General features: G+C 38.8%; 1 protein-coding gene and 1 non-coding gene across 3 annotated transcripts; both read left to right on the top strand.

Annotated features, from left to right (window-relative positions):
* The first annotated feature begins 314 nt into the window (after positions 1-314).
* On the top strand, positions 315-117,219 carry LOC5571900 (ras-like protein 3). Of its 2 annotated transcripts, XR_002502058.1 has the most exons (7): positions 315-844; positions 23,474-23,985; positions 94,026-94,133; positions 94,209-94,337; positions 94,404-94,556; positions 114,287-114,740; positions 114,805-117,219. XR_002502058.1 is itself a non-coding variant. In XM_021852588.1 (6 exons), the coding sequence occupies exons 2-6, from the start codon at positions 23,911-23,913 to the stop codon at positions 114,374-114,376; spliced, it is 555 nt and encodes a 184-aa protein (XP_021708280.1). In that variant the 5' UTR covers positions 315-844; positions 23,474-23,910; the 3' UTR covers positions 114,377-117,219. The 2 variants fall into 2 exon arrangements, 1 of the variants encoding a protein (XP_021708280.1); XM_021852588.1 differs by having other exon boundaries at positions 114,287-117,219.
* On the top strand, positions 84,184-84,255 carry Trnaa-agc. Its single transcript has one exon. It is a non-coding gene; the product is annotated as a tRNA-Ala (tRNA).
* Positions 117,220-118,125: the final 906 nt, after the last annotated feature.

The raw sequence follows: 118,125 nt of genomic DNA, 5'->3' as shown, positions 1-118,125 counted from the left end.
TTTTTTACTAACTTGATGTGGAATCAGTATCCTGTACGAATATGAAATTGAGCCACTGTATGTAAAAAACAGGATACCCCTAAACAAGCCAATTGAAGGCGTGAGTTCCATCTTTCCTCCTAAAACCCCAATCCGTCCCTCTGTGCAGTGATGCAGTGATGCTTTTTTGCCAATAACGATAAAGCTGGCAACCCTGGTGTATGTGTGTCGTGCGCCTCTGACAGTGAATAGTGAGATGTGAGAAGCATAAAAATGCGAGCAAAACTCGCTTCACTCCGCACCGAAGATTCGAAGAGCTAAAAACATCACTCGGTTTCTTCATCATTCATTACATCCGCGGTCGTCGTTCGTTCGTGTATTGTATGGTGGTAGTTTCGTCCAAAGCCAACGCACGTCGAGGTGTACCTAGAATATAATTTCTGTTCCAACCGCCTACTTTGTCCGATTTCCAGCGATTTCGAATCACGGAAAACGCGTTTTTAACGGTGCGAAGTTGGGTTTTCTTCCGGTCAAAGTGCAAGAAAGGATCGCATTTTTTCCTTTCTGTAAAGTTTTTTGAACCAGTGTGCGTGTGGAACGGGAAAATATCGCTTTTTTGCTGCCCCGATAACGACGACGAGAGGAAAGTTTCCATTAGCTTGCTTTGCCCTCTCCAGCCGCAGAGGAAGCATATCTTGTGCAAGTGTGTTCTGTTTTAATTTCGAAGAATAAATAAGTTATGTGATCTCATTCTATCGCCTGGCGTGCTTTGATCTTTGTGCAGTCTACGCAGTACGAGATAAAGAGGTTTTCTACTGGATTCGTACGAAGGTTAGACGGAGTAGCCTTTGGGTTTTGTTCTCATGTAAGTTGAATTCCTAGCTAGCTGCCTTGTCGGACAGCCGCCGCCAGTTCAGGAGTCCAGGAAGAAAACGAAGAAGATAGCGTATTTAAAGTGTGGCCAAGACGAGCGAAAAGCTGGAAAATGTGCCGTGCGAGTATATTTACATTTCTTTGTGTTGGTATCTTGAAGTGAAGAACAGAAAGACTGTTGATTGAGATGATTAGATAGACGGAAGAAGACGAAGGAGTGCAACGCAAGAAGCTTCATCGTGAAACACTACAATGAAGGAGTTGTAGGCAGGATCTTTGTGGCCGGACGCGATCGATGGATTAGTCATACATCTAGTCATGGCAGGCAGGCAGCAACAGTCGCTCGCAGCAGGCGGAGGCCACGAAGAAGGAAACGTCAAAAAGCTGTCATTTTTTTTCACTGTGTTGGTGGATGACGACGATGATGATGAGGGCCGAGTCTGACTCCCCAAAATGGGAGTGCGACTTCTGGCTTCTGCAAGAGAGCCGGAACTGGTTTTCGATGTGTTGGCGAGAGTTGTCTCGTCAGCGAAGCTAGCGGGAGAATTTTGTTTGGTATTTGACAGGGGTGCCATTTACTTGGGATGTTTTATTTTAGTTTAACAATATCAAAATTAACATGTTACCTTGGTAAAAATGTAATGTTCGATATAACCATTTTTCTAAAATTTTCAACTATAAAAAAATGTAGGCAGATACTGTCAAGTTTTGGCTAAAACTACTGTGACTTCCTTGACCCGCTAAAAATGTTAAAGCTTGTTATCGTAAAATTAATAAATACAATTACAATAAAGACAATAGTTTTAAGGCTAAGTAGCCCGTCATTCGTTTTAGCAGCAATTATGAATTTGCTGCTTGCAATTTCAAAAGGATAGAACTCAGTCTTGATAGTTTATATTGGCTTGAAAAAGTATCACTGTACGCGCTAACATGCATAAAGTATGCTGATACTTTTTCAGCTGTGTCAGTGCAAAACCAACTGATTTTCTTTGATTAAAATTTCAATGACGGCTTACTTCGCCTTAAGGCTAAGTAGCCCGTCATTCGTTTTGGCAACAATGATGACTTTTCAGCTTGCATTTCAAAGTGATAAAAGTCAGTCTATAATATAGTTATAACTATATTATAGTTTATATTGACTTCAAAAAGTATCACTGTATGCGCTAACATGCTTAAAGTATGCTGATACTTTTTCAGCTGTGTCAGTGCAAAATCAACTGATTTTCTTTGATTCGAAATCGTGAGATGAATTAGCAACAATCATCAACGACGCGTACAAATTTCAATGACGGCCTACTTCGCCTTAACGATCAACGCTCCGTCATCGTAATCATCGTCATCATCGAAACTTCAAAAGCAGTTTTTCTGTACAAAACTAAAAATTATTCGATGAAAATGTGTTCACTGTGTTTCAGTTGGAGAATAGAATACAGTGAACAGATTTTCCTGTAAATTTTATTGATTTTTAACGAAAAAACTGCTTTCGAAAATTCCGAAATTAATGACGGATCCTGCCCCCTTAAAAATAAGAGGTTGACAGCATAGTAGGCGATTGGTAAAGTTGAAGGAGAGTCTTGTAATGTAAGGTATTTCTACACTAAGAGAAACTTTTATTATACCATGTTTTATTCAATATGATCTGTTAAGATAACACGCTAGACCATTCAATTTTCCCTGTATTTTGTCTCATTCTAAGATTTATCATCAAAACTTTGCACTTGAAGAAACAAATCTAATCTAATCTAATTGAAAAAGTATCACTCCAAATCTATATATGTAATGTACAACCTAGTAAATTCTCAGCTTTATCGGCACATTTAAACTCGAGATTTACTTTTACAAAGTTATGATGAAAAACTTGTGTATTGAGATAAAAGATAAGGAAATGGCATGGCCTTCCGCGTTACCCTAAGGTGAAACATATCGGAATTCAAACATGGCTGCCACAATAGCCGGAATATGTCCCTACTCTCGATTTCAAAGCCACTAATCTGCAAAAATAATGTATGTACGAAGTCGGTCTTCTTATTTTGAAATGAAAAAAAAAAATAGAAATTACACGAAGTTTTGTTGCTTCTTTCGAGAGATTTGTGCCTTCCAACCATTGGTATATTATTGAATTTGGATTCCAAGTTGTCTCACTTTAAGTAACAGTATTTATCCTTGCTATATTACATTTTAAAATATAGTTTTCTTTGACAATCTTGTCTAGGCATTCCTCAAAATATTCATCATCTGAAATTCCCCCAGGGATTTTTGACTGGGCATTTTTTTTTAGGATTCCTCCTTAAATCCTACCAGGAGTTCTATCGAAAATTCCATCAATAATTTCGTCAGCGATTCTTTCTAGTAATTTTTCTATAGATTCTTCCGAAGATTTATCCAACAACTTCACAAGGGATTTCTTCAGTGAATCTTCCAATGCTTCTTGAATTCCACCAAAAAATCCTCCAATGATTTATCTGTGAATTCTTCCAAGTAAACTTCAGGAATTCCTAAACAGTTTCATTCATGATTCTTTTCTTGCGATTCCGTCAGGAATTTCTCTCGAAACTCTTAAAGAGATTGCTCATGGAATCCTTCCCAAGAAATAACTACAAGGATTCCATCAGAAATTCTACCAGAAATTTCTTCTATCAAAAATCTAGTGTTTTCCCTAGGAATCCCTCCAAAGTTTCCTCCAGAAAATCCTTCAGCGATTAATTCAAACACGTTTCCAGGAATTACTTCAGGCATTCTTATACGATTTTCTCTAGAAATTTCTTCAAAAATTCCTCCAGAAATACATGCACAGATTTACTCTAGGAATTACAGTGATTCTACCCAGAATCCTTCCAAAGAACCATGAGGTAATTCCTCCTGGGATTCAACCAAGAGTTTCTCCAAGGATTCCACCAGAAAACCTTCAGTGATTTCGCAAGAAATACTACAAAAGAATTCACTAAAACATCCTCCACGGGATTCCATCAGGAATTTCTTTAGAGATTCCATTTGTATTTTTTTGAAAGGTTCGCCCAGGGGATTCTTCTAGGGAATGTTCAATAAATTCCCTTATAAATTTCTCCAGTGTTTCCTTCAATGATTCTTTCTGGTATCCCTGAAGGGACCCTACGTAGCCGGATTTATCAAGGAATTACTTCAACCAGAAATTTTTCTTCGTGAGATATTTATCCATCAATTCCTTCCAGTATTTCTTGTAGGATTTTTTTTCCAAGAAATCGCCCAAGAATTACCTTAGAGAATGCTTCAGGAACTCATTCAGAGATTGCTTTGAAAGTTCTTCCAGAGATATGTTTAAGAAACCAGGGAATTCTCTAGGAAATTTTCCAGAGATTTCTTTGGCGTTTCCTTCAAGAAATGTTCAAACAAATCTTCCAGGTTACTTCAGGGATTCAATCTGGAGGCATTCAAAAAAATGCTTTGTTCAATCCTCTGAATAAATATCAGTGTAATTCCTGCATGAATAATCTTTTGGAATTTTGTAGAAGCTTTCTGAAGAAATACCTAGAGTGCAGAAAGTGAGAATTTCTATTTCTTCGCGGAATTCGTGGTAGATCCTCTCGCGGAAATATTAGTGGGTTTTCAAAAAAAAAAAAACTTGTAGACGCTATGGAAATTTTTTGGTTAATTCCCTGGACTTTCTGATAACCCTGAATAAATTCTAATAAAGAGAAATCCTAGTAAAACCTTTGAAGTATGTTCTGGTAGAACCTCTGACGAAACTCTGGAAATTTTTTATGGTTTAAATTCTGGGGAAACTCTGGTGATATTCCCAGTGTTAACTCTGGATAACTTCTGGGGATAATCCTTAAAAACACCTCTCTCAAAAAATAATGGTGAAATAATTAGACTGGTGAAGTCTCTGAAGGAGTTACTGATGAAATCTTTATGGGGAATTGTGGTCGAATCACTTGAGAAATTTGGTATGGGATCCTTGGAGAACATCTTGGTGGAATCCTTGGAAGGTTTGTCCAGAATATTTTGGAAGAACCTCTGGAGGTTTTTTTAGAACCCCTGGTAAAATAATCGAACAATTTTGGTGAAAGTTTCTGAAAGAATTCCTAGTGGAATCCCTATAAGAATTTCTTCTGAAATCCTTAGAGGTTATCCTAACGGAAATCCTGAAGAATTACCTGGGTGAGTTGCAGATGAAATCCATGGAGGAAACACTGATGGAATCCTTAGGCTTCGAGAAATCTGTTGGGATGCTTCGAGAAAACGGTAGCGAACATTTTGAAGGAATTTCAGATGGAATTACTGAAGGAATTCTTGGAGCAATCCCTAAAGGGATTCCATTTTTGAATCCCAGGAGGAACTCTTGATTGAGTCACTGGAAGATAACTGGTGGATTCCATAATTACTGGTAAAATCGTTAAGAGAAATTTATGCTAAAATCCCTGGGGGAATTCCCACGAATCCCTGGAGATATTCCGCGAGAAATTTCTTTGAAAATTCCTGGAGAAATCCCTAGAGTAATTTCTGATGAATTCCGCGAGGAATCCCTTGAAAATTTCCGGTGATGAAATCCTTATAAGATTTTTTTGTTAAAATCCCTGGAGGAATTCACGATAACCCTCTGGAATCATTGGAGATATTCCGAGAGGTATAATAAATAAAATCCCCGGAGGAATTCCTGGTGGAATCTCTGAGGGAACTTCCCTATAGAAATTCCTGATAAAGTTACTGATGGAACTCCTGATAGAATCCCTTCATGAACTTCTTATGATATCCCTAGAAGAAACCCTGATGGAGTTTCTTGATGAACTTCTGATGTGATCTTTTAAGCAACTCCCGATGTATTTTCTGGAGAAATTCCAGGTGCAATCTCTGATGGAATCCCCAGAGAAGTTCTAAGTGGAATTTCTTAAAAGAATTTCTGATGAAATCTCTGGAAGGATTTTAGATGAAATCATTGAAGGAACTGGTGGTGGTGAAATCCCTAGAAGAACCTTATGGAATCCCTAGTGGATCTTCCGATTACGATGGAGCAGAATAAGAGCATTTCGATGGAGTTCGTGGTGGAATCTTTATTTAATTTTTTTTTATTTATTTTATTTCTGATGGAAACTTTTGAAGTTCTCCAGATGGAATCCCTGGAAGATCTTTTAAAGGATTCCCTACCGTAAATTCACGCATTTTGACTTGCCACCATCTGCTTTGGCAGTTTATGGGAAGCCGAAGCTTCAATTTGAAATGCTGACGCCGATGTTCGTACAACATCCCTTTAGACAGTACGATCAGTTCGTCAAACATTTTGTCTCCGCCCATCGGTGGTTTGAGCAAAATCAACCTGGGGGCGTAGTCAATGTTGCTCAAACGGTCTAAGCGTCTGTGGGCTGCATTAGAAACGGCTAAGTAAAAGTCCTCAAAATACACAATGACAATGGCCGAGCTCTTCATGAAATTAAGGATGTTCTATATTCTATAAGCGTGACATCTCTGGTTCCTTTAGAAATTTTGGGTGAACCAATCGAAACATGTTATCAGAAGTAAATAGTTTAGCCAATATAAATGTGAATGACAATAAATCTTCGAGATGTCTAGTGGAATACCTATAAATAAATGAAAATCCTAATTTAAGACTCTACCATTTAATTCTACTAGAGTTTGTATCCTTTGACAGACCCTGTATTTCGACCTCAACTGTTATATTATAGTTAGTGTTGTACATATAGGTAGTAGACATATTATAGTTAGTGTTGTACATATAATACGACAAAAAAATCGAATATTGATCGAACCTGAGGACTCCTGTAGAAACTACAATTAATAAGCTAATCTCTTCGATTTTTCGATTCATTGATAAATTCTTAAAAAAACTTCAAAAAACCAACATTCTTGACAAGTTTTTGGCTGAATGTTTTAAGTTAATTCTCGATTACTTTTTCAAATCGACGTAAGTAACTTTCATATGGTTTTGAGAAAATTAATTCAGAAGAATCACAACCTGTCTTTTAAAACTGTTTTAAAATTAATCAACTTTTTAATTTTTTTCGCCGTGTACATCGCTTAAAGTTTGCATACATTAAGCTCGCGTTCAAAAACTAGGGAGTTCCTGTTATTTCCCACAAAAAAAAATATTACAAAATGATAAGCCGATTTATTCAGTTACTTTCGACGTTTTTCTACCAGTGTAAAATCGGCTCAAGTAGTGTTTTGTTTTGATTCGTGGTTAAGTCACTTTGTCTCTCCATACAGCGGGGCGGCGAAAGTAGTGGTTAGGTTGCGAAAGTTGAGAATCTTACTTTCGTCGTTTTGTAAATCCGGAAATTAAACGTTTTAAAAGTGAAAAATCGAGTTGGCTCAGAGCGCAACGTGTAGAATTTCGTCTGCGAAACACGTAGAATCGATAAAGTAAGTTTGTATACTTTTTTTACTTGAGTCTGTTAGAATAAGTTTTCGAGAATTCGTGGAAATGTGTAGAATTTCTAAAAAGAACTCTTGTCAAAATCATTATAAACATTAAATCTCAAGGAGTTTTTACATAACTTCTGAATGAACTCTTCGGCCTGGTGAGATCGTTCAATGATATTTTTTTGTAAATTAATTACTAGCCCTCCTAGCCACGCTCCAATGGATTTTGGAAGTGAGAAACTATGTATGACCTTTCTAAGATTTATAATGCAAAATAGCAGCTTCAGAAAATACATTTTTCTGTTAATAATTATAATTATCAACAGAAACATAACAGTCTCGATATAATGTCAAGAATTCGAGGATAATGATTATAATTTTGTTAACATTATAGAACATCGATATACGCTATGAGCAATTCTCGCTGAAACCAGGCCGCCATCGGCACCCATCGTTATAATTCCAATTTCATAATAATAAATCTTCGAGCTGTTTAGTAGAATACCTATAAGTAGATGAAAAAACCGAATTTAGTACTATACATTTTAATTCCACTAGAGTTTGTATCCTTTGACAGATACGCGTATTTCGACCTCAACTGTAAGGCCGTACTGTACTGTACAGTCTAGCACACGACACTGAAGACGGCCTTACAGTTGAGGTCGAAATACGCGTATCTGTCAAAGGATACAAACTCTAGTGGAATTAAATGGTATAGTACTAAATTCGGTTTTTTCATCCAATTCCATGTCACTTATCACTAGTACAGTTAATTCTCCCTTACTCGATACTCCGTAAAGGCCGGTTTGCTACTGACAAGAAAAGGAATCGCCTATCTCGATGCGTGGAAAATTTCTCCCAAGAAATGGTCAAGAAAATCACTTTTTTTCTGATCGCAGTACGCAGTTGAGAAGAAATGTCACTTCAAAGGGGGCTCTCTGTAGGAAATTTCTTGACCCTTTCAGTCAAGGAATTTCTTTACTTTTCTTGAGCGAAACAGCATACTTAGCTTAACTCGATATCGAGAACCATAGTAAAAGTTGGTTTTCATGGCTAACTCGATGGTCCCTTAGATTTCAGTTGCACTGGTTTTGTGTTCGCCAATTCGATACCTTTCTAACTCGATGGTCCCTTCAATATCGAGTAAGGGAGAGTTGACTGTATATGCTAAAAGAAAATTTCTATTGATTTGTCTGCTTTTATAACGAATTAAACTGAGAAGCAGGCACTGTTCCAACAAGGACGTAACACCAGGAAAATGATAACAAGAAGAGTAAGCGATACGGTAGCCTTAAAATTCAACAAGTGCTAAAAAGGTAAAAAACTCATTCTACCACTTAAAATCAAAATGGCGTCAACATTCAAGATGGCCGCCAGATTTTTTCACTTGAATTTATGCTCTTATTCTTCACTCGATTCGAAAAAACACCAGCGATTGAAAACATGTTTCTTTGTTGTACAAAAAAATAATATTAAGGACTTCCTTAGCCGAGTGGTTAGAGTCCGCGACTATAAAGCAAAGCCATGCTGAAGGTGTCTGGTTTCGATTCCCAGTCAGTTCGGGATCTTTTCGTAATTGGAATTGCCTTGACTTCTCTGACATAAAGTATCATCGTACCTGCCACACGATATACGTATGCGAAAATGGCAACTTTGGCAAAAAAGCTCTCAGTTAAGAATTTTGGAAGTGCTCATTGAACACTAAGCTGTGAGGACGTGATGCCAAGAAGAAGAAGAAGAAGATCATCGATAATTCCGCTAAGACTCCTTCAATGATCTTTAAATAGTCTAATTAGGAATTCACCAAAAATCTTCCGTTGAGATTAGCTAAACATCATGCCCAACAATTCAATTTAAAGAGGAATCTGCTAAGAAAAAACGTTTCCAGAAATTCCCCAAATATTAGTCATGACAGCGAATTCAAGATGCAAGGTGATTGTGCACCTCAAACTCAGTATTTAGGAGTTGGCGAAAACTAGGAGACTACGGTGGACAGGTTAGGGCAGGAGCATAGCTGCCATAGCACTCTTTCATATGTTTTTTTTTCTCATTTCTATAGATACATATTCGAATCTAATTCACCAGGTGACAATTACACAGCCTCCTCATCAAAATTTTGGAATGTCTTGTTTCATTCGTTACATACATGGAAGTAAAAAAGTCGAAAGCTTGGCTTCATATCACTTTACGCATGGTTCTCTCTTTTATGCTAATTTAACGTACTATTCAAAATGCGCGATTTCATTCAAAAAGAGTTATTCAAACTTGGAGTCATGGAATACATTTATCTAAATACAACCAGATTCCAAAAGTGTATTGTCCACTTTGTGATTATAAAATCCATCCCCATCGGGCACTGAATTCGCAAACCAAAATGCTAATCAGAACGCACGCAATGGAAATGGCTAATAGACTTCCAACTATCTTCCGCTTCCCTCCATTATTGATACCGAACCATGGGTGGTGAATGTGTGGGCACCTGAGCTGAATTTCAAATCAGAGCTCGGTTGGTCCTAAACGCGCTGCTAGCCTCCCAAAGCTCCGAGGCACGATGTTGCTAAATTAAATAGCAAATATAACGCTTCTGATTCAATATCGCACCGATTGGCGACTACTTGGATGTATGGCCCGGTGCGGAGGTGCGTGTTTCCGGTGTCTTGTTGCCGTTGGTTTTCCTGCCTGCTGTGTTTTCTTTCGGTGCGGAGGTTCAATTTGTATCGTTCATTGAGCCATTGTCGTATTAAGTTGTACACAAGTAGGCTTTGCGCGCTCAGGGGCCTGTTTTAATTATTCCTCGTTTCGCGCATCGGTTGAGTTCGATACTGCCCCCAGTTGCCTCTCCCGGAGGTTGCTCCTGGAACCCACAACGTTTGTTAATTGATTCATAATAATTTTTCGGGGCATCGCCGTTTTCCGAGTGCTTCGTATAATCGGGTTTGCTTAATTGGTGGCGTTTCGATGGTTCCTGCTGCTGGCCGCAAGGTTTTGGTTCAAATCGGCTCAGCGCGTTGTATACGTTTTCAGTTCATCCGTCGCGCTATTTTGAAATCACAATAACGGAATGTGTGCGAAAAGAAACAATGTATGAGCTTCTTACTGGCATCTAAAATATAAGTTTCAAACCAACTGTAGTTTGAGGAGTGTTATGTTTGCCAATGACACCCTTTTTAATGTGATCTTAAGTAAAATAACAAAAAGTTCTCTAACGAACTTGATAAATTGTTCGAATTTACGAAACATTCAGCCTGCTGAGAATCTAATACAACCTACCATATAATATTATACCCCGCATCATGGTAGGCATCGCTTCCCATCCGGAGCGAGGTCAGGTCGGCCCACATATAATTGTAACTCAGTGCAGTGAGTGCAATAATATGTCGCCGGTATGACCCTTCGAAGCGGATTCGATCAAAGTGAGAAAAACCATCATATGAAACACATATACACGTGGCTCTCCTCGCATAATCATCATTATCTTCATTGTTGAGCGATGAATCACCCGTTAGTTCAGCTGGTGACTGCGGCGTGGCGAACACTACATGTTACCCCCATTCCATTCCAGTTCTCATCAGTCACGTTGGCTGATAAAGATTTAGTGTACGTTTTTTTCTCCTTCTAGTTTTCTCGGACGCCTTAGCTAGAAACGATATCGCATTTTGTCTGTAACATCATCATCATCAGCATCATCACCACCATTATCAACGTGCTTCGTTAGCAAATACCGCAGCTGCCGGTTAACCGCCACCAATCGAACTGGACAAGGTCGTACGGCGCCGGAACGTAATGGAACCGGAACCGTCACTCGTGCGCTCTTCTCCGTGGACGTGGACATTCAAACCAACGAAAATGACGACGAGATCGGTGATGATGTTTTCACGGTGCTCTCCAGACCGTTATTATCAGAAAAAATCTCCATCAATGATATTTACATGATTTTACATCTGCACTGCAGAAAAAACATACACCGTCGAAGCTTGGTTCAAATTCGGTTTGCCTAGGTATTTTTAAACTCTACACTGATTTTTGAAATAATTAATCAGCAAAATGTTGAGTTTCACCGTTTTTTAAACGTAACCGTCAAAAACTTTACTATCGAGTTCTGCTGATCAATCCTCTCTTTAGACAATTATTGTTAGTTCGGTCAATCTTTTGAAAAAGGAATTCATTTACACACCACTGACACTTTCTAACTTCGTATAACAATGCTTACGAATTGAAAATTTATATTGCCCAGTAGGCTTTTTCACGATATGTTTCAGATCAGCTGATCTGGAAGCTCTTTGACAGTTCTTCTATGAAAATGACAGGCCCATGTTAGCACCGGTCCTCCACCGATGTACACAAATGTATAGACGGACCTGTAACATGAAACGTCTCATGAATTATAACGTTCTAATATGTTGACGTTATTTTATACACACAGAACATATGTGTAGTGCACACATCAAAGTTGAAATTGCGAAAAGGAACCACGTGTTCTGGTTGGGATCAAATCTTCGACTCCCTATACGCTAAATGGGCTTTTGAGAGACCCGACGCTCGGATATCTAGGTTGTTCGTAAGCTATTTTACTCTTATTATATTCAATATGGCTGCCAATAATAACTTTAGCCTTGAAGGAGATATGATTAGCAACTCCGCTGAGAATACTTCTTCAAGGGGTGGTGCTACTTCTTTTGGTGATGGTGATGTAATAATGCACACTGCATCAGTAAGTCAAGAAAATCCGATGGTGCCGACAATTACTGCCAGCAGTAGTTTACGGCAGCAAACAGTTGATTCAGGAAACAAAGGGAGCACTTTAGCTCTTCAGGATGGTTCCTCTGTCACTAGATCGACTACTTTCAGTGAAGATTACCGGATTCAAGTTCGTCTCGAAAACGGTAATTTCACAAGCGCGTTAAAAAACGCTTTGCTCCGGGATTTGAACTCATGCCTTTATTCATCGCCGTCAAGGTCATTTGTTCCAAGCTTCAGTGGGTCATTCCTCAGATTCGGAGCTATCTGCTTCGCACCAGACAACGACGAAAGCTGTACCTGACTCAAGCAGAAACTTGTTTCAATAATTGAAAATTCTGGCGATTTTAGGTGCAGAACATTCTGCGTTGCACCAATCGAATGCTAGCATTAACATTCCTTGGAATCCAAGGGAGAACCTTAAGCAGGGTGTCTACTACCTGGAAAAACCTGGAAAACCTGGAATTATCAGGAAATTTTATTCAACCTGGAAAAAACCTGGAATTCTCAGGGAATTTTGTATTTTACAAAATATAACAGCGCGACGACTGAAGTGTTAAATTGAAAATTTCGTAACAATCATGAATAATTTAGAACTTTTCCAAAGTAAATGCGAAAATTCAACATTTATTTTAATTACCACAGTGATATGTTATACGGTCGAACGCGGTTACCCAGGGGCTTGATAATTCGTGTTTCTATTTCCGAAAAACATGGATCGGGATCCTAAAGTTTTACGGATTATTTGTATTCATTTAGATGGGTATATGTATATCTACTTAAATATGTAGCAGATGACCGTGTTAATGTTAAGATATTTTAAAGAATTTGGCTTTTATGCAGATGAGAACTGTATGATTGCTTGCTAATACATCGATAAACTTAGTATTGATTTTAAAATATTACCACAAATCCAAATAAAGTTTTACTATTGCGCCCATGAAGTTGTCTTAGTTATCTGAACGACCGATGGAAATGATGTGTACCATTCATCTGTACTAAAAATACTCTCAAGAAGTAGCATACTGATGTACTTGAAAGTTTCATTCAGTTCACGGAGCTCTAACAAACGAAATATAATACATCATCATTGGAAAATACAATTCATTTGAATAAAATTTAAGCTTTGGTATTGTTAGCATGTTCGTATTGTAATATTGGATATTGGAATCGCATCAGCATGCTTTAAATAATGTTCAGAGGTGTATAAATAGTAATTGAATTTAAAATATTTTAAAATTTGTCATTTGTTTGTTTTAGGGCCCTTTTCTTCACCTTCGCTTAAGCCGTAAACCACGTTAAACCCATATAATAAAACTAGATTTAAAACCTAAGTGGGGGTGAAAAAAATCATAGACATATAAAATTAGAGTATTTCTGGAACCTGGATTTTTTTTTTTGTAAAACCTGGAAAAACCTGGAAATATCAGGGAATTTCATTTCGGTAAACGACTAGACACCCTGTTAAGCATATTTTGCGACGGCTGAGGTATCAGAATCCCTCAATTCCAATAGAACATTGGAGGGTTGTTAGGACGAAACCTACATAAATTATGCATTCGATAAAGTGTTTGTGAAACCGCAGGGTATCCATCCATCCGGGAAAACCGGGAAAAACCCGGGAATTACAAATGACCGGGAAAAATACGGGAAATACCCGGGAATTTGGAGAACACCCCGGAAAAATATGTATTTCAAACATAAAACAACCGGTTTGTTTAAATTTTAAGTCGTCTGTTATCAGTACTTCACATTATGAATAATTTTTAGTAAGTAGGATCTTTGAAACATTTCTAGAAGGGTAGGTTTTCGAGATGAGTGTTAGATTTCCATTTTAGTTCTTGGTTAATATTTAATGAGATATTTACTGGAATCGAAAAGATAATTGACGAGTATTTGAAAGTTCTTTCTGAGAGATCACTGAAGTATTCGTAAATTGCTAATAAGACTTTTAGTGGATTCTAGAAAAGATCCTAGGCTGATTTTGCTTGAAATTCTTAGTAGATTTTTAGAGGTTGGCAAAATGCTAAGCCAAAAAAAGTTTGCATTTATTGGGAGATCTTCTGAAATCCTGGACAGATTCATTAAGAGTTCCCTTTGGCGGATTTCTAGGGTTGTTGATGATACTGATTCTTGATGAAGCCTTGTCCGGATTACTAATTTGACTAGTCTTTGATCAATTACAAAGCTATTATGAGGCCTCCGACGAGATTTTGCGTAGATTTCTGCAGATTGACAGCGAATTCTTTCAATCATCCAAAACAAATTTCGTAACTAAATCTTTGATGGATAAAACAATAACGAGGGCCTCTAGGTATTCTTGACCAGATTTTTGTTATGTTTTTGACAAGATTCTTGATATCTTGATCAAATCTTTTGAAGATTACTTGGAAATTGCAATCTTGGATTTATGTCAAAAGTTTCAGCCAGTTTCATAGGAGAACAATAACATGTATTTGTAAATATCGTCTCTGTAATTTTTTTTTCTTGGATTCAACATGAGTTTCATCAGATCAACTATTTCTCCATGAACTAGCCATGTCTAACGCATAATTCCTAAGGCATTCTAAAAGGAAATGGGTTGGCTATTTGTTTATATAATTCCAAAATTTCTCTGAACTTCCTAATTGAGTCCTAAAATGTTTAATGAATTCTTGTTCTTATTTAATAATACGAAAGAGCATGTTCTTGCGATTATTTTAGCAATTTTTCAAGCTCAAATAACGGATATAACATATTGAAACTTTAATTTTAAAAATAATTCCAAATATGAACCTTGACACTTTTGATCATGTTTGACGATCACTTTGTCGAAAAAAAAACGCCACACGGCTTTTAGTTTTAACCTGAGAGTTTTAACACTAGGGTTGTTCCTATCTGACATTTAGGAAGGGACACGGTAAACAAAATATACCCAAAATTTGAGTTTAAACCAAGGGGTCTGACAAAATCTCAAAAACCGTAAAACATGTTTTTTGGACTTACACCAACGAAAACCATTTAAATATTTAGTAAACATGTGTTTCTGGTCTAAGTCTTAGCGTTTGGTACTAAAATTAGGACAGGGCATTAAGACCCTAATCGAGGGGGTCACGATCTTTTAGATATTTCAACAAATATATTATATCTTTTGATCTAAAACTCTTTAAAAATTTTAACCAAAAATACAGAGCTATTACAAAAACTTCAAAATGTTATCCGCGAAAACCGCGACTTCTGAAATTCGATCCGCGACTGGAAGCAGAAGCGATCTGCGAAAAAAATAGTCAAATTGTCATCGAAATCTTCATGTCACAATACCCAATCGATTTTTCGTAAAAAATATTTTAACATTGTTGTGTAAACTTAATTGTTTTAACAAATTTCTGTGTTCTTTGATGCACTTTTCTTAGTACCGTAATCCAGGGGCGGCAAATTAATCACTATAACTTTCTGTTATATTATCCTTAGGAACTGAGATATTGTCAACCTAATTTCGGCAAACCCAGTACTTCGTTGATCTCTATCAGTGCATGTAATTATTTTTTTTAGGAAATAATAATGTATCATAAACCTAGCTTGAAAATAAATAATTGAAAATGGTCCACCGGGGCGAAATTGATTTTCATATAATAAAGTAAAAATAAGAATAATAAATTTCTCCATCTAATAGATGTGGGTCCCTAATGCAGAAAATGACGTTAAAAAATCATACAGCTTTTGCATCTGATCATTTTATTGTGAACTTTGGAAACTAGAATAATATATCTAAATGTAGTTTATTTACCTTGGCACGTTTTCCGAAAATAAACGGTTCAAAATTCATATACTTAAATTCTGCATATAAACTTAGCATCAGCGGATTGTTTAGTACTGACTTTTCCAACAGTATTGCCTTCACCGAAAAAACTGTTAATATTTCTGTGCAAAACTATCCTTATAAAACTAAAACTGTTTGAAATCTTGGCACGTGTAAAGCATCCCTAAAAGATATTGCTTTTTGATACCGACCAAATTCGCCAAATGACCCGGATTACGGTAACATTTCATTAGTCCGACAATAATTGACCAATATACAGTACATTGCATTATACATTTAAAGCTCTTTCGACGTTTAAAAAAGATGCGTGAATATTTTGACTCGCAGATCCTTTCCTTATCCCACTAACCCAATATCCTTTCCACGGAAACTGTGGATATGCAGAGGTATACTCGGTCTCTAGTAACAATGGTTGTCTAACATTATTTCCCTTCCCCGATAACCGTAAGGACGTGGCCGCCACTGTTATCGACTTTTAAATTATTAGCTTTCGGATTGTGCATTTTCAGAATGGTAGCAAATTGTTTAACTGACATTTTTTCGATATTATATCTAGATACACAATGAATCCTAACCATCTTAGCAAGTGCCTTCAGATTTTATATTCTTTAATGCTTTTTGTTAAATGTCGAATTACAGATGAAATGTTATTGCTTTTTATATTTTCCTACACCACATTTTTTACTTTCAAGAATCCGTCATCGTAATTATTACCATCATCGATACTTCACAAACAGTTTTTAGTTTAAAACTGAACTTATACGATGAAATTGTGTTCACTGTGTTTCAGTTGAAGAATTGAATATAGTGAATGCATTTTCTTTCGAGTAAACTTTCTTGATTTTAAACGAAAGTGACTAAACTATAAATTGCACTTTACAGCACTCAATGAGATGACGAGAGTTTACATTTTTAAATACAAATTTCCTAATCATGAACTGCACAACTTGTGTCAAAACAATTTATTGGCGATTTTTGTGGCATGATTTAGGAAATCCGCGATTTTCGCGACAGACTTGCAGTCATTCGTGATGTTTGCGCCTGGCCTGGCGAAATTCACGACTGTTGTAACAGCCCTGATATCGAGTCGCAGGATCTTTTTGTAATCTGTTTTTTAAGTTCTTGGACATCCGGGAAAAATCCGGGAATTTGAAAACTGATTTTGAATGGACACCCTGGACCCAAACCTTAGATTTTTTTAATGTGTCGGGTCCATAGAGTCTATAGTTGGTCTACAGCAAATCAGAGCATATTTAATAACTGTGAATCAGTGCTGCAATCCTTTGCACTTGCAATTTTGTGTTATGGTTACTTTGTGTGTTTTACGTTGCTGTTATACAGATATTGATTTTATTTTTCAGTTGATTAAAACTTTATTCCATTGGTATATTCCTGTTAAGACTTCCACTTCGTGGAGTAACAACCTTATGGAGGTGCCGTTTCTGAGATCATGTATCGAATCTAAATAATGGATGTTTCATTACTTCAAGCATCAGATTAATTATCTCGGGAACGGTATTATTTCCGTGCTAGGGGCTCTAACACACTTTGGCGTTTCATAGTGTTTCTTAAAAGAATTTGTCTTGGGTTTAGCTTTCCTTTCTACGCCGCGGCGTATCATGCATTTTGGTTGTCCAACGCACTACGGTGGGTTTAGACCGACCATTTGTTTTTTTTTTCTTTTTTTTATCCTTTTAGAAGTCCTTACGCTTTTGCTCGTTAACGCCTTGGCGTCATATGATGCCTTTTTGAAAGGTATTTGTACAAACTCTTCAACCTTTCCACAAATTTTCCGTTCCTATATTGTTGTTTCCTATTCCCTCCGACATTTCCCATCAGATAAATGATGAGAAAAGCGTCATAGAAGCTAGGCACAAATCTCACATTTGCAAGGGAACGTGCTATTTGAGCTGATCCCGGGGGGATCAAATCTACGACTCCTTATTCGTTAGATGGACACTCGAGAGACCCCGACGCTCGGCAGCGGAATTCGATTATCACAAAGCACATCGTATCATCATTTCGCAGTTTAAATTTCCTTTGGATGTACAGAATGCTTTGAGCCTCAAAGTTTGAGGTAATCGATTTCAATTCTCCGAGCGTCGGGGTTTCTCAAGTGACTCCGCAGTTTGTAGATTAAAGTGACCATCTACCCAGTAGTGAATCGTGGATTCGAACCCCACCGAAACACGAGGTCTCTTGTCACAATTTTAACTTTGAGTTGTATATACTTTAGTTGCGAACAACATTCAATACCGACGCCCGCCACGGTACAATCTGGAACGACTCATGCTACCGGAAGTCGCAACTGATTATGTGCAAAGCCTCGATACAGCGTTGCTGGATGAAAGAGAGTTCACCGAAGCCACTCTTGAGGACTACTGGAGTAGTGTCAAACCAACCAATAACAACGCAGCAGAAGGTGTCATTGGGTTCGTTGAAGGAAATCGACGGCACGATTGGTTTGACAAGAAGTGTCAGACGGTTTTGGACGAGAAGAATGCAGTGCAGGCGATGATGCTGCAGCCAGGTACCCGTCAAAATGTTGGAACGATACAAACAGAAGCAAATCCATCTAATCTGGGATAAAAAGCGTCGCCTGGATGAGTTAGGGTGCGAAGAGATGGAGCAGCTGTATTGTTCTCGTAATAAGGACGAACTTGATGATTGAAAGGTCGAAGTAGCACTACGATGAACACTTGAGTGGCGCAGAGGTGGAAGACCAAGGCAGCAGGAGAAAGGCTTCATCGGTACGGTGGATGAAGGAGACGTGCCAATTCCCACAATAAGTAAAGTTCAAACAGCTCAAGAGCTACAAAGCAGCTGGTAAGGATGGAATTTATTAAAATGGGCCCGGAGAGGTTGGCCACTTGTCTGCACCGATTGATAGCTAGGATCTTGGATACAAAACAGCTACCGGAGGAGTAAGAGGAGGGAATAATAGTTAATAATAATGTTCATTCGAAGTGGCCGGATGCTTCGAATCTCGGACATTGCCCTAAATCACCCAAAAAATATTTTTTCGACGAATTTGATACAAAATTAATTTAGAACATATGGTTTCTAGACGAAAAAAATGGAATTTGATCCAAAACACATTTGAAAAGGCCAGTGTCCGGCTTTCGAAGCGTCCGGCAATTCGATGCAACACGGTATACCCAACATACAAAAAGGGTGACAAGTTAGAATGTGAAAACTTTCAAGCGATCACCATTCTTAAGGTGAAACATCTCGGAATCCACAATGGCCGACTTGTGCCCCTACTCACGTCTTCAGAGGCACTAAAATGGAGAAATAGTTAACAAACGTTTCTGATTTTCTTATTTTAAGCTTTCTGCTAGTGCACAAAGTCAAAATAAAAAGTTCACTGTTGTTGGATGCTTTCTTCGCGAGATTTGTGCCTTTGGAGTTTCAGTGCAATCTTAGAAGTTGATTCCAAACTGTTACACCTTAACGCTGCCTATAAAGCAGATTTGTGGGCAGCCGGTTCCGTGGACGGGCGATCGACAACGGACCAAATCTTTATGTTGCGGCAGATCCTCCAAAAGTGTCGCGAATATCAAGTTCCTACGCACCACCTATTCATCGATTTCAATGCGGTCTATGATACCATTGACCGCGAAAAGCTATGGAAAATTATAGACGAGTAAGGTTAGACTAATCAGGGCAACGATGGATAGTGTACAGTGCTGTGTGAAGATATCGGACCCGTTTGAAGCACGAAAAGGACCTTGACAAGGCGATGGTCTTTCCTGCCCCTGTTCAATATTGCGCTAGAAGGTGTTATGGAACGGGCGGGCTTCAACATGCGGGGAAGATCTTCAACAAATCCAGCCAGTTCAGCTGTTTCGCTAATGACGTGGACATTGTCGGAAGAACGTTTCAGATGGTTGATAAGCAGTACAGTAGACTGAAATGTGAAGCAGAAAAGGATTGAAGGTAAATACGTCAAAGACGAAATATCTGCGAGCGCGATAGAGCTCGCATTGACAGACAGATAATGATCGACGGAGACTAGTTCAAAGTGGTGGATGAATTTGTTTACCTTGAATCATTGGTAACGTCGGATAACATATTCGAAGACGTATCATTGCCGGAAGTCGTGCTTACTACGGACTCTACAAGACTTTGCGGTCTGGTAAACTTCACCTCCGCACTAAGTGTATCATGTATAAGACGCTGATAAGACCGGTACTCCTCTACGGGCATGAAACGTGAACAATGCTCGAAGAGGACCTGCAAGCGCTAGGAGTTTTTGAAAGACGTGTGCATAGGACGATCTTTGGCGGAGTATGTGAGAACGGCGTATGGAGGAGAAGAAAGAAGCTTGCTCAACTCTACGATGAACTCAGTATCCAGAAAGTCGTTAAAGCTGGAAGAATACGACGGGCGGGGCACGTTGTGAGAATGCTGGACAACAATCACGCAAAAATGATGTTTACCTCGAATCCGGCCGGTACAAGACGAAGAGGGTGCAGGTGATGCAGGATATTGGAAGTATAGGACGATCGTGAAACTAATGGCAAGCAGCCATGGATCGAGTTTATTGGCGTGACATTTTGGCGCAGGTCATGTCTTGAAGGACGTAGGGTATTCAAAGTAATTTGGACAGACCGTTACGCGTATGTTATTGGGACATTTTCATTTGATTTTGCCGCAGATGTCCAAATTATATACGCGTAACGCTTTGTCCAAAATACATTTTTCACCACAGAGTCATCCAAAGCAAAAGCAAGCTTACGAAATTTAGTTTTACTGTTAATCACTTAAGTTCTTAAGTTATTTTACAGATTACGTGGAAATCTCAACGGCTGAACAGTTCGGTAAAGTAAATTAATGGAGTACGGTAATTTTTTACAGTTTTTATATAAATTCATCGGATTTCGTATTTTCTAACGGAATTACGGTATTTTTACTCACCGAACTATTCAGTTGTTCAAATAACAGTGAATTTCACGGATTCCGGTAATAAGAGCGTATATTGAGTAAAACTCGAAAGAGATGAAAAGGATTGGAAAGTATTCTGCAGAAAAAGTAAATTTTAAACGAGTGTGAGTGCAAACCTTTTTTTTTTGTTTTGTAAATAATCTCTTCTCGATTACTTTCTCGAATCGACATAAGTAACTTCCATACGGTTTTGAGAAAATTAATTCAGAAGAATCACACCCTGTCTTCTGAAACTTTTTTAAAATGAACCACCTTTTTACCATTTTTTCACCGTGTACAATGCTTAAATTTAGCATACAATAAGCTCGCATTCAAAAACTAGGGATTTCCTATTTCCTATTTCTCACACAAATTTCATAACAAAATGATAAGCCGTTTTATTCAGTTACTTGCGACATTTTTCTACCAGTTTAGTGTTTTGTTTTGATTCGTGGTTAAGTCACTTTGTCTCTCCATACAGCGGAGCGGTGAAAGTAGTGGTTAGGTTCAAAAGATGAAAATCTTACTTTCGTCGTCCGGAAACTAATCGTTCTAGAAGTGAAATTTAGAGCGAAACGTGTAGAATATCGTCTGCGAAACACGTAGAATCGATAAAGTAAGTTCGAATGCTCGTTTTGAAAATAAGTGGGGTGTTAAGGGATTATCTATTCTAACTTTTCTAAGTTATTAAACTCATTTGTTTATGCCGTTATGTATTTCAATATAGCTTTGGGTTCCGTGAAGTTAACCTGCATGGAAAGCTAAGGGATCTATTTCGTAAGTCACTGAATATCACCAGAAAAGACTTATCTCAAAGTTTGGTAAAATTGTTAGGAAAATGTAGATTAAAACTGAATTGGGGATACGACTGTGATATTTATGTTATAGGTTATGGCTTTCACTCTATTATGCTCAAAAACGGATTTTAAGTGTTCATGCCCGAAACGTCAGATAAAAATTAAAATCCGTTTTGAGCATAATTAATCTAAATATGAGGTTTTCATGATAGTATTTTCAAAAGTTGTTCCATCGCATTGGTGAAAAGTTTGGAAATAGGAATGGTTATCTTATATGAGATGGTTTTGGAGCTATTGATTTTTTTTAAACTACCTACGTCGTAGATAAACAATGATAATATAAGGTTATTCCGATCTCTTTTTGGAAAACTTTTACTCGTGGTCATGTGTTAAGTATTGTCGAGCATTGAGTACATTGTAGTATAGTGTGTACGATTTCCGCTTTATGTTGGAAACTTTTCGTTACGATTTTTTTTTTCGATTATGCCATTGGGTGTTACATGCAAATCCGTTATTTGGGGTGGTGCTTTATTGAAAAGACAAACTGAAAGCTTGTTGAAATTATCCCTTTTTTGACAAGTCATGACAAGGTTGCTCTGCACTATTCTAGGATACGAATACTGCATATAAGTATACAAATCTTTTCAAGACAATTGTGCGATGCACTTATCCTTCCTTCCTTTTCTGGCATTACGTCCCCACTGGGACAGAGCCTGCTTCTCAGCTTAGTGTTCTTATGATCACTTCCACAGCCAATAACCATTTTTGCATGCGTATATCGTGTGGCAGGTACGAAGATACTCTATGCCCTTGGAAGTCGAGAAAATTTCCAACCCGAAAAGATCCTCGACCGGTGGGATTCGAACCCACGACCCTCAGCTTGGTCTTGCGATGCACTTATAGCTTGGTTGAAAAAAGAATCAATATGTGTGAGAGATTTAGTAGGTAAATTAAAACGGTTAACGTTTGCAGGAGTTCCAATTTGAATTATATTGAAGTAATATTATCTTTAGATTGAACACATCATCGATATTGACCAAATTTTTTTTTTTGCTGTTGGCAAAATATAGTTTTACTTAAAAGCTCAAATTCCTTAACACCCCATTTTGCATTTTCGTCAAAAATCACACATTTTTATGATTATCTCAGAAATCTGCCATAGGATCATCTTAATTGTAATTGGCTTTTTATATACACGTCGGAGGAATGGTAGGACTGTATTTTGTTCAATTATTGACATACTAGAAGTTGCTCAAAATTTAGGTCGAATTTATTTTTCATCCCTTAACACCCCATTTTACGGTAACTCATCATTTTGGTGATTCCGAAAATCTCTCCTAAAACAGATTATACTTATACAAACCAACTAAGCTTTGAAGGTGTAACTGGGCATAACTTCTATACCGGCCCTATGATTTTTTTTTTTCAAATTTTGCCCAGATATATACAGCGAAACCTCCATGAGTCGATGTTCCCTGACTCGATATCAACTCATGGAACCATATTGAAAACAAAATTTCATAGTTACTATGATGATCAATGATCAGTCCTCAAAATGCTTTTCAAAACATTTCTTTTCCATGACTCGATGTTTCCATGAGTCGATGATCCTTTCAGATATCGACTTATGGAGTTTTGGTAGTATAGTCATAGAAATCGGCTGGTGAGCAAAGATTTGATGGACATTTTTTTCTTATTACAACGGCCTGGGAAGCACCGTGGTTTTACTTTCACCTTATTGGCCATTTTCGCCGCCTCCTCTGTTCCTACTCATACCTTCCTCCCACGCAGCTTAACGCTTAGACTGGTCCATTGTCATCCAAATAGAAATTACTGAAACGAAGCTTCGCACCGGCCCAATACGCCCTCGTAGTTCTTCCTGGCCTGCTGGTGGCATGACGACGGATGGTTGGACACGGTGTTTTGTTAGCTAAACATGTGATTAACGAGATCTTCACCGTTCCGCATGATTAATCTCCGTTTTCGTTTTCTTTCTCCTCCTTTGCAGCCTCGCCGGAGCGATTCAGACGAAATCCTATGAGCAATACATAATCGATCGGTAATTGGCGAAGAATCGAAGAATTCGGGGAAAAAAGTGAACCATCAAGCTCTTGAGTGCGGAAGGTAAAGGGAAGAGTTTAAGTGGTGGCTTCACGCGTAGCTGATGAATTGAGGCGTTTAGTTAGCCAAAAGGGGCCAAACGGTGTCGTGTGTGCAGCAATAGAGTGAAAGAGTGGGAGGTGACGACAGATTAATTATTCGTGCCTCGTAGAAAGTGGGTGTAGAGCAGAGGGAAGTCTGCGTTCTAACCTGCGGTGGTGAAACAACAACATCATAAACATCAGCAGCAGCAGAAGTAGTGGTAGTAGTAGTGGCAATAGCTTGAGGCAGCCAAAAGCAGCAGCAGCAGAAGTGGTGTAACGAAAACAACAGACCAGCCTCACAATGCGCGAATATAAGATTGTTGTGCTCGGAAGCGGAGGTGTCGGCAAATCCGCCCTGACAGTGCAGTTTGTTCAGGTGAGTGGGGATGGATTGTTGCCTTCTGGGAATTTTTATTGGATCGAAATGCCATCGGAATTTTGTTGGATGAAGGATTCGGAGTGGGTGGTTGCGATGTATGTATCTATGTCGAATACTTCTGGGAAGGAACAGTCTTTGAATATTGGATTTGCACTTTTGGTTGGTCTTTCTTTGAACAAATCATAATGGAATTGGCTTTATTTGATGGGATTTTATCGACTGTGGCCGCGAATAACTATTATGATCATGATAGCTTCAACAGTGGAAACCGGGGGCGCTAGTTAAATGGACAGAGTTTAAAGTTTTTTTTTGTACGAAACATTGAGTGAAATCCACTCAGAAACTACTCAGAATAGGATATACCTATCTCCTACATCTCTATTGTTTTTGCTAAAATGCTTTCAAGACTTTGTTTCAAGCCTCTAAAATCTTGTGTGGACATGTTGCTCAAAATTCCCTTCAGATTTTCAGAATATTTTTTTCTTGCAAATATCTAAGGATTCTCGTCAGAATTTATAAGCATTTGCTTTAGACCTTTCTAAGGATTCTCGTCAAAATCCACTAAAGTTTTTTCGACAGATTTCTCTCAGAGATCTCGTCAGCGTCCTCTGAGATTTCTCATCAGAATTCTCTCAGGTTTCTGATTAGAATTCACTCAGAATCTTCTCAGGATTTTCATCAGAATCCCCTCAATATTCTCATCAGAATTTTCAATAAAATCATCTCAGGATTCTCATTAGATTCTTTTCAGAACGCTCTTAGAATTCTTATAAAATCACTGAAGGTTCTCATTGAAATAGTCTTAGGATTATCGGAAGGTTCCTCTCAGAATTCTCTCGGAATTTTCTCAGGATCCTCTTCATAGTCCTCCAAGGATTCTCGTCAAAATTCTCTCGAACTTCTGATGGGATTTATCATGATTTTCTTCAGTCTATCATCAGGATACTCATTAACATCCTCGTAGGATACTCATCACAATTCTCTCAGGATTTTTATCAGAACCTTCTCAAAATTCTCTTCAAAATCTTCTCAGGAGAGAACTTCAAAATCTTTTAAGGATTCTCTTCAGAATCCTCTCAGGATTTTCTCCAGAAATCTCTGAGGATTCTCTTCAAAATCTTCTCAGGATTCTTTTCAGAATGCTCTCGGGATTATTTTCAGAATCCTCTCAGGATTCTCTTCAGAATCTTTTCTTAATACTCTTCAGCATCCTCTCTGGATTCTCTACAGAATCCTCTCAGGATTTTCTACAGAATCCTCTCAAGATTCTCTACAGAATCCTCACAGGATTCTGTACAGAATCCTTTCAAGTTTCGCTACATAATTCTCCCAGGATTCTCTACAGAATCCTTTCAGAATTTCTGTTGAAGATTCTCTTCAAAATCCCCTCAGGATTATCAAAAATCCTCTCATTATGTTCTACATAACCCTCTCAGGATTCTCTATAGAATCCTTTCGGGATTCTCTTCAGAATCCTCACAGGGTTCTCTTCAGAATCCACTCAAGATTCTTTTCAGAATCCTCACAAGATTCTTGTTAAAAATCTTGTTAGATTTTACATTAGAATCATTTTAGAATCCTTGTTAGAATTTTCGTTAGAATTCTCTCAGGATTCTCTTCAGAATCCTCTCAAAATTCTCTTTAGAATCCTCTCCGGAGTCTCGTCAAAAGCCTTATTGGATTCTCTTCAAAATCCTCTCAGTATTCTCTTCAGAATCCTCTCAAAATTATCCTCAGTATCCTCTCAGAATTCTCTTTAGAATCCTTTCAAGAATCTCTTCAGAATCTTTTTTTAAATTCTCTTCGGATTCTTTTCAGAATCCTCTCAAGATTCTCGTCAGAATCCTCTCTGGATTCTCTTCATAGTCCTCTCAGGATTCTCCTCAGAATCCGCTCAGGATTGCTCTCATATACCTCTTAAGATTCGCTTCAGAATCCTCCTAGTATTTTCTTCAGGATCCTCTCAGAATTCTCCTCAGAATCCTTTCAGGATTCTCTTCAGATTCTTTTTCAGGATTCTCTTTCAGGACTCTCTTCAGAATCCTCTTAGGATTCTCTCCAAAATCCTCTCAAGATTCTCTTCAGAATTCTCTCAGAATTCTCATCAGAATACTCTCAGGATTCTCTTCGAAATCCTCTCAGGATTATCTTCAGAATCTTCTCAAGATTCTCGTCAGAATCCTCTCAAGATTCTCGTCTGAATCCTCTCTGGATTCTCTTCAGAATCCTCTCAGTCAAATATCTCAGGACTATCGTCCCAAGATTCTGATCAAAATCTTTTTAGGATCATTTTTGGAATTCTCTCAGAATTCTGATCCAAATATTCTCAAGATTCTAATCAGGATCCTTTTCAGGTTTCTCATCAGAACCCTCATCGGAATTCCCATCAGAGTTGTCTTAAAATACAATGAAATGTGAAATTTAATTTATAATTTGAACTGTCTGTCAGCTTGGAGTTTGAACCGTCCGACTCGTGTAAATGTCGTAAAACATTACCGGAAAGACAGATTGACGATCGTTTTGCTTTTGCCGAACAGAAGTCTCCGTCTTGAACATTTTCACTATCGCAGTACTGGTGTTATTGTTGTTTATTGCCTCATGCCTTGTTATTACATCAAAATCGACGAGAGAAACTAGCCATTACTACTGCGAGCGATCAGGAAGAGAAACGGCCAGCTGTTTGGCTTCCGGACGGGTCTTATACCGTTTGCGGTCGTCGTCATTCGTCTTCTCTAAATATCATATCGCGCATTCGATATCCGTCAGTTCGTTTGACCGCAACTAAGTAGGCTTTGCCTACGCCGACTACGCATCGAACGAACTGTTGGGATTTTAGCGTGGTTAATTTTGCCTGCGCACAGCAGGCGCTGAAAAGAGCAGAGCGAACGCAAATAACGTAATAATGTGTGATTTTTGCAGTGAAGTTTAATTACTCAGCGCTAAAACGAGCTCCATTTGTACCATCTTCGTTGCTGTATGTGTAATTAGATGCGCTTTCTCGCGTCAAGGTTGGGAGTTTTTGCGCACTTTCGCTTTCGGTATACAACTGCCAGTACGGTTCCTCTCTTTGTGCGTGGAGGAACTCTGAAGTTGCCGGCTGCCTTGATTACGAAACGGTTTTACATTAATGAGATGCAGACTGCGGGTGTGCGCGCGTACCTGATGAATAATATTTACACATTGTTCGGTGTAATTCATTACGAAACGAAATGTAGGTAAAGCAAACTTTTCGAGCGAACAAGTTTTTTGACGATTCGGAGGAAAAGTTCTTTTGAATCGCCTACTTTAATCAATTAATATTTGTTTCACCTCAACCCCAATCAAGTTGACAAACAAACTCAGCAGGCCGCTGTTTCTGCTTCATTTCGAGAGTTTGTTGCTAAGCTTCGGAAACCACTTCCGTCGTCGGTTATGGGCCCAGCCAGTTGTTTGGTGAGTGGGTGGAAAACACGCTTTCGCGACATTTCGGGTTCACAGAATTTCCTTTCTGCCACCACCCCTCGGGACATTGATTTGCTAAGTGTGGGAGGCACTGATCATGCCTCTCACCGGGAAATTAAATTTACGAGTGGAAATTGTGCGTGGGATTGCAACCCATCAGCTTTACAGAAAAAAGGAAACAGGGGTGTAATTTCCCTTGGACAAATTTTCTCATGGATTGTGTGATACCGTAAAGGGCCCTAATACAGCGCATTTGGTAAAAAAATTGACGAGAAAAAAAATGAAATGGCCTATTTTAACGATCAACGCTCCGCCATCGTAATCATCGACATCATCGAAACTTCAAAAGCAGTTTTTCTGTTCAAAACCAAAAATTATTCGATGAAAATGTGTTCACAGTGTTTCGGTTGGAGAAAAGAATACAGTGAACACATTTTCCCGTAAATTTTCTTGATTTTGAACGAAAAAAACTGCTTTTGAAAATTTTAAAATCGATGACGGATCCTGCCCCCTTAAAGGTCATTACAATTGTCTTTGTAATAAACAAGTCTCTAAAAAGTCTATATACACAAATATATGCAAAAGTTTGGGTTCACAGAGTTATGGACAAAGCTCTTTTGTATGTTTTTGAGGGGGTGAACCCAAACTTTTGCACGGGAGTGTATGTAATGGATGATCTCTGAAGCCTCTATTTTAACCAAAATGGTACCGTCGGACGGGGCTACTTTTGATTCCAGGGGCTACTATGGACACTCACCTTTTGTATTTATTAGCAGCGTAAATATTAATCTGAGCAATTTTGTGTCTTCAGCACTTTTATTAACCAATATATGCTCTACCACTAGGCATGATTTTTTCTTGGAACAACATCAACAATAACAGGATAAACAAGAAAACATTTCAAAAAAGCCCGAATAAATATTCACAAGGTATAAAACATTGGCTATACAAACATTGTTTGAATTTTACCCATGTCTTGGAAACTTATTGGGAGCATCACAAAACTATCGAATCGTCATGTTTCATTATAATCTTGTGATTTGTTTTGCTTAAAATTGTTGTTTTATTAAAATAATTGATCAAAGGTCTTATTTTTGCGACTTTTTTTTTATTATAATGTTTTGGTTTGTGTATTTTACAACATCAAAAATATAAAATAAATGTTTGTAAAAGTGAATAGACATAAAACACATATATTTCAATACGTACCAATGCCAAATTCACAACATAATCTCTAAAAAACTATTTTTCGTCATAGTTTACATGAATTTGTAGTACAGAACAGTTGCATCCTTCAAATGCCTAAATTAAACTAATCTTAAGCCAGCTCTAAACTGCTAAGAAGCTAAAACCATATTACAAAAGCATACTTACTTCTTTACGATCTTGCTGAACTTTACTTCATAGATTGCCTTTTTAATGAAAATGACTTACTGGTATTAAATTAGTTACCGGTATTAATGTGATCCTTCAACATATCGTTCATATAACAGAAGAGAATTGAAAAAAAAGAGTTTTTGTACATAACTCATTCATCATCGCAGTACCTAGTAGTTACGTCGTTCGTTTTCTGTCAACTTGAAAATCGAGCACTCGTAACTGATAGTTCCAATTTAAGAGGAAGTTGAAAATTTAAGTTTCATACTGCAAATTGAGAATAGTGAATGGCATGTTTCGTTGAAATTTGTTATATATGTGTAATTGATTCTAGCTTTGCAATTTTCTACATTAAGTTTATCAATGAAAAATGTTCCATAACATCACAGTGGACGACAATCTATGAATCAGTTTGAAAGTTATAAGGAAAAATCATTTCATTAGCAAATTGTGAAAATGTCCAAAGTAGCCCCTTTTTTGTCATGAAGGACACACTTTTTTCGCTATTCAAGCATTTTTGTTATTTCTTGATGGATTTGCCTCATATTTTGCACATTTGTTACGTACATATACAACTTAAATATAGACAAAAATTATCAACATCTATCCATAATTCTAAGAGTTACAAATTCTCAAAGTTAAAGAATGTGGAAATAATGTCAAAAGAAGCCCCGTTTGACGGTATCTAAAATCCTTGTTCAACAAAACTCTAGAGGCACAAAGAAAATCTTCAGAGACTATTTCGTGTCTATTCCACAGGTTCTAGGGGGGCTGGGGGCAAGAAGGACACCTTAAGATATATAGGTTCAAATCATGGTTGATTAGCACAATTTTTGAAGATTATTCCAGTGTAGGGGCAAGCTCACCTCTTGTTCTAAATTATGTTATCGATAGATTTCAAAAATATAAGAATTACATGATGATTTGAGATTTTTGAAAATGTCCCTTCTTATGAGGTTTTTCAACGAGGCACGGGGCAAGAGTGCCACTCGTATGGGGCAAGAAGACCACCAGAGCAAAATGCCACAAATTTTGTTTATTATTATTTCCCCACCTAAACGATAAATTCTACAGTAAGTAAAGATTAAAACTGAGGGATAAAAGTTGACTTATAGGTAAAATGTAATTTTACGAAATTAATTTAGTTCTCATCTTATTTGACTGTAACAGCAATAGTAAAAAATTTCAGAAACCATTTTGAATGTCCAAGATGGTTTATTTTGATTTTAGTTAGTAGGAAGCATAGATTTATTAAACAAGAAAAATAAAAGTCCATGTGATTTTATATGAGAAAATTACGGTGTCCCTCTTGCCCCATAAGACATACTGTTTCTATATATGTAAAACTTAATGTCAAAAGAACTTTTTCGGAAAAAATTTCCTAACAGCTATATTAAACAATTGAAAATCATCAATACTGTGCGGAAAAACAAATATGTTTTGTATTTATAGGGAGTCAAACCTTGTTTTCCAGTCTTACATTCTTATAATATTTCACATTTTTGGCGTTGGTGAGTTAAATACATTTATCTAATTTTTTGTACTAAACATTTTTAACTGTAATATTTACACAACCCTCAATTAGTACTCAATTTATTCTTATCATGCTTTAAACATCAAAAAATTGATTTGAGCTACGTGAAATTAGAGGTGGCACTCTTGCCCCAGGTGTCCTTCTTGCCCCATGTCCCCCTACATCAATTTCTTCTGATATTCCTTCGGGAAAAGCTTCAGGAACTCATCTAATGATTTCTTCACATATTTCATCTAGTATAACTTCAGAAACTCCGCCACGGATACCTCCTGGAGATTCTACCCCATTACCCCGAATGCCATTTCCCCGAGTCCCATCACCCCGAATTTCATTACCCCGAATGTACCATTACCCCGAATTCCATCACCCCGAATGCTATTTCCCCGAATTCACAATTATCTTGACATGATGATATTGATGACATTTCCCCATGATTTCGGAATTCGGGGGTAACGTCATTCGGGGTGATGGGTCGTTCGGGGTTTTGGAATTCGGGGTAATGGCGTTCGGGTTAATGGCATTCGGGGTAATGGGATTCGGGGTAATGGGGTAGAATCCACTAATAATCTAATTCTTTCACTGATTTTTCCAGTTGTTACTCTGGCAGATCCTCCAAAGATTCACTCTGATTTGCTTCCCAGAATCCTCACAAAGAATTCTTCCTGAGTTTCAAAAGTTTTTTTTGTTCAGAAACTTTTCAAGGAAACCCTACAAGAATTCTTACGCCGGGTTTTTTTTTCAATTAATCTTCCAGGCACTCTCATATGTATTCCTTCAATTTACGGTTTCTCCCTGGAATTTTCCAGTGTTTGTTCGAAAAAAAAAGGAGTTTCATAATAAATTAGACTATGAAGTTCCTCCAGAAATGTCTCTAGGAATTTCTTATGTATTTCATCCAAGGATTCATATATCAAAAAAAAAAAACATTTAAGGCAAATACTACAGTATTTTAATCGATCATGTATGTAAACTTGTGCGTTTTTTCTCTGATTTGTCCTTTTTTCAGGTAATTTTGTCAGAAAACTATGCAAGATATTATCCGAAGATTCTTGGCAATTTATCTAGGAAATCTTCAAAGACTTCCACAAGAGTTGAGGATTTCTAAAAGAAGGGTGCACCCTACTGCCCTGGAATAAATCTTAGAAGACTCTCTTCAGGGCTGGTAGCCAATCTCTTTTTAGAGACTTGATCTATAGTATGAGACGAAAAAGTCTCTCTCTAAAAGTCTCTATTTTTAATGGAAGATCTCACTTCTGGAACTCGAAATACCTAACCAGGAATGTCCACAGCGAGTACCGTTTTGATTCATATTACGGACACTTAAGGCCTCGGTGAAGTATAGCTCACAAAAAAAGCATGTAAAATAAATCACTCCGTATGATTCCTTCGCGTTCTTCTTCTTTCTGGCGTTACGTCCCCACTGGGACAAAGCCTGCTTCTCAGCTTAGTGTTCTTATGAGCACTTCCACAGTTATTAACTGAAAGCTTACTATGCCAATGACCATTTTTACATGCGTATATCGTGTGACAGGTACGAAGATACTCTATGCCCTGGGAGGTCGAGAAAGTTTCAAACTCGAAAAGATTCTCGACCGGTGGGATTCGAAACCACGACCCTCAGCTTGGTCTTGCTGAATAGCTGCGCGTTTACCGCTACGGCTATCTGGGCCCCCTGGTTCCTTCGCGTTATCGAACCTTCTAACCCTTTAACTTTCGAATGGTTAGTGAAGATTTTGATTCCAAAACATGAATAATTTGAAATAAATAGAAATGTGTGGACTTTACATGTTTCTTATTCCGGACGCTCCCTTACTTTTGCCTCATGTTCCGGACACTTCGATTCTAATTCCGGACACGTCAAAGATGAAACTGTTAAACCACTAGAGAGACGCCTAAAGATGTTGGGCATTATAAATTTTCATGAATATCTATGTAAAATGCTCATCAAAACGAGCCTTGAAGGACAAAACTTTTGAACGTCAAAAATTGAAACATTTCGTGTGAAATGTTTCCCATACAAAGTAGAGTGTCTGGAATTTGAAGCTGTCCGTAATATGAATCAATACGGTACTCTGAAAGTTTACATAAATGCTAGACCGGGATTTCCTTTAGAGATTTTTCAACCAATGTCATTTTTTCACCGATTTCCAAGTAGGTACCTACTCTAGCAGATCTTCCAAAGATTCCTTCAGCAATTCTTCCAAAAATCCCTAAGGATTTATTTCATTTGAATATCTTCGTGAAGATAATAAATCTTCGAGCTGTTTAGTAGAATACCTATAAGTAGATGAAAAAAACGAATTTAGTACTTTGGCATTTAATTCCACTAGAGTCTAGTACACGACACTGAAGACGGCCTTACAGTTGAAGTCGAAATACGCGTATCTGTCAAAGGATACAAACTCTAGTGGAATTAAATGGTATAGTACTAAATTCGGTTTTTTCATCTACTTATCTTCGTGAATTTATCTACGGTTTATTTCAACAATTGCTCCAAAGTCCTTTCAGGATTCCAGGATATCTATTAGAACTTCTATTTAAGAATTACACAATAAATCCGACACCCTCATAAGTGCTACGGAGTTGGATGTTGGGAATGGTAGGAAGTAGGAGGATTTGCATGAAAAGCTGGCAATGGACTCTAGCAATTTGTTGTTAGAGCGTTTTTAATTTAAGACGACAATCAAAGAAAATGCATTTGATTCATTTATAGTGTGGATCATTATGTATTATGTATTTCAGCAACTATTCCGACTATTTCTACAAAAAATCGTTCAAAATATTCTGTACGATGTTTTTCAAGGAATGCTTCAAGAAAATCCAGCAGGTTTCTATCCAGGGATCCAATTGATTTTTTTTTTCATGAATTATCAAAATATCCTATCCTAGTAGACTGAAAACCTCTAATACCTTCTTGCTACAGTTCATTAGCAATTTGTAAACAAGTTTCATCAGAGATTACAATAGAATTTGTTCTAGCGATACTTTTCGGATTTTTCCAAAGGTATCTCCAATTAAATTGGAAACATTAAAAACTGTTCTTGGCAATTTTCTGGAGACATCCCTGTCAAAATTACTGGACAAATTTTTTGAGAACTTCTTCGGGAAATTTTCTGGACCTTATGAAGAATAGGACGGATCTCGAAAGGTATATTCAAAGAAATTATCCGTTGAAATCTTGGAAACACACACTGAATTACAATTCTGGAGGAAATATTAAGAAATCAGTAGAGGCATCTCTGAAAGAATTATTGCTAGAGTTCTTGAAAATGTCTTGGACAAAATCCACATCGATTGTGGAATGAACTCCAGGATTTTCTTGAACATTTTGTGAAGGAATCTTTGTTAAAGAATCAATAAATGAATTCGTTGGGCAAATGCCTGAATTAATTTCTGATGAACTCCCTGAAAAAAAAAAAATATTCAAAACATGTATGCAGTAATACGAGCGGTAATACTTGTAATTTCCAAAAAAAAGGAATATTCATAGAAAAATGTCTGACCGCATTTTTTGGAAAACACTTGTGCAAACATCAATCTCCTGCTTTCTATGTGGATTGTTTTTGTTGCCTTGGTTGCTGAATGGTCTCCGTGTGGTTCCCGTTCGATAGCTATTTTCAAGTATTAGGTGTCTAAAGTTCCTATTTGAAAGGTGCTCAGTTACCAGCCCTGCTGTTTTAGGAAATTTCTCAAAGAATTTCTAGAGTAATTATTGAAGAAATCTTTGTAAGAATATCTGGGATAGTTCCTGAGGGTATCCTTAGGAAAATTCCTGATTGAAAATGTCTAGAGCCATGTCTAGAGAGATTACTACATAGTTGAATTCTTGAAGTTGTTTCAATCCGTAGAGGAAGTCCTAAGAAAATCGAAGGAAGAATCACTGGTTGGATTACTGGGGGACTAAATACTTTCTTGGAAGATATCTGAAAGAATCTGTACAAGACTTCCTAGTGGAATCTCTGTGGTAATTTTAGGGGTTATCCTTAGAAAAATATTTTTTTCAAAGATTTCCTTTATCTTATGTCTATGCTAAAAAAAGCTACGTTGTCTATCTTTTGGGGTCATATTGACCCCAAATTCAAATCGCAATAACTTCGCCAAATTTCAACGGACTTTAGATTTTTATGCAGTTTTGGAAAGCAAATTTAATTGAGGGTCGAAAGTTGGATCCGCCTTAAACAACAATGACGGAGTTTGTCTGTCAGCAAGTTACCTTCACGACCAATGAGTGCGCTTCGGAAGCCGAAGTAAGTGGTTTCGTTTTTTCATCGCCGGAGTGAATGTTTGTTTGGTTTTCGATTTTCGCGTTTTGCTGAGCAGTGTGGAAGTGCTTCGTGGAAGCCCAAGCATTCGTGTTTTTTGTTTTGCGTCATCAGAGCATTTTTTTGCATGAAAAGCAAAAGTCTCCAAAGTGATTTCTTTCTCAGTTTATCTATATGCCGTAAATGAAGCTGAAAGTGGATTGTTGCTGCTCAGTCAAACATAAAGGGTGAATTGGTGAGCTCGTTTCTTCCTTTGGTTCATCTATAAAATATGTATGACTGCACATTTAAACGTTACAACGGGGGCATGTAAATATGATTTTTCAACAAACTCTGAATCATTCGTCACTGTGAGTGTCGGCATAAGTGTGCTCTGTGATGGTCCAGCCTATCGTATTTTTTTTAAATATGATAACATCCCTACATGCTTTCTTCCCGATAGCTGTAGGAATGTTGCCCTTAGATATGTTTTCAATAAACTTTGAATAGTTCGTCACTATTTATAAGCATGTTCATATCTCACAAATAATTGTTTATTATGGTCTCAGCGGTTATCAAAGTGAATCCTGTGTCCCAACGATCCTCCTTATTAACAAACATCCCCCCAGTAACCTTTATGAAGATGCAGAGGTAAACACGGTCTCCATATAGCAAAGGCTACACACTAATATTCCTTCCCCCAATCCCACTTACCTGCAAGGACGTAGCCGGCGCCGTTATTGACCCTGCTAGGTGATTCTTTGTGCATCTTTACTGACTTCGGCCAATCACGGAATAGCAACCTTGATATAGATAGGCAGTCTAAGCCAAGCTAAGCTAAATTTTGGAAAGCAACATTAATTGAGTTTTACTAAAAAATATAAGAAAATTCAAATGGGGAATGGTTCATCGCAAAGTGGGGTTATTGTGGTAAAAGATCTTAAAACAGCGATCTTTTTAAACTTTGGCCGCTTATATCTCAGAAGGAGTTCTATATAAAATTAAACTTTCTTCGGTGAAGATATGCAACAGGTACTATAGTATACATTAATTAGTTGGGTTTGGTCATGGTCATGGTCATGGTCAGTGGCGCAACCTAGGGGGGGTTTTGGGGGTTAAAACCCTCCCCAGAGCAGATTTTTTTAATAAAAATTATAAAATATATTTTTGAAATTCAACACCAAAATCCACACACACACCAGAGCAGTAAGTTGTTTTAACAATTACTTTGTTCTAAGTTGAGGAATGCTAGTTTGAAGACCTTCGAAGAATTTGAAATAACGTAATTTGCTCGCTTACATAAGCTACAGGTTTTTCAACAGAATTTTGTCAAACAAACATGCAGATATGTATGTATATCGAGACCGTTTGAAAAGCTGATTGGTTCAAGATACAATATTTTGAAAAATATTTCAGTTGGATCATCATTTAGCCAAATTTTATGACCTCCAGAGAGCAGATGAATTTCCGGAAAATCAATTTTTAATAGTAACAAATAACAATTCTTGGAAATATTAAGGGAGATTTTGGTTCCGTGGTTAAGCTGAAAAATCACAAATTTTCATCTACAATCAGCAAATGCTTCGAAATCTGCAATGCTGATTTGCCTTCAACACACTGTTAATGAAAATCACATTTTTTAATTTCTTCATTAGTATCATTCCAAACATTACATTCATTTCTTACATCTAGGTGTTCTGTGTTATTAGACAACACTATCATCCTAATTTGGTAAAACAAATTTGAGATTTTATTAAAGAAAATCACAATGATTTTTACTGTTACTTGCGCTGAAAGATCGCTGATGCGCTGTTCGTTGAGAAACTTGAAAACATATGTAAGGAACAGAACAGACGAAGATTGGTTGAACGTTATCATGTATGGTCGTGCATCCAAATGTAGCTTGGATAAACTTTCGAACCATCGACGAAAAAAGAAAATTTGAACGATATCAGATTCCGTTTAGCCATTCATATTAAAAAGCAGAATCTAAAGCAATGTTAGTAACGAATGAAATGTTCTTTGAAACCTGAAAATTATCCATATGTTGGAAAACTTTTGGAAGGAAAATTTTACCAGGCATAAAAGGTTTCCTTTGAGTAGCGTTGTAAATTTATGTAAAAATTTATGGCTAGGGTTGACGAGAAAAGCTTAAGTTTGAAACAACGTTTTTTCTTTAATGTTAATCAAATAATATTTTTTATTTTTTCAGCCCGAAATTTTTCATACCCGTTTCACTTTCTCAAAAACACATTATCTTCAAGTTCACAAAACCCCCCCCCTAGAGCCAAATCCTGGTTGCGCTACTGGTCATGGTCATGGTTTTCTTATTCCTCTAAGCGACTATGACAGGGTTTCTCAACCGGTGGTCCGCGGACCCCTATGGGCAGTGAAGAGTTCCCAGGGGGTCCTCTCGCGTAAACATTCAAAAGGGCCTATCCTTAGATCATTGAATCAGAGAAAATTTGATGTGAATATTGATCACTACATTTTTAATTCCTATTTCTCTGCATTCAAATACATCTATATGATGTCTTGCTCGTTGATTGCACTTTACTATTTCAACAGACGTTTGCCTATTTATGAGCTTTGTTAGGGTTCCATGGCCCAAGGATAGGCCCTTTGGGTTTCCAACGAATGAGCAAGAGAGAATCATTGGCCTCTCACCCCTACTAAGGCCAATGACAGTTTGCGAATTTTTCCGATTGTAGGCCATCTTGATGGAGGAAGATCTGATCATCGACCGTTTTGAGCAGTGGACCAATGAATGATTTGAATACAGCGGGTTTGAAAATCAAGTTTATAACGTTTTATAACGAGTTTTATGATTATGTTGACTATGTTTGTATAGTTTGTGTGTGTTGGGAGATACAATCGAATTGTATCAAAGCCCGTTTTTTTACAATTGATCATTGGCCCTTTAAAATTTTAACGCGAAAAATGTGATTAATCTATAAAGCCCCATTAAAAATGGAGCAAATGTAATTGTTCACCGTTTAAATCAACCAATTAAAGAAAATAAAAACACAGAGCCTCTTTATTTTGCAAGTAAAACAGTTGGGTGTTTTATTTTTTACGATTTGTCCATTTTAACTGCTTTTTCACTTTTGGCATTTGTTTCATTTTTACTTGGGCTTCAATACAGTTTGGTCTCGGGAGAACATTCTTACCGCGTTGCAAATATATGATCTGTCTGAAACCTATTTTGTCCCTTTCAACGTAAATTCTTGGTTGTCGAATACCTCAGTCTTAACCTGAGATAGCCGACAACTAAAATTTTACGCTTCAACTTCCAGCCGCAACCCTCAATAGTTCCTTAAAACTGTGAAAATACTGAAAAATATCATCAATATGATCCTGTTAGTTAAGAATTGCAAGTCAACCATAGTTACTCAACGCACAGCCATGCAAATTTATTCCAGTGTGATCTCGAAAATTAAAAACTAAGATAATTTCTGGAGGTATCAATAAAAATATCTGAAATATTTGAAGATTAATCCTTAGTAGATTTTGTGAGCTTACTGATGTAATCCAAGGTTTTCAGAGATTTCCTGACGATTTTTTGATATTTTCCCCTATGGCTTGTAAGGAACACATGAAATCTGCAATTAACTCCTGGTAATATTTTTGGCGATTTATTGGCGAAATTCGTAGTTACCTTATGGAAGTTCCTTGTCGTATTATTGGAATATTCAAGGTAAATTCCTGACTCAATTCATAGTGGACTCCTCCAAAAGATTACAGCAGGATTCTTGTATTGACGATTTCTCCATTAGGATTTGTTGTGGATTACAGACATGATTTGTAGGAGTGCCTGTCCAGTACATTAGACAACACTTCAATAGTCGCATTGTGTATATTGTACAATATAGTTGAGAAAACCTCGCTTTTCGATCACAGCCACAGCTCGGTGCTTCTGGTAATGGTCAACTACGTGGCGACCGGAAGGGAAAATTATTGGAGAGTATTTCCATAAACATTGATTTTAAAACATCCATCATTAGGAGTCCGTGAGGTGTTTTAAAGCTTCAAAGGTGGTCGGGGCACCAAAAAGGTTGAGAACCACTGGACTATTATATTCTGTAACTGAATCTTATGATGATTCTAAATTTTGATGATTTGAAATATTGATGTCATCAGCAAAGTTTCTCATTAGTCTAAAGACTATATACATGTTTGTTTAGTTCAACATTCTACAACTAGGAGGCACTAGTGAGCTACAAATATTTCAGACTCATATATCTCACAATGTAGAACAGCTAGAAAGTTGCGTTTTGGGCAAAGTTGTTTGTTCGTTAGGTTTAGGTCTATGTGCTGTTTGCTTGGTTATTTCGGCATTCTACACGGGTAGATCATGACTCATGATATCATGATTCCAGTGTGTTGTCATCTTATGAAAATACACCATGATTTGTACTCATGATATCATGAGTCAGATTGCCGTAACGCAACACATGCGTTAGGTTTTTGTTGCTGATTGCTCGGAATCATGATTCAAATGCCAAAAATGCTGAGTCGCGCATCTGTTTATGATCGACAAAATAAAAATAAAATAAAAAATAGCATACACTGAGATCCGAGCCAAGAACCTTCTGATTGAAAACCACGTACTCTACCACTCAACCACTTTGTCATCTTAAATTATGAGTGATCGATATAGTTAAAGCAAAGTGCACCGCTTAGTGTTTTGACACTGGATGTTACGCTTATGAAGAATCATGATTATGACTCCAGGAATCATGATTTGTGATCCTGATATTATGACCTAATCAATTTATGAATTTCATGATTTGTAAATCATGATTTGGGGATCAGATTTTTATCCGTGTATGATGAAGAGGCGCATTTGAGCATTGAGAATTTGAAACTTTTATATCTGCCCATGCAGATCATTGAGAAGGTTGATGTTTTCGGTAGAGTTGTGCCCTTGCGGTACATGTCTGCTTAATTTGATTTTTGGCTGCTGAGGGTAATTAGTGAGCTGAATATTTCAAAATCTTGTGTATCGAAATGCTGATAGTTGTAGGTATTGTCGACGAAAATGTTCGTTGCTTCTTAGTTGGTTAGAACAATTGAATTTTGTGTTTCCTGTTTTAGAAACCTTAGGTATTCGTTTGCTTCACTATATTTTCGTAATGCCAGATTATGCAGAAACCACATACGGACTCGATTTGATGATGGCGAACGAAAGTACAACTTTTCAGAAAGCATCAATCTTCAGGATTGAGTTGAGAAAATTGAAGCATATGGGTTTTAAATTGGCATGACTTCCTACTGAAATAAAATCTATAAGAAATTTACAACTTTTTCGTAGAGAGGTCACGGCATGGTTAGCAGCAAGGAACTAGTAAGATTAAAAGTAGTTTAAAGTAGTTAAACGAGTAAAGATTAAAAATTAGTCATGATATTGAAATGAATTCGAATTCCATCGAATTGTAGAAATACATAAGGAGAAGTCCTTACTCTACATGTATTGAAGCAAATAAATAAATAAAAATAAATAAAAGACCGCAGGGGGGGATTCTATAAAATTGGGGAAAAAATGACCACGTGGTTAACTGATAGCCCCTAACATAAATCAAACTTGAGATAGGGTAAATGATGGCTTCGGCACCCTGAGGGTATTTTCGGCAGCACTAACTTATCGTCCTTGTTTCAATTTATCTACGGAACAAGAGTTAACTTCACTGTACTCAACATATTCCTTGAACTATAATCTTCCATGTAAATCACATCTTTCACAAAAATATTATATAACGTGGGTTTTATCGTTAAATGAAATAAATGCTTATGAAATTATCGTCATTCGTTAGCTGCCGAATAAAACAACACAAGAACAGCTTACAAAAACTCACCACTTTAAAAGGTCCAATTCTCCGCTCCAATGCCGATTTTTTCACAACAGCTACGCACCGATCACTTATGCACTATTGAACTTTTGATTTGTATATAAAGCACTCGAAAATACTTAATTTTTTTGCTTTAAATCACAAATTAAAATTAATGCACTTTGATTTCCTCGGCAATCACTTTTCATTACGGGAACAGGTTGCCAGAAAACCATATTCAATTGCGGTGTATTTTTTATTCACGATTTAAATTCACAGCAAAAAATCGAACATGACTAATTAATTTATTGGAATTAGGCAACAAAGCATGCATTGGTAACAATTGAGCCTTTTAATACTTTCTTATTTGAAGATTGTAGTGCATACTCTTTAATATACTGAGAAACATTTAAAATAGACGTCTTTTAATAGTTGAACTATATTGGCAACACTCCTGTTGTTTTACAGGTAATCAAAGCATGATGTTTTTGTGTCAAGTCATAAGTTAATTGATTTGCAAAGGGCCTATTCTGATTTTCTCATACACTGAGAATAATAGGAACGCAAATAAATTTTACTGGCAAAGTTTTGATTTTGATCCGAATCCGAAAAAATCGTGGAACGCAATCGGTAATTTTTTTATGTTACCATTCATTCTCTTGGTAATAACTTGATGATAGAGCGTTCAAGAGCAGCAACCTTCACAGACCACAACCATATCGAGCCATTCAGCGTGTCAGTTCAATTCACGGTGAAATTATTTACCTTTCGAATTTAAAGAAATATGAACAAATGTGCAAGGACCGTCGTTGGGGGTGAGATTTGGCCAAAAATGCGTAAGTCCTCATTTATTTTTGAACAAATTTCACAATTTGACTTGATGTGTTCGGCTAAATATGAGAATAAATTGCAAATTCTGAACAAATAATTGAAATTTGATTATTTTTCTTTAAATTTGAGATGTAACATTGGCCCAAATTTACCCCTTCGAGGAAGTAACATTGGGCCAAACAAACTTCACTCAGAAAATTGAACTATCGATAAACATAGGAAACCCTTATGAAAATTCGCCACAAGAAAAAGAATTGAAATTCATAAATTAACGTTATAAAACCAAATTTGAAAACAAAAATATATTTCACGGCATCCTGGACGTCTATCTTTTGATAATATGGGTAGTGATAGGGATACTATCACTTCTTGAAAAAAAATGGATAGAAGATAGTCTATATTACCTCTATCACACTACCTGCAAAATTTTATAGCTATCCCTATCTATCCTATCATTGATAAAAAAACCGAAACCAAAATCATGCGCATAATGGGAAAAAGCTAATAGAAATAACTCAAGGTATGTTCTCATGGATATTTTCGGAACGGGCACGACGAGGGAATTACGGAAATCGATGTGCGACGCCATTTTGAAATCCAAGATGGCGGCCTCCGGTTCAGGAAAATCGTTGAAAACCCATGCAATATGGGTATTTTCGGAACGGGCACGACGAGGAGATGACGAAAATCGATGTGCGACACCATTTTGAAATCTAAGATGGCGGACTCCGGTTTGGTAAAATCATTGAAACCCCATGCAATATGGGTATTTTCAGCACGGGCACGATGAGGGGATGACGGAAATTGATGTGCGACGCCATTTTGAAATCCAAGATAGCGGCCTCCAGTTTAGGAAAATCGTCGAAAACCCATGCAATATGGGTATTTTCGGAACGGGCACGACGAGGAGATGACGAAAATCGATGTCCGACGCTATTTTGAAATCCAAGATGGCGGGCGTCGGTTTGGTAAAATCATTGAAAACCCATGCAATATGGGTAATTTCGGAATGGGCGCGATGAGGGGATGACGAATCGATGTGCGACGCCATTTTGAAATCCAAGATGGCGGCCTTCGGTTAAGGAAAATCGTTGAAAACTCATGCAATATGGATATTTTCAGAACGGGGGCGATGAGGGAATGACGGAAATTGATATGCGACGCCATTTTGAAATCTAAGATGGCGGGCTCCGGTTTGGTAAAATCATTAAAACCCCATGTTCAGTTTTATATGATTTTACTATACCGGAGGCCGCCATCTTGGATTTCAAAATGGCGTCGCACATCGATTTCCGTCATCCCCTCATCGTGCTCGTTCCGAAAATACACATATTGCATTGGTTTTTGAATGATTTTACCAAACCGGAGGCCGCCATTTTGGATTTCGAAATGGCGTCGGACATTGATTTTCGTCATCCCCTCGTTACGCCTGTTCTGAAAATGCCCATATTGCATTGGTTTTCAATTATTTTACCAAACCGAAAGCCGCCATCTTGGATTTCAAAATGGCGTCGGACATCGATTTTCGTCATCCCCTCGTCGTGCCCGTTCCGAAATTACCCATATTGCATGGGTTTTCAATGATTTTACCAAACCGGAGGCCACCATCTTGGATTTAAAAATGTCGTCGGATATCGATTTTCGTTGTCCCCTCGTCACGCCCGTTCCGAAAATACCCATATTGCATGGGTTTTCAGCAATTTTCCTTGACCGGATACCGCCATCCTGGATTTCAAAATGCCGTCGGATATCGATGTTCGTTGTGCCAGTTCCGAGAATACCCATATTGAACCCATGCATTTCGAAATGGCGTCGGACATTGATTTTCGTCATCCCCTCGTTACGCCTGTTCTGAAAATGCCCATATTGCATTGGTTTTCAATGATTTTATCAAACCGGAGGCCGTCATTTTGGATTTCAAAATGGCGTCGGACATCGATTTTCGTCATTCCCTCGTCGCGCCCGTTCCGGAAATGCCCATATTGCATGGGTTTTCAATGATTTTACTAATCCGGAGGCCGCCATCTTGGATTTCAAAATGGCGTCGGACATCGATTTTCGTCATCCTCTCGTTGCGCCCGTGCTGAAAATACCCATACTGCAGCATGGGTTTCCAACAATTCTTACACTCCTGAAGCCGCCACCTTGGATTGCTAAATATGGAATTTAGTTAATTTTCTATACCCATCGTCCAACAATTTTTATCCTATAATATTATCAATTGATAAAGATAGAACCTCTATCGTTGTTATTTGAGAGGTGTTGTACTGATAGTATCATCATGAGATTTTTTTGGGATAGGGATACTATCACTCTATCGTCTATCTCTGATAGAAACCATTCTCTCAGTGATACTATCAGGATAGACAAGAAGTGATAGTATCATCTGGCTGAACTGATAGTATCAGTTGTCTATCAGATAGATGATAGTATCATCGTTTATCTGATAATTTTGATGCCTGAACCTGGAATTGAACCTAGAACCTTGCGATCGATAGGCTCGTGCGCACTCCCCTCGTCTATCGACGCCTTGATGTGGCTACAACGATACATAAAACTTTCGTATTGCAATAATCGTTTCATCTTTCTTAAAACAAAATGTATGAATTTCTAGAGTCCAGATCGCCGCGTGTAGAATTGATACGCAATAAGAACAAATCAAGAGAATCGTGTTCGACCATTCCCCCCTCCGCAACGGTCTTTGTATGAAAAAAATAAATTTTGTGTTTGAGCCTACTCCCCCTCCCCCTAGAGCGTTACGTAATTTGTGGACGGCGCCTTAGTCTGCACAAATTTAGTGGCGTTGTGTATTCAATATGACTCCCAGCTATTCTATTTATAACTGCAGTTGCATGCAATGCTGTTCTCAGTGTAGTCTGTATTTTTCTGCATTGGCCCTTTCAACGGGTAGAATATAATGAGTGACGTTTAAATTCAGGCATTGTCAACAAATACGAAAAGTTACCAATACATAACCTAGTTTTTGTAAAGTTTTGGATTGCCGAAGTGAACATTTTTGTTGCCGACAATAGTAATTGCATTGCCGATAAAAGAACAAGTGCCTCGTGACTTTGGTGAGGAAAAATAGATGATTTAGAGAACAAAATAGTGTTTTGTGCATAATAATTACTAAATAAAGAGTGCTCAAGTGCAGTCCAGGTGTATCCTGCTAATTATTGTGCTTCATTGTTCTGTATAATTGTGTTCTTCAAAGTTCAGCTGCTTAGGCTGCCGACAATACGTAAATTCCCCTATATAAGTTTGAAATATTCGATGCTCACCAGCGTATTCAAGTGGCAGTTTGTTGAGTTGAGCACACATACAGCGTATAGCCCTTGATTCATCGCGCAACTTTGCTTGAGTAATCATTCTTCCAAATCCAAAATGAGCTCCATATAGTAACATTTTCTTCTTCTAGAGATTCACTAACAAAAAAGTTACAGCCCTTCAAAGTGCACTGGGGTCATATTGACCCCAAACACAGACAAAGACTTGAGGACTCTGTAAAAGAATGTATAAATACATTTCGGAAGAGTAATGTCTGGAGAAAACTTTAGGTAAAAAAATGAACCTAATAATCAACTACACTATCAACAGTCCATTTTTTACAGCAAACAATATTTTTAATCGTGAAAAGTTTTGTATGGATCGACAATTTTTCAACTCTTCCATTTTTGAGAATTTATGTTCATTTTAATATTTGTTCTTCTGATTCCGAAGATATTTCTTGGGTGACCGATTATTTCATGTTGGTTATTCGTGCTTCAAAACAATACAAGGTGAAACAATGAAGCAAATTGCCATTTTTAAGTAATGAACATTTCTGATTTTACTTTGGACGTATCTAAAAAAACAAAAAACATTATTTTGTGACTATCCGATTTATTGAAGACAACTTTACTGATTATGCATGATTTTTTTTTCATAAGCTTTCTGCTGCATGACATTGTACAGTCAATTTTTTTTTATAACTGACTAAAACAAAACGACGCTTGATTTTTTTTTTTTTGCGGGGTTTCGATCCCCAAGGATGATTGGAATATTTTTAGAAGCAGATGGCCAATAATCAAAATTAACACATAATGTTACTTTTTTTCCAAAATACCTTGTCGCTACCAACCTTGTTAATAAAAAATCCGATTTATTAGAAATTTGTTTTAGGCTGCGCCGAATTACGACACATTACGGTACTTCTGCATGCGCTCTGCTTGTCTAATCCGATAAACACCAGCCATTGAGCTGCGATGACACGAGAGCAATCCTCCAAATCTGCAAGTAGATCCGCTCCAGCCATAGCTGAAGGATAAACTTCCAGATCGAAAAAGTTTTTGCCAATTTCCATCCCCCAATATCCTTATCTGGAGCATGTACTTCACTGTTGGATTGAATTAGGCAGAAACACGAACACTGTGCAACGAAACACAGTAGGGGCACCTAGATGAATTCGTGCTTCTGTTACGAACCAGAGAGGCATGTATTCCTTTCGAATTCTGTTGGCACACACAGATCTTTCGCCTGTCATCTTCCATTAGGAGGAACATCCGTAACCCATGCTCGTCATGCTCACACCCACCAGGTCCAAAGTGCCGAAGTAAGTTGTAGCACTCTTGTAGGAATAAGGTGTAGGTATCACACGTGTGTAACCAAACTGGACCACAGTCATCCAAGCAGGCTGAGCCTTATAGTTATGTTCGGGACTGTAGCAGAGAACATGAAGATAAGGTCGAGGCATGGAAAAGTGCGAAAGCACGCTGAAAGATATTCACGCATGGCATTCTCCGATCTCAACGTTGCAGGTTTTATCGTGGTTTTGTATCTGATTAAAACCACTATAAAACCTTGAATGGCAGTACAGATCCAAAAACGGTTCTATGGAAACAAAAAATAATATCACATTGTGTTCGACAAAAGGAACCTTTTTCATATTCCTATTCACGCAAAAAATGCCCAGTTAGCAAAAATCGAGACATAAATTTGCATGAATTCCATTTAGCGTGATTACGTAACGCTCATCTCCAGCCTCACCAACCGGTCCGGACATCGGGGCGGACAAGAACCTTTTGGCTGCTGCTGCTGCTGTTCTCTTCCCCCCAGTTGGCTCAATGTGTTTGACCCCGGAGGTCAGAAAGAGCTTTGTTTCTTTCAACAGCAGCACACGTTTGTACAGGCATTTGTTTCAATCAAAAAGAAGTGCTCTCTGCACTGTTTAATGGTCCTTGTTGCTGCTACATATCACACAGCACATGGGAAATCTTGCTCGGTAAAGGTTACTTAAATCATTCATTACCCCCGAACGTCACAAGTTCAATGAATCACTTCCGAAAAATGCGTATTCTTGGATTCTTGGTCTTACTTTGATAGAGATTTGGTGCCACCTTATACATTTTTAAATAATTTTCAAAATCTTTAATCTTGGATGAAATCTTATGCATACGTTTATGGTTTTGTAGATTCCCTTGCTATCAAATTATTTATAAGATCTGGCAAAGTAGATTTCTGAAGTATTTATTGGATGGTCTTACCCATCCCCTTTCTGATGACACAAAGGACTTGGCCTTGATGCTTTTAACTCTCCAAGTGCACTTTCGAAATAGAAAGTTATATATCAGCTTCCAAGTGAATTATTCCAAGCATTGTTTGTACATTTAGCACCGTAATGAGTACCAAATTTGTATTCATTGTAACAAGCATTCAGTTCTCCGAATCGATGAACCGTGAAAACGAGCAGCGATTGGAATGCCGCTGTCGCATAAATCCATCCACATCTACCCAGTCAGAGTATGTTATGTACTTTGTTCGGTTCAATCGCAGCAAACGGTGTCAATGTTGTGACAATTTATCCAAGTAGGCAAAAGGCCATGTTGGAAATCGACGAGCACCCACACGATCCACACCTTTTTAAAATAGCAGCAGTAGGCTGCTTTTTCTGCCGTTGGCATCGGTTACTATGTTTGCCTTACGCGTCGAGATGATTGCTTTCAGTTGAGTAGGTCAAACCTGAAAATTATCCAAATATAATAAATTAGTCGGTGTTTATCAACTCGTATGCCACGAAGCCAGCAGACATATTTCACCTGTCGTTCATGTTGTGAATTGCAATCATGCCTGTACTCTGTGCGGAGGCTAGGGCCCTCGTTGTATGTCAACCATGACATCGAACAAAAAAATCAAATTTCAAACTGTTTTACATAAAGCTTTCCAATCAAATCGAATTCCGCTCTCTGTAAGAGGATTACCATTCCAGTAGTTACGCGTCGTGATGATTGCGGGCAAAAAAAAAGAGAGTAGAACGACCATCATAAACGAATGCGTTTGTTGACTGTGCAGAAATTTAAACGACTTTTTCCCGCCGCCATCCGTCTAGCAGCTAGCGGTGAAGGTTGGTCACAGCAGTCAGTCAGCCATAGACGCTGATGGTGAACGCATAAACGTCTCGCCCTCTACGCCTGCTTTGGGAAAAACTCGTACGTCACTTGTGACTCACAATCATAACCCTACAGCAGTGGTCCCCAGCCTAGCTGATTATGCGGGCCACCTCAATGTACCAGTCGGCTTGAAATAATCCTTTTTTCATGAACATTAGGACGAAATCTGAGATGATGAACATGAGCATGAGCATTAACCCATATCCGCCCAGCGTCCTAAAAATAGGACAGAAGCCCCGAACGCCCAGCGTCCTATAAATAGGACAGTACTTGTAGTGCAAATATCTTGAAAATAAAGAGGTTTAGGAGAAAACTGTCTTCTGCGAAGTTGATCACAGGACTGCTGACTTCCAATTGACAACTATTTTAATTCAGAATTAACTCACCAGGTGGCGCACAGACGCCAACAAATGTCGCATTTATAAGCAACATATGAAACAACTTTCCAGCGTACAAATATTTGCTTCGTTTATATCTCAGTCCAGCAATGAGATACAAAATTGGTATCTTCGACAAAGTTGAATAACTAAATAATACCTTTTCGCATAGAACCTTATAAATTCGGAAAACACTCCCAAGATGGCGCTAGTGAGCCAAAACTTTATTTATTTATATCTTAGTTCAGTAATGAGATACAAAATTGGTGTCTTCGACAAAGTTGAACAACTAAATAATATCTATTCGTATAGAACTTTATAAATTCGGAAAACACTCCCAAGATGGCGCTAGTGAGTTATAACTTTATTTATTTATATCTTAGTCCAGTTATGAGATACAGAAATGGTGTCTTCGACAAAGCTGAACAACCAAATAATACCTATTCGCATAGAACTTTATAAATTCGAAAAACACTCCCAAGATGGCGCTTGTGAGCCAAAACTTTATTTGCCTATTTCTTAGTCTAGTTATGAGATACAAAATTGGTGTCTTCGATAAAGTTGATCAACTAAATGAGAACTATTCGCCTGAAACCTTATTTGTTCGGAAAACACTCACAAGGTGGCGCTAGTGATCAAACATTTTATTTTTTTATATCAGTCCAGCAATGATATTCGAAATTGGTGTCTTCGACAAAAGTGTTCAACTAAATGGGATCTATTCGTCCAGAAACATAGTAGTTTGGAAAACTCTCCTAAGGTGGCGCTAGTAAACAAACATATTATTTGCTTACATCTCAATCCATGATGGGATACAAAGTTAGTGTTTTTGCAACAGTTGAAGATTGAAATGAGACCTATTCTCCTGGAAACTTCGGAAATCACCTAAACGGCACTACTGGGCACACATTTTGTTCGCTTATATATCAGTCCACTGATTAAATCCAAAGAAAGCTATTCGCCTAAAACCATCTTAGTTCGGAAGTCATTCTCATGATGGCGCTAGTCGGCAAATATTTTGTTTGCCTATATTGAAGTCCAGTGATGAAAAATTTGGTATCTTCGAAAACGATGATCAACTAAAGGAGATATTTTCGCTAAAAAACATATTAGCTGAGAATTGCTGTTATGTGCGAAATATCAAGGAAACATCCAATAAGAAATCGGTCTGATAGGAAATTGGTCTGCCTAGATCAAAACAATGGATACTTACTATCGATTCGAGCAACAATCGCTTATTTCGGATGCAATGTTCCTTACATTTTTAGATGAACCGTGACATAATTTATTGAAGGCTGAAAAAAAGAAAACACATGTTTTCTAGCCGTCGAATGAAGAAGATGATGTTTTGAAGGGAGTGAAGAACGAAAAAACGACAAATTGACATATTTCTCGAAAACTTATTCATACAGACTCAAGTCAAAAAAAGTATACAAACTTACTTTAGCGATCCTACGTGTTAAGCAGGCGGAATTCTACACGTACCGCTCTGTACCAACTCAACTTTTCACTTATAGAACGTTTAATTTCCGGATTTACAAAACGACGAAAGTAAGATTTTCAACTTTCGCAACCTAACCACTACTTTCGCCGCCCCGCTGTATGGAGAGACAAAGTGACTTAACCACGAATCAAAACAAAACACTACTTGAGTCGATTTTACACTGATAGAAAAACGTCGAAAGTAACTTGATGAAACGGCTTATCATTTTGTATAATTATTTTTTTTTTGGGAAATAATAGAAACTACGTAGTTTTTGAATGCGAGCTGATTGTATGCAAAATTTAAGTGGTGTACACTGCGAAAAAATGTTAAAAAGGTGATTCATTTCAAAACAGTTTTAGAAGACAGGTTGTGATTTTTCTGAATTTATTTTCTCAAAACCGTATGAAAGTTACTTACGTTGATTTGAAAAAGTAATCGAGATTTATCCATGAACTGAACTTCAAGGGTGAAGGGCGGCTGTCAAATTGAATTGAATAGCCGCCAACCTAAGTCCAGAACCAGTTTTATGACTTAACGTGGAAAAGTAAAAATTATTTTCGCAAAATTACAGGTAATAAATGCACTTGAAAGATATTGTTTGCAACGCTACTGCAGTGCGTTGTTGCCAATTTAATCAGAAAAAATTCCCGAAATGAATGTTTTCGAGAAAATTGATTACGCCTTCACCATTGTTGTATTGTTGTTTACTTTTTAGAACCAGCGACACGTTAAAGATCCTTCTTTGCTGAACTCACTCGGTGCAAGAATTGTGACATTTGAGCGGGCACGCTTCCGTATGCTCCCCAGGTATTCTGGCCTAATCTAGTGTCAAAAATCTTGGACCGCGTGGATTCGGTTCTATCGGTGTATAAGACCATATGCATCAGTGATGCAGTAACTTCAACATTATAGACGAATAATGTTGGCTTCAAATATTCACGTCTGTAATGCATGTAAAAGTTGGAGTCCAATATTTGACTGTCATTGGACTGAAGGACTAACTTTTGATTAGCACTAACAAAATTTTGATATTGCCAAATATATATTTCGATCGCTGTCAGATCCGAGCCACATTGTATACTAATAACTTGACCCACAAAACATATTTTGATAGTTATGTTTTCATTATCAGCTGGCAAGTTTTATAAAATCTTTTTAAAGACTATTCTTAAACATCTGTAGGTTTTTTTTATCATCAAAATATTTGACGTAAGATTTTATTTTGTTTTTGGTATAAAGGGTGTAAGAGTGCTTCGTGAAGCCAAAGCAGGACAGTTCGGTTTTGCGTCGTCCGATAGATTTTGCTCGTGATATCGCGCTTGTTTTTGTTGCCGGAGATTTTTTTTTCCTTTTTTCGTCTTGCTGGGTAGTGGTTCGTGATGCCCAAGCAAAACAGTTCGGTTTTGCGTCGTCCGATAGATTTTGCTCAAAGTTTCGCTCGTGTTTTCGTCGCCGGAGATTTTTTTTCCTGTTTTGAAGCGTCTTGCTGGGTAGTGCTTCGTGAAGCCCAAGCAGAACAGTTCGGTTTTGCGTCGTCCGATAGCTCACGGTTTCACGCGTGTTTTAGTCGCCGGAGAATTTTTTTTTCCTGACTATGAGCAATTCTCGCTGAAACCAGGCCGCCATCGGCACCCATCGTTAGAATTCCAATTTTATGTCACTGATCGCTAGTTTTCGATAAAACTTAAGGGTGGTCCTTTTTCTTTCTTTCTTTTGTTTTCGACAGGCTGAGCGCAATCAATCGTGCCTATTCTGCGCGGCGTGTGAGGTGACACGAGTCGAATTAGGTGACAATTGTCGACACGCTCCCATTTGATTAACATTAGTCGTCTCACGTCACTCGCGGCGAGAGCAAGTCGTCTCGACTCATACGCCGCGCAGAATAAGCACAAATGTGAAAAATTCATTCTACTACTTAAAATCAAGATGGCGTCAAAATCCAAGATGGCCGCCAGATTTTATCACTCAAAATAATACTCTTATTGTTCACTCGACTCGAATAAAACACAAAGGATTGAAAACTTGTTTCTTTGTTGTACAAAAAATAATGTTTGCATTGATTGCACTCGTCATATACGTCAAAATAGTAGAACATGATTTAGAAAATCGGTCATTTCATAGGGTAAATACCATTGCTCACCTAGTTTCTGTAGCCTATCTTACGAAATTTTTCTTCAGCTTTCTGATGGTGATCTCAGAATCCAAAACGAGCGGTGCGCTAATGGTGAAAAATCGATTTTTCTAACAAAATTCAAGATGACGGTCAAATTTAAAATGGCTGCCAAAAAATGTTTGACTTTAAATGAAAGCTATATCCTTTCTCTATACGATGCCACTAAGTTTGCTATGTGTTCCAAGCGAAATATGAGACATATCACGTCAAGAAATAGCCAAGATTTATCAAAAATGGGCCTTTTCGCAAACTGTTTAGCTAGCTGGCGTACAAGGGGTCCACCAATTTAAGAAAACAAAAAGGACCACCCTTAAGTTTTATCAAAAATAGCGATCAGTGACATAAAATTGGAATTCTAACTATGGGTGCCGATGGCGGCCTGGTTTCAGCGAGAATTGCTCCTGTACAATTCGTACTTGATACTCCGTGATTGATCACCTCTGTATAAAATATGTCTACATAACTTGTGACGAACCGTTCAAAGAATTTGTATATATAAAATAAGACAGATTCTTCAAAAAATCGCTTCCAGTTTCTAATATGGAAAACTCCACGGGACTGGATGTATTTCACCTCGTTCACAGGCTTGATAATACTACTCAACATCATCAGAGTTTGGTGGCATACTTTAGAGTGCTGCCTTTGCCTCTTTGCGAGGGAGCAAAAAAAATGCTAAGAAGAGAAGCAGTGAAAAATGAGCAAGGAAGATGCAGTACATAACACAACAGAGTAGAATTCCATAAAAAAGAGTTTACAACTCCCCGAGGACTGTCTTGTTCGGGCGGGACACTCAAGAGTTCTTTTGAAGCCTGATCAAAGTTCTTTTGACGATCAACGGCTCGAGTGTCCCTTCTGCCTTCAGCCGTTTTGCGACCACATCACCCACTAAAGTCGCCGACGATCCTTCGTTCAGGAATGCGACAGTATCATACTGTCGCTTGCCAACGTAGAGCGTCACCGGCATCATCCGGAAAATCACCGTGCAGTCAGATTTCGCTTTCTGCAGCTGCACTGATTCCTCTAACCGGTGCAGCATAGGATGATGAGCTCCTTGACAATTCCGCATCACACATTGGATTTTGGAATGACACCGACTTCCATTGTGCTTGTTCAGGCAGGTTTCACAGACTCTCAACTCACACCCTCGACTTCTCGTAGCCGTTCTGCGATGTTCATTAAGGGGGCAGGATCCGTCATTGATTTCGGGATTTTCAAAAGCAGTTTTTTCGTTCAAAATCAAGAAAATTTGCATGAAAATGTGTTCACTGTATTCTATTCTTCAACCGAAACAAGTGAACACATTTTCATCGAATAATTTTTAGATTTGGACAGAAAAACTGCTTTTGAATGCAATCATACTTCCGCAACTCCTCGGAACTTCGGAAGGGGCTGCGACACCGCTTACCGAGCAGCCAGCTGCTCTCTTGTAATTCGGCCGACAACTCACTCCGACCGTTCGCCAACTTTGCTACTTCTCAAGCTTTGACCCGGCCTGTCGCCGACTTTGTTGCTATGACGGCTGCTTCTCACTCGATTCTCCGACGAATCGCTGCTTTCGTATTCTTCGCTTGTTTCCGACTCGAAGATTTTTCGCACTTTCTTCATCAGCTTCGACTTGTCAACTTTTTTCGTTTTTTCGCTCGCAGCAGATCGTCTTTGGGTTACGCTCTCCAAAATTCGACGGCCGACGGCAATTTGACAATCTGCGACTGCTCATCCAACCACTCGTACACTTTCTGCTTCGAACTGTCTGCCGAAGCTCCACCAATAGCACCTTCTTGGTCCTTCAAAGCGTTGACGCTACTAACGCTGCTAGCGAACTGCTTCTGGATTGCATCCAGCTTCTTGAGAAAATCCCTCTGCGCAGCCAGTTGAGTATCTAGCATTCTGATCGTTCTGCAACTGCTGCTCCTGCATCTCGTGTTGAACCAGGACCTCCAGCTCACGTATCTGCTGCTCTTGGTTCCACGCCTTCTGCCAAGCGTGTAACTTCTTCCGCGCCGCCATCTGTTTCGCGAAGGCTTTCTCCTTGGCTATTTGTTCCTCTTCCAACTGCTTCTCAATTGGATCAACGTTCGAATCTGTTTAAAAATAGTCGTTTTTCAATGATTGATTATTTATCAATAGTTTTACGTTTTACTGACCGGGTTGGTAGTTTAATGGCTATCGCTTCTGCTTCCCAAGTAGGAGGTCGTGGGTTCAATCCCAGGCCCGACCCTTTCTCATGTTTGTAACATTCTTCCTAAAAGCTGTCATTGCGTCATCCTCGATAATGACATCAAACATCATCAGTTCTATTTATCGCTAGAATTAAAAAAAAACGATTTAGTTGCTCACCGCAGTTATATTCATACGGTCGAATACATCATTCATCACTAACAAAACGTTTTACTTCCAAGGTGGCTGTGGGAAATGAAGGAAATTCATCCGGTTTTTCTAGTAACAACGGCTATCTACATAATTTCCTCTCTGCGATGGACCATTCTAGTAACTATTGCACAATATTAATCTGATTCGATTTGAACCAAATTCGTCGAAAATCAGTACAGCTCTGAAGCTACCATGAGAAATAGAGCGTTAACAAAGCTTTGAAGTTGGATTCAAAAACAATACTTTAAGAGGAACTATTAGGCATATTTCAAACTGTTTTACTGTTATTATTAATTTCCGATAATCGTCAAATTCTAACATGGACAAACGGAAGCAAATTCACCATGATCAGAACAAGTTTCTTAAAACTGAGTTGCAATAGCCAATCGATCAACTACAGCATGCGGGCCGATAATTCGCTAATGGGCCGCAGTTTGGTGACCACTGCCCCACAGCAAGTTGGAGTTTTTTACCTTCGATGCACCGCTGACGATACGATACGATGATAGATGGGTGAAGTATGGCAGATCGCTCGGTGAATCCGAGTTAAACAAATTACTTTCGTTTAAATTAGTAGTCCATTCGAACTTTTTCTCTCCTCCTCCTGTCCTGAGCAATGCTAATTTTCTCGTTAGCACAAAACGAGGTTTTTTTCCTTTTTGACATTGAAAGTTTGTTGTCATGAGGGACCATGAGGAACTCTGGGATGGTGCTTTGTGGCGCATCGTTAACGGTTAGTTGGCTTGGCTTGGTCGAATAACCTTTAGGCGGTACATATTTTTATACCTTCTGAGAAGGAACTGATTGGGAAAGTTGCAGGACAGGATCGTTATAATTTGCTTCATTGAAAATGGGATTGTTGTATTCATATGAACATGATTGATTTAGTTATCAGACTGCAGCAGTGTGCTTTATAATATTTAGGTACCTACAAGCACACGAAAAATAAAATACAGTGTACTGTATAACCCGATAATTATTCCAGTGATAGAATCATAGTAAAAATTAGTTTTGAATCACCCTCGCACTGATTTTATAATTCATATATATCCCTCACTCGATGGTTCCATTCATATCGAGTTAATGAGAGTTGACTTTATGCAAGTCTTAAGCAAAAGTTTATTCCGAGTAATACAGTCAAATCTCCATAGCTCGATATTGAACGATGGTCCTACAATATCGAGTTAGGGTGGTATAGAGTTTGGGCATTCCTTAGCCGAGTGGTTAGAGCCCGTGGTTACAAAGCAAAGCCATGCTGAAGGTGTCTGGGTCCGATTCCCGATCTGTTCAGGATCTTTTCGTAATGAAAATTTCCTTGGCTTCCCTGAGCATAGAGCATCATCGTAGCTGCCACACGATATACGAATGCGAAAATGGCAACTTTGGCAAGGAAAGCTCTCAGTTAATAACTGTAGAAGTGCTCATAAGAACACTAAGCTGAGAAGCAGGCTCTGTCCCAGTAAAGAAGAAGAAGGTATAGAGTTATAGAACACAAAATCTGGCTGTAGTAAAAATTTATCTGGGATAGGCTTATTTTACAAACCTTATTATCATCTAAAACTGAAAATATTTAGGTTTTCGAAGAGTCTAACAGTACTCCCATAATCCTGTAGTAGGAAAACAAGCTTCAGTATTGGTGGGTTATCAACTAATAGACAGGGGAACAATTGTTGATAAGCAGTACGTACTGATAATTGGAGATACCAGCTAATGTCTGCTATTCGTTCATATCATCCACTGATAATGATAAACAATCACATGATTTGAACTTTTAAAGGGGACTGAATTAGTATACCGTCGGGATGTCTGAAATTGGACTAGCGCAGTTTATCAGAATAACGAGAACGAGCGCCAATAATCACATTACAAATTCTTCAAAGGCTTCATCAAGAATCTCACCATTAATCTTTCCAAGAACCTTGAAGTTTTTACCAGCTCTCCACCAAAGGTCTTACAAGGAATCCTCTGAAGCAAATCTAAACTAATTCCTCCAAGAATCTACTGGAGATTAAAAGCCGAGAAATTAATTAGAAATTTGAATATATCTTTATTACCGAGATTTTTAACCCTGAATTAGTTCATCTCGGGACCAACGGCTCTGCTTCCCTTCCGAATGAAGTCGTTACTATAGCTTTTTTATGTCATAAGTGACTATCTCGGAAATGAGTTTCGATCCCATGTCCTCGGTGTGAGAGACGTGTGTTCTAACCACTACACCAGGTCCGTCCCCTTAACGACTATTGTTTTACATATAATTGCCATATAAATAACCCAACGTTTTATTGATTTGGAAAACATCCTAAAGTATTTGTTCACGCAACAGCCAATGATATCATAAGTATCCGATATCTTGTTAGGAATCTATGGATGAGAGCTTTTGTCAGGAATCTGCAAAAGTTCTTGAAAGATATCTGCTAAAGATTTTGAAAGGAGTATGTCCACAAGTCTGTGAAGAAACAGTTCAAAACCTCAACAAAAATCGTCAACGATTTAATTATTCTCAGAAGATTCTGGCGAAAAGTATACAAAGATCGCAGAAGAAGTTTCCATTAAGGTTCTTCAATATATTTTTGTACCTACGAAATGTTTAAAATTGGACTTGCGGTTAACTAAAACGAGTGCCAATAACTGGGAATCCGCCAAAGATCCTATCAGGAATCTCAAGTTCAACAAGAATCCATTAAGGAAGCAAGCAATCCACCAAAGATCCAATGTGGTTTTGACAGCAGCCTGACAATTATCTTTTGAAGAATGTACTAAAGAATCACATGGAACATTATTCTTGCAGATATCATAAATGGAATCACAAAACAACATCTGGACGATTTTTGTGAAATTATTCAAGAGATTCATAATGCAATCTCTGGATTAATCCGAAGTGTCATCAGTGCAGTAAATCCGGGTATAAATCCTGAAATTACAATGTGACGCCTTCAAAAATGAACCTTTGACAGTTGCATTGAAAAAGAAATTACTTCAGAAATTGCTCCTACAAATCCTTCAGCAATCCAACGCTGACACCTCAATTAACCCCTCTACCGGCAGCTTCAAATTCGCAAAATTCAAAATCAAATCGTTATAACTTTTTTGTTTTTCAATATTTTTGCACCATTTTTCCACAAGTTTTCAAGAAACTCTTCTAGTTTCGAAATCCGTGTCGATAATAATTATTGGTCATCTGGTTTTAAAGATAATCCGATGTTCCTTGGGGGACCGACATTTTCCATACAAAATGTCTCTGGCGGCCATTTTGTTTTTGATCAATTTATCAAAAAAAAATAAAATGTGGGCTATATAATGCCAGGTAATAAGGAGCTTCTCTGAAAAAAATCATACAAATCGGTTCAGTATTCTTGGAGATATATGAAAATTACGATATGATGTTTTTTGAAGTTTTTAAGATCTTTATTTGGCCAGCGTGGTTCCAAAAACCTAAATGGCCATTACTTAAAGACGGCTGCACCAAATTGCTTCATTTTTTCACAACATACTCTCATTAATGTATTGTTCCGAAGAGTGAATATCCGAATACGATTAAAATTCTGTAGCCTGAGAAATTAACGGGGGGTTCTAGTTACGGGTCGGTCCCCCAAGGAATTTTGGAATATCTACAAAACCAGATGACCAATGATCAATATCGACACAGATCCTAAAACTAGAAGAATTTTTTGAGAGCTTGTGCAAAAATAGTGAAAAACAAAAAAGTTGTAACAATTTGGATTTGAATTTTGCGGTAAAAAATGAAACTGCCGGTAGAGGGATTAATATCCAGTACTTCCTGCTTCGTTGTTTTAGCGTTTCATTCAGCCATTTTACCAGAGATTCCTTAAACATCCATCCACAGATTCTCCCTATTGATCCAGAAAGAGGATATTTTAGGAAAATGTATTACAAGTTCTTAAACAACTTTTCTATTTTTGTAATCTGTGTCGATATTGACCATTAATTATTTACTTTTAAAGATATTCCGATATTCCTTGGGGACCGACACTTCCCATATAATATTTCTTGTTATCTAGTTCAGGGTGTCGACTACCTGGAAAAACATGGAAAGTCAGGGAATGTCAGGGAATTCGATTTTTGACCTGGAAAGTCAGGGAATTTCACTAAAGCTCAGGAAAAAATATTCAATACCACAACATCAAACAAGTTGATTGAGAAGATGCTTTTATGAGATATGAGAGTAAGCTGTACTTTACTACCTATACTTATTCCTAGAATTCAACATTTTCTGAAATGAAAAGCATCAACAGTGCTCTCTGAAAAATTTCTTCAAAGTTGGCGTAGCATGCTTTATTAATATTTAGTTCTAAAGTTTGCTAGATCAAATCACTGTCTTCTCTTCAAAATCTTGAGGAAAAAATGGAATCCACTTCATCAAATCATGTCAATCTTTACAAGTTTGCCCAAAATATTCAAATTAAACTGATAAAACGCAATATAGAGGACAACCAATGAAGATTCTCGTATTTAGGTGAAGATGAAAACCGTATCTTAAAATTTCAAGAGCACAAATCTGCAAGACATAATTCCTGATTTTTTTTTATCATGTCGTTTCTGGAAACAATAAAGATAATACCGCAAAGTGCTCTAATATTGATATTTGTCTATTTTGCTATCTATATTTCAATTTTGATTTTCCAATTTCAATTGTCCAGGATTTTATGAAAATATCGTGAATTCCAAGCGTTACTTCAGGATTTTATTCAGGAGCTTACTTACAGATATGTCCAGTTTGTTTTTTGTTCTGAGAATATACACAAAATTCTCCAAAAATTTCGAAGATCATTATCTAAGATATCTTTGTGAATCCATAAAATCCATGGAAGCAGAACTTTCAGGAATTTGATTTGAAGGAATTTGCTTGATAATCCTTTGATAGTTTGTGAGATTACTTGGAAGGTTAGTGGGACATCTTCCCGTAGATGGGCTAGATCGAGCTCGAAACCGGTCGAATAAAAAGGTAAATTTAAATCCTTTTTTAACCCCTCTACCGGCAGCTTCATTTTTTACCGCAAAATTCAAATTCAAATCGTTATAACTTTTTTGTTTTTCAATATTTTTGCACCATTTTTTCACAAGTTCTCAAAAAACTCTTCTAGTTTCGAAATCCGTGTCGATATTAATTATTGGTCATCTGGTTTTAAAGATATTCCGATGTTCCTTGGGGGACCAACATTTTCCATACAAAATGTCTCTGGCGGCCATTTTGTTTTTGATCAATTTATCAAAAAAATAAAATGTGGGCTATATAATGCCAGGTAATAAGGAGCTTCTCTGAAAAAATCATATACATCGGTTCAGTATTCTTGGAGATATCTGAAAATTACGATATGATGTTTTTTGAAGTTTTTAAGATCTTTATTTGACCAGCGTGGTTCCAGAAACCTAAATGGCCATTACTTAAAGACGGCTGCACCAAATTGCTTCATTTTTTCACAATATACTCTCATTAATGTATTGTTCCGAATAGTGAATATCCGAATAAGATTAAAATTCTGTAGCCTAAGAAATTAACGGGGGGTTCTAGTTAAGAGTCGGTCCCCCAAGGAATTTAGGAATATCCACAAAACCAGATGACCAATGATCAATATCGACACAGATCCTAAAACTAGAAGAGTTTTTTGAGAGCTTGCGAAAAAATGGTGCAAAAATATTGAAAAACAAAAAAGTTATAACGATTTGAATTTGAATTTTGCGGTAAAAAATGAAGCTGCCGGTAGAGGGGTTAATTGTAGAACAATATGTGTTATGTCCGTTCTCGTGTCGCGTTCTGTGAGTGTACATGAAGTTCTTACGTTAGCACAAACCCCAGAAAAAAGTACTTGGAAGATACTCATTAAATACTCATTCTTAGCGTAGTTAAATCGAGGATTGTTGGAGGCACGACACATCAAAACGAACATCTGAAAACTTATTATTAGCGCGTTATTCAATTCCAAAATTCACTCCTTAAACATATTTAGATAAATTTGTGGGGAGAACGGTTGCTTGAATTAAAAAAATTACATCGGAAATCTAAAAATTAACTAACATAAATTACCTGTAAAGAATCATGGTGAAGAATTTTAAGAAAAAATGAAAACATTTTTGAAAAAGTGTCTATGTGATCCCTAAACATTTTTTGAAGTATTTCTGTAATATTCCTATGGATTCTAAATTAATTTCTAGGAAAAAAAAATTATGACTGAAATAAATTCTTCAATATTTTTTAGAGATTCCTGTAGGTGAATTCCGGTGAACAATTTCTTCAAAGAGAAGAAACTTTCTCCCATTATTTACCAGCAATTTTCTTCAAAGAAAATACGCACCGGAATTCGCCTACTGGAAGTATAATTATAAAATTCTCAAACTATTTAAAAATCTTTGGATTAGTTTATGGAGGAACAACGTAAGAGTTCTTAAAACATAATTCTTTAGCATATTAAAGTCATTGGATAAAACATTTGAGGAGGTTGTGGGAGAAATATAAGAGGAGTTCCTGGAGAAAGAAGTATTGGAGGAATACTTGGAAAAATACATTTAAGAATTTAAATTGGAATTTCTGAGAATTTTTGGTTCAATTCCTTGATGAATTTTTTAAAGAAAGTTCTTTGACAATGGCTGTAATTTTACCTGAAAAAGAAGTAGCCAAAGCCAAGGAAGAATGTCCTTCCGATAAAAAAGCATAGTAATGATCTTAATAGATAGAGTGACGTCTTATGTATGAAAAATGGTATAATCAGCTCGCGGAAGGTGTCCAAAATTGTCCTTTATGCCTGAAACTTGTGAAATTATATCTGAGGTAGTTCAATATCCGAATACATCGTTTTCTACAATTTTAAAAGTAATTTTTGCGCTTGAAGATTTCAATATGATCAGTAAACGACTCAAAATTTACTTAGCTCCTTCTCAACTTTTACCGCTTCATTAATACGAATTTATGAAGTTTGAAAAGTACATACCCAAGTGCTCAGTTTAATCATGTCAACTTGAAGAAAATTATCGTTAAAACTATTGCTGAGTTTATTCATACGACCTAAAACATAAACTCTACTAAACAAACAAATCAACTGGTCTGGAATTTTTCTGGAAAACGACTGCGAAGGTCAGGATAAGTCAGGGAATTTTATTTTCAAAATTGGGTCCACACCCTGTAGTTTGTTTTTAGTCGATCCTTCAAAAAATAAACAAATAAATAAAATGTGGGCTATACAATGTCAGGTAATGAGAAGCTTCTCTGCAAAAATCATACGAATCGTTCAAGTTTTCAAGATGGTTATAGCCGGATTGGTGCCATAATGCTCATCACTGGAAAACGATTGCATCGATTTTTTCGCAACAGACTTTCATCAAACTATTATTTCATAAAGCGATCGAAAATGAAGAAAAAAAAACTGTGGCCCGAGATATTTACGTTGGTTATAGCTACGCATTGACCCCCGAAGAAATTCGAAAAATCCGAAGTTCGGATACATATGACCATGATAAAAATCGACACATATCATATAAATAAACAAGTTTTTTTTTCGTTATCTTGAAAAATGGTGCAAAAGTATATAACAAATTAGAGGTTCATGCAACCTACCTTAACCTCAGGGGCTGCCTACTCTGCCACTCGTGAGAAACTTTACGTTGCGCCCGCGCCGCCGCTCCGCTCGCAGCGATGTCACCGCCGCCGGTGGATGATTGGGCGTCGAATACGGGCACCGGGACGCGGTCTCAGCGACCACCACACATTTAGGGCACTCGCGGAAATTCTTGGCGCGAAACGTGGGTCACTCGCGTCACAGTTAAAGGGGCGGAGTTTGGGCTGTTTAACACACCACTTCGTATCTCGGTTTCGGAGGTAGTTTTAACGACTCCTCTGAAGGATTATTGCCCTCGGGGGACACAGTCTGCTCCCGGTTATCGACCACACACCCGATACTTTGGGAAGGACACGAATTATCACACTTCGACCGATTTTCTACGATCCGCACACCTTGCTGGTAGAATCTTAAATGGCCCAGCCATCGAGCTCGAGCTCCAACAAACCCCCAGCTATGGGCGTTTACTCTCCCACTCTCTCGCATTTCCTGCTAACCACGTATACCAACCATATCGTGGTTGTGGTAGCTGGTAGCCAGCGATGTTGGTAGCGCACGTCGTGTCGATAGGCGGATGTATTCTGAATAACTTTATATAATACAAGAAAGCTAACTCCTAAACATGCAAAACTAATACAATTATTTACAATTCTTTTTCGTTTACTTTAATGGGACATTGACAAATGTTACAAGTATCGAAAAACAAAATAAAATATTGCGGTTTACATATATTTTGTGTTGAAAAAATGATGCTGCTAGTACATGAGTTAGGAACTCTTCTGTTATTTTTTTTTCAGGATTCCTGAATAGTTTTGTCTAGGGATTCCTCATTCAGATTTTTAATTTTCTTCCTCTTGTTGTATACTACCTCTTTTTGCACCTACCTCTATAATTTTCCAATCGGCTATATTTTCAAGATAGACGTGAGAGATTGATTGGAAGCTGATGATGGTATCAGGATGGGTAACAGTCTTTTTTAACCAAAATGTTCTTTAAAGTCACTATTTTGTTTCTCATTGCAGTGAATTTTGATTCGAAATACCTAGCCAAGAATTTTCACAGGGACTACTCTGAAATTTCTTCAGAGATTTTTCCACCAATTTCAGTTTTTCACCAATTTTTATAGTGCATCCTCTCGCAGAGAGTTGTGTTTGATCCTTCGACCTTGACGCTTGCTCCTACGGGGGCCGGCGATGAGGGCAGGATCAAACATGTCGCGCGATCGGTCGGGTAAAGTGAAAAAGTGGCGCGTTCGATTAGTTCTTTTTGATCTTTCGAAGTTGACACTTGCTCCTGGACAGTGCAGCAAGAAAGCCCGAGCAGTCGTCAGTTGTTTTCCCTCTCGGGTCGTGCGCCTATTTTCTCTGAGTGCTTTTATATAGCCGATCAAATGAGTGAAGCTGAAAGTGGATTGTTGCTGCTCAAGGATGACGGATCAATTGGTGAGCTCGTTTCATGCTACTATTTCTAATCTATAAAATATGTATGACTGCACCTTTAATCGTTACAACGGTGAGACGTAAATATGATTTTTCAACAAACTATGAAAGGTTCGTCACTGTGAGTGTCGACATAAATTCTGATTCATAAATTATTAATGTCTAATTTTTTTTTTCAAAACACCTTTTTCTTTTACCTTTATTTTTGTAATTAAAAAAAAAACTTTGAATGGTTCGACACTACGAGTGTAGACTTGCGAAAGGTTCACTTTATTCAACAAACTTTGAAAGGTTCGTCACGTCAAGTGTCGGCATAATTTTTCTCTACATAGATATTGTTCATATCAAATGAAAAAATAATATTTACATATAAGCATGTTTATATCTCACCAATAATTATTTATCATGGTCTAATCGCTTATCAAAGTGAATCCTGTGACCCAACGATCCTTCCCATTAACAAACATCCCTCCCAGTAACCTTTGTGGAGATGCAGAGGCAAACACGGTCTCCAAATAGCAAAGGTTACACACTAACATTCCTTCCCCCAATCCCACCTGACTGCAAGGACGTGGCCGGCGCCGTTATTGACCATGTATAAATAGAGGCACTGAATTATGCACACTGAAGAAGATTATGGCCAATCCCAGCCGATCTTCTAGTTGATTCTTTGTGCATTTTCACTGACTCCGGTCAATCACGGAATAGCAACCATTGATATGTGTAGTCAGTCTAAGCTAAGCTAATTTTTATAGTGCATCCTCTCGCAGATCTTCCGATTCCTTCGAAAAAATCCCCCGAGATTTTTTGAAGAAATTCGTTTGGGCTTCCTCAAGGAATTTCTACGTCGATTTTTCCTGTTATTTCTTCTGCCATTTTAAATTGACCACCTTTATGAGTTCATATACAGACTATCTCAGGAATTGCTGTAAAATTATACCTGGAAATATATTAAAAACTCTCCCAAAGACTCTCCAACAAATCTACCAGTAATTCATCATTAATTTCTTACAGAAATTTAACTAGAAAATTATTCAAATATAATCTTACATATGATCCACGATGACTCCTACTGTGACAGTAATCGTAATTTGATATCCTTTCCAAACGATACCCAAGATATTTTTCGAGCAAAAATTGTTCATGATTTTATTTGAGGCTTCACATCAGCAAATTCCGACCATTTTAACAAAAGTTTTCTGTTCAATGTTTTCCAAGCATACCTCCAGAAAATGCTTCAGCATTCAATCCAGGGATTCAATTGAATATTCGATTCGGCTTCTTTTATTTAGCATTAACTTGTGGATTTTTTTTTGGGGATTTCTGCAATAATATTGAAAATATCCTTGAAAATTCCCTGGAAACAACACTGGAAAAAATCTCTGAGAATTGCATTGGGAAATGTTTCAAAGAATTATTGCTGTGATCGTAGGAGAAATCTCGGGAGTAATTTTAATGAAAACTTGGACGAAATCTCAGCGAAATCATGTGAGCCAGAGGATGAACTCCAGGATTTTGTAGATAAATTGTGAGAGAATATTTGGAATAATTCCGGAAGCAAATAATGGTATAGTCTCTGGAGTAATTTCTGGGGATTTACTATAAAAAACCAAGGTATGTTAAACTAATTTCATGGGAAATTCCTCAAGAAGGCCGTCAAAATAAATAAATGTATTCTTTGGTAAAATGCCTGAAATAGCTGCTAATAAATGTCGTGGTCTCTTTTTGGTTATATTTTAGAGTTTCCAATCCTGGGAAATGATTTTCTGTTTTCCGGGATTTCCGTATTTCTGGGTAGTTCTATTTAAAATGAGAATTGACCATCTATTTTCAAATGAAATCCATAGCACATATTTCGATATTGATTTGTGTTTTCGTAATCAATAAGTGGTAGATGAAAAATAAATATTTTTTTTTTGATAAAATGTTTTTCAAAAAAAAAAAAAATAAAGCTATACAAAATAAAGGATTTTTTGAAGGATCTTTTTCATGAACAGAGTAGGCCTATAGTTTTTCATGCATGTAACATTCACTATTTCCAATCGTTAATCCTACCGTTAATGTCTTTTAATAAAACTTTCTAATACCGAAATTTCAGCTGTATTTTTGGTAAATAAATTACCGAACTGCGTTGCATTGCGTTGCGTGGTAACGGAGTATTTCGTAGATTGCATATTTAAAACTGTCATGTTAGAAACTTTACAACACTTATTCCAATTGCTCATGGAAAACTATTTTGGATTATATAGTTATCCAATCGGAAGTCAGAGATGCAAAGACATGATAATTTCCATTGCCAGCCGCGCCCATCTTCTCCGTTACGAGGAAAGGAAAGGAAAATGATGATATGACACCTACTTGAAGAGTGACCAGCGACTCACCGACGCCCTCATAGATGTCAAGGAGTTGGATGATGGGAAGGGAAATGGTCTAGCTTATAGTGAATAAGCGAGTGATGCGACCGGATTGAAATTTAGTGTATGTGTAGTTTAGTATACTTTTTGTAATTGAGTGTAAGTGTGAATGAAATGTTTTCATCATCGTTGGGGGTGACGTTGCTAAGAAAGTTAAAGTCACTCCATGCGTGTTCGTCTTCCAGGGATGAGACACAGGTATTTCCACCTAAGAAGCTTTGGTCTGAGCGCCATTACTCGCTCTCTGCAACGAAAAGAATCAATGACCCAACCCCATGCTACAGAAATAGCCCAGAATTAGTAATAGCGGTTAAATCGGAACAAACTCACTAAATCCGTCCATTTATCGAAACGCCGAGTAAAAACACGTTTCCTCAAAAACTTCAATATTAATCTGTTGGGAATTTGAATCGACCTCCTCTGAATGGTTTCATCGAAGACAAATTAAAGACTTCCATGTCCCTTGCAGTTGCCAAAAATTGTATGGCTCATAAGGTAATCTAGAATGCCGTGAAAAGTGTACTGCGATGTGTCAAACTTGGGTACCTTTTGCACTACCGAGAGCCTAATGCAGTACTAGAAGTGGTAGGTACCCAATCTGAGCCCGAGTGGGACGGACCTGGTTTCATATCTGAATTTGGTTTGAACTAATTTCTGCGTAGCACAATAATCATCATCGAAGGCGGCTTTCATATTTAACACAGGTTTTTAAAACTTATTATCAGAAAGCATAAAATTAAAAATGATGAAAATCTCACAACCGTAGGCTTTTTTTTATCTTATTTTGTCGAAGTCACACTTATTCCAAACGAAAACAAAACTATCCGGGTGGCGTAACACTAACGGAATCATGCAAAAATCTAGCACGCCACAAGCCAAAAATCTAGCACCATCAGCCAGTTTTATTGCAGCTGTTTATCACTGTACAAAGCACTACAACCCGGATTACGTTGCATCTGCTAATATCGGCGGATTCGGGAACAACGAGAGCAATTTTGAAGGTGGCATAGCGCCATCAGCCGAATCTATTTTTCACCGTCCGAAACGCGGAACCGGAGTAAACGTGACAGAAAATTCAAAACGCAGCCGCCCGCGCGCACGGCTTGCTGCGATATCTCTTGGTAAATAAATTACCGAACTGGATGATTTAATCTTAATGTGTTGGTAATACGCACTTTTTCAAACATTACTCGCTTAAAATGAATCCTAAACCTTTCCCATCCCTATCATCCAACATTAATAGTAGAAGTTATAACATAATTATCCTGACAGGCTATGGAAGTTGGCATATGTTTTCAGTTCTGATCTCCGATTGAACAGCTGTTTATTTCCAAATATAAAGTTTGCCATGTGTAATTCTAATATGAGTGATAAAGTAACAAGACAGACTTCAGTATGAAACCTATAAATCATATCGCAACGGAATGCCTTGTCCTGAATGTCTTTATAATCTGAAAAAATAAATTTAAAAGTGACATCTTTCTTTCCCCGAGTCCGAACCAGTGTAAATCTGTCCCTGGTGGGATGTGACCTACTGTCGCTGTTTAGATATGTCTACATAGAGAAGCTATTTGCCAAACACCCACAGGAGCAGCCACCTAAAGAGCCGTTTCCGGTGGGTTAATTCCCATAGAATTTGCCATAGTTGCTAAACGCATGGCAACGACTGAGTGAGGTAGCAGCCTCATTCGCTAGGACGAAAACCGGAATCCTCTCCCGGCTGTTTCCCTGCCCGGACAGTTCCGCCATCCTTCGCAAAGTCGGGCTCTCATAACCGACGTCGTAACATGCACTAACTGAGATGATGACGACGACGATGATGATGTCAAGCTGACAAAATAAGTAGTGTGAAATGCCATTATGGGCATGTCTCGCTCAAAACCAACAACTCTGACAGATTGCTTCACAGTTCAGCGACTTTTACCGAGCGGGATTCTCCTCTTCTTCGGTTTGTTGTAGGCTTCAAGATCGGCCTCACGGTATTAGCAGCGACAAGTTCTGCAGAAAACTGCGGTTTCACCCTAACGCAGGGCTGGTAGCGAGTCTCTTTTTAGTTGCTTGGTCACTGTTTTCGACCTGGTCACTAATTTGTCATGAGCATGAGCATGATGAGCATAATTGACCGCTCGCAGTTGCTACTCCGAATTGCAAAAACAACAATACGTGCACAAAAAACTAACGGATGCTACTTGGGATCAGTTGCAACCTTATTGTGCAAGTATTGGAGTTCCTATTCTTTGTACCAGACTACCAACGCCGGCTGCGTCCGAATGCTGGTCAATTTTTGATGGAGAGGAAATCTTGATGTGTTGCTCGCTTTAAGGAAGCCGTTGAGTCCTCTGCACTTCCACGATATAACACTGGGAATTTGGAAAATGGAATAAGGTTGAATTACAGGATTCGTCTTGGTAAACGACACGCTTAGATTATAAGGTCCCTAAATGTCATACAGAAGTAACGTATAATTTTCACTGATTATGCAGACCTCAAACATAATAAAGTAAATAACGATTAAAAATAATCTACTTATCTGTACGCATAATATGTCGAAATTTTTGATAACGAACCATTCCAAGATTTTGCATTAGCATCATGCAACATCAAATTCAAAATTCATTTATCAGTTTCTAAATGTTGACAATTCTAGTTCTTCTAGGGTTTATTTCGACAGTAGAGTATTTGTTGAACAAATAAATAATCGTAGTACTGTCAGACCTAAGTGAATCGATGTTCTATTACTCCATATCGACTTATGGAATCATACTAAAAACTAGAAATCGAGGTTACTATGATGGTATCTTTAAATAGTTCTTCAAAGAATAGGTGCCATGACTCAATATTCCCAGTATCGACTCATGGTGGTTCGATGGATCCTCCTTCCTGTGTCGATAATAATGAAAACCATCACACTTAACTCATTTGAAACGGGAGCATGGAACGAGCTCACCAGTTGATAAGCCATCCTCGACTGCGCAAGGAGCTGCCCATAAAAATGCGAAAACAGAAAAAATACTTCCACTTCGGTAAAGGAAGAAACGAGTCCCGATCACTAAAAACCACTATTCGCAAAAAATATTAAACTCATTTTTTTAGAAAGTTTGTCACTAAATACACTATTTTTGTGATCTGATAAAAAAGATATTATGATTATAATTGCAATACGGTTTATTGTTCCACAATTTTCTGGATGAATACAAGTGGAATTCGTCAAGGAACACCTACAGTATTGGACAATAGATCTGCAACATTTGTTAATTCTCATATAGAACCACCAACTTTGGAAGGTTGGATTTCAGTTATTTGTGGGCCGATTTGAATTATTTTTTTACAATCCTTCAAAAATAATATGAATTTCAACACAACCGCTACCAGCCATGCATCAACGGAATGGAATTTCACCACGAGTGCACAGCCATAGTCAGCGAGACGAGATCTGACTTTAACCCGGCTGTTAGCTACAGGAAAAATAGAATTCATGTCATGTTCGCCACGGTATGTCAAACGCAAGCATAGCTTTTCTCTAGGCATCCTTTCACATTGTGAATCGTTGTTGCAGACAGTTCCCTATGGATACCCCGAGGTAAATTCGCAATTTGCAGTGTATATACCTATGTAGAAGTCGTTTGATTCATGCGTGCATCGTGGCGGGGCATCGCAGCAACCGTCGACTAATAAAGTTATGAAGAGATTGATTTGGGACGACTACTGCGATTGTCGTGGAGCTCGGGTTTGCCACAGCAACGCTAGCTTCGATTTTGGAACATTCCCATGGTGCAAACAAGGAAGTTCATCCAGGTCGACTTTGATTCGCTGCTGGCTGGGAATCATGAAAAAAAAATACAACAACTGTTACAAGCGGACATTATTTGCGTCACTTTCTTTGGAGCAAGTTCCCCGAATGCATATACCTATGTAGTATTCGTTACAAACGCTTTGTTTGTCCAAGCCTGCTACTCTGCTGGGGTTCCGGCGATTCACAGTGGTATCGCCCATTGGACAAAAATTGAAAGATAAATCTTATTTTTCACAGCCTTACCTTGTCATGGATTAATTAGGATCTCAAGAAGAGTTGTTTAATTTTCTAGCAGTTACATATAGCGAATATGACTAAAACTTATTTGAAACCTGGATCCAAACTCAAAAGAGATCCAAACTTTTATGTTTATCGCAATGATCGACTTGATGGGGCATGTGGGGGAGTTGCAATCATCATTCATAGGCTTATATAACATCAACTTTTTTCGTGATTTGAAACCGATGTTTTTGAAACTTTGGGTGTTTCTGTTGAAATACAGCTTGATAAAAATACTTTCATGTCTGCCTATTTGCCTTTTCAATGCACTGGGCAGCAAGTTAATTTGCTTCAAACTGACTTGCGGAAATTGACTCGCAATAACTTACAGTTTTTTGTCATTGGTGACTTTAATTCAAAATTCGCAAAGCAATTCCTACGGCAGAATTTTGTTTAATCAATGAGACCCTTGTTCTGAGCCCAACTTGAAATTATATAAAATTTTGTGGGCTGTCAATCATGCGTATTTTTGTTAGTCAAAATATAATTGATTCGGCAATGTCTGATGGTAATTTTTCATCAGATGCTGTGCAAGTTCATTTATGATCGCTTCGTACAACAAACGGTACCACTGTGCTACTACCGTCCGTCCTTGCCGTGCTTTTGTGAGTTTCTCGAGCCGAATGAATTAAAACACTGAACATCATCTGGTCATGGTAGCTCCGTCTGTTCACCACGGAAAGCTGGTTGTTCGTCATTTCTAACCATCACATCGCATCGCATCGCATCGGGGGCAGACGGGACGGAAGTACACAGTACATAGTACATCTGTAACCGTTGATAGCTATCGCAATGGACGCACATGTTCGTTTGACCGAGGTCATCTGAGTGTGGACGGACATACCCATAGAACTTTTGTGGCAAGCGCACGTGCTATTTGTGTGTCGATGTACAAGATTTACATATCACTGACTGGTGGGAGTAACAGGATTTGAAGCTGCACAAAAAAAACGATGCATTTGAAATGTGTTTGCACTCTGTAGATTGAAGAATTTTATCTCTTGCTGCGGGAAAAAAAAGTGGGACCGTGTCGCCATCCGGGCTCTGTCTGTCAAAGGTCAATTGGATCAGATATTTGGTTTCAGCAGGAATCCATTCAAAACTGGTCATAAGTGGACCTTCATGATGTTTTTAAATAAAATCTACAATTGTTTTTGTATACACCAGATTCATACGTTATTTGGCCTTGTTCTGTTAACCACTTGTTGATTTTTTAAAACCTAAAATTTAATTTTAGTTTTAAGTTTAACCAATTGAAATACATTTTATTTAATACAATTAAAGTTCTAGAAATCGGTAGATCTCAGCAGGCCATGCGCGCTTTTGGATTAGTTTTATATGTACGATGCCTATGTTCACAGGGTCAGCGTAAGCGCCATTGACAACTCCAACATTAGGGTGATTCAAATTTTAAGAATGTTCGAAAATCCAATCTCCCATATGCTCCTTACCATCCTTACCATAAAAATAGTGTTCTGTGACATTTTCAGCTTTCTAGATGGTGGTTTAAAGGTGCTTTGGGCAATGTAGGTTTATATGGAAATTACTATGGAGAAATTTTGAGAAATGTTCCAAACACTCTAGTACTGCAATGGAAGTAGAAACTTATCATCCCATATTAAAAACTCATTCTTCAAACCATTATGAAGAATGTTGCAGAAGAAACAAATCCCTTTTGAGCTAATTTTGTTTGGGATTTTTGTACATGTTTGCAGGGCTATAATCCCGCATTAAGCTAAATAATAGCAAACAAACTCATGAATATCTCTTCTGCTATCCGTCGGACTGAATTTCTCTCTTCAGAAAATTTCTTTATCATAGTTTGAAGAATGAGTTTTTACTATGGGATTATAAGTTTGTACTTACATTACAGTACGTGTTTGGAACATATATCAAAATTTCTTAATAGTAATCTCCATATAAACCTATATTGTCTTTGGGCTACCTTCAAATCACCATCTAGAAAACTGAAAATTTCACAGAACACTATTTTATGGTAAGGATGGCAAGGAACATATGGGAGATTGAATTCTCAAATATTTTTAAATTTTGAACCGCCCTACTCCAACATTCTAACTACATCATTCAGCGTATGATTTGATATCGGTAGGACGTTTGTCCTAACCTTCATCTAGATCCTTGACTGGAAAAAAATATTAGAGTATTCGTTTTTTTTTGTTCCAATAACGAAACATCATGCATGAGTTGGCTTATCTGTTTGACCCATTGGCTCGTATATCCAAAGTTATTTCGCGAAAAACACTAATTCTGTATTTTTCTGCCAGAAATCTTCTAATGTAAAGAAAAACATTGGGTTTTGGCAGATTCTGAATGGGTTTTATTATTTGTGAATTTTGCGAAGCAGGTCTCAAATGAGTTTGCTCTTGCGGGAGAACTCAATGATTGAGATTTGAGTTTGAGTCTACCAATACTGATACCAACATGTAATGACGCTCCATACTTATCGTATTTTGGTGAATAACAAACGTATTTTTGTTTCAAGGCATATTATAAGTCTTTTCAGCTTTGAATTCACTATTTTGATTAGCCATCAAATTCATCATTTTTTTGTCTAGACTGTTAGCGGCCTGCTATAGGAAATACCGTACATATTTTTGGCTCAACCTTTTATAAATTTCTCTCGCTTCCTATCGGGATCATCTAACGAATTATTAGCGAGAATAAAGAACATCGAAATTCTTCACTGTTTCCAATCAAAACATTATATCTAAGATATTCTCTCAAATCTATCAACAGAGTATATTTGTAGGATATTCAACTAATATATGTAGTAGAAATCATTGGTGGATTTTTTCGGAGATTGTTCAAAAATATGTGACAAGATTTTCAAAGAGTTTCTGGCCAATTTTTAACGATTTCTTCCCAAAATCGACAGTTGGCCCTTGTATTTCATTTTAATGTTGGTGAGTATTTGGCAATATTTTTGAAAAAAAAAAAAATCTAGCTGAGGTCTATGTCTGTTTTTGGTGCAATGCTTGAGTAAATTCAAGCGTGTGCTAGAATAAGGGCGTAAGTCGCATGATAACTGTGGAAGTCGCATACTAACTGTGGAAATGCTCATAAGAGAGAATCTGAGAAGCAGGCTTTGTCCCAGTTGGGACGTAACGCCAGACAGCAGAAGAAGATGGGAATATTTCCAGAAACCTGGAGGAAATTACCTGAACCCCACTCAGTGCCGTCGGTGCCAAAAGTGGGGTCATGGTACAAAAATTGTTGCATGGATGCTAAATGCATGACTTGCGGAGGTTCTTCTCACGCCAAGGACGTCTGTCCAGTGAGAGAAGATACTGATAAGTTCATATGCGCAAGGGCAACCATAAGTCCAATTTTTGGGTTTGCCCTTCGCGTAGGCGAGTCGTCAGGGGTCGTGCCAGGCAGATGAAAGATAATATCCGTTACAATAACGGTCGTTTCCGGAATTTGCCCGGTAAAGTATCGAACAATGCTCATTTTTCAGTTAACGATCGTTTGATCAAGAATTATACCCATCAGGAAAATCATAATAATGCTCATTCACAAACTCATTTTAATATGATAGCCGTTCGAATCTTTTAATTTAGAATGTATCTACTCACGGAAAATCCTTTGCCGATATCGTAGCAGGTAATTTCAACTACTCCCCTATTCGTACTATGAGTACCCATTCTACTTGTTTCAAATCAAATGAAAAAAAACCCTGCCCTCCACTTCAAGTGATATGTCTGCCTCTGATTTTAATTTTCTACCTGGACAATTGAATCTAATGATTGATGCAATGCTCAAAGCCACCACTATGGCTGAAGCAGTCCAAGTTGGTGTAAAATTTACTAATCAAATTCCCGACTACGGGTACATAACAAAATTATATCAGCATATGTTATTATGATATAAGGTTTTTTCGAACATAGGTTGTTACAATTTTGATGCAGGATGTTGTTAAAATAACTAAAATTATAACAAAAAGTGTATGAATAGGAACATAAACATCACAAAATGTGTTTTAATTCTATCAAAAACATATCAATCCAAATTATAATGTTTGATACAAAGTATCAAAATTATAGTACTGTTTGATATGCGATAATGTTGTATATTATTGACATGCATAACTATCTATTTATTTTGTTATAAAGTTGCTAAAAAGGAACAAAAAAATATCTTAAAAGGAAATAAAACACATTATGTTATATTTCTGTTTTATTATGTTCTATGGATAACGGAGCCTAACAAAATTATATCAAAATATGATATGCATATCATATTCTGATAAAATTTTATTATATTTTTGTTACAATCCTCTAGTCGGGTTGTTGTTGCATTACGTTTTTCTAATGGATCCAAATAATAATTTAAATATTTTAAATTGGAATGCTCGTTCTTGGAATGGTAAAAAGGACGAGCTGTTTAATTTTCTTACAGCTTATAACGTGCATATAGCAGTTATTACTGAAACATATTTAAAACCTGGATCCAAACTAAAAAAAGATCCTAACTTTTTTGTTTATTGTAATGATCGATTTGATGGGGCATTCGCAATAAGTCAAAATTGTTTGTCATTGGTGACTTTAATGCCAAACATCGGTCATGGCATAATTCTCAAAAGAAATCCAACGGCAGAATTTTGTTTGATGAGTGCTCTTCAGGATATTTCTCGATTCAATACCCTATAGCCCTACATGTTTGTCCTCTTCTAGAAATCCATCTACGATTGACTTGGTCTTAACCGACTCTAGTCATCTTTGTAGCCAATTAGTTACTCATGCTGATTTTGATTCTGATCATGTCCCTGTTACATTTCAAATATCCCAAGAAGCGATTCTCAATCCTATCAGCTCCACTTTCAATTATTTTCGAGCCCACTGGATATATATGAAACATATATTGACTCTAATCTTGATGTTAGCATTTCATTACGAACAAAACTTGATATTGACAATGCTCTTGAAACTTTAACAAATACCATTGTTGAAGCCAGGAGCATTGCAATTCCAGAATGTGAAGTAAAATTTGAATCCGTGCTTAAAGACGATGATCTTAAACTCTTGATCCGTCTTAAAAACGTGAGGAGAAGGCAATTTCAACGCACTCGCGATCCTGCTATGAAAATTATATAGCAGAATTTGCAGAAAGAAATCAAGAAACGTTATGCACAATTAAGCAACAAAAATTTTGAAAATTAGATTTCTGAATTGGACCCTGGCTCTAAGCTCTTTTGGAAATTATCTAAAATTTTGAAAAAAACCTCAGAAGCTTGAAAGAGGAAAACAAATTATTACTAACTAATTGCGAAAGCTCAAAAACTTGCTAAGCGCGCACAATTTTAATTTAGGACTTACTAGTCCAATTGAAATCAAGCTACTCAGGACTTCGAAAATATTCTCAATCAAGAGAACGTTTTCGAAAATTCCTGGGAGACTGATTTGGAAGAAGTGAGAACTATTATTAAAAAATTCAAAAATATTCAAGCTCCTGATAATGATGGAATTTTCTACATCCTCATCAAGAAACATCCAGAAAGTAGCTTATCATTCTTAGTTGATATATTTAACAAATGTTTTCAATTAGCATATTTTCCTGACAAATGGAAAAAGGCTAAGGTTGTACTAATTTTAACCTTAGTTAGATACTGGGGTCATAATGACCCAAAATCGAATTTCAACCTGCAATATCTCTGTTGTTATCAAACGGATCTTTCTGAAATTCCCTGACTTTTAATATTTTGTGGAAACGAAGCGCAAGACCAAAAAATTTTTTTCTTAAGGTGATTCTAAGATGGCGCCACAAAAAAACAACTTAATAAGATACTGGGGTCATTATGACCCAGAAATGTATACCCCTATAAATCAGCGAAATATCAACCGAATAATGAAATTTATGCCGCATTCGAAAGATATGCTCCTCAAGATTCTGATCACTACCTGGAATACCGGTTCCGGATCCAGTGACCACCGGGAATCGGCTACGAAGGGGACCATGTTGGCCACGTGGAATTTCAGTACACTCAGTCCAGAAATCTGCAGTCATCACCAAATTGTATAAGATGCAGGCCATATAGGAATGTACTGTCTTCAGCAAACTTGCTTCGGGGACCAAGAACTTCCACATGGGATACAATTTAGTTCAGAACTCGACCACCGCGTGGCGCTAGCGTCGATACGAACTTCCGGTAGAAGCTAATTATGCGATAACTCGAGAATGCGAACACATAGAAGGATGCAGTCTTCAGCAAAGTTGCTCAGGAGGATAAGAACTTCCTTTTGAGATACAATTTAGTTCAGAACTCGACCGCTGCGTGGCGCTAGCGTCGATATGAACTTCCGGTAGGAGCTAATTATGCGATAACTCGAGATTGCGAGCACATAGAAGGATGCTGTCTTCGGCAAAGTTGCTCAGGAGGATAAGGACTTTCACATGAGATACAATTTAGTTCAGAACTCGACCACCGCGTGGCGCTAGCGTCGATATGAACTTCCGGTAGAGGCTAATTATGCGATAACTCGAGAATGCGAACATATAGAAGGATGCTGTCTTCGGCAAAGTTGCTAGGGAGGATAAGCACTTCCTCATGAGATACAATTTAGTTCAGAACTCGACCGCTGCGTGGCGCTAGCGTCGATATGAACTTCCTGTAGGAGCTAATTATGCGATAACTCGAGATTGCGAGCACATAGAAGGATGCTGTCTTCGGCAAAGTTGCTCAGGAGGATAAGGACTTTCACATGAGATACAATTTAGTTCAGAACTCGACCACCGCGTGGCGCTAGCGTCGATACGAACTTCCGGTAGAGGCTAATTATGCGATAACTCGAGATTGCGAGCACATAGAAATATGCAGTCTTCGGCAAAGTTGTTCATGAGGGTAAGGACTGCCACATAAGATACAATTTAGTTCAGAACTCGACCACCGCGTGGCGCTAGCGTCGATACGAACTTCCGGTAGAGGCTAATTATGCGATAACTCGAGAATGCGAACACATAGAAGGATGCTGTCTTCGGCAAAGTTGCTCAGGAGGATAAGCACTTCCACATAAGATACAATTTAGTTCAGAACTCGACCGCTGCGTGGCGCTAGCGTCGATATAACTTCCGGTAGGAGCTAATTATGCGATAACTCGAGATTGCGAGCACATAGAAAGATGCAGTCTTCGGCAAAGTTGTTCATGAGGGTAAGGACTGCCACATAAGATACAATTTAGTTCAGAACTCGACCACCGCGTGGCGCTAGTGTCGATATGAACTTTCGGTAAGGGCTAATTATGCGATAACACGAGATTGCGAGCACATAGAAGGATGATGTCTTCGGCAAAGTTGCTCAGGAGGATAAGGACTTCTGCATGAGATACAATTTAGTTCAGAGCTCAACCGCTGCGTGGCGTTGGCGTTGATATGAACTTCCGGTAGGGGCTTATTATGCGATAACTCGAGATTGCGAGCACATAGAAGGATGCTGTCTTCGGCAAAGTTGCTCAGGAGGATAAGGACTTCCACATAAGACACAATTTAGTTTAGAACACGACCACCACGTGGCTAATTTTTAATGAAAACAAAGAAATAAATTGCTGAAAGAAATTCTTGAGAAACTCCAAAAAGACCTAAACAGTAATTTAAGGAGTAATTTTTAAAATCATTGGATAAATAAATAAATTGATAAAATTACGCCTTGAGTAGTACTGGGGGTGTCTCTCCTAGGAAATAATTTACAAGGATGTCACCGAAAAAAAATTCTGTGGCGTATCCCTAGAAGAAATAAGAGATAGAATTCCGAAAGAAACTCTTGAGCACATTTCATAAGAAACTTCCTACATTTTCTTACCCCTACTTAAAAAAGTGCACGTCATAAAATTTAATTTGAACGTAATCTTCTGTTTGAGTTGTGATTATCTAATCACCTACACTATTCTTCGCAAGTTAGAGTAAGTAGATTTGCGAACATGACTTGAAGTATAAAGATGTGAATGTGTTCGGATAGTGATAATTATCAATATTATTATTGAAATAATTAAAAGTTTATAGTACAGTGAAACCTCCATGAGTTGATATTGAAGGGACCATCGACTCATGGAAATATCGGGTCATGGAACAGCATTCCTTTGGATAGCAGCTTCTAGGGACCATCATAGTAACCATGAAAGTTTGTTTTTACTATGGTCCCATGAGTCGATATCGAGTCATGGAACATCGACTCATGGAGGTATCACTGTAAAATCAATAGAGTGTGTGAATTTGATTTAACGTAAAATTTAGTGCTGAAGTAGTTGATTTGATTCAGAATCAATTATTTTTGCGTAAGTAAAAATAATTAACAGGATAGTAACGCCAACATAAAACATTCTTCTCCGTTAACTTCTGGACATTTCTTTTGAATCAGCTTCTGCAGAAATTTCAACAAGAATTTGCATACAGGTTTTGTATGATAACAATATTGGCAGGAAGAACTCAGAAAAATTTCGTCAGATTTGTAAAAAAATTAAGCAATTTCGCAAACACCAATGAAAAAATCCCAAAAATCCAAATTTCTCGTAGAATTCTATAATAAAGGATTAGAAGAATCAAATTAGACTCATGTAGAACTTCGAGGAGACCTTCAGTAGATTTCTGGAACCATTGAATAAATGACCGTGGAGGAATTCATACATTAACTCGAACGAATGTTGGAAATATTTTATGGACTTATACTAGAAAGAACAGCTGGAGGAATTTCAAAAATAGCTTCATTGGGACGCATTATTAAAAACTACTCTGAAGTGTTTTTAAAAAATCCTCTTGAGCATATTCAAAATTATCCTTTAGAAAAAAAATCAGACTATTATTCCGTCAAATCCAAAAATAATAACTTGAGAAATACCGAATACAATTTTAAAATCAGATCGTAGAAGAATTCAATAAAAAAAAAAATACCTGTGAGGGAATTGCAAAAACTCTGAAGAATTCACTCCAGATAGATTTCTCCGGGAATTAATCCATCCTCAGGGAAGTTTTCCAGGAATTATTGCATAGATTACTTCAAGCACTTCTCCAGCGATTTTTCCAAAGATTCTTCAAGCGATTTCTCCTGACATTCCTCTAATAAAAAATAAGAGATTCCCCTAAGGATTCCTCCAAGAAGATCTCTACAGAGATTTTTGCAGAATGTCAGCGGTTTCTCTAAGTAACATTTCTTCAAGGATTACTTAAAATATTTCCACAGTGAATTCTCTAGACATTCCGCTGGTAGTCCTCTCAAGATTCCTCTAGGATTTACTTCTAAGATTTCCTCCAGGGATCGCTCCGAAATTCTATAACGAATTATTCCAGAGATTCTACCATTCAATTGGGGATTTTACAAGAAATTATTTTATGAGTTCTTATAGGGGTCGCTGGAGAAATTCTTGCAAGAGCCCAAGAAGGGATTCTCGAGGAAAGCTCTGGAGAAATTCCTTACAAAAATCCCCGGAACAGCATACATGCTTTTCAGTTACGCAGTCTTTATTTTTTTCAACGTTCTATTTATGATGAAGACTGCGTAGACGAAACTCATATTTCATTTATTTATACAGTCAAATCTCTACCAGTTCATTCCTGAAACGACATCTACAGGAAACCATGTAGAGATTTTTCTGAAGCGATCCTTGGAGAAATTCCTGAAGAAAAAGCTGGAGAAATCTCTGCAGGAATTCCTGTAAAGATTTGCATAGAGAAATCTCTGTAGGAGTCTTTGGATAGACTCATGTTCTGCCCATAACTGCATATTTGTAACATTCGACAAAAGTAGGCATTGAGTAAATGGAATACCAAGAGTACATTTGATGACAGTATGGGAGGAAACTAAAATTACTAAAAATTACCAGGAACTCAAAAGTGCTTATTTGAGGCTGATATTTTGTACAACTCATATCGCATACTAGGTGAATAGTCAGAAAATAATTCTGGTAGAAATTTCATTGCTGTTACATTACGAGGCTCATTTATAATCTCAATGTTACTGTTATGCGGTTATAATTACCAATGTGACAAAACAACTTGGTATTTTTTTCGAATTTTCTAGAACAATCTCACATATTTCAGTAAGTTGATCGAAAGTATTTATCATTTGATGACTCTCCATGGTATTAACTTCAATTTGTCGAAAATGTCGAATGTGACAAATATGCAGATATGGGCAGTGTAGGCATCCATGAAGGACTCTTGGAGACATCTTTGGAGGAATCACTGATGAATGGACGTATCCTAGGAAGAATCGATGTAGAAATTTTGCAGGTGGAATCGCTAGAGAAATCCCTGGAAAAACCCCTGTAGATTTTTTGCTGGAAAAACCCCTGTAGATTTTTGTTGGATAAATCCCTGAAAGAATCCTTATCCTTAGTATTAACATAGAAAAATTTCTCGAAAAATCTAAGGAGAAATATCTAAAGAAATCCGTGAATAGATTTAAAAAAAAATATATAGAGATTTTACTGTAGGATATGTAGAGATTTTTTTTTAATGAAATCCATGGAGAAATTTTTAGCATAAGTTCTGATAATATTCTAGCAGGAATTAATGGGAGAATCTCTAGAGAAATTTCAAGAAGAACTCTTGGGGGAATCCATGGAGTATTATTGAAGACCCAGTACGAATCCCTGGAGAAATTCTTGGGGAATCCCTGGAAGATTATCTTGAGAAATTCTTGAGGCGTTTCATGAAATTTCCTTGAGGAATTCGTGAATATTCGAACACCTGCAGAAATTCCTTGTGGAATCCTTGTAGAATTTCCTCGTAGAATCATCCCTGGAGGAATCCCGGAATAACGAATCTCGAGAGAACTGCTTGGGGATATTTTTGTATGTATCCGTGGAGGAATCCTCGGAAAAATTTCTGCAGATATCATTAGAGAAAGATCTTTAGTAATCCTTGAAGAAATTGTTTTAAGTGTTACTCCTAGAGGAATTCCTGAAAAAAGCCTTGAAGATATCTGTGCAAGAATCCTTGAAGACATTTTCCTGGAGAAATCCTTGCAAAAGTCTGTGGAAAATTTTATAGAGGAATACTAGAAGAAATAACTTAAAAAATCCCTGGAGGAATCGCCGGAGAAATTTCGAAGTATTCCTGAAACGAATCCTGGAGGAATCCTTGGAAAAACTCCTGAAATCCCAATCCCAATAAAGATTTTTCTGGAGGATTCTATGAAGGAATCACTAAAGACATTTCTGCTGGAAACCTTTGCGAAATCTCTAAAGAAATCCTTAAACATATTTTTTTGTAGGAATCCTTGTAAAAATTCCATGCCAAAACGCCTGGAGGAAGCTATTCCATGCATGGCAAACAAGAGTTCTTCCTGAAAGAATCTCTGGCAAAAGTCCTAGGGAACCCCAGAAGAAATCATTGTAGAGATTAAGGTACAGAATAGCTTGGATTATTTTCTGGTAAAATACTTGGAGGAATCTTCGAAAGATTTACTGGAAAAATCTTTGGGAGAGTCTCTGGAGATATTTCGAGAGGATGAGGACAGAAGGGCATGGGTTTGTATTCCATCGGATGAGCTCTCGGTAAATAACTGTAGAATCCATCATACAAATCATTTAAGGTTACTGGACTATATCCTTTGAATAACTCCGATGTGAACTACGTCTTGAGATCTAGATAACTTTTTGGAGGAAATCCAGAAGGAAATACTGGTATAAAGTCATAAGATTCCTCCGGATCCAATTAAAAACCTAAGTTCACAGTTACTGCAACAACTTCTAAAGAAAATTAGAAGTAATTGTTTTTGCAACTTCATGACGTTATCTGTATCTGAACTCTTGTTGGAATTTTAGAAGTGAGTACAATATAGTTCATATCATATCATAGAGCTCATTTTATATTATATACAATCGACTTTCCACAACTCGATATTCTATAACCCGATATACTCTAACGTGATCTAATTTTTGTTTGAAGGTGAATAAATACTTACAAGTTGTAATGTCATGAAAATGATTGTCTATTGTCAGTAAAAATAACGTGATTTTTCGAGCACTTCGAAAAATGTTTTCAAATAATAGTTTGTAAAATGCTATCAACAAAATAATATTGCTTTCTTACAAAAATGATAATAAAAATATTGGAAATACATAAATTTGTTCCTTCGATTTTGTGTCGGTATATTCTATTATAACATAATTCTATAAGTCGATGGTCCCTTGAATATCGAGTTATGGAGAGTCGACTGTAGTTTATATTGTAACATATATTTACTACGAAGAATTAAAAAAAAAAACTGAACAACTTTGCCGAAGATAAAACCTTCAAAAAAGAGTTCCTTCTGGAAATACATATAGACGCCAGCACCACATGCTGGTTAAATTTTGAACGTATGTTCATGACTAATTCCTTATTCTCTCGAACAATTTTACCGCAAACAGCATCCTTCTATAAGTCGGGTCTCGGGTTTTCAAACCCGAACTCGAATGGTGCGGGACGGATTTGAAGGCTAGAACATTTTTTTCGAGTACGTCGGAATCGGGCTTGTAAAAATTCGGATTTAGGTGGACTTTAGTAAGAGTTATGGTAAGAGTAACAACCAAAAAGCTTCCTTATGCATCAGAAACGATGAATTTATCTATTTTAAAAATAGGTCTTTTCTTACAAAAAATGTTTAGGTTTCGAGTCAGATTCGGATTTGAACAGCGGATTTTTTTTCAAGTTCGGGTCAGGTCTGAGTACGGGTCGGGTCCGGGTTTAAAAAAATAAAGTAAGTCGGGTACGGGTCGTGTTTGGGCTAAAAAATTTGAAAATCGACGTCAAATCCACCGGGTGGTCGAGCAACTTTGTGGAAGACAGCATCCTTCTAAATGACCCATAACGCGGGTACGTCATAGTTTCGTGGTGCGTTATGGAGAAAAGATATACCAGTGAACCCTAGTCATGACTGCTTCAAACGAAGAGAACAGGATGTTCGAGTAATGAAATGAACACTTATTAGTCCTTGTTACATTTTAAACCTTGTTGAAAGTGACAAGTCGCGGTTTTCCCAGTTGCAGAGAATGATCTGACAATGATCGAGACAAGGAAAAAAATGAAGTCGAATTGAACAATTTGTTTCATAATCCTTCATTCATTTGATTCTCTAGTTTGAAGAAGTAGGGACTATGATTCTGATGCACGGACAATATCTGTGTAATTTCTACCGAAAGTCCATATCGACGCTAGCGCCACGCGGTGGTCGAGTTCCGAACTAAATTGTATCTCATTTGGAAGTCCTTATCCTCCTGAGCAACTTTGCCGAAGACAGCATCCTTCTATGTGCTCGCAATCTCGAGTTATCGCATAATTAGCCTCTACCGGAAGTTCGTATCGACGCTAGCGCCACGCGGTGGTCGAGTTCTGAACTAAATTGTATCTCATGTGAAAGTCCTTATCCTCCTGAGCAACTTTACCGAAGACAGCATCCTTCTATGTGCTCGCAATCTCGAGTTATCGCATAATTAGCCTCTACCGGAAGTTCGTATCGACGCTAGCGCCACGCGGTGGTCGAGTTTTGAACTAAATTGTATCTCATGTGAAAGTCCTTATCCTCCTGAGCAACTTTGCCGAAGACAGCATCCTTCTATGTGTTCGCAATCTCGAGTTATCGCATAATTAGCCTCTACCGGAAGTTCATATCGACGCTAGCGCCACGCGGTGGTCGAGTTCTGAACTAAATTGTATCTCATGTGAAAGTCCTTATCCTCCTGAGCAACTTTGCCGAAGACAGCATCCTTCTATGTGTTCGCAATCTCGAGTTATCGCATAATTAGCCTCTACCGGAAGTTCATATCGACGCTAGCGCCACGCAGCGGTCGAGTTCTGAACTAAATTGTATCCCATGTGGAAGTTCTTGGTCCCCGAAGCAAGTTTGCTGAAGACAGTACATTCCTATATGGCCTGCATCTTATACAATTTGGTGATGACTGCAGATTTCTGGACTGAGTGTACTGAAATTCCACGTGGCCAACATGGTCCCCTTCGTAGCCGATTCCCGGTGGCCACTGGATCCGGAACCGGTATTCCAGGTAGTGATCAGAATCTTGAGGAGTATATCTTTCGAATGCGGCATAAATTTCATTATTCGGTTGATATTTCGCTGATTTATAGGGGTATACATTTCTGGGTCATAATGACCCCAGTATCTTATTAAGTTGTTTTTCTTAACATCCGCGGAAGGTTAAAATCAAACATGAATTGGTAATTATAAACTATTCCTATAGTGTACACATTCAATGATGTTCAAATTTGCAGAATTCGAGGCATTTCCAGATCGTGTCCGCTATTGGGTGCCACCTTTCAAGATCGATTAATTTGGTACTAAAATACATCATCAAAATTCATATTTATATTTTCAAATTTATTTTTGTGCACTATAAAAATGATAATATTTATCATGGATGGATTGGGTTTATTCACAAATTTCATAACGATAAAAATGGCCATTTTCAACACCCACCCACCCCCTCATAACGAATTTTAAAAGAAAATTTTCCGAATTTTGTATGACCTGTAACATCTTGAAAACACCCACCCACCCCCTTCAGCGTTATGAAATATATGAATGGGCCCATATGGGTTATGAAAGGGGTCCGCGTGGTCTGTAGGGATTTTAATTCTTAACTTCTAACCAACTCAGTTATTGGGTCACCAAGTGGCTCGGTAGCTTAATTGGTAAAGCGCTCGTCTAGCATACAAGAGTCCTGGGTTCAAATCCCAGCCGAGCAAGTGGATTTTTTTTTCATAATTTAACCCATAATTTGTCCATTTTAGCACGCGTAATGAGTTAATTAATTTAATAACCATGTGGATTGGATCACCGAACAGCTCAATATAAGCGTCAAGTTAAAAGAATATATTCAAAAATTCTGGAATAAACCCAGCGGGATTTTCTTGGAAGAACTCCTGTATGAATCGGTTGATTTGCTAGAGTACAGGAAAAATCGTCCAAAATAGGAATTGGTGCAAAACCCTGTGATCGAAATTCGGGATAGCATTAAGACCAGGACCTTTCCTGGTAATAGCAGAAGCACAAGATGATCAATTACAACCATGGCCAAATGGATTATCCAGAACTTTGGCCGCGATTATGTGAAAGCTGCTCCAATGTCAAGACGTAAGATGAAAATCCTCATGCGAACGCTGCTAACAATCTACTAGAGATGGATGAGGCAAATGTTTCGCCCAATGTCCATAGAAGACCATCGGTCTTTTTAGCATTTTTACATGGTTACAATTGGAGCCATTTCTGAATCTTTTTAGGCCGCAGCTTCTTCTGAGCCCATAGTAGCCACCACTTCCACTGATGATGCGCCTCCGTATTTCACGCCTAACGTTGTTATAAGCCGTTAACAAGGATCCGAGGTAGATGAACTCATCAACCACCTCGGAAGTATTCCCGTCTATCGTCACGTTACATCCTAGTCCAGCCCTGTTGCGCTCGGTTCCGCCTATAAGCATATACTTTATTTTCGACTCATTTTAGGCAGGTGTACAGATCTGTCACCGTTTCAAATCCAATGTCCATATCATCCGCGAAGCAAACAAATTTGCTGGATCTTGTGAAAATCTGTTAGCCTATTGACTGCCTCCTAATTGCCGACAGTAATTATTGATGTTGCCTACTCAATGATCAGAGGCGCGTCCACATTTAAAACCATGGGTAGGACGAATGTTAGCAAAATCTTCATGTTCAAGGAAGTCCAGGAAATTTTCAAATTTATGGAATCATTGACAGAAAATATAATGTGAATGTATTAATGTCAGTCATTCCTGAGGTTTCTTACAGAGCTTGCAGCAGCGCTGGAACTTGGTCTTTTTAACGTGAAGATGAATCGAAGCCAAACCTCAAATTTTCAACAGCACAAATCTGAAGAACCGAACACCCGTTTGAGCTGAAAACTTAATCGATTGGCCACCTTCAGCTAGTGACCAATCGATTAAGTTTTCAGCTCAAACGGATGTTTGGTTCTCCAGATTCGTGCTCTTGAAAATTTGAGGTTTGGCTTCGATTCATCTTCACCTTAAAGCAAGTCTCTAAAAAGTCTCTATATTTGACGGAACGTTTCTAAAATCAGTATTATAACAAATCACTTTTTCCTTATTCTTCTTTCTGTGAATCCTGCTGTGAAATATAAAAGGTTGTAGAGAAAACTTCAAAGACTATTATGCGTCTATTTGACAGGTCCTCCAGATTTTTTTTTCTCAGATTTCTTAAGAAAGAGTTTCAGGGTTTCTGATAATGTTTCTTTCAAGATTTCTTCACTTTTAGGGGCTCCTTCAGAGATCCTTTTAGAAATTCCTATTCAGATTCCTTTACCAATTCTCCAAGGAAATCTTCCAGCGGAGTTTCAAGGGATGCTTAGAGGAATTACTTCAGAATTTGCTACAGTAAATTCAGGAACACTCCGATGCATCAGTAATTTTCACGAGGATTGTGTTGAAAGTAATTCTCAATAATACCTCCAGATATTTGTTGACTACATCTTTCATGGTTTGCCCCAGTTGTTACTTTAGGAGATTATCCAAAGATTCCTACAGGAGTTGTTCAGGGCAAATCTACATGAATTCCTACGCCTGTTTTTCTAGTTATCCTTACTGGCGTTTTCGTATGAATTCCTACAATAATTAATCTACATTTACCCAGGTTTAAGTTTAAGAAATCCTTCAAGACTTCCTCCAGATTGAAGTAGTTCTTAAACACAACACTGTGGGAGTTAATCAAGGCTTACTATAGAACTCAATCAGGTTTCATCAGATGTCACTTGGGGATTTCCCGGAAAAATTGCTGAAGGAATCTTAAAGAAATCTTTAACGACAATTTTGTGGAATTCCTGGAAAATGTTTAGGAAAAATACTTCTTGCCAATGCTCTAAACAAGAATTTTGGAGGAAGTTATATAGAAAGGATGGTGGAATAATTGAATAAATTCTTGGATGACTCGAGACTTTCTTGAAAAATTCTGAAAGTATCTTTGATAGAATTCCTGATAAAATCTCTGAGATAATTTCTGTAACTATATTTAGTAGATTCTTTGAGCAAATGCATGGAGAAAATAATGTAGAAATTCATACAGTAATACTTGTTGTAATGTCATAAATAAATAATATCTTTTAAATATTCTTAGATAAATGTCTGGTAAGAATAACAATCTTATCCTCCCTAATAAGATTCTTCTTATTATCTTGATTTCTTATTGGTCCCTTTTTGATTTTTGTCTGGTCACTTTTAGGCCTCATTTTTCAAGCAATTTTCAAGACACTTAGCCGCTACTAGCCCTGTTAAGGAAAAAACTTTAAATTTATGTACTGTCCCGTTCCTTTAAACAGAATACCCGAATTTATTTTAGATGTAACGGTTTCGTGATCAGATGTTCGTGATTCGGAGTGCAACATGTTTCTGCGGTTGTCCCGTGTGTTTTTTTTCGTTCTCGCTTATTTGAAGTGCGGCAATTTACTCGTTTCAACTGGTCGCTTATCGCGCAATTGGCTATGCATTGTGAGTGCTTTTTTGTCGGTTGTATGTTCATGTAAATGACAGTTCCATGTGAATCATAACAAAGTTGTTTTTTCTTATTTAGATGATCTTGGAGGGATTTATTCTGCTTTTTACTAGGTAGAAAGCAAATCGTTATTACCGTTGGACGCGTAATCGACTATTTTGACTTGAAACAACATTCTTTATACTGTAAATCAAACATTTGTCCTCTTTTGATTGCCGGCATTCAAGAGATTAAATCAAAAACAATTAAACAAAAACTGCTTTGGGTCTATCGCTAGCTTTTCAGGCGAATCCTGATGACCTAATACCCCTCCCAACCCCCAACTCCGTAGCACTTATGAGGGTGTCGCTGAGTCGGAGGCCTCTCAATAAGTAAGTGCTACATCAACATTTCCTTCCCCAATCGGTAAAGATGGGCGTGGCCGGGAATAGCAATATTCATGGTTTTGGTATTCTTATTAAGGATTGGATCAAGGCTTATTCCCTAGCCTTGGTCCTGAAGGCATTCTAGATGAGATTATCAAAAGAAAAAACATTAATATTGCTAGTATCCAATCTACGAAGTATACCGTAACTACGCTAACGCTAACGCTAACTATAATAATGATAATATTTATCATAAATGGCTAACACTAGCCCATAAAATCAATAGTTTTCGAATTATGAATCTAGTGGCTTAAGTGTCCGGTACTGGGGGATCTCCCCCTAAACTTTTTGAAAAGGTGATGGTCCATATCAACAAAAATTCAATTTTTGCCAATGAACAGTTCGGATTCCGCCATGGACATTCGACCACTCATCAACTTTTACGTGTAACAAATTTGATTCGTTCCAAAAAATCTGAAGGCTATTCTACTGGTTTTGCTCTTCTAGACATAGAAAAAGAATTCGACAGTGTTTGGTATGAAGGCTTGATCGTTAAATTAAAGAACTTGAATTTTCCAACATACGTTGTTTGAATAATCCAAAGTTATCTGTCAAATCGTCAAATCGGTTGATTATCAGAAATCCAGGTCTGAAAGACTTCCTGTAAGAGCTGGTGTTCCTCAAGGCAGCATATTGGGACCAATATTATACAACATTTTCACGTCTGACTTGCCTGAGTTACCTCAGGGATGTCAAAAATATTTGTTTGCGGATGACACAGGCCTATCCGCCAAAGGACGAAGCCTGCGTGTCATCTGTAGTCGATTGCAAAAAAGTTTGGATATTTTTTCTTCATACTTGCAAAAATGGAAGATTTCTCCTAATGTTTCTAAAACTCAACTAATAATATTCCCACATAAACCAAAAGCTCTTTGGTTCCAAAAACTGGTCATAGTGGCGGACCTGAACAGGAATAAAAAGAGCTACTAGGATTATTCAAAAATAAATTGTATGATGCGTGAAAAATTAAAATCCTTCTTCCCAAAAATCCCCTTCGTAATTAATGGACGCCCCCCTAGCTAGACTATTGACCCAGCTTCCATTGGGTTGCATTTCCCATAGAGCCCACTGGCCTTGATTACCGGTTCCCCAACTCTAAGCCAACCGGATTTAGTCATCGTAAATTGCTAGGCTCAAATGTAAATACTTTTAAAAGGACTCTCCCGGAGGGTCCTGCTAAATGCCCGGCGACACCGCATAATACTACTGGCCCTGTTTTCCTATGCAAATATATTCAACACCCTCCTCTCGATGTTCTTCATTCATACTCTGGCCTCTGTCCTTCAGGCGATGGGACCACCCGCTCATCAGAACACTCTAATGCCCAAACGGACACTCTCCAATCGGCATAAAATGATCCTGTCGTCGTTGATGTCTTCGTGGGTTGTGTGGAAGACGAGGGAGGAGGCATGGGCGTAGCCAGAAAGGGGGACAGGGGGAAGTTGCATGTTGTTCCACTAGAATATAACTTTTGATATTAACAGGAATGATAAAAACTATTTGTATTTGTTTTTTTTTTTTCTGTCTTTATTAACAAGATTTTTAACCCAACGGATTTACTTCCCTTCCGAAGGAAGTCGTCACTGAAATTTATTTGTATTTGTTGAAAAATAACCCTTGATAAGAAAACCATAATAAAGAAATTTGCTGAAGAGAGAAATTCAATCCGACGGATAGCAGAAGAGATATTCATGAGTTTGTTTGCTATTATTTAGCTTAATATGGGATTAAAGCCCTGCAAATATGTACAAAAAATATCCCAAACAAAATTAGCTCAAAAGGGATTTGTTTCTTCAACATCATCCTTCATTAAGGTTTGAAGAATGAGTTTTCAATATGGGATGAACATTTCTGTTTGGAACATTTCTAAAAATTTCTCCATAGTGATTTCCATATAAACCTACATTGTCTTTGAGCCACCTTCAAATCACCACTTAAAGAGCTGAAAATTTCACAGAACACTATTTTTATGGTGAGGATGGTGAGGAGCATATGGGAGTTTGGATGTTGAAATATTTTTGAAATTTGAATCGTCCTAATGCCATGAGCACACTGTTTTGATCATTTTAATCACTGAAGCTACTATTGTTTTGCTTTCCGGCCGCTATCAGCCCTGTTTGTAGGAACTTATAATTTCCAGAGAAATTCCACCGGAAATATTGATAGCGGAATCTTTGATAGATTACATTAAAACATTTATGGCAGAGTTATGGAAATATTACCAGGAGTAATATCTCGAAGAATATAAGGAAAAAAGGAAGATGAGGATTAAACCAAAGCCTGACAAAAACTATGAATTGATTTGTGATAATCAAAAGATTAGTAGTTCTAAACCTTGTATAAGAATTTGCTTTTGCTGGCTCTACGTCCTTCGAGACATGACCTGCGCCACAATGTTACGCCCATTAACTCGGCTATCCTCCAGTTTCTCGATCGCCCCACACTTCCAAGATCCTGCTCCACTTGGTCAAACCACCTAGCTCGTTGCGCTCCCCTTCGTCTTGTACCGGCCGGATTTGAGGTGAACACCATTTTTGCGGGATTGTTGTCCGGCATTCTCACAACGTGTCCCGCCCATCGTACCCTTCCAGCTTTGGTTCTCACATACTCTGCCGAAGATCGTCCTAAGCACACGTCGTTCAAAAACTCCTAGCGCTTGCAGGTCCTCTTCGAGCATTGTCCACGTCTCATGCCCGTAGAGGACTACCGGTCTTATCGGCGTCTTGTACATGGTACACTTAGTAAGGAAGTGAAGTTTACCAGATCGCAAGGTCTTGTGGAGTCCGTAGTAAGCACGACTTCCGGCAATGATACGTCTTCGAATTTCTCTACTGCAGTTGTTATCCTACGTTATCAATGATCCGAGGTAGACAAATTCGTCCACCACCTCGAACTTATCCTCGTCGATCATCACGCATCTGCCAATGCGAGCTCTATCGCGCTCGGTTCCTCCAGCCAGCAGATATTTCGTCTTCGACGTACTTACCTCCAATCCAACCCAATCTGCTTCACGTTTCAGCCTGGTATACTGTTCAGAAACCACCTGGAACGTTCTTCCGACAATGTCCACGTCGTCAGCAAAGCAGATGAACTGGCTGGATTTATTGAAGATCGTGCCCCTCATGTTGAAGCCCGCCCGTTTCATAACACCTTCTAGCGCAATATTGAACAGGAGGCAGGAAAGACCATCACCTTGTCGAAGTCCTTTGCGTGTTTCAAACGGGTCCGATAATGCACCCGATATCTTCACACAGCACTGAACACTATCCATCGTTGCTTTGATCAGTCTAGTCAGTTTCCCTGGAAAACCATTCTCGTCCATAATCTTCCATAGCTCTTCGCGGTCGATGGTATCATAGGCCGCTTTGAAATAGATGAATAGGTGGTGCGTAGGGACTTGATAATCGCGACACTTTTGGGGGATCTGCCGCAACATAAAGATTTGGTCTGTCGTCGATCGCCCGTCCATAAAACCGGCTTGATAACTTCCCACAAATATGCTTGCCAGTGGCGGTAGACGGCGGAAGATGATCTGGGAAAGCACTTTATAGGCTGCGTTAAGAATGGTGATCGCTCGATAGTTCTCACATTCTAACTTGTCACCCTTTTTGTATATTGGGTATATTATTCCCTCCTTCCACTCCTCCACTGTTCTGTATCCCAGATCCTGGCTATCAATCGGTGCAGACAAGTGGCCAACCTGTCCGGGCCCATTTTAATAAATTCCGCTCCAATACCATCCTTCCCAGCTGCTTTGTTGTTCTTGAGCTGTTTGATAGCATCCTTAACTTCACCTATTGTGGGAGTTGGCACGTCTCTTTCATTCGCCGTACTGATGAAGCCATTCCTCCTGCTATCTTGATCTTCCTCCTCTGCGCCGTTTAGGTGTTCATCGTAGTACTGCTTCCACCTTTCAATCACCTCACGTTCGTCCGTCAAGATACCTCCATCCTTATCCCGGCACATTTCGGCTCGCGGCACAAAGCCTTTGCGGGATGCATTGAGTTTCTTGTAGAACTTACGCGTGTCTTGAGAACGATACATCTGTTCCATCTCTTCGCACTCCAACTCTTCCAGGCGGCGCTTGTTATCCCGGAAAAGCTGGGTTTGCTGTCTTCGCTTCTGCTTGTATCGTTCCACGTTTTGACGGGTGCCTTGCTGCAGCATCATCGCCGCGCTGAATTCTTCTCGTCCAAAACCGTCCGACATTCCTCGTCGAACCAACCGTTCCGTCGATTTCCTTCCACGAGCCCAACGGCACCTTCCGCTGCTGTGGTAATGGCTGCTTTGAGACTACTCCAGCAGTCCTCAAGAGGGGCTTCGGTGAGCTCTCCCTCTTCCGGCAACGCAGCTTCAAGACTTTGTGCGTAATCAATTGCGACTTCGGGTAGTCGTTCCAGGTTGTACCGTGGCGGGCGTCGGTACCGAATGTTGTTCACAACGGAGAGTCGTTGGCGCACTTTAACCGTCACTAGGTAGTGGTCCGAATCGATGTTTGCGCCGCGATAGGTTCTGACGTCGATAATGTCCGAGAAGTGTCTTCCATCAATCAAAACGACGTCGCTCCTGGCCAACCTGAGCGTTGAGATCTTCGATAACGATTTTGACATCATGGCTTGGGCAGCCGTCGTATTTACGTTCCAGCTGCGCGTAGAAAGCGTCCTTATCGTTATCGTCACTTGCTAGGTGAGGGCTGTGCGCGTTGATTATGCTGATATTGAAGAAACGGCTTTTGATCCTCAACTTGCATATTCTGTTGTCGATTGGCCACCACCCAATCACGCGCTTCTGCATTTCGCCCATCACGATAAAAGCTGTGCCCAGCTCATGTCTGTTGCCGCAGCTCTGGTAGATGGTATAATCATCCCTAAACGTATGTACCGTCGACCCTTTCCAGCAAACCTCCTGCAGCGCTACGATGTCGAACTTGCGGGCCCTCAATAATTCGGAAAGAATGCGGGTACTTCCCAAGAAATTGAGAGACTTACAGTTCCATGATCCGAGTTTCCAATCGTTAGTCCGTTTTCGATGCCTGGGTTTATGCCGATTGTTCCGGTACGAATTTACATTGTATGCTTCCTGTACTGATAGTTTTAACGACTGGCTTGTAAGGCCTGCACCAACCCCCTGTCTCGCCGGAGGATCATCGTGCACAGCACTGTTTAGAGTCCCACACTGGCACTAGGACGATGATCAGCCGCTCCTAACAAGGAGAATAGACGCTGTTTTGAGCCGCCCCTGACATGGAGAACAGACGCTCTGATAAGCTACACTCTCAGAAGAGAGGAGCCCCCCTTTCCTGTTAGCATACGACCAAGGTCCCACCAGGGTTGGTTACCCGATCTTCCCTACGGCTACTCGTACCCCAGGCGGCACCACGGGGAGGTAGGAATAGGAGTTACTGGACAAGAGGCCACAAATGGGGTCTATTTTATACCTGCAGGTACGCGAAGTACCAATGGTACGCATTGTCCAGTCATTTACCATTGTATAAGAATACGGAGTGTTATTTCCTCAGGAATTCAAATAAAAATGTTCGGAAGAACCTGTGGAGAAATTTCTGATTTTTCGAAATTTTGTTTTGACAATTCTTTTAAAAATTTTAATGGGTAAACTTTGCAAAAACAAAATCAATATTAAATCTATAAGCTCATGCCTTATGTTTTTAAAGTAATGCCTATATAAATTACTACAGGAATTCAAAAAAAAAAAACTTGTCGGAAATAATATGTCGGTTTCCTTGAAGAAATGTTCCAAAACTGCATGAAATTCTTATAAAATCCAACGGTTGTGTGGAACAAGGGACCTAGACCCTGACTACGGCCATGGAGGAGGTCGGTCATTTGCGGTGCGGTTTTCCCACAAATTCCCCTTTCCATATAGAAGAGAGTGCTCCCACACAACATTGCGCCTCCGGCCAGCCGCAGGAAAAGCGAGCGGATAACCTGTTGCGCCTGGTTCCGTGCTCCCGTTGTATCATTACCGAATTAATGAAGCCATTCATCCTCCAAGAATTGTGCACCCGTCGTCGTCGAAGTAGGCGTGGGACGACGTAGCAAGCGCTGACAGGGCTCCGGAGGTGGGTGGCTTTAATGGGCACTTCAAACTTTTAATCCCGGGTTGGGTGATGGCATTTGGCGAAGACGAGACAGATGGAATCCAAGGATGCCATGATGGATATGGATGGGTAAAAAGCTCTCCATTGGGGTCGTGCACGTGGCCTCTTCTGATGACGAACTCAATTTCCCTCGTAATAATTGCCATGTCAAGATATTATTGGACTAAAAATAAATCTACCTTCCCGTCTCGTCGGTATTCAAATTCAGCTCGCAGTAAAAGCGTAACGGAATGAAGATTGATGAAAAAGGAAGTGGAAATTATTGCACGTTTTGAGATAAAATCAATAACCCTCACTCCCCCGAATAGGAAGTTATTTAAAGTTCAAATAAATCTGATACAGTTTTTAGTCACCCACTCTACCAATCCGAATTCGTAAAATTGGATGGCATTTCATCAAAGCGTACCCGACCATCGCCTACTTACTGATGTCCATTCTGTTTGCCTACTTTCAGGGTATTTTCGTGGAAAAATATGATCCCACGATAGAGGACAGTTACCGCAAACAGGTGGAGGTGGACGGACAGCAATGCATGTTGGAAATTCTGGACACTGCAGGAACGGTAAGGCTTTTCTGTGTGGATTTTCGCACCTCATTCATTGTTAAATAACACAAATGCTTATAATTCTTTTCCCAGGAACAATTCACGGCCATGCGAGATCTGTACATGAAGAACGGCCAGGGTTTCGTGCTAGTGTATTCCATTACCGCACAATCGACATTCAACGACCTGCAAGACCTGAGGGAACAAATTTTGAGGGTTAAGGCAAGGAGGACTTTCGAGAGAGCCCAATTGGGATTGTTTGACTTAATTTGTCATATTTTTTTCCAGGACACTGACGACGTTCCCATGGTACTGGTCGGCAATAAGTGCGATCTCGAGGACGAACGGGTGGTCGGCAAGGAGCTCGGCAAAAGCCTCGCCAACCAGTTCAACTGTGCATTCATGGAAACGTCAGCCAAAGCCAAAATTAATGTTAACGACGTGAGTATTGTAAAGTGTACCAATTCGTTAGTTTTGGTAGAAACCCAATTTCAAGCAAATTGGACTACATTGGATTATGGGCCCATGGGGATCTCTGTCCGACGGTCGGTTCGGGATTTATACGGATGTTCCGTGGGGTTTGTCCGGAACTATAGTGTTTGGAACTGAATCATGAACCAATAGTACACGCAACGAACTGGACTATCGAATTTCATACATTTTGCCTTATGAAAGGTGGAACGAATATTACAATACGAACGCTTTATGTATCGTTTTAGCCTCTCTCCGCATCAAGGCGTCGATAGGCGCGTGGTGTACGCTCGGGCCTGTCGATCGCAAGGTTCTTGGTTCGATTCCAGGTTGCCGCGAAAACTCACTGTCACTGTCGACTAAAAATTTCGCTCGACTTGGCTCTGTCACTCGAGTTTATCGACAGTCGTCACTCTATGTGACTGGATTACTATGGGAGTCGACGGGTGACATCTGAAATATGCATGCTTACTTTGATCGACAATGACTTCAGACGAGTCACGTGAATTCGCTTGAATTACAAAATAGACCCCTATATTCCAAATCTTTCAACTCATTTGAAACCATTATGGCCAGATCCGGATTCCCTGGAACCTATTCCTAAGGCATCCAGTTGGGGGCCAAAACTTGATCAGCACACACCATATCATCAATCTTCATGCTTTTACAACAGAAGTATAATACAAAGCATGTTGAGCGATTCCGGAACCCTGGAAAAGGACATAATTCCGATGATTGCAAAACATGTCATGCGATACATCAATCTTAAATATTTTTCGCCAGGATGAAGCAAATTGAGTAATTTCTTGCAACATAGGGTCATTAACGATTACTACAGGATGTTCTGGTGCGGGAAGTGGGTAGATCAGGTATGACATGTAGGTACTACGCACAAAACATCTGAGTAGGACAGTCAAAGGATTTTCCTACCCATGATTCAATAAAAAAAAGTCCAGCAGAAGGCTTGAAAAATAAATATGAATACAAATAATTTGATGAAGTTTCTGCGTGACGAAACATTTTTCAAGCTTCTTCGATCCTGAAAACTTTTGCAATTAGCTGGGCCACTTCGGTGCAAAGAAAAAAAAAACTACAAAAATTCACAGAATTGTTGCGGTTTATTTATTTGTTATCTAGAAATAGATGAGAAAATTAGACCAACTGATTTTTTAATATGAACGATAACAAAAGTTTATCCAATGAATGAGTAAGTAAAGGACAGGACTGGCAGTAGATTTCTTTTTAAAGACCTGTAGGCGAATTCCGGCGCGTATTTGTTTCGAAGAAAAGAAAAAATCTTGTTAATAAGTAATGGAAAAAAAAATTCTTCTCTTCGAAGAAATTGTCCACCGGAGTTCGCCTGCTGGTCTCTATGTCAATGCAAGACGCTAAAAAGTCTTTATTTCTAGTGGAAGGTCCCTAAAATGTCTATTTTACCCCAAAAATGTCTCTAAGGTCTCATTTTTGCTTATCTACTTGCATTGAATCCTGATGCAAAAGAAACCTTCCGAGACTATAACGGGCTCAACAGGTTCTTCAAGAATTTCGTCTCAGATTCCCCGAGGAAAAGCTTCAGGTATGATCATAGTAATTTTATGTAGAATACTTCCAAGGGCTCCTACAGGGATCTATCCAGACATTTTTCTAGTGATTTTTCGACCAATTCTATCAGAAACTATTCCAGAGATTTTTTTAAAGGATGCTAAGACGAATTTTTCTAGAATATGTGCCAGGGAATCCTTGAGAACTCTGAAGCTACTACCCCCTTTCATTTCCTCCAGATATTTTTTCACTTCAATCGAATTCTCCAGTTGTAGTATTTCTACAGAATTTCTTCCGATGAAATCCACAAAGGTTTTCAAAAATATAGCTTACGTTTTTTTTCATAAACCCTGCTATATTTCTTCCGCCTGTTCATGTGGATTCCTTTGAAAATTCATCCACGTTTCCTCCCAGAAATCCAAAATTCCTTAAGGAATTCTTTGAGCATATGTTTTTTTTTTTCTATGAATTCCACCAGCCTTTCATCCAAGTAAAAGTGTCTCAAAAAATCCCATGCAATCTTCTAAAGTTTATTTAATTTTCACACCAGTTAATACTACAGCAATTTTCCCAATAATTCCTACGATCATCAAATTTCTGTAGAGATTTCTTATCCGAGTCGATCATCAAATTTCTAATCCGAGATTCGACCCATTTTTTTTTGTATATCTAGCATATTATCTAGGAAGTCTTCTAAAACTTCCTCAAGAGTCCAGAAGTTATTTCAGAGATTCTTCATTGAGGGTTTAAATTTATAACTTAAAATAATTACTGAAGAATTTCTGTAGAAATTGAAAAAGAAATCTCTGAAGCTTAGAGAAATCACTAGTTGAAATCTTATATAAATCCTAAAAGACAATTTTAAAGAAAATCCGTAGAAATTTATACTGGAAAATGATTAAATTATTGATTGAATTTTAGAAGACGTTTTGACCAGGAATCTTGGAGGATGTTTCAGGAAAATCGATGGATAAATTACTAGATACAATCCTCCCCTTGGTTATGCGACCTTGCCGCGATGGGAGGGCATAATCCATTAGCCCATATGATGGAAACCAAAGGCGTAACCTGTAGTGGAAGTATCACATTTTGGCATTTTTTGCTTAAAGCCGCGTCATAATTCATATGGCATAGACGCAATAATATCACGGATGTGATGCAACGGACATTCTGCGTTATTGATAGAATTTATGCCCATTTCAAATAATTAATCCATTCGAAGTGGACAACAATACTATTGGTGACGTTCAGTTTGCCTTTTGCTAACCAGAATGATCCGTAGCCACTCTTACTATTAGCAAGCTAGAAACAGCGCTATCATATACGATGGATATATGAACGCAATGACCAATAAATACTTTTAACAACAAAAAACGAAATTAACTAGAACTACTACTAAACAGCCAATTTTGTTAAGACTTGACGACAATTGACATTCAAGATTCTAATCTTACGTAAAAGACAGGAGTAATCAAAATAGCACTTTAATGGCAAATTATTCAAAACCATTTCGACTAGACAGTATATTAGTAATGACACTACTACACTACTATTTCAAATAAATTCTGATGGAGCTGCTGATTTTTACAATGCTTCCTTTTCTCAGAAGCAAGGGAATATGGGTATTTTTGAAAAACTATCACGTCACAATACTAATAAAAATACAGTGTTCATGTGGGCACCATAGCCTAGTCCGTCTGAGTATTGGTCCTGGTAGAGAGAAAACTTGGCAAAAGCCAGACCGAGGGTTCAGCCTTGACGAGTAAAGCTGTCAGGCAGCTCGAACTTAATACCATACAAAAAAAAAAAAGATAACCACTCCAATGGATCTTGATATTTGGCTTTTCTATGCTCAATGTGTAATTACATTAACCCTCTAATACCCAAATTTTTATTTTCGATTTAAGTATTATTTTTCGTTATCTAAAATCGTTCTAAACACGCTTTGGGCATTTATTTATTTTTATTCGCAAATTTTTAAATTTTGGTTTTTGATTTTTATAAATTTTATTTTTGAACATCCCTAGCTTTTTTCATTTTTTCTTGAAGCCTTTTCTAGTTGTTGATTTTTGGCAATAATAAAAAAATAAATTGTTACGGTATTTCTAAAAATATTAAATGTTTAATTTTTTCTCGGAACGTATTTTATTTTCCGTGTAACTAACGGAAAAACAGGTTTGAAATGATTTTAATACCACCAGGCTCTTCGTTTGTGATAGGTTAATCGTAGAAAAATATAAAAGGTACGATTTTTTATATTACACGTTAAATGAAGCCCCAGGCATTTGTAGGTTATATAAGAATGCAATTTTTCAAACAATTTCTAAAAATACAAAAAAGCTTCAAAAGTCATAAAAAACTTTTCTTATATGCGTGTTATGAGTCAAAGTATAAACCAAAAATAAAATCATTTTGATTTCCGAGCTACGAAAAAAATACACAAAATTCCAAAGTGTACCCCGTCTAAAGGCGGGGTTGGGTATTAGAGGGTTAAATAGTAATATTTTCAGATTGATATGGCACCCTCCAAATCCTTATGTTAAGGCTGATGGTGACTGAGTGTCTTGAGTGAACTTTAGAGATCTCTGAAGAGAGATAAGAAGAAACCAAAACAGAATCCATAACGAAACCTAACAGAGCCAACAAAACAAAAATAATTATAAACAGGAACCAAATAAGTTTGGAATCTTTAAAAATATAGGTTAGCCTTTTTTGGAAATTCCTAGTGATATGACGTTAAGTATTACCGCTTGTATTAATTACTGTTTGTATTATTTCGTGATTTTCTCCAAGTTTCTGATCAGAAATTAAATCAGGTATTTGCTCAATGATTCCTTCAGATATCAATCATCTATCGATTCACACCGACAAACTTAACATCGACACATAAACGAATTAAACAACTAGTACCATTTATTTACAATTCATATCCTTCGATGGCTATGCGAATTTCCATCTCAACTCATTTAGGCCAATTCTATGTCAAATGGCTTCTCAGTTTTTGATATGGCGTTGATAGTCTAATGGCTATCGCTTCTGCTTCCCAAGCAGGAGGTCGTGGGTTGAATCTCAGTCCCGTCCTTTTATCATTTTTGTAACATTCTTCCTAATAGATGTCTTTCTCTATCTCTGCGTCATCCTTGATAATGACATCAAGCATCATCAGTTCTATCTATCGCTAGAATTGAATAAATCGATTTAAGGTTATTATATAACGAAGACAAACCTTGAATTTTCAAGTGCACAAGACTGGAGAACCTGACAACAGTTCGCGTTGAAAACCAATCAAATTGCTTGCTTGCTGGTGGTGACCAATAGGATAGATTTTCAACGCGAAGCACTGTTTGGTTACCAAGTCTTGTGCTCTTGAAAATTTAAGGTGTGGCTTTGTTCTATAAACACTTTAACCGCATACCACATGTTCTGAACGACGAGAAATCAGCACCCCGGTGCGACAGGGTCACACGATCCACACGCAGGAGAAATCCGTAGTGTATGATATCGACAGCGCACATGTATGCGCACCAATCCGTCATGCATAATAAATAGAATTAAATTTGTTCCTACCTAGTACATGCAGACACAAGAAGTAAAATTTGCTTACGGCTAGAACACAAAACATTGAATTGCTTAAATATATCCCTAAATTAGTAAAAGTTGAACTTAAAACTAGTGTAAAATTGTTGGACAGTGGACAAGTTTGCTATTAAGGACTAGACATGTAAGTAAAACTGATTTTCCATGCAAAATAAGATAATAATTCGTCTCTAATAAATTGCAGCTAAAAAGCTGATTCATGTACACCGTACTTACGAGTCATGCTCTAAGATCTTCCGAAGCATCTTTCCGTAGCTGTCCCAACAAAACTTTTTAGATTTCTATGGTGAAATCGCCCGGAGATGTCGAGCTCTACAAACCTCCCCGGCGCTGGGGCACCGTCAACGACGCAGCAGCATCCAGATGGTGTAAACCCACAGCAGGAAGGCGTTCTTAACCTCAACTCCGGCTCTCATCCGGAAGGTTCCGATAAAGGTGTTAGGATGGACACACCCATTGCACCGTCTGTCGGTCGATCAAGACGAAGCCGTTCATCAAAGGGGAGCTCCCGTGCTTTACGCGCTTCGCTAGAACTCCAGCAGCTCGAGGAGCAAAAGCGGGTGGAAATGGAATTCATCGCCAAAAAGTTTGCTATTCTGCAGGCCCAACTGGAGGATGATGATGGAAGCAGTCGCAGCAGCAAGACTCGTCGATCTTCCCATGGCAGTTCGCAGAGAACTCACGACTGGGTTCAGAGCCAGGTAATCCCGACTACGTGTAGTACCACCGAATCCCAAACGATTCCCGTGATCACTCAGTCCCGGACTGGCACCATTCCCAAGGAGATTCCAGCAGTGAGCAATGTCATAGATGAATCGATTGCGCTTGCCATGCAGTCGTTGTCCATCAATCCGGTGGACCGAGTGGAATCGAACGCACCACCAACGGACAGCACCTCTTTCGCTCCAACACGTAGTCGGCTAGCCCATTTGCAGGCCCGAAACAAGGAGAAAACTGCTGTAATGAATAGCGCGACTGATGGCCTTGGGGCTGCAGGTGGATTCACAACGTTTTCCACAGATCACCAGGCGCTTCCGATTGCACCCAACTTTTCCATCTCACCGGAAAACTCGCCGTCGGCACTGATAGAGCAGCTGTGTGACCTACAAAAGCGTGCGGACAGACTCCAGCAGCAGTTGATGGTCGGAACAATCCGTCAGAGCCAAGATTTCGATCGAGTTCCGGAACAAACTCGGCAGTTCCAGCCGACCAAGTCATCGACAGTGGTTCGCATCGCCGCCAACAAGCCATCAGATGAGCAACGACCAGTGCGTAACGCTGCCTACGAGTTCCCAGTCAACGATGGTATTACCAAGGTTACCAGTTCGGTAAGTCAACCGTGCTCTAGTTCCACCGTTACTTTTGCCCCACAATTAAATATTGTGAGCTCGGTCGATTCGTCACCACCGACCCGAGCTGATGAAATAAATAAAACGCCCCCTCCGAATACCGGACCATGCTTGCTTCCCCCTATTCTGCAATTCGTTCCGGCTCATATGAGTACACCACAAGCCCATTCCACTCCCCCCTCCGTGCACACAGTTTCCTCTCGATTGTCTCCAATCATGTCGTCGATGATTCCTACATCTGCACCCGTCGTCGCAGCTGTGTCCGCTGCCAATGATGTTACTCGGCGGCAGCTTTTCGGTGGACCCAGCCCACAGCAACTCGCCGCCAGACAAGTCGTGCCCAGGGAGCTTCCTACTTTCTCCGGTGATCCTGTCACGTGGCCGTTGTTCCTGAGCTGCTTCCAAAATACCACCGAGATGTGCGGTTATTCCGATGGGGAAAATCTAATGCGGCTGCAGCGGTGCTTGAAGGGGAATGCGTTGGAGGCAGTTCAGAGCTATCTGATGCAACCATCGTCCGTACCATTGATCATCGACACGTTGAGAACGTTGTATGGTCGGCCAGAGCAAATCATCAACTCGCTTCTCGCCAAGGTACGGTCAACGCAAACTCCCAATCCGGAACATCTGGAAAGCCTAGTTGGATTTGGTTTAGCGTGCAAAAACCTTTGCAGCCATCTCCAAGCTGCGGGTCTACACGATCATCTTTCGAATCCGTTGCTTCTTCAGGAGCTAGTAAGCAAACTTCCAGCTACTCTCAAGCTCAACTGGTCTCTTTTCAAGCGTCAGCATGTCAACGTCGACCTTACCACGTTTGGCTGCTACATGGACCAAATCGTTTCAGCAGCTAGTGACGTGATCTTTGTCAACTATGCGGACGGACCTGGTGGCAAGCAGGAGAAACCAAAGGCGAAAGAGAAAACTTACATAAACACGCACGCTGTAGAGGAGAAAAGGGAGGAGAACGTTAACAGCGGCGATCGTAAGAACAAGTCTAAGCCCTGTGCCTCCTGCCGGAAGGATGGTCACAAAATAAGAGATTGTTACGCCTTCCGCAAGATGACACTAGGAGATCGCTGGAAACTCGTTCGAGAGCAGTACCTGTGTCGTCGCTGCCTGGGTTCCCACGGAAAGTTCCCTTGTAAAGCAAGCAGCTGTGGAGAGAACGGTTGTGAGGAGCGCCATCACAAACTTCTTCATCCTGGAAATCCACACACAGCGACCGATCCTCCGAAAACTACAAGCACGGTTACAGTTCATCGCCAATTCAACCAATCCGTTCTATTTAGGATACTTCCAGTTTCTTTACATGGGAACGGCAAAACCATCGAGACGTACGCGTTTCTGGACGACGGTTCCTCCCGGACGCTGGTGGAGACGAAGGTGGCAGAAGAGCTTGGAGTGGTTGGTGACGTCCATCCACTCTGCCTTCAGTGGACGAGTGGTATTGAACGGGTAGAAGACGAATCGCAGCTGATAAAGTTGCAAATTTCAGGTGTCGCAAACGGCACACGACATGACTTGAAGGAAGTTCACACCGTCAAGAGCCTGAACCTTCCAGTTCAATCGTTGGATTTCGGCGAGCTCTGCAAACAGTTTCCGCATCTTCAAGGCCTTCCGGTGCAAAGCTACACCAATGCTGTCCCCACGATCCTAATCGGGTTGGACAACTCGTTTGTCATGGCAACCCGGAAAAGCAGAGAAGGACCCAAGGGTAGCCCGATCGCTGCCAAAACTAGAATGGGATGGACGGTCTATGGAAGTTCCGTAGCGGAAACTGGGCAGCCAAGCAGTCATCAGCTATTCCACATCTCGGTTCGTTCTCCTGATCAAGAGCTGCACGACCTCGTGAAGGAATTTTTCGCGCTAGAGAGTGTGGGGCCTGGATCTTCTACGATGGAAAGTGATGAAGACCGCCGTGCGAAGCAGATCCTCGAAATTACCACTGTGCGTACAGAGTCTGGCAGGTTTCAGACAGGCTTGCTGTGGAAATACGACAACGTGGAATTTCCGAACAGCAGACCCATGGCGGAAAAGCGATTCCGCTGCCTGGAACGTCGTCTAGCTTCGAAGCCCGAACTGTACGACAACGTAAAGAACCAGATAAATCAGTACCAGGTCAAAGGATACTCGCATAAAGCGAGTCCTGATGAGCTAGCCAGTTTCAACCCAAAGCGGACTTGGTATCTCCCGTTGAACGTCGTCACGAACCCCAGGAAGCCGAACAAAGTACGACTGGTGTGGGATGCAGCTGCCAAGGTTCAAGGCCAGTCGTTCAATTCCGCCCTTCTTGCTGGGCCAGATCTTCTCGCTCCGCTGCCAGCAGTATTAAGTTCGTTTAGGCAGTTCGAGGTGGCCATCAGTGCAGATATATGCGAGATGTTCCACCAGATTACGATTAGACCAGAGGACCGGTCGGCACAGTTGTTCCTTTGTAGGGATGATCCGTCCAAACCTTTCGATGTCTTCGTGATGGACGTAGCCACGTTCGGATCCACCTGTTCGCCATCTGCGGCCCAATATGTGAAAAATCGGAATGCCGAGGAGTTTGCCGAACAGTTCCCACGAGCAGCAGAAGCGATCACAAAGCATCATTATGTGGACGATTTCCTATGCAGTGTCCACACGGAGCATGAAGCAGTGGAACTGGCCGAGCAAGTGAGGCTCGTGCACTCGAAGGCTGGATTCACCATTCGAAATAGGCTTTCGAATTCATCCAATGTTCTCACACGGGTCGGGGAACAGCAAACAGAATCGCCGAAGAAACTTCTGGTCGATAGGTCGGCCGCATACGAACGTGTCCTGGGCATGATCTGGAAGCCAGAACATGATGTGTTTGTCTTCCAAGGTGTATTCCGGGAAGAACTTCAAGTGCTTCTACAGGATGACTCGATTCCGACGAAGAGGGAAGTTTTGCGTGTCGTAATGAGCATCTTCGACCCCATCGGACTAGTAGCTGTTTTTGTCGTCCACGGAAAGGTGCTCGTTCAGCACATCTGGCGCTCTGGGCTTGGATGGGACGAGCGTATCCCAGCCACACTGCTCGAGCAATGGAAGCGATGGATCAAGTTGTTGCAGCAGCTGGATTATGTCGAAATCCCGCGATGCTACTTTCCTGGCTACTCTCCTGAAGACTACCGTGCCGTAGAGCTGCACATTTTCGTGGACGCATCCGAAGAAGCATTTGCTGCGGTAGCGTACTTCCGCATCGTCGAAGGATCCCGAGTACGATGTTCCCTGGTGTCGGCAAAAACAAAGGTGGCGCCTTTAAAGCTGCTGTCTATACCAAGGCTGGAGCTATCGGCAGCTGTTCTCGGCGCAAGATTATCGAAAACCGTTGCCGAGAATCACACGATTCCAATTAGCCGCAAAGTCTTCTGGAGCGATTCGTGCACCTTCCTCTCTTGGTTGCGGTCAGATCCCAGGAAATATCGACAGTTCGTCGCATTCAGGCTAACCGAAATTCACGATCTAACACAGGTCAACGAGTGGCGGTGGGTACCATCCCGCTCGAACGTGGCGGACGAAGCCACAAAGTGGGGAAAAGGTCCCAACATCGCCTCTGACAGCCGCTGGTTCCAAGCACCGACGTTCCTGTACCAACATCCGGACCTTTGGCCTCAGCAAGCAACAAAAGGAGAAGATAATCAGGAGGAACTTCGCCCAATCCACCTACATCGCGACGTAGTCAAGGAGCAGCTACTGCAGTTTGGAAGATTCTCCAAATGGGAACGTCTGGTCCGTGCTGTTGCGTATGTACACAGGTTCATCGACAATCTGCGATGCAAGGTCAAGAAGCAACCATTAGGTAAACGGGAATGGCTAAGTCGGGATGAGCTGGTCAAGGCGGAAGCAACTATCGTCAAGCTGATCCAGCAAGATGCTTTCGGCGATGAACTCGTTATCCTCAAGATTAACCAAGACCTTCCAGTTGGGGAACAAAAGAGGATCGAGAAGACCAGCAAGATAATCAAGCTTTCTCCCTTCCTGGACGAGCAAGGTGTTATCCGGTCTCATTCGACTTCAAGTTTCCCGTCATTCTTCCCAAAGGACACGAAGGGACGAAACTTCTCGTAGATTGGTACCATCGGCTGTACAAGCATTGCAATGCTGAAACGGCAGTCAACGAGATGCGTCAAAGGTTCCACGTTCCGGAGATGAGAGTTGCCTTGAAGCAAGCCGGAAAGCTTTGTCAGTGGTGCAAGGTCTATAAGGCAGTTCCGGCGATCCCGAGAATGGCTCCACTGCCTGAAGCAAGGACTACATCACACGTTCGGCCGTTCACCTACGTTGGCTTGGACTACTTCGGGCCAATGCTGGTTAAGCAGGGGCGCAACGAAGTTAAGCGTTGGGTCGCGCTGTTTACCTGCTTGACCATACGAGCAGTGCATCTCGAGGTGGTGCACAACCTGACCACGGAGTCCTGCAAGATGGCGGTTAGGCGGTTCATTGCACGGAGGGGGGCGCCGAAAGAAATATTCAGCGATCGGGGCACCAACTTTGTGGGGGCTAGCCGGGACTTGAAAGAGGAGATACAGCGGATCACTACCAATCTCGCAAGTACGTTCACCAACACCGATACCCAGTGGCGTTTGAATCCACCCTACACGCCGCATATGGGAGGGTCTTGGGAACGCATGGTCCGGTCAGTGAAAAGCGCGCTGGCCTCGTTATCTACCAGCGGCAAGCCGGACGATGAAACACTTCGTACACTCCTGATCGAAGCAGAATCTATCGTGAATTCGAGGCCGCTTACGTACCTGCCGATTGATTCCGAGGAGCAGGAAGCACTCACCCCGAACTGCTTCTTGATGCTGAGCACCAGCGGAGTGAACCAACCGGCTAGAGAACCGATCGACGAGAGAACAGCGGCACGCTGTAACTGGGACTTGTGCAAAGTCCTACTGGACAAGTTCTGGGCGCGATGGATCAAGGAGTATCTCCCAACGATCACTAAGCGCACGAAGTGGTTCAAGGATCGCAAGCCCATAGAAGTTGGAGATTTGGTGGTGGTGGTTGAGGACCGGATTCGGAACGGATGGCTAAGAGGACGAGTGCTTCGTGTGTTTCCAGGACGTGACGGCCGCGTACGGAATGTGGAAGTCCTGACAGCCAGTGCTGGAATGCTGGTTCGGTCAGTTGCGAAGCTCGCCGTTCTCGAAGTTGGTGGTACAGCTGAAGTAGACTTCAAGCAATACGGGTCGGGGGATGTTCTGAACGACGAGAAATCAGCACCCCGGTGCAACAGGGTCACACGATCCACACGCAGGAGAAATCCGTAGTGTATGATATCGACAGCACACATGTATGCGCACCAATCCGTCATGCATAATAAATAGAATTAAATTTGTTCCTACCTAGTACATGCAGACACAAGAAGTAAAATTTGCTTACGGCTAGAACACAAAACATTGAATTGCTTAAATATATCCTTAAATTAGTAAAAGTTGAACTTAAAACTAGTGTAAAATTGTTGGACAGTGGACAAGTTTGCTATTAAGGACTAGAAATGTAAGTAAAACTGATTTTCCATGCAAAATAAGATAATAATTCGTCTCTAATAAATTGCAGCTAAAAAGCTGATTCATGTACACCGTACTTACGAGTCATGCTCTAAGATCTTCCGAAGCATCTTTCCGTAGCTGTCCCAACACCACATTTCTGAAAATAAATCCGTGAGATATTTTTAAAGAAAATTCTAGAGCAACCTCTTATAAAACTTGTGTAAGTTAAAAAGCATATTTAATGAACAAGGACCTCTGACATAATTCCTTAACTCTTGAGGAAGTTTAAAAAGATTTCCTAGATAATTTGCTATGATAATAAAAAAATCAAATCTCGAGATAGCATTCCGCAGGATTTTCAAAAGAAATTTCTCCAAAAACATCAGACAAAATCTCTTAAAAAAATGTGTAGGAACGATCGGAGTTATTATTGGAAAAATTGATGTAGTATTAACTTGTGTAAAGACTTAAATAAACTTTAAAGATTGCATGGGGTTTTTCGAAAAATTTAAAAAGAATGTTTGGTAAAACTGCAGAAGTATTATTGTGATGGAATGCTGGAGAAATTCCTAGAAAAAATGTTAGAAAAACCTTTCTAGGAAGTACGGATTTCTGTGAGGAAACGTGGATGGATTCTTAAAGAAATCCACATAAATAGGAGCAAGAATTTTCGCATGGTATCTTGAAAAAACCCTTGTGCTATTGTGTCACCCTAATGAATAAACCTTTAGATTTCCACGGAAGAAATTCTATAGAAATATTTCGAAGATCGCCTAGAGCAACAACTAGAGAATTCAGTTGAAAAAATAGTAAAAAAAAGCATCTGGAGGAATTTGTGAGGTAGGGTTGAAAAAAAATCAAAGTAATACCTAAGGAAATTACTGGAGATAATAGCTTTAGAGTTCTCAAGGATTTCCTGGAGCAAATCCTCATAAGTATCCGTTTAAACATGGCTTTCTTGGAAAGAATTTCTGGGAAAATTTGTAGATAAATCGCCAGAATATTTTCTGGAGTGATTCCTGTATGAGACCCTGGAAGTATTCTATAAAATCACTATGATAATTCCTGAAAATTTTCCTCGAAATTCTTAAAGAGTTTGTTGAACATGTTATAGTTTCTGAAGGTTTCTTTGGAGCCTGTACAATTCTGCATCAGGATTCAATGCAAGTAGAAAAAAGAAACTTTTGGGGATATCAGAGGTTTTTTATATTTTTGATAAAGAAGATACCATAACTTTTGGGGGTGGGTAGGACAATCCTTTGACTGTCCTACCCATGTGTTTTTGTGCGTAGTACATGTCCTACCTGTCATACCCATTTCCCGCGCCACTGCCACAGTGGTATACGTACGGTCGAATACTTCATCCATCACTAACAAACCGGAGATTCAACGGTTTCCTACACGCAAAGAAATGGTGCGGTAAAAACTACAATTTTGGGGAGTTAACTGAAGCGTTCGCACCGGCAATTTTCAGCAGACCAGATATACGCTTGATTTTACCATGTCTGTAGTCGAAATCAGATTGTTGTAAATTATTTCTGTCAAATGCGGTCCGTAATGCGGTGGGGTGTACCGTACACACTTAAACAGAGTGTAAGAGTTCGGTAAATAAAATTACCGAATTCGATCTGTAAAATACTAAATTACAGATGTATCGGTAATCGAGCAATTTTTGACAGCAATACTACCGAATTTCGGTGAATTCTCGTTGGTCTGTCAACATTTTTACTGAAGCGTCTGTGAATCCCCATGATCACCGACAACGGTAAAAAAACTCCACTGATGTTTCGGTAATCGATAGACTAGTTTACCGAACTCGGTAAACTGCAAGTTGATAACATCTCGCTGTCATGTGTGCTTTTTTTCTGGTGTTGCGTTGAATCCTTCGGAAGTTGTAAATATTGCGTGCAAAACCTATTACGATAAAGGTGAGCATGATAACTTGTAATTTTATTATAACGTAACAAACATGATTATTTCTAGGATTTGCCATACACTAGCCAGCTATCCGTTTTCTCCTTCCGGTATGGGACGCAACACGGCGGCTTGTGTTATTTCCATGCTCCTTCCAACAAAGATGGCCCTCAACTTCAGGCGTGCTTGATTTTGGACGTGTCGTAATACTAGTAAATGCGAATTCAATTAGAAGACATAAAAAAATGAGAATGAATGTGTAGTAGAATAATTTTGCCTATTTTGTTGGTGTTACTATTATTGACCCATAACGCAGGTTGATCATCTTTTCGTGGTGCGTTATGGGGTAAAGATCTACCAGTGAACCCTAGTCCTGACTACTTCAAACGAAGAGAACAGGATATTATAGTAATCAAAGGAACATTTTTAGTCCTTGTTACATTTTTAAACCTTGTTGAAAGTGACAAGTCTCGGTTTTCCTAGTGGCCGAGAATGATCTTGAGACAAGAAAAAAATAAAATGAATACAACAATTTGTTTTCTAATCTTTTATTTATTTAGTTCTCTAGTTTGAAGCAGTGAGGACTAGGATTCTGATGCATGGACAATATCGGTGTAATTTCTTGGCTTTATCAAGGGATCTGATTTTGACTGATAAAGGGGCGCGCCTGTGGAGAGTGTACCCACCACATTCTTCAAAGGGTCTTAATAGCGGAACCTTTCAATTAGAATCCTTTCCTACGATGAAGTTAGGAATTACAACTGTAAGAAAACCGAATACTTTATCACTTCTCAATAGTGATAAGGTAACATGACATGCACTAAACAAAGGACACGGGATATACTACAATAGATCAAGTATTGGTCGCAGTGGTTTATGTTCCGAACAAGGAAAAAAAATGGTGTTACTATTTAGAATGCAGGTTTGCAAGGGAAAAAAATACCCGGGGGCAGAAAGATCGGTAGTTTTGACAGCTGCGCACAAACATTCAAATTACCGAAATTCGGTAATCTATTCGTTTACCGAACGTTCAGCTGTTGAGATTTCGGTAAATAAATTACCGACTTCGATGATTTGATCTAAGTGTGTAATCATAATAAATTGGTCTGAATTTCCATGGTAGTTTCAAGAATGGACGTAGTCAGCTAAAATAGTTATTTTTACCACAGAATTTCTCCGTTGGGCAGAAGGACGTGGCCGGCGCCGTTATCAATCAAGAAGTATTAGGGGTAGTGTTATTGTACATTACAGATGGTAGAAAGCTAAAACCCAAAACGTCATCTGAGTGGTTCTCTCTGCAATATCACTATCCTGATTGATCACCGAGTAGCAACTACGAAGCGTATGTTCTGTCAGTTGATTTTTTTTTTTATTGAAGGGCTTCTTAGTGTTTGATATGATTACTCCAAATGGCTTTATGCCAAATGATTCCCTCTAGTGTTCACTACTCGTGGAAAAGCCAAGATATAATTATTTACTTGGTGTTATATCAATTAGCTTGATAAAACCTCGTTAACGATGTTACACCAACATACTCGCTCCATGGCAGTGTCCCTCCCACTTCGATTTTGGCCCACGCTCTCCAGATCTTGTTGCACCTGATCAAGCCACCTCGCTCACTGTGCTCCACGCCTTCTTGTACCAACCGGAATCGACGCGAACACCATCTTTGCAAGGTTGTTGTCCGGTAGTCTTGCAACATGACCCCTTCCGTCTTTCGCCGCCATCTGGATACAGGGTTCGCCGTAGATCCTGGCGTGGTTCATTCTCCGCCGCCACACACCGTTCAAACACTCCTAGTGCTTGCAGGTCCTCTTCCAGCTTCATGTCCATAGTGGACCACCGGTCTTATTAGCGTTCCGTGCATGGTACATTTGGTGCGGCGGTGAATCTTTCTTAATCGCAGCTTCTTCTGGAGCCCATAGTAGGCGCGACTTCCACTGATGATCTGCGACTTCGAAAGTATCCGCGTCTATCGTAACACTGCTTCCTAGGCAAGCTCTGTCGCGTTCGGTTCCGCCTATCAGCAAGAGCTTTGTTTTTGACGCATTCACCACCAAGCCGACTTTTGCCGCTTCATGTTTCAGGCGGGTGTACAGGTCTGCCACCGTTCCAAATGTTCTGCCGACAATATCCATATCATCCGCGAAGCAAACAAGTTGGCTGGATCTTGTGAAAATCGGGCCTCGGTTATTGAATCCGGCTCTCCGCACCGCATGACACCTTCTAGCACGATGTTGAACAGCAGGCACGAAAGTCCATCACCCTGTCGAAGTCCCCGGCGGGATTCGAACGAACTGGATTGTTCGCCCGAAATCTTCACGCTATTTTGCACATCATCCATCTTTGCTCTTATTAGTATTGTGAGCTTACCCGGAAAGCTTGTTCACATTGTAACTCATGAATCATATATCTGTGTCATATACTGTTATCTGAATTTCTATTTTATCTGACAAATTATGAGTATCTTCCGCACTATATTTTTTTTTACTTTATTTGTGTGAATGTTAACTCACCGGCTAGTTCTTCACTCATCTTACGCACTACTTTAATCCGCAAAATTATTGAAGGCTCTCCGGACTGATTCGTTAAAAGTCAAGTCAAGTTAAAAGTCCTTTACATAATTAAGGATTACTTTTGACCAGATCCAGTAAGTGTTGTGGAATAATAATCGATGATGAGCTCGCATAAACTTCGTAGGCGTGGTGCTATGCATACTTGGTACGGAGATCCAATATAGTAAAAAGCGCATAGAGCGAACAGAAACCTTCTCATTAATTTGATCATTCTAGTCAACACAATCGCTATCATTTTGCTGTATGGTCACTGCCCAGCCCAGATATTGTTTTTCTCAAATGGCCACTCAGTTCATGGTTATGCAAAATGCCTTGTAAAAGGCTGTCCTCTCGTGATCATACGGGAACGATTCGTAGATAATAACGTCTCTATTGAGTAACGTCGTAGGTATTTCTAACTTTCTAGACCAGTATTCCCAAACGAACATCAAACACGTTGAATAAGGTAACCCGGGGCAAGTGAGAATCCGGGGTAAGTGGGGCGTTTCGTCATAGCTCAACTAGGAAAAGTTTTTCATGAGGGTTTTCTTCTAGAAAGTTGAAGATACAATGACAAGGAATGTATTTAGTACAAAACATATTGTTATTTTTATTACCATGTGGTTCATGTAACAGTTGTCAGTTCAGCGCCATTTTCAACTTGCATGACAAATTGTAACACGTTTCACGTCTTACATTGACTCGCAAAAAATAATTGTATTTTAAATCGAATTTCCATCAGTAAGCTATAATTTTTAGTATTATTACAAGCTGCTAACGATAAAACAGTATTTTGTTTTCATTTTATATGAAATATATTTGTACCTGGGGTAAGTGGGACCTATCAAAACAAAAACCAGAATCAAAACTTATCGTACACGTTTCATACATTTTGCTAGAGAGTAGCACTAAAACATGCAAACAAATGATTTTTATCAAAAAAGATCAACCTCAAATTACGTAATTGCATAAGGGGGAGAAGAAAAGTGTTATTATTCTTTATTTTTTAATTATTTTTTTATTTTTGAAATACGACTGCAAAATTGAACAAACACACAGCTGAAATTTGAAATGCATCATGAGAACGATTACTTTTCTATGTTATTTGAACTTTATTTGTTATTTCTACCAAATTAAGTAGTGATGGAAAACAATTTCATCCCATAAAATGGTTATCTGCCATGCATATAAATAATAACAAAACATATTTATAATTTCGTCAATTATTGATTGTTTATGCGCTACATTTTAATTAACAACTTATAAATGATATATTTTGAACATGTTTAATTCCTCTTTACGCTTTTATTGAGGAATTTTCAGTTAATATTGAATGTTAGGTGACATACTATTAAATAAAGGGTTTCTTCCTAAAACGTAACGTATTTCATGGTTGATCCCTTATGTACATCAAATATGTACTTAAAATTAAAAATCTATGACTTATCAATCCTATTATTGTAATGGTTAACTTACTGATGTGGATTGACGCATGAAACTGGATGTGTCCCACTTGCCCCGCTTAGCGAGCTAACTGCGTCCATTGGTTCATTCTAAAACTTTCTTCCAAGGTTTTCACAATTTCGAAATTGTTCGATTAGTTTCATGCACACACCAGCAAATATGTTGCCAAAACGTGATTGTATTGTTGGATTTGAAAAATATTGACATTTGAAAATTTTATTGAACAATTTGTTTGAACTATCGTTTTTTTTCGTTCCCACTTGCCCCGCGGTACCTTATTAGTGTTTTCGTACTCGCTTCAAACCCTGTCCTCGTGTTCAAACCGAAACCACGAAACAGTTCACTAACCAGTACCTAAACCCGAACTTAAGATTGGAGTACCAAAGTTCAAACCGATGTTTAGAAACCGGTATAGCCGCACAGTACACCATCACAGTACACGCGGCAGCATCAGTGTGTTTTGTTTTGTATTTTTTTCTGCTGTAGCAACGCGTTTTTTGCTCAGTTTGCTAGTGCTATTTGAGTGTAGTAAGCCTTGCATTCGGCTTTAGTCAGTTCGTACGCACGCCTATATTTTTCTACCTAAAGCTATAATCTGTGATCTGTGACGAGATTCTCATAAAGTTCAAGTTAAATTTTATCAGCGTGCATTTGAACTGCTTTCTTTCGGTTTGTTTTCTACCATGGTTTGAACCTGGGAGGGAGAAACCAATACGAAATTTCTGTACGTCATAGTGAGCCGAGATTCAGCTGTCACGAACTGTCACTGTGAGCCCGGATCTCAAACAATGGACAAACTTGGAAAAAGTGCGTAATTGATCAAAACATTTTTTGGCATTTCATCAAATGTGACAAAAAATCGATTGATAAGCTATTCATGTCTATTCAAAAGTAATGTCACGATAGCACCTTTTATTCTGATTGAATATAAAGTACTTAAATACGCATCATTTTACTTTTTCTAATAAAAACGAAAATGAAATGCATAGAAAACTTTGGCCATTTTTCAATGTTTGTCCGAAAAGGTGGAAGGTACACAACAAAAGAAAACTAGCGATTTTCATCAGGTCTGCCTTGATTGTCGTTGGCAAGCTGGAGTTTTCTTGCAGTTTGAAAAAAAAATCATGTCATATTTCGTGTGTAGTATCGGTGCCTCCCTCCCAGGTTTGAACCGATGTTTCTAACCTCGGCTCAACCGAAGTTCAAGAGTCCCGGATTCAATGTGCAACGCGAGTTTTTTGCCGTCGTGCGTTTGCTGTTAAACACGAGTAGAAAGTTTCGAACCCAAGTTGAACATCAATAATGTTCATGTGAAGACTGCTCTAGACTTTAAGTCTTATCACCTTGGAAATTGGATGTAATGGAAGGCCTGAATATATAAACAACTGTGGAATGGTTCGTAACAGGCTATCCTAGTTGAGGCATAACGTCAGAAAGAAAAGGAAGATGAGGAGTTATTTTTTGAAACCAGTACTAGCCGAGACAGACAGAAAGAACGTGAGTCTACTGAAAGCTGAAAGACAACATGTATACAACAATCTGAATGTCGCATAATGATATTCTTATAGAATTGTCTACATTGTATGAATAATTGAAGGTTCATTTTAATAAGGCGCTACCAAAGGGTAATTGAAATTGGAGTATAATATCGTATAGATAACTTATCTGTTTGACAAGTTGATAATATCATTCTAATCTTAAGTACACTTTTTTCATTTCAATGTACGATTCCATCATGTTTTCAAACTAATTTAATTTTCCTCGTTTTCTTGCAGATTTTCTACGACTTAGTCCAACAAATTAACAAGAAATCCCCCGAGAGAAAGCCCAACAAAAAGAAAAAATCGCTGTGCGTGCTGCTCTAAGTAAACTAAAACTACTATTACTACTAATTAACAAAAAAAAAGAAAAGGTAATAATAATAATAATAATAAAGAATGCAGTTGGGAGGGAAAAGACGAAGAAGGAAAACGCAGTTCGTTTACAGATGTAAGGAATAAAAAAAATGGGAAAAGTTATAAACATTTATTATTAGTAATGGATAAATGAAGAATAAGAGGAAGACGTGAAGTAAAAACGTAAAGTGAGAAACAAACAATCGGGACAAAAAAAATCAAAGGAATTAATAAAAAAAAGTTGAGGTTCACGTGCTTTCCGTGTGGACACGGGCGCGATGTACGATAATGGTAGATTGTGGGAACGACGGAAGAACGGATGAAGTATCACTTCGTAAGAACTTACTACTTACTTGGGAGTAATTTTTAAAACAAGAAATATTTTTCTTTCTCGTTAGAAGCACAGTCAAACGGACGGACGGAGGCATATACACGCAGTTGCACTTGTATGGAAATGAAAATTAAGAAATTGGGCAGGAATTTGCGGTACAACAGTGGAATTAGTTTGGATGGGGAACATAAATGGAGGGAAAGTGTATAGTGTTTGTCGTTTTGTTCACGGACAGTTCTCTCGCAGTCAGACGCGTGCGCCATCATTGTTAGTTGTGATTCATTCATTGGATTCTGATTTCTGGGAAAAATCAGCACCACCGATGTGTGCATAATATGTTGTGGTGATTATTTAAGGTGTTACTCTCTTTCTATGAACCGTGATTATTTGGCTTCCATTTTGTATACACAGGAAACACTCACACACAAAGTACATACACTTACCGACACATTCACACTCACATTTTTAAACAAGTTGTCACACTCTATCTAACTACATAGGAACGCATATATCAATAGCCGGAGGAACCCGATAAAACACGAACAAAAATGAACTAGCAAATGCTAAATGCCGCAGCATGATGATTTGTGTCAGTGTTTGAAAGAAAAATGGCCGCCGGTTGAACGGCATGGACAAAACACCATTCACGCTAAAAAATATCCACACAAATGTAAGTCGAATCGATTTATCAAAGGCAAACAACGTTTGAATGGATATTCAACAGCAAACTGTCACATAATTCTTTACCATGTGGTCAGTGATTTGAAAATCTATTCGAGAAAACAATACAGTACTTGTTCAACACTTACACATAGAAAAGAAGTGAAAAATGTCGTTCATTCAAATAGAAGAAACAATATACAACTGTACAAGCGAAGAAAAGTATTATAAAAAAACATTCAACTGATATCAGTAGTAGATCAAACAGAAAATAACATTATAGACAAGCCGAGTAAAAATCGTATGATGTAAATTGAACAAGTTAGATTTTGTACTATTTTTAACGCAGTTGTATTGAATTTTTCTACTGTCATATTCGGAATCCTTGTGGCACATTTGTGGACAAATGGTTGTAGCTCTAGCATCATCTTGTTCTCATCATGTGGAACTACAGTCTGAATCATCCGAAAGCCCTTCTGCCGGGCTTTTCGGAGTGCCAAACACATACACACAATCATCAGCATTCTCCTCTAAACTAACACTTTGAAACACACTTTCACACCTATCTCGCGTTTTGAACTTGCCTAGTGTTGTTTAATAAAGAAAACGATTTTTACTCCTTTAAATCGCTCCTCTCGCGCTTGCAAAACTCAAGTTTCGTTTGCATTGTTCGAAGCATTATTTCTCTTAGTATTTCTACCCATTCCAAAGTTGTTCACTTTTACACTAAACTCTTTACAAATTGAAAAAAGAAGATAATTAACAGTCGTTTTAGATGAAAAAAGAAAACGAAACAAAAATCAATAAACATACAAATTCAAAAGAGAAAATAGCATAATCAAACTGAACAAAAGAGAAAAAAAAAACATCCCAAGCGAGTTCGCCTTTGTTCGAGTTTTAATAAGATTAAATAGAAGAAAAAAAACTGCAGCATAAATTTAAGCCAAATCGTAATCAATCAAGCAAAAGCTCGTCATCGTGTCGTTGTCGTCGTCATGGAAACAAGAAAAAGAAGTAAAACCACAACAACCACTTACCCGCACTTGCCCTTCGCTCCCCCGTCATCAGTTTTTAATGTGTGCGTGTGGGTATCAAGTAGATAGTACTCTTCCAATTCACATTCGTTGTGTAAAACTAATGATAGTCGGAGAAACAAAGCCTCTATTGTGTTGGTGTTTAAAATAGAAATCAAAAGCAGCAAACAGTTTAAAACAAATTGTTGTACAATTTTAACCTTTACCTCCATCTGATCTCCATTTTTCTGTTTCCGCGCACAATCAAGTAGGCCGAACCGGGCATCCCATAAAATGACAGTGACTGTCAACTGAGACACACACATACAGAAACCACTAGCACTCACTCACACAATCGCACACCGCACCGCAGATGGAATAGAAAAGTGTTGTTACATTATCGTAATTTTCATTCGAGTCGAATGTAGAGTAACTAATTTTCACCCGTTAGTCCACGTGGTGATGATGAGAGAAAGACTTTCCAATCCTAGCTTTTGGTAAACATCGCTATCCTCCCCTAAAAACCATTAACCAATGCCAACCAACACCATTAAGCGATCGTCATAGCCAGGAGAGAATCCTTTGAGTAGAAAATGAATATACACCCTCACATCAACACACCCCCACAAAACAGACGCTCTCAATCCTTTAGAAAACAAACATAAATGAACGTTCAAGATGAAAACAAATTCAAACCTACATGCAACATCTTCGCAAACGGACCGTTGAAAAAAAAAACAAGAAAAATATTACTGTGTAACCATGCAAAACAATCTATTTTCTAATGAATAAAAAGTATATATATACAACACGCCTTTGTTTGGTGTAGATTTTTTTAATGCCGAAATTTGTCCAAGTGTGCTAAGTTTGGTAAGGGAGGGTTCAACTAACGGACCATAGACGAATTATGAATGAGTCCAGAATGAGTCGAAAAAATAAATGAAAATCGTGCTTGATAGTCTTCGATTTGAATTGAATTTTGCACATGTCTTTGGTATGGTAGAATAGATCGCAGCAAGCCGTGCGCGCGGGCGGCTGTGTTTAGAAACTTGTGTCACGTTTATCGCGTGTCGCGTTTTTTTCTCGTTTCGGCTGGTGAAAATAAAATTTAGCAGCTGGTGCTATGCTCCGTGCAAAGGGATCGTGCAAATATTACGCAACGCAACAGGGGGGAGGGAGGGGGTCTTACATAGTGTTACGGTCCACACAAAAAATAATAAATTTCCATACAATAGCTATTACGTGGGGGAGGGAGGGAGTCTAAAATTGGTAAATTTTGAACTCAAATGGTCTGCAGAAATATGTTTTTCAAAGTGAACAAAGTGTTTTTTCTTATTTTAGATTATATTTGAACACGATTTGTGGAGTTTGTGTTTTTTTTTTATTTTTTTCGATTTGCGCGCGTTTAGTTCGAGCCGATCGTTTCACGCGACTCGTTTTTTATCTCCGGTATGTGTTAAGTGTATTGATTTGAAAATTGAACGGTTTGTGGATGGTCAATTAGAGATCGAAGTTTTTTATCGATTTTTCACGCGGTGCGTGCATTTTAATGGGCAGTGCTAAGTTACGGATAATCGAGCGTGTCCGTTTATGTTATTCTTCTTCTGTCGGGTGTGGGATCACTGCGTCCATTTGTTAGGACTATTGTGATATACCCTATTACTCTATGTACACAATGTTTTCCAGTAGCAAATGTGCCTCCGGAATACTTTGCG

The sequence above is a fragment of the Aedes aegypti genome, chromosome 3 (genome assembly GCF_002204515.2).
Source record: "Aedes aegypti strain LVP_AGWG chromosome 3, AaegL5.0 Primary Assembly, whole genome shotgun sequence".
Lineage (NCBI taxonomy): Eukaryota > Metazoa > Arthropoda > Insecta > Diptera > Culicidae > Aedes > Aedes aegypti.
The sequence above is the reverse complement of the archived record's forward strand: the minus strand, read 5'-3'. Positions and strand labels throughout refer to the sequence as shown.

Coding starts and splice junctions, on each gene's coding strand:
- LOC5571900 (XM_021852588.1), top strand. CDS start 23,911: ATGCGCGAATATAAGATTGTTGTGCTCGGAAGCGGAGGTGTCGGCAAA. Junction 23,986..94,025: donor TGACAGTGCAGTTTGTTCAG/GTGAGTGGGGAT, acceptor GCCTACTTTCAG/GGTATTTTCGTGGAAAAATA. Junction 94,134..94,208: donor TTCTGGACACTGCAGGAACG/GTAAGGCTTTTC, acceptor TTCTTTTCCCAG/GAACAATTCACGGCCATGCG.